The sequence below is a fragment of the Myxocyprinus asiaticus genome, chromosome 6 (assembly GCF_019703515.2).
Source record: "Myxocyprinus asiaticus isolate MX2 ecotype Aquarium Trade chromosome 6, UBuf_Myxa_2, whole genome shotgun sequence".
NCBI lineage: Eukaryota > Metazoa > Chordata > Actinopteri > Cypriniformes > Catostomidae > Myxocyprinus > Myxocyprinus asiaticus.
In genome coordinates, this window is record NC_059349.1 from 15,520,219 (window position 1) to 15,664,397 (window position 144,179).

The window sequence follows — 144,179 nt, forward strand, 5'->3', positions numbered from 1 at the left end:
ACCGGTGGCAGAGGGGATTCTGCCCAAGGAAGACATGAGTTTACCAATGGGGAAACCGTCTCGCAGAAGATACATCACACGGGGTTACATAGAGGCAACCGGTGCATGTGGAGCACCTGGTCCATAAAAGGGGTCGTGGGAACCTTGGGCACATAGCCGTTTGGGGTCTCAAGATCACGTGAGAGTAGCCCGGACAAAACTCTTAGGTCTTCTGCGTCCCATCCAGGGGCCAGACATGGAGATTCCAGAGGTCTGGTTGCAGGTGCCAGATGGTGCCACGTCCCTGAGAAAGAAGGTCCTTCCTCAGGTGAATTCGCCAGGGTGGGCTGTCGCGAGGAGCGTGAGGTCCGAGAACCACGTCTGGGTGACCACGACGCGCCTGGAGACCTGCTCTAGGGGAACGCTTGCCCATAGAAACGTGAGGTCAGTCCAAGGGCTGAAGAAGCGGTGACAGACCGACGTGATGACCACGCGATGTGTCCTGCGGCGCCATGCCCATCTCGGGACTCGAGTCTGAAGCCAGTGCTGAAGTGGTCTCATATGCATCAACCCGAGCGGGGTGGCCACCGCTGAGGATGCCATATGCGCCAGGAGCCTCTGAAAGAGTTTCAGCGGAACCGCTGTTTTCTGTTTGAACAGGCCAGCACCGACTGTGCACGCTCGTTCGTGAGGCACGCTGTCAATGAGACCAACTCCAAACCGAGAAAAGAGATGCTCTGAACTGGGAGGAGCTTGCTCTTTTCCCAGTTGACCCGAAGCCCTAGTCGGCTGAGGTGCGAGAGCACCATGTCCCTGTGTGCACACAACATGTCCCGAGAGTGAGCTAGGTTTAGCCAATCGTTGAGATAGTTGAGAATGCGAATGCCCACCTCCCTTAATGGGGCAAGAGCTGCCTCTGCGACTTTGGTGAAGACGCGAGGGGACAAAGACAGACCGAAAGGACCTTGTACTGATACACCTGACCCTCGAATGCAAACCACAGGAAGGGTCTGTGTAGAGGTAGAATCGAGACGTGAAAGTACGCGTCCTTCAGGTCTACCGCCGCAAACCAATCTTGATGCCGAACGCTCGCCAGAATGCGTTTTTGTGTCAGCATCTTGAACGGGAGTCTGTGTAAAGCCCGGTTCAGTACTCACAGGTCCAAGATTGGCCGCAACCCACCGCCTTTTTTCGGTACGATGAAGTAGGGGCTGTAAAACCCCTTCTTCATCTCGGCCGGAGGGACAGGTTCTATTGCACCCTTCCACGCACAAGGTAGCAGCGTTTTCGTCCTTCACCAAGGTGAAGTGGATACCGCTGAACCTGGGCAGGCGCCTGATGAACTGAATCGCGTAGCAGAGTCGGATGGTCCGGATCAGCCATCGCAACAGATTGGAAAGCGCCAGCCACGCATCCAAGCTCTGTGCGAGGGGGACCGACGGGACAATCTCGGCGGACGTACCGGCAGGTGGGGCCTCGCGGCGCATGTTGTGACCCATGAAGACTGTCACATCGGGGGCGGATTTGTGCCACAGCTGGGCACGCTGGGGCGGGGAGACCACCGCTGGAGCGCCATACCTGACCTGCAAAAATGAACGAGGAAACTGCTCTGTTGCTGAACTGTTGGGTACCACAGCCACTTGGGCATGCGGCGAAATCAAATGAAAAGGCAACAAAAGATTCTCCTCCCGGCCCTCCACCTGGAGATGGAGTGGTCTTCTCACCAGATCCAAGGCAGTGGGTTTCGTCGACCCTGGGCGTGGCCGTTGGCTCGTTGGCCTTGCCAGGCGTGGCCGTTGGCTTGTTGGCCGTGCCAGGCGTGGCCGTTGGCTCTTTGGCCGTGCCAGGTGTGGCCGTTGGCTTGTTGGCCGTCTCCCCTACAGTGAATGGTGAACCACCCATCAGTAGGGCAAGGTCGATATACAGAGCAAGGCCGTCGGCACACCGACCGTCAGGCATCAAAGAGGAGATCGGAAACGGAAACAGTGCTTGAGGGCCACCTCATTAAAATCCACCCTGCAGGCCAGAGTGCAGAATTCCTCCACATACTCCTCCAGGGGACGACTCCCCTGGCGTAGACGAAGGAGCTGAACTACTGGGTTCATTATGGGCGGTCAGGTATTCTGTAACGATGCTGGAAACCGGCAGATGAAGAGACGATGGTGAAGTGACGAACCCAAGTGCAGTTTATATCCAAACGTGAGATCCAAATACCCTGACTACTAACGTGAACAAAACGAAACATAAACATGAACAACTAGACTAGACTTGACATGACTTGACTATAGACTTGACATAAACAAAACATGACTTGACTTGACTTGACTTGACTTCATGATACAACAAAGTTACATACACAATACCTGACACTAGACAATGGCAAACATGAGGACTTAAATACAAGGACATGGGTAACAGGAAAACAAGACAACCAATCACAAGACTAAACTATAAACAAGATAACAAGACTAAATGAACTTAAACCAATGAAAAGACAAGACTAATAACAAAGTAATCAAACAATGAACCAATGAAAACAAGACATATGAACAGGGGAAACACATGACAAGATCACATGAGGGAACAGGAAATCACATGACATGACAGAAACAGGAACTAAACTTGAAAATAAAAGACATGAAAACAAGAACAAAACACATAAATATGACAAAGTCTCTCATCATAAGGATTTGCTGCAGGTGGGAGGAGTTTGTTTTCGAAGGTTGTGTGATTTTGAAAATATATTTCAATGAGTGTATGTAATTTCAAATAGTGCCACCAAATGGAATTGCAAAAATTATGTTTGTTTACATACAGGTTTCCAGAACACTCCCTCCATCTGCCATTGGTGGAACAAACAAATAGTACCACCCCAAACTCACGCCATTGGTTGAGCCAATGTTCTGGGATGGGATGCGTTTTCCAAAATCATCGTTAGACAGATATGGTTGCAAGTTCTATCGTTACCAGAATAGTTCAACGATTTGGTGTTTTCCTAAACGTAGTTCCAACGAACATTTGCAAACAGCATCACACAGTTGCGTGGTTGGAACTACAACTCTCCACCTGTGGTTAGAAGAATAGTTTCCTGTTGGTTTGCTGTGTGGACATCATTTCACTTCGCCGAGGCTTCTATATCTTTTATTCCATATTTATCTTTCATTCTGTCAAGACTTTGACCACGTATACATGCATTTAAGAAAACAATTTATTCCAGGGTTTTATAGAACATGACTTTTATGTGTTTATGTTAACGCATAAGTGGCATTTATATGTTTTTGAAGAGTCTGCATGTGCGTATGTGCTCAAGTCCGTAGGGGGACCCTGAAGTTTGATGTAGAGGGAAACCCCACTTTTGCATTGCATGTATCTGTTGCATTACACAGTGCATGCAGCTTTCCTGTCTTCAGCAGCTTTCCCGCATTAAATGGCTTTCTGGTATATGTGCATATTAGCATTTATAATTTCATATTTTCTGAAGTTATTACTCCACCCCCTGTATAACATCATTAAATGCAGCTCTATGTTGTTGAACCAACATGGTTCGAATGATGGATCTGCAACATACAGTAGATAGTACGATTTCAGGAAACAGTTTGACTAGCTAGTTTATTTCTCCAACAGTGCATAGTACTATTGTGGTTACGTTGTTGTACGGGAAATGCACCCCTGACTGGAACCACCCACACAAACAGAACAATGTTTTGGTAGCGCCATAGAGCTGCAGTGTTCACACTTTTTAGGGAAATCAACCTAGGCTATAAATTGCTTATTGTAGTTATCTCTGTATGTTAAGCTGGGATAAGAGAACGTAACATAAAATATAGAATAAAAAATAAAATAAAATAAAATATGGCACACTATTTATTTTCAATTTATTTTGCTTAAATGTGTTTAGTACGTTCCTAAAATAGATGGTCAGAGTTAGATGTTCAAAACCTAGTCTCACATAGTCAGTCACTTGAGTATCGGCATGAAGTCTGTCCCAGTTTGCAGCTTATCCGGGCTTTGAACAGCACACTTTGACAGGAAAAGACCTTTTGACTGACATATAAAGTAGCCTAAGCAACCACAATTTTTTTTTTTTTTTTTTTCACGTGCCATTTAGGGGCAGGTAAATCTCAAGTCAATGAAACCACACTAGAAAACAATTATGGTGTATTAAATTAATGGTGCAGTCAAATAATGGTGGTCCCATGAATATTATACAAAGAAAAAAAAAACCTGCAAAAAATAGTAGAAAATAAGTGTTGACTCTTTGATCTATTGAATCAAAAGAATTTCATTCCATTCAGTAAATAAGTACGAATCATTTCACAGACATAACTCTAAAGTATCATCTTAAAATGTTTTCCAAATGTTACGTTGTGGTTGTAGGAACATGAAAATGTCCAGTTTTCTTAATGTCAGTAGAATGTAATTGAAAGATTAGCATTAAATTCCTGAAAATGTGAAAAGTTCCTGAACACTTAATTTGACTTTCTAATGATGTAATAAGGATGTTCCTTATTATGCTAATAATGTCATAAGGATGTTCCATTAACTTTATTTTAACAACATTTGCTCCTAATCTTTAAATAATGTTAACGGAAGTTGTTGGAACCAACCTCCCTACCCTAAATCTTAAACCTAAACTGAGATGGAAAACGCAACTGCTGAAGCAACCACGTAATTTTGTGGTTCTTCTCTGACAATTTTGACTCGTATCCCGCTCCTCTATCTTTTGAGCTACCGTGCAATTTGATCACACCCAAACAAGCTTACAAATGTAGTTTGTTATGCAATTATACAAACGTTAAAACGTATCGCCTGAAAAGACATGCACTATAGTAAAATTCTATAGATATCGTAAGATATTATGTGAGGAACAGGGCAAAAAGTAAGTCTTCTGGCCTTTTACATGTGATTTGTGTGAAAGGAAATACAAGTCATTGTTGTTGTTGCGCCTCTAGTGTATATTTCACCAGGAAACCTGCCATGATATATACAACAAGCCAAGTACAAATTGCTTGGCAAAAATGTAGGTATATTAATGTGATTCAATGAGACTATGTTGGATTTATCTGGTGTCCGTACAACAACGTAACTCACTGCTTAAACACACTTAATTAATAAATTAATTAATAAGTCACAACTGTTTCCCCAAACCGTCGTAACTATGTAGCACATCCATCATTTGAACCACGTTGGTTCAACAACATAGAGCTGTCGTTAATGACATTACACAGGGGGTGGAGTAATAACTTCCGTTAATATTAAATTATAAATGCTCATTTACATGCACACCAGAAAGCCGATTAATGCGAGAAAGCTGCTGAAGACAGGAATGCTGCATGCACTGTGGAGATACATATGCTGCAATAGATAGGTTTCCCTCTACATCAAACTTCGGGGTTCCCCCGATGCACTTGAGTACATACGCACATGCACACTTCAAAAACATATAAACGGCACTTTGCGTTAACATAAACAAATAAAAGCTGTGTTCTCCGACAGAAACAGTGTGTGATAAAGAGCTTGAATCCCTTAAACGGCTGCATTTGTGTTTACGTGACATCTCAGAACAGCGCTTTTCTGCAAACCCCCGGAGAAAAAACGTTTTCTTAAATGCATGTAAACATAGGCAAAGTGACAGAATGAAATATATATACAGTTGAAGTCAGAAGTTTACATAACCTTAGGCAAATACATTTAAACTTAGTTTTTCACAAATCCTGACATATAATCGTAGAAAACATTCCCTGTCTTAGGTCAGTTAGGATCACTACTTTATTTTAAGAATGTGAAATTACAGAATAATAGTAGAGAGAATTATTTATTTCAGCTTTTATTTCTTTCATTACATTCCCAGTGGGTCAGAAGTTTACATACACTTTGTTAGTGTTTGGTAGCATTGCCTTTATATTGTTTAACTTGTGTCAAATGTTTTGGGTAGCCTTCCACAAGCTTCTCACAGTAAGTTGCTGGAATTCTGGCCTATTCCTTCAGACAGAACTGGTGCAACTGAGTCAGGTTTGTAGGCCTCCTTGATTGCACATGCTTTTTCAGTTCTGCCCACAAATTTTCTATCAGATTGAGGTCAGGGCTTTGAGATGGCCACTCCAATACCTCGACTTTGTTGTCCTTAAGCCATTTTGCCACAACTTTGAAGGTATGCTTAGGGTCATTGTCCATTTGGAAGACCCAATTGCGACCAAGCTTTAAATTCCTGGCTGAAAAAAAGACCAGAGGACATTTCTCCAAAAAGTAAGATCTTTGTTCTCATGTGCAATTGCAAACTATAGTCTGGCTTTTTTATGGCAGTTTTGGAGCAGTGGCTTCTTCCTTGTTGAGCATGTCAATATAGGACTTGTTTTACTGTGGATATAGATACTTGTCTACCTGTTTCCTCCAGCATCTTTACAAGGTCCTTTGCTGTTGTTCTGGGATTGATTTGCACTTTTCACACCAAATTACGTTCATCTTTGTCTATCTGTCAGTGGATTACCAGCTTTCTGACAGACAGGCAGCAGCTTGTGAGACAGGGGAAACTCACTTCCAGCACCTGTACAATCAGCACTGGTGCCCCCCAGGGATGTGTGTTCTCCCCACTACTCTTCTCCCTCCACACCAATGACTGCTTCGCCAAGGACCCCTCTGTCAAGCTCCTGAAGTTTGCAGACGACACCACTGTCATCTGCCTCATCCGAGATGACGATGAGTCTGCATACAGTATAGTAATGAGCTTGTTTTGCATTTGCTTTTTAATACAGCTTGTATTAATCCATAAAAAAATTAAAGGATAATATATTGTCCTGTTGCCATATAAAGCATTTGTGATGTAATGTTAAATTTTGTGATATTTTTGGGGACTGAAAAATGATTACCAAAAATGTATTGTGACAATCAAGTGTTTCAACATATTTTACACCTCTAGGAAGAGGCTCACAAGCTCAGGAGTCAGTTTACCAGCGAGCAAGAAAGCATCTTAGTGTTGCTGTCCTAGATGACTTTCAGGAGATGCCTGTCCAAGGTGACAGCACAGAGGAGGCATTGCCTCCAGCTGCAGTGGCATAAGTTCATGACTATGCCTGCCATCCTTCTCCTGGTTAGTATTACAAAAAAATAGTAACATGTCCTAAACGACTTGCGAAAACTATAGTTTGCTAATATAAAATCTGTGGAGTGGTTAAAAAATGAGTTTTAATAACTTCTGACTTCAACTATATGGAATAGAAGACACAGAAGCCTCAGCGAGCTAACAAGGAAGTATGCTTCTCATCACAGGTAAAGAGCCGTAGTTCTTACCACACAACTTTGCGATGCTGTTTGCAAATGTTCCTTGGAACTATGGTTTTGGGAAACAACAACTCAGTGAACTATGTTGGTAATGATGGAACTTGCGACCATAGTTGGCTAACAATGCTTTTGGGAAATGCACCCCTGTTTAGGTATTTTAATATACTCAGGAGCACTTGAGAATCAGAATGTCCTTCTAAAGAATGACTATTGAAAACTGTCTTTGTACTCAAAGTGCCTCTAAGCTTCATCTGCAACTCCTTTGACTCATACATTATGTAACAATGTACTCTAAGAGTAAAAACACTTCTCCCCTGACTATTATAACAATACAGTGAGTGTCGTCATAGCCAGATGTTCGTTTAGTCAAGCGCAGGACTCAATTAGCTGGCAGTTCTCTAACGCACTTCAAAAGGGTTTTTAAAAATGTAACATTAGTGTTTTTGGAATTGTCTGTCAATCGTGAGTCGGATGTGGATAATCTATTCATGAAAAGGTCATTAAAGTTTCATGGAATTCCTTGTGATATGCCATAAGTAAAGTGTGACATATCAAAGAAGAATAGCCTGAAAATATCAAAGGAGAGAGGAACCCACTTTTGGTCTGGTTTAATGTTCAAATAAACAGTTGTCAATCCTCTTCTGAGTGCTAAATCCTGTTCAGACACAGAGTTGATTTCAACAAAAGGTGAAACACTGTGGCTCTGTGGCATTATCAAATAATTTCCCTGTTTGTTTGAACAGCCATTCAGCCTGACTCAGCAACACTGGCTTGACCAATGGTTTGAGGTTTGGGGAGGGGGGGATTATCCATTTATACAATCAAGAAAACAGTAAATAATTCAAAATGATCACATGGAAAGTTGACATGTTGCTACCGAATGTTCCAGTACACTGACATTGACCCCATTCTGCTGAGTTACTGACAAGCACCATCTCTCATTAGACATTTTTGGATCAGATCAAATGTGTTTACCTTTTCCTGTGGCGCTACTGCGTTAGCAGCCTCAGAGACACAGGTTCTCATCTCGTGTTGCAACCAGGAAGTTATCTTGTTCACATAATCAGTGACAAGTGCGATTTGGAGGTTGCATTTTCCCTCTAAGATTATATTTGTACTTCACTGATGGTTAGGTTTAAGGTTGGGGTTTGGGTTTGGAGGTTTGAGGTAATAAAATATGCATTCCTGTTGACTGTATTGCATTGTTTACAACTCAAAACTCCTCGATTTACAACTCGCTTCTGGCGCCTCTGTTGACATTTCACTCGGATACTGGAGCACACGTGCCCATATGTTCAGCAACAATTCCCGCTTTGGCTACTGGGGGCAGTCAATTTCAGCTAATGGACTTGCAACCTAATGTTGCCAAATTCACATTGAGATAAATCTGATTATTTTTGCAATTCCGTTTGATGAAGCCAGTAGCGCAGAAATTACACACTTCAGATTTTACTCTCTAAAAGTTCAGGTAGTGACAGCTGTATTTTTATCAAATCCACGTAGTGTGTACAGAACCGAACTGAGCAACTAGTTGCTGCTAATGGAGTGATGCAATTAGAAGAGTGAGACACAGAGTACACTAGATAAAAGCTGCAGCTAAACAAGTATAAACAAAACATGGCGTCTCTGTCATCGTCAGTATATTAACAATTGCTGACCAGTGGGCATTATTCATTAAATAGAGCAGAATGATTTTCTGTGTAAATTATTAAAGCTGCACTATAGAACTTTGGGCTCTCTATCGACATCTATGGTTGTAACCTAAAATTGCAAGTAACTTAAGGAGGAACATTTTATGTCAGTTGTGTTCAGCATGCTCCTCTGCACAGGTTAATCTCATGGTTTGAGGTTACCTGGGTTTATATTCACCTGCACAACCAGAGTCATGACGTGCTACTGTATTTTCACTTTGATAGTATGTTAGCCAATTAAACATGTATAACCTAGATATTTCGTGCTTTTAGGAACATAAACAACACACTCTCTTTTATTCTTTTTTTAATATATATATATATTACATATTTTAATATCATTATTTTTTATAACACTATACTTTATTAAATATGAAAAAATATGCATAAATATGCAATATAACAATAATAAATAGTTTCCTTAATAGTTTCTTTGGCAGTAAGGCATCAATAGAGAGATGATTAAGCCTATACGCTAAACAAATGTAGTACCTTGTATATTTTGGCTTTTAGATGTCATTTTAAATCGTCAGCTTTGTTTAAACAGACTATCTGCTAAAAGGACAATGGAAAGTAAAACAACTTGTGCATGTCTGCGACTGGGGTAACAGAGATGAAAACAGCAGCAAACACAAACTTAGAAAATGTCGAAACTACAGAAAATTGTAAAATAATAATAAAAGTCATAAATATCAATACGCATGTTAAAGTAACCTCACCGGAAAACATAGCCTATTAAACACTTTGTGATCGGTGAAAACAATATCCCCTGACCAATGTTCAATTCATTAAAGCATGACAACCAATATAAGCTTCAACAACCCTACCAGAAAACATTTCCAAGCATTACAGCAAGTAAACAACTTTGCAAAACAGTTAAACATCAACTGTAGACTGCTGTCCTGCCACTGCTGAAACTGCTGTAGCTTCCCTTGTCACCACAAATGTACGGAGCACCTTTGAGGACAGGGCGGGAATTTTTTTCTGAAATAGTTTTGCGTGCCCTCACAATAAGTTTTGCATTCTCTCGCAATAGTTTCTGTGCCCTCGCAAAAAGTTTTGCTTTCTCTCGCAATTGTTTGCGTGCCCTCGCAATAAGTTTTGCATTCCCTTGCAATAGTTTGGTGTTCACTTACAAAAAGTTTTGCGTTCTCTCGCAACAGCTTTTTTCCCTCATAATAAGTTTTGCGTTCCCTCGCAATAGTTTGGCGTTCACTTACAAAAAGTTTTGCGTTCTCTCGCAACAGTTTGTTTGCCCTCATAATAAGTTTTGCGTGCCCTCATAATAAGTTTTGCGTTCCCTTGCAATAGTTTGGCGTTCACTTACAAAAAGTTTTGCGTTCTCTCGCAATAGTTTGTTTGCCCTCGCAAAAAGTTTTGCGTTCTCTCGCAATAGTTTGGCGTTCACTTACAAAAAGTTTTGCGTTCTCTCGCAACAGTTTGTTTGCCCTCATAATAAGTTTTGCGTGCCCTCATAATAAGTTTTGCGTTCCCTCGCAATAGTTTGGCGTTCACTTACAAAAAGTTTTGCGTTCTCTCGCAACAGTTTGTTTGCCCTCATAATAAGTTTTGCGTGCCCTCATAATAAGTTTTGCGTTCCCTCGCAATAGTTTGGCGTTCACTTACAAAAAGTTTTGCGTTCTCTCGCAATAGTTTGTTTGCCCTCATAATAAGTTTTGCGTTCCCTCGCAATAGTTTGGCGTTCACTTACAAAAAGTTTTGCGTTCTCTCGCAACAGCTTGTTTGCCCTCATAATAAGTTTTGCGTTCCCTCGCAATAGTTTGGCGTTCACTTACAAAAAGTTTTGCGTTCTCTCGCAACAGTTTGTTTGCCCTCATAATAAGTTTTGCGTGCCCTCATAATAAGTTTTGCGTTCCCTCGCAATAGTTTGGCGTTCACTTACAAAAAGTTTTGCGTTCTCTCGCAATAGTTTGTTTGCCCTCGCAAAAAGTTTTGCGTTCTCTCGCAATAGTTTGTTTGCCCTCGCAATAAGTTTTGCGTTCTCTTGCAATAAGTTTTGCATTCCCTCGCAATAGCAAACGTTCCCTCACAAAAAGTTTTGCGTTCTCTTGCAATAGTTTGCGTTCACTCACAATACGTTTTGCATCCATTAACTTACAATATTACTATGGTAAAACCAGGGTTTCCGCAAAAAAATAAAAAAATAATATATATATATATATATATATATATATTACTATAGAAAAACCATGATTTCCACCAAAAACTAATGTTAATACAGTCTACAATACTACTATAGTAAAAGCATAGTTCATCTATGGTATTTGTTTAGTAAAACCATAATAATCACAAAATTATCATTTTTATTACCATAGTTTTTTTTTTCCTGTTTTATTACTTTGGTTTCACTACAAATATCAGGGTTAAAATATGGTTACTGTAGCAAAACCATGGTACATTTATTGCGAGGGAATGCAAAACTATTGCGAGGGCGCACAAAACTTATTGTGAGGGATCACAAACTACTGCGAGTGCAGGCACAGATAATGACTTAAAAATGAATAACGGATTCAAGTTTATTATCTGGTTAAGACATTATTCCAGAAAAAAAGTTAAAATGCTCCATAAAGTTTTCATCTATTCTGAATATTCCTCCTTATGTAAAATGGAGGAACTGAAACATGCTTTTCTTCTTCTTCTTCTTCTTCTTCTTCTTCTTCTTCTTCTTCAAACTGTGCTAAATTTGAGAATGTTAAGTGTTCTTGAACTGGAAAGGCGCTATATCAATGTAACATTATTATTATTATCATTATTATTATTATTATTTTTATTTAACTAAATAATGGTGTCCTATCGTAAAAATTCCTGATAGATTTACAGGACTTTCACCTGTTTGTAAGCTAGATTGATTTTATTTTAATTTCTTTAATTGTTTAAATTTGTATTTATTATTCAAGCAAAACATTTTGCTTGACACCTCCTGCCTCCAGAATAATGTTGTTGTACATGCACAGCCAAATAAAAATTCAGGCAGATATTAATATCAGAAATACCAGGAGAAATCACAGTTAACAGCATATTCCACAGTTAATGTAGCCTACAAATTCAGCTTCATCTGGTAAGAAAAAAAAGAATAAAATAATGTGTATGTATATATATATATATATATATATATATATATATATATATATATATATATATATATATATAATTTGGCTATTGGGCCAATAATAATAATAATAATTATTATTATTATTAGTATTAGTATTATCCATCCATCTTCTATAGCCGCTTGTCCTATGCAGGGTCACGGGTAGTGCTGGAGCCTATCCCAGCTGTCTCTGGCCAAAGGCAGGGAAACACCATGGACAGGTGGCCAGTCCATTGCAGGGCATGATTATTATTATTATTAGGCTATTATTATGAAAAGGCATATACAAGGTATATTTTATTCATAGAACTATAAATGTAATAGTAACATTTAAAAATGGGCGTTTCATTTCGTTTTGACGCACTTCCGGTTTAAACACCCGGTTCTATCCGAATACAGAGACAAATACAGACAAAGACAAATACAGATAATTTTGTCATATGAACAGATACAGATACAAATACAGATAATGGCTTCACTGCACACCCCTAGTCACAATCAATCCAGTGGAACCATTTACATATGAATGGTTTTCTGGAATTCTGCTTGTGTTTCATAAACAAGACCTAATGATAATATGTCCGTGGTCACTTATGTTACTTTAGTCAAAAATATCTTTCACCAGAGAAGCTAAACTCTTGGCATGTTTTCTGTTTACATCAGTAAGACGCCAAACGTTGCTATGGTTACCACTATGTCACACATAGTGTGTTTGTGGTAGTGGGATCAACTCCTTTATTCCCAACACACAGGGGGCTTATACATGAAACACGAGTAGAACAAATTTCTGTGTAGATCGCTCGTAAAACCTTTCTCATGTAAATTGTCACGATCAATCCAATGCCACAATTTATATAAGAAGGGATTTATCAGTGATATACACAGTAATTAGCTCTCCTCATGCTTCATGAATAAGGCCCACTGAACAATAACTTGGGAGATTCATTCCTGCAATTAAACGGTTGTCCCACCCAAAATTTTGCAGTGTGTTCTTCGTAACTCCTCATTCATATACCTCATTCATTCTTTAAGACCCCAAATGATATACCAAAACAAAAGCTGTATTGGAAGTGCACTTTTCTGCCTAGTCAAAACAGTATCATATCATTAAAATAAAAATGTTCCTTTTATTTGTGATTCAATGATTAACTAAAAAGGATATTTAAGGGTCAGACATTGCTGATGTAGGCTTTTGCCTCTTGCAGTACATTGTCAATGTAATGGTATAGAGTGACAAAAAATACGTGTCCAGGGGGGATGATAATCAAGAACCGAGGGGTATCATTTTCTGAATGACATGAGGCATATGTGTTGTTTGTGATTACTTTGGCTCTGTGCAGATACAAAATTAAAGACAACAGCAAAAGAACAATAAAGGCCTTGGGCACTGGAAGTAAGTGTGTACTGTGGTAGCTGGTAGGTCTGCGAATATGAACCTTGTTTGTGATTTCTGGCTGGACTTACCATTCTGAGAAAAGAGAACGAGGGAGAGATAGAGACCATTGCATGAGACAAATGAATAGGGACATCTGGACCTCACACAGAGATGGAGATGACAAATATGCGGACTGAGTCTGCATGTCCCTTCACATGAATGATAATTCAGCATCACTGGCATAACTGATTAGAGAGCCTCATGGTTGTTTTGAAAGGAAATGATGGAAGCTCACAAATTACATTGTAACAAAGAGTAATTGGAGAGTGTCTTGTGTTGAGGTGGGAAAGATGACACTTCCTTCTCTTACAACAACACTTTATGATGTTCTCTGTAATCTAATTGTGATGTCATTTCAGAGATCACTTTAAAAAATAACGGTTCCAGTTAGAATCAAAATGGTTTTTCAACCTAATGTCATAGGAGAACCTTTTTAAGTTCCACTAAGAACATTTTAGTCTTTTTATTTGAGAAAATACTGATGCTTAAAATAACTCAGAAACTAATATACTGATCTGAAGAACCTATAATGTCATGCGACCCACTCACACATAAGTGTTCGTTGTATTTTAGTTTCGCTATAAGCAAAGCATCATTTAAATTAATTTAAACCCACTGAAAACTGTTCACAACACTTTAGACTGTCATTTAAGGGTTAAACTTCTGCCGCACTGAGTCACGTGACACAACAGCATGATTTCTGTGAAGCACTTCTAGGGGTGCAGAGCCAACAAAAGTGCCTCTGGTTTCAAGTTTTTTCATTGAAGCTTGCTTAGGTGTAAAGCATCTCTCGTTTAATGTCACTTTAAAAAAAATCATTAATTTTTCATGATTCAGCGCAATAATAAACATGATGTACACATACGTGTATTGTGGGACATTATTTCAACAAAAGTTGGACGCATTTTTTTGTTATTTTGAATAACTTTCCACATGAACAAATCTGTCAGTTATTTCACTTCATTTTAATATACATTTTGTTTTATATTATTTTGCTATCACTGTACAATACGGTTCTATTCATTAACATTAGTTGTACCATGGGTCTGTTAAATGCTTGATTCTGATTGATTCACAGACATTCTAAGGTGTGCAATTATTTTTCAAGGAAACGTATGGCTATAAAGTAGTTCCAGGTCTTGACCGCATAACGGTTCCATATCACTTCGCCAAATTATTTCAGTTACTTCAAAGAGCCCTACAGGCTACCACAACAAAATAACCAATTAAAACAAAGACACTGGTTAAAGTAAATCGGTTAAAAAACGTCAAAAAATATCTCAAATATCCTACATTTATTTAAATTTCGGTTAAAAAGAGCCTTTGCGCTCCCTCGTCTCCCCTGCATTTACACACACTCACACACACACACACACACACACACACACACACACACTCGCACACATTGAGACTCGAGTCACGACCAACAAATAGAACCGCACCCCTGTGACTTGATCAATACAACAATTTCTATTATCTGAAATAACTTTTAATGTTTCAATGTATTTAGCCCTAATCAGCCTCACATTGCTATAGTGGAAAGCACCACACTACAGCAAGCAAGCCTCCATTGCTAGTTCTGACATGACATTTATGAATTAACAATGAAGGCTTGAGCTGTATTAAAGTTTTAGAGACGAAAACCAGAAAATGTCTTGGGATAAAACAATGTCTTAAGATGTGGTAACCGTGGGATAAGCGGAATAATTGACTCCGGTCTGTTGAACTGTTGAAAAATAATGCACACCCGAGGTGAAACGGTCACAGCACGCAACGGAGTGTGCATTATTTTTCAACAATTCAACGATCCGTCGTCAATTATTCCTTACTTCATGCCCTTCTATATATGTATATATATATATATACTGTGCATTTTAACATTAAGAATCAATGGATTCATCCAAAAGTTGAAAAATGTTGCTTTCAGAGGCTTTATGTGGAGTTAGGATGAAAATAAGGTGCATTTAGAACTGTTCTGAGACCAGTGCAGACAGACAAGTCATTAACTAACTAGGGAGTAAATGGACATCCTATAGCTTTCTATGCAACCTTTTTAAGTTTATTAACTCCTAAAATCCGACAATTACTTTTTGCTTGTTTATTTGATGCTACTAGACACAAATCAAAAAGAGAAAAGGAAAATGCTCACAGCATTCATGCTCGGATCTCAGGAGGATAATGTTATATCAAGAACTTTTTAATCTCTAAAGAATGATATAGCAACTCAAGACTTACAAGCAACTTTTTATCTTTTAACCACCAAAAATGGTTATTGATAAGAAGAGGGTTCTTTACTGAACCTAAAGTGCTAAAAATGTGTAATACTTCTTTATTTTGCTCACTATATTCCCATTTAAGACATTAATGAATATGATAATTAATGAATACAGAAAAAATGAGACAGATGCCTTAAAATTTCATTATAGATAGTTACATCTGTAGACATTCTGCATTTGTATTTACAGTGTCTCCAAAAACTATTTGGACACTTTATCCACACTTACTGTAAGTGTCTCCACAACTGCATGAAAGTCACTGCATTCAAAAATCAAAATGTCAAACCAAGAGCTATTTATGTTCATTTTCAAGTGATTACTCTCCTAGGACACTTGAGGGGGAACTGAGAAATTTGTTTAAGAAAGGTTTGTGAGAACCGGTCTAGCGTTATTTGTTTGAAATGCCACTTGATTTGATATTTTTTTTAATCTAATGCAATAGCATTCATACATTTTTAAGTGTGGCTTAAGTGCCCAAATACTTTTTGGAGCCACTGTATGTATTAATGGATGCTCCTTTAGTAACATCAGAGTGTTTTAACAGTTTAAACTAAAACGTTCCAATGGTCTTTTGCTTTCTTTTGTCTCTCCCTTGAAGAAAATATCTGTATACAAGCCTTTACAAAGCATTTATAATTTGTTTTATTGTATTTACAGTTTTTCTGAACAAGAAACCTCAAGAGAGCAAATACACTTTAAGGGAACAAAGAAACAAGAAGAGAAAAGAGATAAAAAAAAGTTTGGTTTGTGCAAATGTCAGAAAGTCAAGATTCAAGGGTCCTCTCTCCTTTCCCTGCATTGCTTTCCTGATTTTTTGACCACTGGCGTCTGAAGAATTCCTGAAAACAGATTTGGTGTACAAATAATGTATTTTTCTCACTCTCTCGATTACATTCCACTCTGCTATAGATTCATCAGTTTTGTGCTCTTTTTCTTATTGAAACTTTTTCTATTGGCTTGGTGCATGAAAAGTTTCATTATTTAAATCCTAGCCTTACAGTAAGTAGTGTAGTAATTATGTAACAAACAGTAAACATAAAGTCGAAGCCAAGGGGAAAAAGCTATTGGAGGTTGATGCACCAGCTACATTGCATGCGAAAACATGTTTCTTTCTATTCATCAACTCAGGTGGGGCAAGTATTTGAGTCATCCTCTACTATTAATACATAGAACAAGTTGGACTCACCTTGAGGTCCTTTGAGATCAAATCAAAAATAAAAAAGCTATAATTATTAAACTTGTGTAACAACAGTATAAGAAAAACAGTCCAGTCTTGGCCTGTGTTTGAATTGGGTTTCTTCTTTTTCCAAATTGATTATCAATATCCAAAATTTCATAAAGGTGAAGTTTGTCATTTCTTCACCAGCTGCATTACCAAATGAAATAAAAAAATAAAATAAAAAAATAATAATAATAATAATAAAATACTTTTCAATCCAGTGTCCTGAAAACTCCCCAGTCTTCCATTGATCATACAAACAGGTTCAATTATTTTCAAGTATCATATAAATTTCAAATATTTCATTATATCATAATAGACATGCCATAGTAAACCAGTATCATTGTAGACCAGTGCCTGATTTTATAAGGTTCTTTTTTTTCTTTTCTTTTTTTTTTTTTTTTTTTTTTTGCTGTCTGCTGCCTTTCCAGACTGATCACACTGTAAATTTGGTGACAGGAGGTCAAAAGTTGCTGAAATCGGTCTGTGCTTACTGAAATTTGAACAAAGTGTTGTTGAGTTAAAAAATGTCCACAGGGTGGCGCCAAAAGCGAGTTGCACTTTTAGTTATAAATAATGTAATATATTTAACAGGAATGCATATTTTATTAGTCATAGCCCTAAAGCATCATATGGTGTGGTTTATACTTCATGGTCCAATATGAAGTCAACCATTAAAATGACTATTTTCTCCATGCATCACAGTACAATAAATTGTGTTCTTAAACATAATTGCACCAACTGGGAGAAATTAGTTTGAAATAAATTAGATAAGGTCCTCATCCAAAGGGAACTCTAAACACAATAATGGTAACTTCAAACAAAACATAATTTTCCCATAATGCAATATGATCTTTTTTTCACAGTAATTTGATGTGTTGTGTCAGAAAATGACCTAGCCTGCATTGATTTTGCAGTAAAGTATTGAAAACAGTATATTATTGTAAAAAAATGACAGTTAAATCTTGGCAATTTTTTACTGTGTACTGTAAAATAAAGTGCTACCAAAATATGTCTTCCAGAACACACACATCAAATACATCTGGGTGATGTACGTGGGTTGGGTTTCTTCTGGAATTTCTAACAGGTTTTTATAGCATTTTTGAGTACAATAAGGTCTGTGGTTAACATTATTTGAAGAGACTTTCATATTTTGTTCTAGAACATAAGATACATTACAGCAAACCTGTAGATTTACAGTACATCCTTGTTATGCTGTAGAACAAGACATGCATATTTCTTGTAATGCTGCTCATAAAATGCATTAGAAATTCCTGTGGCATCCCATGGCATGCTATTCCATTTATAATTTTTACATACTGGTCTATTATTGTGGTATAATCTACATATTTCAGAAAACCCTGACCCTAAATGACACCTAACAACGAAACCAACTTTGACTGGTCGCTTTACATGTTGATCAGATGGTCTCTTCCTGCCTAAATGGACAATTCCTGACCAGAAGAAGCTGCAATGAGGACCAGACTTTATACTGCAAGTCAAAAGTCTGGCTCCGCAAAACTACCCCCAAATTTAAATAATGTCAGAGGAATGGAAAATCTGGTTTTAGATATGCAGCTAGCGGCAAACAAGAGCCGCTCTGCTGTGACCGAACACACGTCAAAGATGCTAGCAACCCTCAGACTCTTCTCAGCTCACTGCTGTTTATCCAGATGCTCCATAATGGACATTATGCACAGTATTGGGTGCAGAGATGATTTATAGCTGCTGCCCCAAGATATGTTACTGGAGTCGAGGAAGGCACCTTAATGCACTTGTAAACCTCCTAAAGCTTCACTTACTGTAGCAAGCAGGCCGACTTGACATTGTTTTCCCTGTTTCCCTAATAGACCATGTTTTCTTCTTTTTATTTATTCCCTCTCTGTGAAAGAAGTAATAAAAATATGAGGGGATATTGTGTTGTGTGTGCTTATTTACACAGAATGCACTTATTAGACTGTAGGTCTTCACATCTCCAAATGCTCTTTAATGAATAATAACAGTGTGCTAAAGCATGCTTTTTACATGAGGGCTTGTGGCTTGAGGTTGATATGCTTTCAGCCTTTAATCATTCATTCAGTTTTCATTACAGTATTGTTTTTAAAGTTTCACTTCTTTGTTTGTGCAGCAGTGACTGCTGTCTTGGGTTAAAAAAAAAAAAAAAAAGTTTGTGGTAAACTTGAAGTGAATTCCCAGAGAAAGAGAGATAGAGAGTGCTAAAGGGATGGAAGATTGGAAGACAATAATTAAAATTCATACTAAAAGTCATACATCTTATTTCCCTACAAATGGAAACTGTAAATGAGAAAATAAGAAATACTGTTTTAATATAATTTTTTTGTCTAGTTAAACGGCATCTTTTTGTGTGTGTTGTTTTTTCATTAAAATAGAAACTGTTCTGCTGGCAATTTTAATAAACAAATGTTAGACATGGTCCAATTTTCACGCTGAAATGCGGGTCTCTTCATCCCTTTAAAAGTCATAACAGAAGGAGGGAATATTTACTCGTCTGCATTATATTTACCAGTCTATATGCTTGCTCATAAAAGATGACTTTTTCTTTGTTATGGAAATGAAGGAACTTTAATAAGGGCTTCTGTGGATATTGCTCTCTTTTATTACTCCCTTCTGATGTTTATTACATTACATTAATAAAGTACACTGAAACAGGGCTGAAATGATGGCAGGAAATGTAAAGGGGGCGCGTAAGGGCCGAGGAATTTCTTTTATTGACTGAATTAGAACAAGGATTGATGAGTCCATGTTCTCTCGGTTTGTGCTCAGCAGAAAACAATCACAATTAAGTCCAGGGCTTTCTGTTTTTCCGCGTGTTTATTATAAGGTTTTATTGCTGACTTCGCTACCCGCCAAGCTGAGTCAATGCGCTTTATTTAATGATTTAAGGTTGTGTAATTGTATCGACCAATCATAATGCAGCTTTGCATCATTATATTGTACTCAGCTTTTTGAAGGTATTTACACTAAGTGGCTGTAATTTTCTGTGTGTGAATTTCTGGTGATAGAAAGAGGACATAACAATGCCAGCTGAGCCTTGATGCCACAAGAAATTACATCAGTTATGTGAGAAGTATGGAAGTATTTGAATAACATGAATACTAAACATGATAAAATATTTTCCTGACAGTAAAAAAAATAAAAAATTATTAGATAATTTTGGAAATAATGTTGCCATCAGTCAAAATAATTTAATTAGTGGTCTTTGTTGAGTCAAACCCCCTAACTGTATGTATTACACTTTGGTGAAACTAAATGAATGATAGGCTACTGTATGGGGCTTGCTGAGGAAAGATGTGCAATTACTTTTCTGTGCGATCAGTTGATTTTCATCTGGCGAACAATAAAGGTGCCAATATACTTCTAGCAAAATTAAAGGACAAATGTGTCACAGATAGCACACATACATCTACGAGATGTCTGTTTTAGATCTTTCCATCTGGAAAGCATCACAATCTAGTTAACATCTGCTAAACATCTTAAAAAGATCAGATTTACAAACATTCTACATCATAAACATCTCAAAGATGTCACTTCGTACAAAATCTGGCCAAAAAGGTGGTGTTTTTGAGTTATTTGCAATGATTCGAAATGGCTTGCCAGCCTGAACTTTCAGAAAACTTTGTGCCGGCTGTTAAACACCTTCTTACTTACATCCTCGAGCCATATCTAGAGACCAGAATATTATAGATACTTGAGAGTGGGCTCATTTGACTCAAGCCAGTAAGTAACCACCTAGCAACCACACAGAACATCCTAGAAACCACATAGCAAAGTTAACAACCACTCAGAACACCTTAACAACGGTAATTCATTGTCATGCCCTATAGCATCATAGACCCTAGATCAATATTTAAGTCCTTTTTTTCTAAAAATCTTCCAAATGTGAAGGAATGTGAACGTGAAAGTGGAGATTTATAGTAAAAGATCTGTTTCACACCCACACTTATCATATCGCTTCTGAAGACATGGATTAAACCACTGGAGTAATGGATTACTTTTATGTTGCCTTTATATGCTTTTTGGAGCTTCAAATGTCTGGTCAATATTCACTTACATTGTATGGACCTACAGAGCTGAGATATTCTTCTAAAAATCTTTGTTTGTGTTCTGTAGAAGAAAGAAAGTCATACACATCTGGGATGGCATTAGGGTCAGTAAATGAAGAAAGAATTGTCATTTTTGAGTGAACTATCCCTTTAAGGCAAGTCAAGTCACTCGGCAGCCATGTTTGTTACGCTTCCAGGTAGCCATTTCCTGTCTCTCTATTGGATACAAACATGATACAAATAGGCTATAACTCCTATGCACTTGAATGGGGAAAGACCAAAATCTCCAAAACGTTTGGTCAAGATTACGATCAGTTAAAATATTTCAGTTTTTGCAATAAATTCTGAACACACTATTGTCATAAACTGTGCTTCCTTAGCTCAGATCACACAAAAAGGGCTACTTTTCAGGCTGCTCTAACTAATGAGCATCCACATTCTTCAGTAAACTGACAGATGATTTAATAATCAAAAAGGTGATTGGCTCTTTTAACTTTAAGGCAGGACTTCCATTCAAATAGCCATCAGATTCAGCATTACGATTTAACCCATTCATTAGTATACCCATCTCTTCCTGTACTGTCTATGTTTAGCATTGTGGTGGTGAGTTTCGCATGGGCAAGCACAATTTTTATTTATTTATTTTTTTTTTTAGAAAATGTAAAAATCTTATTTTAATTCTAGTTTCACTTGTCAAAATTAACTTAAAAAGTTGCAAGGGATGGGAATGGTGTGCTGTGGTGTTATAGACAGCTAACTCGTCTTATTGACTACGTGAAATCAAAGGTGTATTGTAGCAGTCATTATTTTAGATGTCTGTTTTTTGCCTTAAAAATGTGACAATATGTGACAAAAGTGTGCTCTTGTTCTCTCAGTTTTATGTTCTCAACCAGTTGCTTGATAATCTGATGCAATATCTTATTTTAGTTGAGATTTTCCTCTTCTGTACTGAAATCTTAATGATCTGATCGAGCCAATCTCCAGCTGGTATGTCCCAGTCCTGAGAGTCACTATTATCAGCACAACTACCTTCACTTGCTCTAACTTGCCACATTATTCTCATTCCTCCTTCAGCCGCTGGCGTTTCTCCAGGGTCTTCTGCTCCTTCTTCTGGATGTTACCGTTATTTGACACAGACACTATTGCACCACTGCAGTTTCTTGCACCTCATCTATGATCAGTGTTGAGTTGGTTGGGGATGATACTTGCTTGTCTATCTTGCATCCTGCTGTTAGGTGCTGGACTGTCTCATTGCTTATGAATCTAGAGAGCCAGACCTATTTATTATTTTTCTCGGCATTGCCTTATGACACATTCTGACCAGCCTCAATGCAGTGCAGCACTCATTTTCTTTAGGTGCTTGCTCATAATTACCTCTACAGTAAACCTTTTAATGATAGTGTAACAAGGAAGGACAGCAGAAACTTGATTCTTCAAACACAGGTAGGGAACTTTTAATTGACCATTTCTCTGATTTACAGTTTCACAATAACACATCAACTTCACAGTAAGGCTCTGGACCCAGTCTCTCTCTCTCTCAATCTGGCACTGGCATGGTCCTTTTATGCCGCTCTCCCCAATCTCACTACAATTAGAGACAGGTGTTAGTCATAATTTGGCTCAGGTGTATGCACCCTTACCGCTCTCTCTCTCCCGACGGATGCTCGACCACACCCTCACATCCACATATCCCCACCGCCCGACTCAGGCCGGGGAGACATCCGGACACTCCTACCCCCCCCCCCCCCCCAACCCCCCAACACATTTCTGGACAGGAAGTCGGCGACAGCCATCTCCATTCCCAGTCTGTGGACCACCTTGAATTTAAAGGGCTGGAGTTCCAGATACCACTGGGTGATCCATGCTTTGGTATCCTTCATGCGGTGGAGCCATTGGAGTGGGGCGTGATCTGAGCAGAGAGTGAAGGCCCGCCCCAGCAGGTAGTAACAGAGAGTGAGGACCACCTACTTGATGGCCAGACACTTCTTTTCCACGGTGCTGTACTTTGTTTCCCTCAAGGAGAGCTTGCGGCTGATGTACAGCAACGGGCACTCCTCCCCCTCCACCACCTGCGAGAGTATGGCCCCCAGCCCCCTGTCTGAAGCGTTCGTCTGTAATACAAAAGGGAGAGAGAAATTAGGTGCATGTAAAAGTGGCCCCCCGCAAAGTGCGGCTTTAACCTGCGTAAACGCCTGTTGGCACTGCTCTGTCCACTGGACCGGGTCTAGAGCTCCCTTTTTAGTGAGATCAGTCAGCGGGCTGGTGACATCCAAATAGTTAGGCACAAATATCCTGTAATAGCCAGCCAACCCCAGGATCTGTCTCACCCCCATTTTGGTCTTGGGTCTCGGGCAGGTCGCAATCGCCGCCGTCTTGTCAATTTGGGGATGCACCTGCCCGTGGCCCAAGTGGAACCCCAGATACCGTCCCTCCACCCGCCCAATTTCGCACTTCTTAGGGTTTGCTGTGAGCCCCGCCGGGCGCTGCGACTTCAGAACCATCCTCAGATGCTGCATATGCCACTGCCAATCACTGCTATAAATGATGATGTCATCCATATAGGCAGTGGCGTAAGCCAAATGCGGTCTGAGGATTCGGTCCATGAGGCGCTGAAACGTTGCCAGAGCCCTGTACAACTAAACGGGAGTGTCACAAATTGGTGTAATCCGAACGTTGTGGAGAAAGCCGTTTTTTCACAGGAAATTGGTGTCAGGGGGATCTGCCAATAACCCTTTGTCAAATCCAGTGTCGAGTAAAAACGAGCAGTGCCCAACCGATCGAGCAACTCATCAATACAAGGCATTGGGTAGGCATCAAATTTAGACACCACGTTGACTTTTCTATAATCCACGCAGAACCATACAGACCCATTGCTCTTAGGCACCAGAACAACCGGGCTGGACCAGTCACTGTGGGATTTCTCTATTACTCCCATATCGAGCATTGCATCCAATTCTTCACGAACTATTTTTTTATGTTCGGGCAATCGGTAGGGACGGGTACATACCACCACCCCCAGCTCGGTCTAGATGTGGTGTTGGATGAGGTTCGTGCGACCTTGTAGAGGGGAAAACACATCCGCAAATTCTTGTTGTAGTTTGGCAACTTCTGCGAGTTGGCACGGTGAAAGGTGGTCTCCGCAATTTACCGGGGTGATGTGATTGTGTTTTGTGTTTACCTCCGGCCTGAGCTCCACCCTCTCCGGAACTACCATAGCCAGCATCACTGGGGCTGCCTCCCTCCACAATTTCAGGAGGTTAAGGTGATAAATTTGACGTGTGCCCCCTCTATCGGTTCGCTTTACCTCATAATCGAGATCCCCCACTCGTCGTGTGACCTCAAAGGGTCCTTGCCACTTGGCGAGTAATTTGGAGCTCGATGTAGGGAGTAATACGAGTACCTTATCTCCCGGTGAAAAGTCCCTTAGCCAAGTTCCCCTGTTATACAGTTGGTTCTGTCGTTCTTGAGCTTGGAGCAAATTCTCCTGTGTTAGTTGCCCCAAGGTGTGGAGTTTTGCTCTGAGATCAAGAACGTACTGAATTTCATTATTACTGTTCGAAGGTCCCTTCTCCCAAGCTTCACGTATGACATCAAGCACGACGCGCAGGCGCTGCCCATACAGCAGCTCGAATGGGGAAAAACCAGTGGAGGATTGTGGGACCTCTCGTACTGTGAATAACAGGGGATCAAGCCATTTGTCCCAATTTCTAGCATCCTCGTGCACGAACTTACGAATCATGTTTTTAAGGGTTTTATTAAATCGTTCCACCAGGCCATCTGTTTGTGGATGGTAAACGCTTGTGCGGATCGATTTAATGCCCAATAATTTGTAAAGCTTGCGTAATGATCGTGACATGAATGTTGTGCCCTGATCGGTGAGGATTTTTCTCAGAATCCCCACCTAGGAAATTATTTTGAAGAATGCCTCCGCAACACTTCATGCTGAGATGTTGCGCAGAGGCACTGCTTCCGGATATCGCATTGCATAGTCCACTAGGACCAATACAAAGTGATGTCTGCGTGCTGACCACTCTAATGGCCCAATGAGGTCCATGCCAATTCTCTTGAAGGGGACCTCGATCAGCGGAAGAGGGTGCAATGGCACTTTTGGGGTGGCCTGTGGATTCACCAGCTGGCATTCGCAGCATGCCGCACACCACCTGCGGACATCTCCGCCAATGCCTGGCCAATAAAAACGGGCTATTAGGTGGTTCAGTGTTTTTCTTTCCCCTACATGTCCCGCCATGGGATTATAATGAGCCGCCTGGAACACCATTTCCCAACGGCTCCGTGGTATTAAGAGCTGGGTTGTATCTACCTTTGTTTGAGCACCCTGCGTCACCGCTCGTTTATAATTGCAAAATAAGGATATGAAAGTGCGACATTTGGCTGGAGTTGTTGACCATCGATCACTCTCACTTGGCTTGAGGGTCTCGTCTCGTGACTGCTCCAAAGGGAAATCCCCTTCGGGAAATCCCCTGAAGATGGGAGGGGCTGCAGCCTCTCCCCCCCTCATGTCATCCTGATGTGGAGCTGATGCAGACGGCCCCGGCTCCGCCTCCCCTGCCAGAGCATCACACATTTCACATCTCGTCGCTTTTGTGTGGGACCCATCCGCGCATATTCCCTTTAATACATTTCTGAATTCAGGCCAATTAGTCCCCAAAATCAGTGGATGGGTGAGGCGGGAACTAACCGCGGCCTCCACTCTATGCTTTGTTCCCCTAAATTTTATAACAAGGGTCACCACAGGGTAGTTGTGAATATCACCATGTACACATTTCACCCTCACCCTTTTAGTTTTGCCCAAAGCCTTGTGTTGAACCAAGCATTGGTGGATAGTGGTCTGGTTATAACCTGTGTCCACCAAGGCTTGGTGTGTACTCCCCTTGATTCTTACTGGTATCCTGTACCCTCCAGCCCAATCGGGGGCAGCCTGTGGTGCACCGGGGATCCGGACTACAGTTCCCAGCTCCATCACAGGACACTGATCCCGGAAGTGTTCCGGATCCCTGTAACACCAGCAGGCTGGCCCAGGCGCTACACTCTCACTTGTGGGGGCGGGTAAATCCACATGAGGGAGAGAGTGGGTTAGACCCTAAAGTCGCCGGGAAAGGGATAAACCAGTTCAAGCGAGGAGCCAGCTTCGGCGCCGGGTTTCCATGCCTCCGGGGTGCAGGAACAGGGCCTGGAGAGAGGACAGAGTGAGAAGGGAGAGGGGAGTGGAAAGAGATGGGAGAAAACACAGGGGGAGGGGAGAGAGAGAGATTGCTCCTCTGTGCTTGGGCACACCGCCATATGGTCTTCTGCCAGCTGGACCACTTCCTCCAGCGACGCCGGGTGATGGCACTGGACCCACTCCACCATCCCTTCTGGATGCTGGCGGATCAGCTGCTCCAGCCCCACTTGGTCGACCACTCCCTCGACGTCGCGTTCCCCCGCCCGCAGCCATTTCTGGCGGGCATCACAGAGCCGCTGAGAAAAGGCAAACGGGTGACCGGCCCCTTCCATCTCCATCGAGCGGAACAGTTGACAGTATTGCTCTGGGCTTCAGCTGACCCGCTGCAGGATGGTCTTCTTCAGATCACCATAGACCAGGAGATTAGCTGCTGGCAGTTGTTGTGCTGCAAGCTGGGCTTCCCCGGACAGCAGAGGGATGAGCCGCAGCCAGCCCCAGATTTCAGCGTTACACTCAAACATGTTCAGGAAGGCTTCAGAGTCGTCTTCCACCCCCATCTTCAACAGCATGGGCAGGGGCAGGGGGCTGCTGTTGTCCGGGGTCGCTGCTGGGGCTTTCTCCTGGATGAGGAGGCTCCAAATGACCTGCCGGTCCTCTGCCTGAACTCTAAGGACCTCAGGGAAGTGGCTTTCTTGATCCTGGTGGATTTCAAGCAGAGCCTGTTGGTGGGTGTGATGTCGGACAGTGAGAAGGACTCCATGGGGCATGAAGTCTTCAAATCAGATCACGGGTTTCGGCACCAGTGTAACAAGGAAGGACACTGGGAACTGGATTCTTCAAACACAGGTAGGGAACTTTTAATTGACCACTTCGCTGGTTTACAGCTTCACAATAACACATCAGCTTCACACTGACTCATCAGTTTTACACTAACACATCAGTTTCACAATAACACATCAGCTTCACAGTTAGGCTCTCGACGCAGTCTCTCTCTCTCTCGATCTGGCGCTGGCATGGTCCTTTTATGCCGCTCTCCCCAATATCACTACAATTAGAGACAGGTGTTAGTCATAATTTGGCTCAGGTGTATGGACCCTTACCACTCTCTCTCTCCTGACAGACGCTCAACCACGCCCCTGCTGCCACAGATAGATTTTATGATTTAATGATAGATGTTGACCTTTGTTGTTGTTGTTATTGTAACTAATGTGCATATGTCCTTTACTGCCTTAAAGTATATATACAGTACTGTGCAAAAATCTTAGGCACATGTTTCACAAAAGCATTTGTCTTAAGATAGTTAATTATATCTTAAGCTTTAGTGTGTCAATAGGAAATATAAATAGAAGAACAGGGAGCCCTGCAAAAGATGTCATGGCCCCCACAAAGCCCCCCACTGAACATTGTGTCAGTCGAGATTACATAAAGAGACAGAAGCAATTGAGACAGCCTAAATAAATAGAAGAACTGTGGCAAATTCTATCTGCCAACAACCAAGAAAAACTGTGTCCAGGTGTACCTAGGAGAATTGGTGCTGTTTTAAAGGCAAAGGTGGTCACACCGAATATTGATTTAGCTTTTTTATGTTTACTGGACTTTGTATGACATTAAGTGATAAATGAAAACTATTTATGTCATTATTTTTGAAGACATCCTCACTATGCAAAATCTTTCACAAGTGCCTAAAACTTTTGCACAGTACTGCGTATTTTAAGTACTTGTTTAATTTCCTGTTACATACGTGGTAAAATATGCAATAATAAAAAAAAGCATTTGTTGCAACATAAAGTAGAGTGATACACCAAACATAAGCTTATGATAAGAGCTAAAAATGAAAGTGTACAGTGCAACTGAAGCCTGTTATGTGATACATAATGGTGGTGAATGCAGAACAAGACAGAACATTGTGAAAGAGTTTTAAACTGAGGTTCATTTGGAGGAGAGGGGCACTTAGCTATAATTGAAATCTCTTGATAATAGACTCGATCTACAGGCAGCAAAGCAACTACAGCACATTTTATGCACTCATTTAAATGGTGTGCCATTAAGCTGTCGTCAGTGCTCAATCCTTGTGTACGGGGTTGATTTCCAAAACTCTTATCTTCTTTGTGAGCTGTAATGTTTAAACATTGGATGTGGAATGAGCTATATGAATATCTCTACAAAAATGCTGACTGTATATTAAATTTTTTCTACCACTGTGCCTGATTCGTTAAATAGTTAACGAATTCATAACTTTAGTTTTATACAGTTTTCCCTTTCCATCAACTAGCCTGAGAAAAGATACTTCTCAATAAGCAAATGCACTCCTTTTTCTATTGTTTGTCTTTTCTCTAAATGATCGTGTTACAGCCTATTTTGGGTTACATTGAGCATTTGCCTCAAAGATCCTCTAGGTATGAGAAAATCTAAATAAAATTCTCTCAGAGTGCTGTGTGCTGTGGTGGGGTGTCAGCAGTCTCTTTAATATACTCCTCCCAGCAGGGTCATTGAACTCTGGTTGAGTGACTGGGAACTACATGTCCTTAACAGATCTCTGTCAAGTTAGATTTGCTTTTCACTTACTGCTGTGACCTCTGTATATCCATGTGCCTCTAGTGTTCTAGAATGCAACGCAATAGTGGCAAGACCACCGACTTTAATTAACTCACGTGGGAGGTGTTAAAGTATCTTCCTATGGTGATCACTCAAGTTGGGACAGTTTGCCACTTTCAAAAGTCAACGTGATCTCATGAGAACTCGTATGTACTCTTACGTAAAGTTTGGTCCTAGCAAACGTACATTCTCTTACGTTTGCATAGACACTGAAACGTACAATACTGACGTATTGACAGCATGTAAACGTCATCATTTGACGTATTTAAAAATTAAAAAATTGCCGCCACAAGAAGCATTATGACCACCGGTATTACCGCAGTGATGTCGAATGCTCATTGGTTCTCAAGTGTCTCATGACCGTTTGCAACATGCCATATTCTGCGATGTATATGTTTGAGATATGACAGCATTGTTATGGTGTGCATCATGAGAAGATTTACAGCGATTAATAATTTAAATTCTACTCTCTACCTTACACAAAGCTAATTTATGCCATCAGATGCAGCGCATCATCCTTTGGACTACTTTTGTACTAAACTTTGCTATTTTACTGAATAAAATATTGTGATAAAATGTGTCTGCATGTTACGTGTTTTATATGCATAATAAATGGTTATGGTTAGGTTTAGGAGTACGGGTGGGATTAGCAGCTGTAAAATATATATAAATTAATATATCGTAACAAATTATTTCTACTGTACATTAATCTACTTGTTACATGTTTTTATATAGTTGAAAAGAGGTTATTTTTAGAGGTTGTGGTAGGGTTAAGGGATCTAAAATATCTATAAAACAGTAAAAATGTACAAATATATTTATAATCAATTTGCGTATATCGCGTATCAAATATAGTTGTAATGAATGTTTCTAATGCTTTAAATTCATAAAAAAAATTACATTTTAGATGATTTCAAACGTCCATATTGTACGTTTTAGTGTCTATTTAAACTTAAAAACATGTATGTTTAATGTTACAAATATTAACGTACAAATAGCTACGTATATTAATGAGATCAGGCTGCAAAAGCAGTAGGGCAGTGAATAGAGTCAAGCACTTGGGTCTAGTTTTGAGCAAAAGAAAGTAAGCATAGAAACTATTGTGTAAATTCATATAATAATTTTTGTTGTTTTATATTCACTTTGCTTAAATGAGTTCACATATACTATATAGTCTAGTCAAAAAAGAGTTAATAATGTTGACATATTATAAAGATGTATAATTTGTCAACATTATGAACAATTTTGAACAGCACACTATATAGTAACTGTGAACTCATTTAAGCAAAGTAAAGTCAAACCCATGGGTGGGGTCAATGAGCATCAACAGGTTAAGGAATGTTCCCAGTTCAATACAAGTTAAGCTGAATTGAAAGCATTTGTGGCATAATGTTGATTACCACAAACATTTATTTTGGCTTGCCCCTCTTAAAAACGTGGGTTCCAGTGAGGCACTTACAATGGAAGTGAATGGGGGCCAATCCATAAACGTTAAAACACTAACTGTTTCAAGAGTATACCCACAAGACATAAACAATATGTATGTTAATGTGATTTTAGTGTGATAAAATCATTCTCTAACCTTTTCTGTGTAAAGTTATATCCAATTTTACAACTTTGTTCCCATGACAATGTAACAGCCATAAAAGATATATACAACTTTACAGCTCAAATAATACACAAGTTTTAACAGAAGAATTAAAGTGTTTTTATAAAATTATAAGCGTCACATTTCTGCCTTTAACCCTCTAAAAATTGCCCCCATTCATATCCATTGTAAGTACCTCACTGTAACCCAGATTCTTTTGCTTTTTTTAAAGAAAAGGAGAGACGAGTCAAAAATATTTTTTGTAATAATCAACATTATGCCACAAATGCTGTCGATTGACCTTAACTTGTATTGAACCCGGAATATTCCTTTATTTTATTTTTTTTTGTACCTCAACAGATGTTCTCACAAACCGCTATTATATGTCTTTCAAAGTTGACTTGAGGACACATATTTTTGAAAATCATAAATAACTTCAGAAAGATGCAAGCTGATACAAGTCACCATGGCCCAACTTTGGCAATGTAGCGCCATCTAGTGCACATTGTAAGTGCATTTGATTGCATTACATTGACACACGAGGGAGAAAGCAGAAAAACTACGTTGCTGTAGTGCAGTAAATCATGAAAACTCTTTGCCCATCACACAAGACACACAAGAAAAACCCAAATCTTGCAAATAGGCTACTCACGTCCAAATGCCCTGCGCTAGTTGATTTTTAAAGATCAAGTAACCACTACTCTTTTTCTACACAAAACACTTTTTCAATGAATATAAGGAAACATAGAATGGCAGACAGAAAATTGAGCATGCTATCATATTATCTAATGCAAGCAACGCTGTAGTTAGTGGGGTGAAAGTTGCTAATGATTCTAGGGGCCCACAGGTTCATGGGGGCTCCACAACAAATTCTAAACTGAATTTTTTTAACAGGAAAGGGGCCCGGTGCAATATACAGTCAGGGGGCCCAGAATACCTTGCTACGGGCCCTGAAAGTAAGTCATGTTGCAGTGTCAAACCCATATTTGGGGCAAAAACGACATATTTTTAAAAAGTGTTGTTATGCCATTTTTAACTAAACTAATATTAAACTTATTTATGGTAATATGGCATTGATCCAGTCATACAAAACTATTTGCAAATTGGCTTTGGGACCATCTGCAAAACAATACTAATCCAAAAAGCAAAGATCATTTTAGATTTAATAGCCTAAGGTCAACAAATAAAACACAAGGGAGCAGCTTCTGAACAGACAAAGTCATCTGTGTAATAAGGATGAGCTCTGTGCATGTCTGCTTGTTACTTCAAACGTGTGGTTTGTCTCGTCTGTCAACTAATTATCTCTGCACGCGGGCGGTGAATGAAATTTGACTGCAGACGGTGTGGATCTGCACCCTCCTCTGGCTCTCTTAATGGACTTGGTAATGGGATGATATTCTTATCATTCTTTTCTCTGCTCTTTTGGAACATCAGGCTAATGACTTTGATTGGGTCAAGGCTGCACAGATTCACCAAATGGCCTCTCTGCAGTGCTCCATGGTGCTCAGAGGTGTTTTCTTTTTATTTTGTTAAGAAAAGTTTAGCGTAAAGATTTGGTAATAGTACCTACAATATATAGGGGCAGTATATATGAAGTCAGCACCATTGGCTGACTTGATAAATAATCTGTTTTGATCAGTTGACATTCAGGTAAAAAGAAAATCACGTATTTAAAGAAAGAATGAAAAATAAGAAAGAACTTATAGCATTGAAAAACTCATAGCATATGGGGGTCTTATTTGTTGTATTATGGAGAGGATTTAATAAAAATTAATTAGGAATATTAAAATTAGGAATTATCTATCTATACAGCAAATCTATCTATCTGTCTGTCTGACTGTCTGTCTATCTATTAAACAAATAAGAAAATTAGCTTGTCTGTTGATGTCATAGGTAAGTCAAACAAAACAAAACAATTCTGGTAAGTTGTTCCTATTTGTCTTTTTAGATTAAAAGTCATTAAAATCTTAAAGGGGTCATGACATGCCTTTTTTTATTATTTTAATATGTTCCTAGGGGTTCATTTAAAATATTAGTAAAGTTTTTTGCACACAAAACAGTCATATATTTGTAAAACATGATAATTTTCCACCCTCATTCAGAAACACTCGGTTTTAGTGCTGCTTCTTTTTTAAGACTTGACAGTACATGCCCACTGTTCTGATTGGCTCTCAGCTCTTGACTGACATGCTCTTTGTGAAAAGTGATTAAAGGTAAAATAGGAGTTGATGTGTTGTTATAGAGATGGTCGGATGCAAATTTTACCACAGTGTCACATCACAGTGTGAAGGAAGTAGAGAACAAGTCGTTTTGGCAGCTTGGTTTCAACAAATGCTCTTTTTGCACTGAGGAGAAGTTTTGAGTTCTGAAACTTACAGTATGTTTTTATAGTACAATGACCTCTTATATGTCAAAATATCAAGGGAATTTTGATTTATCATGTCTTGGCCCTTTAAAACAACCTCCAAAAAGGTCTAAAAAAAAAAAAAAAAAAAAAAAACAGGGACGAAATTATTTTCTTCCTTTAAAAGTAGACTCCTTGCAAAAGAGTTAAAAAAGACAAATAATTAAAAAGGAAATAGTTCTGAGAAATGGTCGTTTGTTTGCAGATATTTGACAGTTTGATATGTTGTTATCTATGCAATGATCAGTCATCCATTTTAAGTGTGTCCTCCCACGTGATAAGGCCAATGAATAAAATCCATTTAAATTCAAATAAAGTCAACAAATGCCGCTAGAGGTCATCAGAGCACTGAAATCTGCTTCAGAGCTCTGTTTTATGACGAGGAGGATTCGTTGGTTTGTTTGTAGATTGTCACTTCTCATTAGTCTCAAAAACACTTCATCCTAATATGTTTTTACACTATTATTTATTTAAAAGATTCTGGCACATTTGATGCGAGATTAACTGGAGCCAAATGTAACCGAGCTTTATTTGGTACAGACTCCTTAAATAATAATGGGCTTATTGGTGTGATAATAAAATGTGTTTTGATAATGAGACTGACAAATTACAATGACGATTTATGTGGCATAAATAACAAGTGACGCATGCACATTTTCTCACATTAACTCAAAATAACTGTGTGGGCAAACGTGATAGACAGACAGAAGTGGCTTTTTTTTTTTCTTTTTTTTTTTTGCTTCACACTCAACATTTGCATTTTCAAGTGTAGGTGTAACTGCATGTTCCTGATTCTTGTATAAGTTTAATATCGACATTCAACTAAACCGAGAGTCTTTAATTAAGGACATACTCCTAGAATATGACAGAATGGTCAAAAATGCATTCAATTACTTTGCTCTCATTATTGACTGGAAGATGGCCCTAAATTAAATATAATTTTCTCATAAGAGTAGTGCAGCTTTTATACAGGGTCCTGTTGGACAATAGTTTACCTCAGGTTTAGGAGCACAGATGAGCGCTCTAGAGATTTGGGGAGGAGTTAAACCCCGTTACCTAGTAACCAATAACGTAAACCGACCAGTAGGGTCGTAAATGCGAAACCCGATCCGCGAAGTCGGATCTTTTGTGCAGCTCCTCCAATGCTCGCTGACTTGTCTCGAGATCTGAGAAGGAACGGTGTTTCGGCAACCCGGGCGAATTTTAAAGGAATAAAGAAAAAGGAGTAGCAATGTGCACACAACATATGGACTACGTGGGAATGCATCGGTCTGCGAGGCTGATATCAAAGAGTTCATAAATAGACAACGAATGCACCCTCTTCACGCGAGTGGAATAACTCCGTAGTTTTCACTCACTGCTTACTATTGGGTAGGTTTTGGAATTTGCATATCATAATTTCATGAAATCAAGCCTATATTTCCGATGTTTTTCGTTTTGGAAGTATAATTTACACACATAACTTTTGCATCAAGACGGCGAAAGCGTCTTGATTTGATTGCTGTTTTGTGCTAAAGCGAATGAATAGAGAAACTTTTCTATTTGAGTTGTTGATAATGGAGCATTAACAGCCCAACCATATGTTGTCGGGCTGTTCGTTTAGACAGGCAAAGGCACTGATTTTTACCTTTGTTTACCATCTGAGGAGGATTAGAACTAACATTTCGTTTAACTGGTCTCGTGATTGTGTATTTTTACGTGCACCACATTAAAACTCTCAAGTTTGTAATTTATGATAACGACTGCGCTAACGAAACAAGTCAAACAAACTTCCCGACGGCACTGCAGAATCGCCTCGTTGTTTTGAGAAAAAGTGAAGCAGGATTCACTGTGCTGTGATCCTCGCGATCAAAGCGCGCGTGCCTGATTGACGTGGCGGGTTGACCATTGACTGCAACGGTCAGAGGTTGAGCCGTCAGTCAGCTTGTGATATTTTGTTAAAGTTAACATTGTTTATATTTTTGACGGTACCATGAAGGCGTTTTTATGTAAGAAAACTTAAAATATTGTATGTTCAGACGTCTTCAGTAAGTTTCACAATGGTGTTGCCAAGATGAACACTTGTATTGAAAACCCTAATAAGTTGACGTTACTCAATTGATTGAGTAAACTCGTCCCCTCAATTGAATTGAGTAATGGTGTCTCCAAAACTTGCATAATAAAGTTTTTATATAGAATTAACTTAGTTAAGGTAACTGGCTGCAAGTAGACTTAACTCTGATTGGCTATATAAATGTTGTTTCTACTTAATAAATTTAATTGAATGGACTTAAATGTCGGTCATCAGATTGTAACTGATTCTAGGCCAATCATTAAATAAACTTATTTCTCCACAGAAATGCATAGACACCTGTACTTCAGTTGCACATGCACAAGGAGAACTGAGATAGTGTTAACAGGGTCCAACTTGACCGCCTCACCTTAAAAAGCTATATGCAACAAAACAACGTAATACTTGAAAAGAGCTAAAACCTCTAGAAATTCTTAGAAACAAATATTTAAATGCCCCCATATGTTCCCTTTGACTAAGGAAACATAAATTCAGTAGTTCAAGCGCAAGGCATTATGGATAGCATAGCCTCAATTTTGTACTCAATAGTTTGAGTTATTAACATTTAAAGCCTTACGTCTATGGATTTTTTACATAGAACATAAATATTTGAGTTGTAAGCCCAAAACTTGACATTTCAAGTAATGTTTAATTAAGACAACTTGATTTTTCCAATAATGACAACATTAGGGTTTACAGTGTCATGCTATACTCAGCACAAAATAACTCAGGTGGTGAGTAAAGACCTCAGTTATTTCTATTGTTTATTTTAAATGGAGACCTCAAACTTTGAGTTGCTTTAAGCTAGGGATGGGCACGAGTACTCGGGCACTTGGACATGGCAACAATTATCGATCATGAAAACGATGATAGATGGTGATCATGCATGATGTGACTTCTCGCTTAATTCGAAATTCAGTGACAATTACCTGACAACTAAACACAAACGTGTCAAAGAGGGAGCTTATTTTTAATTTTGAGATTGATATATGTTGTGATTTTGATTTACGATGCTGCAATGCTATCGTTACGGCAGTCAAAACAGTGTAAGTAACCGTGTATTGAACACCTGTCTCTGCACAACGTTTGCTAAACACATTTTATTATAATTTATTGTAAGAACATTAACTCGTTAATGGATATTATGTAATAAAAGTGAATGTTTGTCACTGACTGTAAACCTCCCTGCCATGGGCACTGATATGTTTGCGTAACATAAAACACACATGCATCTTGACAAATGGGAGTTGAAGATTTCCGCACGAGTTTCCAAGTTAAAAGTCTGACATAAAATGTCATTCCAATGCGCTTTCCCTAGTTGAAAGTTGGAAATTCCAACTCTGAGTTAAATGGAACGCTTCATGAAGCATCGCGGCTTTCCCCTCATGAGCAAATACTTGGGGAGACACACAAACACCAGGCGTGTGGCAGTGGACTCAACGCACTAACACAGCATGTTACACTTAAACTCATGATGGTGCCGTGGATGGCCGCTTCGGTGTGGAGCGCTCCTATTGTTTTGCTGTTTTTGTTTGTTTGTCCTGTGTTTAGTAATCTTTTTCCAGTCAGTTTTACCAGAGACGAACTGCTGAACATTCGACAGCATATACCAGTCAATCTTTTCCCGTATTTTGAATATTCGGACATTTTGTTGGACATTTTAGTCAGAGGCGCAGCTGTGTTGTTTAAACGCGCTAGGAGAGGCAGGCATGGAAGATGAGCAGGTGCGCTGGTCAGGCTGCATCGGCGTGGATTTCGAACAGCGCTGCCAAGCTTTCATCTTGCGAATCTCCGCTCTCTCCTTAACAAAACGGATGAGCTACATCTCCTCACTCACACAAACAAGGACTTTTCAACCTCTGCTGCCTTGTGCTTCACAGAAACCTGGCTGAGTTAAGCCATTCCGGACAGCGAGTTACATCTGCCGGGCTTCCAGCTGTTCGGAGCGGATCGCATCGCATCGCAGAGTTAACGGGGAAAACGAGAGGCAGTCGAACATGCTTTTACATTAATGAAAGTTGGTGTACAGATGTAACAACGTTAAAGAAGATGTGCTGTCCTAATTTGGAAGCGCTCTTTATTAACTGTAAGCCTTTCTACTCGCCGCGGGAGTTTTCCTCGTTTATTCTGGTGAGTGTGTATATCGCGCCAAACGCGTGTTTGAATGCCGCGCTGCAACAGCTGGCTGATCAAATCACAGACATGAAACAACAATACCCGGACTCAGTTATTATTATTCTTGGGGATTTTAACAAAGCAAACCTCACACGTGAACTGCCCAAATTCAAACAGCACATTACATGCCCAACCAGAGACAGAAATATACTGGATCACTGCTACACTGCTAGGATGCATATTGCTCTGTTCCTAGAGCAGCTTTGGGACTATCTGATCACTGTCTGGTTCATCATCTGCCAACCTACAGACAGAAATTAAAATCTGCTAAGCCTGTATTAAGGACTGTAAAGAGATGGACCAATGAAGCAGAGCTGGAACTACAAGCCTGCTTTGACTGCACTAATTGGAGTGTTTTTGAAGCTGCAGACACCAATCTGGGCGAGCTCACAGATACTGTAACATCATATATCAGTTTCTGTGAGGATATGTGCATTCCTACTAGGACTTATTTAACATTTAACAACGACAAACCATGGTTTACAGCGGAACTCAGGCAACTTCGTCAGGCCAAAGAGGATGCTTACAGAGTTGGGGATAAAGTCTTGTACAATCAGGCCAGGAACACACTGAATAAGGGAATCAGAGTGGCTAAAAGAAGATACTCTGAGAAGCTGAAAAACAAGTTTTGAGCTAACGACTCTGCATCAGTGTGGAGTGGCATGAAACATCTTACGAATTACAGGACTCCTACCCCCAACCCTGTGGTGGACCAACAACTGGTTGATGACCTGAATGTGTTCTACTGCAGATTTGAAAGGCCCAATCTCACACCCCACACCCACTCTGACCTTCACTTCACACAAACACCAACACCTCCTGCAACCCCCCTCCAACCCCCTCCTGCTACTCAACCTGCACTTAAGATCTTTGAAGATGATGTGTGCCGTGTCTTTCGAAAAATAAAGGATAAGGAAAGCACAGGGCCAAGATGGCGTTTCACCTGCATGTCGTAGATCCTGTGCTAACCAGCTGGCCCCCATCTTCACACAGATCTTCAATAGATCACTGGAGCAGTGTGAAGTCCCATGCTGCTTCAAACGTCCCACTATCATCCCCATCCCAAAAAAACCAAAAATCACAGGACTTAATGACTGCAGACCTGTCGCCGTGACATCTGTGGTCAAGAAGTCATTTGAGAGACTGGTGTTGGCCCACCTGAAGGACATCACTGGACCCTTTCTAGATCCCCTTCAATTTGCTTATCGAGCAAACAGGTCTGTGGGTGATGCAGTCAATACGGGATTGCATCATATCCTGCAACATCTGGACAGACCAGGGACATATGCAAGGATCCTTTTTGTGGACTACAGTTTGACTTTCAACATCATCATCCCAGCTATTCTCCGGACTAAATTACACCAACTCTCTGTTCCCACGTCTATCTGTCAGTGGATTACCAGCTTTCTGAAAGACAGGCAGCAGCTTGTTAGACAGGGGGAAATTCACTTCCAGTACCTGTACAAACAGCGCTGGTGCCCCCCAGGGATGTGTGCTCTCCCTACTACTCTTCTCCCTCTACACCAATGACTGCATCGCCAAGGACCCATCTGTCAAGCTCCTGAAGTTTGCAGATGACACCACTGTCATCGGCCTCATCCGAGATGACGATGAGTCTGCATACAGAAGGGAGGTTGAACAGCTGGCTGTCTGATGCAGTCAAAACAACCTTGAGCTGAACATGCTCAAAACGGTGGAGATGATTGTGGACTTTAGGAGGAACCCCCCCAACACTGTCCCCCCTCACCATTCTAAACAGCACTGTGGCAGCAGTGGAGTCATTCAGGTTCCTGGACACTACCATCTCACAGGACCTGAAGTGGGAGACCCACACTGACTCCATTGCGAAAAAGGCCCAGCAGATGTTGTACTTCCTTTGCCAGTTGAGGAAGTTCAACCTGCCACAGGCGCTGCTGATGCAGTTCTACTCAGCAGTCATTGAGTCTGTCCTCTGCACTTCAGTAACTGTCTGGTTTGGTTCAGCTGCGAAATCGAATATCAGAAGACTACAAAGGACAGTTTGGACTGCTGAGAGGATTATTGGTTGCCCCCTGCCCTCCCTTCAAGAACTATACACTTCCAGAGTGAGGAAAAAGGCTGGTAAAATCACTCTGGACCCCACTCACCCTGCCCACTACCTTTTTGAACTGTTGCCTTCTGGCTGACGCTTCAGAGCTCTGAGCACCAGAAATGTCAGGCACAGGAACGTTTTTTTCCCCTCAGGATATCCATCTCATGAACAGTTAAAAACTGCCCCTTTGAGCAATAATTAATGTGCAATACACAGCTTAGTCTTTTTATATTATCCAACACATCCAAACTCTTCTGCCATTACATTCCCTTGCACTGTATATAACCGATTTGTATTTAGATTTGCACTACGTGTGTGTGTGTGTGTGTGTGTATGTATCTATATATATATATATATATATATGTGTGTGTGTGTGTATATGTATATTGTCTATTGTGTATTCTATATATACGTTTTTCTTTTCAATATTTATCTATTTTTTTTATTCAATTTTAATTATTTTTTAAAAGTCTTGTTGCTGTTTTTGTATTGTTGTACACTGGAAGCTCCTGTCACCAAGACAAATTCCTTGTATGTGTAAGCATACTTGGCAATAAAGCTGATTCTGATTCTGATACAGCAGGAAAGTGTTTCAAACAGCTAGACGAAATGCAGAGTCTTCAAAACTGAACTTCACCTTAACACGCATATAAAAAGCGCAATGGTTTTGGCATCTCCTGTTAAGCCTACCGTGATTTGAAAATAGACGGTTCAGACAGTCACAAAAAACAAAACATTTGCGCGATTACTACGGTAACCTGAAGGAAGAACAGACAGACGTGCGTTGTGCACATTCTTTCATTGAGTTGGGCAGAGAATCTTCAACAAAATGAAAAAAATATAATGCGTTATATTTTGATTATGCCCATCCCTACTTTAAGGTATGTGTGGTCGAATATGCTTATGGTCGAAGCCTATAAACTGGGTAAGGAGTGAGTATTTCTTTAAGTATATCACCAAACAGGCTAAAACACTACTTGCGTAGATGACACCTTTTTGCTTCACACCAACTGCTTCTGGTTGTTCAGAGAGTTTAAAGGAATAGTTCACCTAAAAATGAAAATCTGCTGATAATTTACTCACCCTCAGGCCATCCAAGATGTATCGGAGTTTCTTTCTTCATCAAAACAGAATTTAAGACTTTTAGGATTTCATTTCAGGCCTCCTCCTTTAAACAATGCAAGTGAATGTCCTCCATTTTTTGACGGTCCAAAATGCATATTTAAGGTGCATCAAAATAATCCACACAACTCCAGACGACAAATAAAGTCCTTCTGAACCCAAACAATTGGTTATTTTTAGAAACAAAACAATACTTATATACTTTTTAACTACAAATGTTCGCTTCCATACATCTCTGTGACGTGCGCTCATGAGAGGGATGACGTAAGCTCGTTGGTAAGGTCACGTGGAGGAGGAGTCAGGAAGCACGTCATTGTTTATAAGAGAAACTTGCACAGACTACAGACCGAGCGCTGTTCACAAACCAAAACAGTCCAAAACCATTTCAAAACAATATATATATATATATATATATTTCCAAATAATAATTTAAAAAAAACATTACTGCAGTAAATAACCATCCTTTATTTCGGAGCAATGCCATTGCGTTATCTACTTGTGCTTTTTCTTTAGCAGAAATATATAGGCTATATGACAGTCAGGAATTCAAGCCACACAAGTTGTAGTTAGTGAAACCAAGTGCGAGAGCATTTTCTGAAATTCACAGGATTTACAGGGTTTACACAGTGAGATCAATGGTACAGGTGATATCACACAGAAAAGAAGCTTCACAAACTGAAGAAGAGGTAACAGACGAAACAGCAAGGTAAGCATTAAACAGATATCGACAAAGATCAAGAGCAAATACAGACAGGTAAATAAACACTGCATGAGAGTAGCGCGGTCAAACTAGAGTCCTTTGTGTGAGACTTGACGGTGAGTTGTTTATGCAGGAAGTGATGAGCGAGTGAATTGAGTGCAGGTGCGGTGAATTAGAAATCGGGTGATGAGGAGCAGAGCACTGAGGGAGGTGCAGAGCCCAAGGGAGGCGTGACAATGACAAAGTTTTCACACATACGTGAGTTCGCTGGAAAAACAGCACGGGCACAGCCGATGAATTCAGATATCGACCCTTTGTTTCTTTCGACGGTCTGAAATCATCAGGGGTAAAATGTTCACTGCACACCCTCCAATATTTGAGAGAATGTAGGGGAGTACTGATATCCAGGTTCAGCGTGATAAGCCAGAGCTTCAATTGCTCATGATCATGTATAGGCAATCGATGAAAAGTTAATACTTTTCCCGGCGTGCATTTTCTTTGGGGTTTCTGAAGGTTGAAACATCCAGGATACACACGCCAAATGACCATTTTGAACAATACACTTATACAAATCCTCTTGTAAACAATGACGCGCTTCCTGCCTCCTCCTCCACATGACACGTGACCTTACCAACGATCTTATGTCATCCCTCTCTTGAGTGCGTGTCACATAGATGTACGGAAGCGAACATTTGTAGTTACAAATATATAAGTATTGTTTTGTTTCTAAAAATAATCAGTCGTTTGGGTTCAGAAGAACTTTATTTGTCAACTGGAGTCGTGTGGATTATTTTGATGCACCCCAAATATGCATTTTGGACCGTCAAAAGAGTACATTCACTTGCATTGTTTAAAGGAGGAGGCCTGAAATGAAATCCTACAAGTCTTAAATTCTGTTTTGATGAAGAAAGAAACTCAGATACATCTTGGATGGCCTGAGGGTGAGTAAATTATCAGCAGATTTTCATTTTTGGGTGAACTATTCCTTTAATGCTGTTTTTGCATGCTATGTATCTCTGGAACAGAGTAGTGTTACGTGTAGCTCATGTAGGTCACACACTCGCCATCACACAGTACAGACGTCAATCATAAATGTGTAAGTGCAAGCTGACATTTCCCCCTCACACTTGTGGTTGGTTACTGTTCTGCATGGCTTCTGAGATGCCCAGCATAGATCATTTATATCTCTTTAACTGGCTGGGTTGGTGACTGTTTTGTTTGCAGCATAATGGCTCAGCCAAATGCTTGTGTGATCAAGCATTATTGACTTGAGCAGTCAATAACCGTGGCAACTGTGGTTTTTAATTTTCAGTATTACAGAGCAGTACAACTTCAAGCAGCTTGCGACACAATGAATGGCCATTCACTCACCGTTTAAGCATTTATAGAGAAGAATCGCAGACATGACACTGGTATTCATTTCTGTGATTGCTTATTTTTTAAGACATTCTCATCGTTCAGATCAAACCTTTGTTGGGCTTCTTTAAAGGAGTACTCCGGGTTTAATACAAGTTAAACTCAATCGACAGCATTTGTAACATAATTTTGATTACCACAAAAAATAATTTCAACTCGTCTGGACTTTTCTTTTAAAAAGCAAAAATCTGAGTTAAAGTGAGGCACTTACAATGGAAGTGAATGGGGGCAATTTTTGGAGGGTTTATAGACAGAAATGTGAAGCTTATAATTTTATAAAAGCACTTGCATTAATTCTTCTGTTGAAACTCGTGTATTGTTTGAGCGGTAAAGTTGTTTAAATTGTTATTAGGCCTGCCAAGACTTGATAGCAATGTAAGGAACAAATCGAAATTTAAGTCGTAGCCTATATGTTATTGTGTACATAAATATGACAAGTCAAGATGTGTTGCTGCAGGCAACTTCTCACGTGTCTCATAATAACTGAATGCAACTTGACAGGCATGCACAATTCCCAGTACACTCTAAGTCCTCGTGGTGGCGCAGTAACTCGCCTCAATCCAGGTGGCGAGGACGAATCTCAGTTGCCTCCACTTCTGATACAGTCTTATCATGTGGGTTGACCTAACGCATGTGGAGGCTCACACTTTTCACCGTGGCATCCACCAACAACTCTCCATGCACCCCACAGAGAGCCAGAACCGTCATATAGTGACCACGGGGTAGGTAACCCACGTGATTCTACCCTCACTAGGAACTGGGCCAATTGGTTGCTTAGGAAGCCTGGCTAAAGTCATCTTTTATCGTGTTTTTTGAGCTCAACAGCATCCATCCTCTTTCACTGTTGTTGTAAGGAAAAGAGCAGCATCAACGTTCTACTAATGGGCAGTTGCAAATTTATGGATGTGACATTTGCAGTGAAAATATGTAAATTAACTTAACATATAAAGTACTCATTGCAAGTATATCGAACTGGGGTGGGCGATCTACCCAAAAAATCATATCACGATCTTTATAGCACACAATCATGATCCACGATATGAAGTGCAATCATCTTCCCAATTTTTAGATGTACTATTGAGAATATCCAGACCGGAACAAGCCTATGGACATATCTATTTGCACAATTTAAAACACAATATTGTATTAAAGAATCAGTTGTCAAAATGGTAATTAAAACCTGAGTTAAACTTTATTTTAAATATTAAAGTTTTAATCAGCAGTCAATAGATGATAACCATTAAATAACACAAGATTTTCAAGTACTCAGAACTCAACTAGAAAAAATTGCAGTGGTAAAATGTAAACAACACAAAAGTGCACTTTTCAAATTCTGACACTTTCACACTTGAACATTCTAAGAAAAATAAACAATCAGTTTCAACTTCAAGTTGTAATCAGCAGCCAGTAGATAATATAATATAAATTAACAGACTTCTAAGGCTATTGTGTATTACTCACCTATTGGCTAAATGCAGTCTGTGGCCAAAGCGTGGCAGGCGAGTCCAGTTGTTGAACTGCAAGGCCTTCACCATATTTGCACCCCTGTCTGTTGTCATGCAAGCCATTTGTTTTTCACTTGGACTCCAAAATTCTAGTGCTTCCTTCAGGTCGTGGGCAATTAGCTCCCCAGTGTGGTCTTCAGTGCAGTAGTTTGTTTGAAGACATGCATTCTTTAGCTTCCAGTCATCAATAAAATGGATGGTTAGACTCGGGTATGGCTCAGACGTACGACTGGACCATAAGGCCGTGCTTTATTTGTGCAGCAATCCTCTGTCGGCATTCGCTATACATATGGGGAATGGCGGTATTAGAAAAATATTTGCGACATGGCAGATCATACCATGCATCTAAAGTGTGCATCAGTCTCTTAAATCCCACGTTGTCCAAAGCTTTGAACAGCACAATATCCTTGACTAGATGGAATGTGACAGCCTCAGACACCTCTCCATCATTTGCTGCTTTTATCGTATTTTTTTGACTGCTCTAATGTGTCGGTCAGTGGTAACTGTTTATGTTTCGAGATATTGTGAGATACAGTTGAGTGGGGTTGTTGTACCGACCTGAGTGAAACTCTCTCGGCATGCTCCTTCGGATGTTTCCTTTTAATGTGTTTGAAAAGATTTGTTGTATTACCTCTGGAAGTGCCGACCGTTGCGTGACAAAGTTTACAGATAACTTTGCTTTGAGAAATATCTGACTGTGCATAGCCAAACCACTAAAAAACTACTGACGTCGAGTCCTTTTTTGGCACCAGCTCCTCATCCGCCATGTTGCTAGATCATTTTGAATTGTTTTTCAAATACGTCACGCATGAAAGACACACAATAGAGACACGTGATATAATTTGGCCAATCAGCACAGCCATCTAGTAGGCAATCATTCTGTTGTAGTTTTAACATTATTAAGAGGACATAATTGTCATGATCTCTACAATTCTCTTGAAAAGTAGATTGTGGACATCTTCAAGATCCATCATGGTACAAAATCGTCAGATCGCCCACCGCTATATCGAACCATTTCAGAGACCCCTGCAGATAGAGTCCAGACATCAGAACATTTTCAGTCATTTTTTCTTTTCTTTTTTACTAGATTATATTGGGAAATGAACTTGATTTACTGAGATGACAGAAATGGACAGTTGAAGAAATGGAAGTTTTTGGGAGACCGCACACTTTATAAAAACTCTGTGAATTGAAATGCAATCATCATGGTACAAGAACAAACGGTGGATGTTTGATTCTCTCATTGATATCCGTATGATTTGATATGAAGCATCCGTAATGCATTAATATAGGTGTTTAAACTAAAAAAGGGAGACCATTTGTTCATCATACTTGACATCGACATAAGTTAGCTTTGTACAGAAAGTATGAACTTTCAAAAGAATGAATATTGTTTTAGTGATATAAACTTAACCTCTAAATCCTTACAGCCGTGACACATCACTGAAATGTGTCGACCTCATAATTGTGGCTCCTATAATTTCAGAAAGAAGTGCTGTTATGAAAAAGTAATTGTATATATTTCTCAGACAATTCCTTGTCTTTCCGGGGAGTGATAATTAAAATAAAGTGAAAATAAAGAGTTGTTTGATCCCTCTTTTGCAACCATAAAGTATTGCTGTTTGAAAATGTTGTTTTAGAAATGGTGCAACCGTCATAAGAGGTGGATAAACAATTGATAAACCTTAAAAAACAAAACAAATTATAGCACTATAATACTGTAAAATTTAGGCTAAATCTAAATTAACCATTTAAAATGGGATTTGTTCCTTAAAGCGTAAACTTTATTTTTCCACGGTATGGTTTACGTTTTCGTGGAATTTACTTTTGTGTAAGAAAAAAGTCAAATTGGTTTGGAGTAAATGATGTCAGAATGTTCTTTTTTTTTTGGGTGAACTATTCTTTTAACGATGTAGCTTGTGATACTAATGTAATCCTTTTGACATTTTGCTGAGGACATGTTTTATTTCTTGGCTTTTGTTTGAGTTTTTGGAGTCACCTAGAAAAGTTTAAAATAAAGTTTCCATACACTCCTTGGCATTCTTAGGCGTCAATGTTTTAACTCATTCATGATACATTTACAGTAGAAGTTTTGCACTAGAAACTGAATATTTGTTTTTGTTGTCTTGGCACCCAGGTGTGCTGTGGGGTTTTGAAACTGGTTTTGATGAATCATCCTGAAAGCTGTCACTATCTGCCAGTTGTTTTGCAAGTCTGTTTACCCCTAACTAAGGGTGGCTTATCCCTTCAGTGGAAGTTTTGCGCTGTGCTCTCATAGCACATTACACAAAGTCATAAAAGTTGTGAGCAGTGAGAGCTGTGTGCCTATTTCTGTGTGGAAAAGATGTCCAGTGAGAAGGCTGTTGAGTTATCTAAGCTCTCTCTTTCCATGAGAATGGTGATGAGGTGTGGTTTTTATTGGATCCTATCCCCTACTCGTAAAGGGCTAAAGGAGAGGCAGAAAATTATTACAGCATTACTCACATGGGCCTCAAAGGTCCATTTGAAAAACCATAAGCATGAGGGTTCCAGGCTTATTGAACAAAGTTTTAATGTGCTGTTAATTACATAATTGTGACAACTTACTCAAATATACAGATTTCTGCTGTTACACATTTCAGTGTTGCTCATGCAGTTTTCAAAAACAGTCTCAGAAAGCATACTCACGGACCAACCATAGTCCCCTCACTGTCCGTCAAAAACTGCATATTGCACACAAGGTCTGGCTAAAATCAACAGTTGCATTCTAATTCTGAGGCTTGTATGCAACGTTTGGGAGTCGGAGGATGCACCAGTTAGCCTAGAAACATTTTGTGTTTTTAAAGTACCGAGTTGATAAAATTAGCACTTTTAAAGAAGATCTAATCACTGGATTTGCTTAAGTTTTCCAGGTTAATGGCATTGTCATTCGATCACTAGCATGTGTTCACTCTGATGACGAACTTTGCGTTACAAGCACCATGCGTGAGACGTACCGGCATGTGGAAAACCTGAGTATAGTTTGGCCTTAACTGTGCAAAACAGACTTTAACATGTTTAAACATGCAAATAAAAGGCCTTATTTACTGAGAGTATGACCTACTTGTCATAGGAGTTTTTGCCCTGAGTGTTTATCACAAAAGCTGGCTCTTCCCTCCCACATTTAGTCAAATACTTTATTCAAAGTATGTCTGCTGAAGCCTTGTTTGAAACAATCTTGACTTTAAGTTATTGATGTAATCGCTTAGTCATATCTCATTTGACTAGTCCGATCATGCCCTGATCATCTGCTCCACCTGCAAATTCACTTATCCCAGCAGTAAATTGTTGGTACTATTCCTTTTATTTCCCCTTTAGCACATACTAGGCCCTTTCCCACTGGCAGTACTAAAGCCCATTTTAGGTACTTTTCCCTGAGATGAATACTTTTCATCGCTTTCGCACCTAAGGAACTATAGTTCCTCTGAGCCGTTTTTGGGAGATTTTTAGCTCCTACTCTGGAGTAGGTACTTTGGGGGCGTATAAGGACCATGGGAGGTGCTGCAGCCTGTGATAGTTTTTGACCAATGACGCACAAAGCATTGAGAAACAACTGAGTTCACAGCCGCCATTTTAAACAACTAGCTGCTAGCCTGCTACTCAGAGGATTGCACTAATTTTACAATTCCCTCAACAGAAATCAAATAAAACCAACAAAATATACAAAGAGGATCACCCATTACACGTGTGTGTGTGTGTGTGTGTGTGTGTGTGTGTGTGTACATACAATCTCATCGGGAGACACGCATGGAGTTTATCGCATCTGTACTGTGTGACTATATAGAAAATAAAGTGATTTCTGGATTGCTACATTGAATTTTTCCTGAGATGACGGATATAAATAATCAGATGTTTATCGAGAGTGGGTGATTGAACTCTGTTGTACACTAAACCGTCATGAAATCTAATTTACATGAGGGAAGTATTGCGTGCCTGTTAATGTGTGGTAACTTGCATAAGTCAATGAGTGAGTATTTCAGTACAGTAATTTGTGTTGAGTCATAAAAGCTTTTATTGTGTAAGATTGTGTTGACAAATAGGTTTATAGTGCATTTTCAACATGTTGTCCCCTGAGTTCAGCGTGTGCTACGTGGTAGTCTGACCACTCGTCTCTTCTTTCACTCCGGCTGCAGCACACACAGCTCTCGTGTTCAGATTAAACTGTAATTAAAGACAAAGACTGCAGGAAAATGCTGCCTTCGGGAGCTGAGGTAGGATGAAATAAGGTGCTTTTTAAACTGTTCAGAGACCAGTTTTCTTTAGAGTTTCATTCATCCAAAAAACGCTGTTGTTTAAACCATTAAATGATTAAGCAGCTGCCTACATTTTCGGATGCAGCCAAAGCTCATGTAAAACAGCCCTAACAAAAGTGTAACCCTGATCCCGGCATCCTCTGTCGGTGGTGTGTTGTTTACATTGAATCGTGCGTTCCAACCTTGTCAGAAGAAAAATGGTCGATACTAGATTGCTTCTCTACGGTGGTAACTTTTGGCAATGCGAATGCAACAGGGAAAAGTCTCCTCGGGTGTTCCGTTCCTCGTAAGAGTTCTCGTCTAGAAAGTTACTAAAGGAAAAGTACAGGACTGTAGGTGGGAAATGGCCTATAGTGAAGTACCATAGTAGTACCACGTATGTAAAAATGGTGATTTAATCAACTCTACTGCTCAAATAATAATTTTCTCTCATGATCCGATACCAGTGTTATATTTTCCTTAGTTGTTTTAGAATGTCTATACTTCACTGTGTGGAAGTGATTGGGAGTACTCTTTCATGTGTAGAGAAACACAAACCTCTAACTACACTATTTCTTTTAGTGTTGTCATGGTACCAAAATGTCAGTAGTCGGTACTGATACCAGTGAAATGTCACGGATCTAGATACCAATTTCGATATCAGCAAAAATATGCTAATATGATAATGTGCTGTTGAACACACCAGTTTTGTTATTTTTAATTATTTAATAATTATTAGTATTAAACTTTTTTTTTTTTGCCAAACTTTTGTTTGTATTATGTCTTGCTTGTGATACTTTTATTCATTATTATTATTATTATTATAGTGAATATATTACATTATTACTATACAGTTGTAATACATTTTTATTCCATTTCTTCAATTTCAGACATCTAGATTTTATTTTGAATCGTGCTTTTATTATGATTTGTTTTTGCCGGATGCTTCACTTTTCCGGATAAACAGTTCGTGGCCCAGTGTGATCATTGAAGACTTAAGTCGCGTCTGAAATCTCATCTCATTACACTGGCCTTTGAGTCTGACAAATGAAATGTAGGACACAGTTTTGGAGTGTTTGTATTTTAGGTTACTGTTGTTTGTGGTAATTTTTCAATTTTATTACTGTTAAGCACTTTGGTCAACTCTGTTGTTTTAAATGTGATATAAATAAAGCTGAGCTGAGATTAAAGTGCAAATGCTGTGATTTTAATTATATAAATATATATTTTACATGTGTGGTTCACAATGGAAAAGTGCTCTGTTCTGTCATCTCGTACAACGTGAATGATTCTCAATGTCTAGTGGATGAGGGGTCGGATTTATTTAAAGTACGCAGCTCATCCACACTAAGATTGCAGCCTTCAGCGGTTTAATAAATCACACTAGGACGTCACGATTTTAATTTGATTAATTGTCCATTTCAGTGTAAGGACTAACAGAGCACATGCTCAAAATTAACATTTTAAAGCAGTCGTGTGTCAGTCATACTGCGCGCTGGTACCGAATTGAGTCGGTGCTCGTACAGCAGTGCAGAAACACTGGTATCGTTACATCTTTTTTATTTTAGTATCGACTTGTTACCAAAGTACCGGTACTTTTGACAACACTAATTTCTTTATTAAACATAAAAACCAAAAACAAATAACTATTAGATAAAAACGTTTAGCCTAAAAAGAAAAACAGTTGTTGACTAGTCTACTGGAAAATGAAGCAGCGAAATTAACAGTAATTCCAGTGAAAGTCTTCAGTAGAAAAGAAACCAGTTGTATTTGCACTTATTTATTCAGCTTGTATCTGGATTTAAATAGATTCAGATCTCTTTTTTATTCCTTTGAGTTGTAATAGGATTTCAGTCCACTTTTCAATCACAGTTATTTTTTGGAACACAGACACTTGAATATTATTGTAATTTGTAAAATAATAATTACTATTATTTTTTATTATTATTATTATTATTATTATTACTAAATGTAAACATTTTACTATACAAAAATAATATATTTCAGTCTTCACTTAACTTTAAAACCTTCTGGCCTTTATTTTTGCGGAACACTCCTGGAAGACTTTTTAGTGTTTGTTTGTAGGCTGTTTCACTGTAGTTTAATTCACATTTCATTCAAAATCTGGTCAATTGCTCCTCTGTTGCCATTCTCAATAGATATTACAAGCGAACTGAAATATCGAGCAGTAACATCTGAGATGGAGTTCGTGTTTAGCACTCACATATTACGCGCTGCTCTGAAAGCTAAAAATAGCAGCACATCACGAGCCGCGTGCGTGCTATGAATGTGTGTCAAAAAAGTAGCCGTCATTCATTGGAGTGCGCTGCACATGCAAACTGTATATTTATCTAGTTAACACAGTGATTCACAAAACTATCGTACGTCTTCAAGAGACTTTGAATAAAATGCACGAGTCACATGGACTGCTTTAATGATGCTTTTATGGTTCTTTTTATGTAATTGTTTGAGCTGAACTGTAACAACTATTACCAAAACGCGGTATTGGATTTGGATCAGGGTCGTCGGACTAGTACCCGATCTGGTTAAAATGTCAGTATCGGAGCCGATACTGATCCAGATATCAGATCAGTGCATTTCTACATATAATACCAGAGTTATGACAGAAGTAATGTAGGTGCTTTTATAAAATTGTACATCTCTTTCTTGTAAACCCTCCAAAAAAAAAAAAAATCCCATTCACTTCGTTGTAAGTGCCTCACTATAACTTTATAGCCTTTTTTATTTTATATATATATATATATATATATAGAGAGAGAGAGAGAGAGAGAGAGAGAGAGAGAGAGAGAGAGAGAGAGAGAGAGAGAATAACGAGTCAAAATAATTTGTGTTAAACAACATTAGGCCACAAATGCTGTCAATTGATCTCAACTTGTGTTCAACCTGGAATATTCTTTTAGGTAGGATGAATTTGGGTTTATGAGGCTGCCTTTTGACATTGATATCAAAAAGTGGCCCAATTTACCTGAATTTATCCTAAATCAGAATAGAAAGAGTGGCACTTAATATGATTTATGATTCCTAATCATTAAAAGCAATTAGTTCCTTTAAAAAACAGTTTGAGTTACATTTCTTTGGACAAAAAGTGAGATGTGAACTATTGTCTAGTGTTCTTGGTGTTCTCTTGAAAAAAAAAAAAAAGAATCCTACTATTCTCAGAATTTCACATCATCTTGCCAGTTGTTAAAATTGAAAGTATGTTGAAGGATTACAAAAGACTGATTTGCAGGCTCCTTGTATGCATTCATTTAGCTCAATTACTTTTTAATGAATAAAAAAAAAGAGGTTGAGTGGTAAAGTACACGCTCCTATAACTAATCTGTAACTTTATTGGTTTGCACTGTGTCTTTTATGAGTTTAAAGATGATGTTCCAAAACAATTCCTTTTAAAGTTTTATTGGAGACTTTGCCCGCATTCTTCTGGAAAGAGCATTCTTTTAGAGCAACAGCCTCTGTTTGATATCAAATTATCTAGCACCTTTTTTTAATTATGTATTGTGAATGTTTGTTTGAACTATTCTAATGAGCTTAAATTGTAATGAATTTTTTAACATGCTGTTAATTTCAAAACATTTTGTGTGTGTATGTATGTATATGTACATGCGTGCGTGTTCTGCATTTTCTGAAGTTACACATTAAACAGTACTGTAGAGTAAACGTTGACATTCATCACCCTCTTCCTGTTGCCCTCTCCACAAGGCTGATAATGATGGTTTGACTTTTATATGTTAGCACATATAAGCTGACATAAGAAAATGTTAACATCAAGATTGTGCATTTTTTTTTTTTTTAAGCTTGAAACAATCTGTTCTTCAGATAGTTCTGAAATGCCACTTTGTGTAAATGTGTTAAAGAAGCATGTAATGGCTTTGTTGACAGTGTTATCATTAACACTTCTCTACTGCATCTCTTCAAAAGTGCACAATGCTCAGGGGCTTTATTAACTTGATTTAATTTATCTGTTTCAGGTAAATGGGCTTTTCGGTGTGACAACTTAATGCCTGAACTTAATGTAGAATCAGAAAGCCCTCACGAAAACATGGTGAGAGGGGCTCTTGAAGCTGTTGGGGTTAACAAGCAACTCTGCTGCCAGCATGGACCACCCCAGCTTATGTAAACGATGATACCAAAGCAATGATGGAACAGCCACATTGACAAAAGTTTACCACACCCACCCTCCTCGGGCTGCTGACGATCAGCATGCTGCGGATACTGTCACTCAAATTTGGCCGCGTCTACCGATGCGGCAAGTTCCTCTTCATCGTTGCGCTTTTTGTTATCCTGCTGATGAACACTCACAACCTGTTCGCCTCTTTCCAGAGGAACGAGCTCACCGACCGCCGATTCATTGGCCTCAACAAGTGTCCGGCCTGCTTCGGTACTAGCTGGTGCCGCAAGTTTATGAACGGCCAGGTGACCTTTGAGATGTGGGGTCGCTTGCGCTTTCTAGACTTTTTTAATGTAAAGAATGTTTATTTTGCTCAATATGGAGAACCCAGGGAAGGAACCCGCCGGGTGGTGCTCAAACGCTTGGGCTCTAACCAAGAACTGGCAGAGATTGATCAGAAGATATGCAAAAGGGCCACTGGAAGACCTCGCTGCGATCTTATTCAGAGTATGTACAAAACCGAGTTGGCCCGACTTAATGGGGACGTGAGGCTGCTGACACCTGAGGTGGTGGAGGGCTGGTCAGATCTGGTGCACTGTCCTTCTCAGAGGCTTCTAGATCGAGTGGTCAGGAGGTATGCCGAGACCAAGGACTCTGGAAGCTTCCTGTTGAAGAACCTGAAGGACACGGAGCGAATGCAGCTGCTGATGACTTTGGCCTTCAACCCAGAGCCTCTTGTGCTGCAGGTATTCACACACTAGCCAATAAAAACTCTTCTTTAAATGCTTATTCTGGAAGTAATCTTTATAAGTTAATAAATCTTTCGATGCAGAACCCTTGTCTGGTGACTGCTTGAAAATTAAAGGGATCAACGGTGCATCTTTGCATATTTTAAAGTTCTGCGCAAGGCTTTGTAAATAATAGATACTTTGCTTCTGTCAGTGGTCACTAAGAGATTTCTCTGCTTTGAGCAACAGACTACTTGTCCTGAAGAATTTCTTAAGACATAAATCATGAGTATTTTTTCTGAAAGCAAATTCTGCAAATTAAAAGAAAACAAGTTGGATGTATTCTCCCAAAACCTTGTCCAAAACTAGTTGAAGTGTTTTTTTCCTCTGAATATTTTGCCCTGTTTTCATTTACAACAGTGAAAGTCTTTGTCAGCTCTTTTTTTTTTTTTTTTTTTTGTACCTCTCTATCCAGCATTGATTTTTAGACCTGGCCAGTCTATTCCAATTACTTATGCGATTGACCCAGCTTGTTGAAGGGCTTGGCAAACAAAAGGACATCTCTGTGTGAGCAGCCAATATCCGTTCTCACCTCCCATCATTCAGTCCATCTGCCACACCTGAAGCATTCTTGGTGATAAAGGCAATCTGAACTCTCTCTGGAGAACGAGCCACTAAATTTGATTAGCGACATACAGTTTAGCCCCCGTTTGCTCTGCAGCCTCTGCACCAACTCTGTCAACATAATCAAATGTCATTAGTTTGCAGCGGGTGCCACTAATTAATTGTCTCCTAATCCATACATGTGATTACCTGTGATCTTCACAAGTGTTTGCTGTTCCTTCCCCTGTTGAAAACATGATGTTGAAGCTAACAGATGCTTGTCCCTCAGAATGCTTTCAACAATTCATCACAGTTCCTTCGGCTAAGAAAAGCCTAATTTTCTAGTTTTCTATAAGTTGTTGTAACCATTTCCAATATGGTAGGGCAGGATTCAAAAGTCTGATTCTACTTGTGAAAAAGCATCTATTTGGCAATGGTTTAATAAAATATTAGTATGATTGTCAGAATGTCTTCATATTTGGTATGTCACCCTTTTGCTTTAACAGCACGCCTTTGAGCTGGCATGAAGTCCACAAGTATCTACAGGTGCATCTCAATAAATTAGAATGTCGTGGAAAAGTTCATTTATTTCAGTAATTCAACTCAATTTTGAAACTCGTGTATTAAATAAATTCAGTTCACACAGACTGAAGTAGTTTAAGTCTTTGGTTCTTTTAATTGTGATGATTTTGGCTCACATTTAGCAAAAACCCACCAATTCACTATCTCAAAAAATTAGAATATTTTGACATGCCAATCAGCTAATCAACTCAAAACACCTGCAAAGGTTTCCTGAGCCTTCAAAATGGTCTCTCAGTTTGGTTCACTAGGCTACACAATCATGGGGAAGACTGCTGATCTGACAGTTGTCCAGAAGACAATAATTGACACTCTTCACAAGGAGGGTAAGCCACAAACATTCATTGCCAAAGAAGCTGGCTGTTCACAGAGTGCTGTATCCAAGCATGTTAACAGAAAGTTGAGTGGAAGGAAAAAGTGTGGAAGAAAAAGATGCACAACCAACCGAGAGAACCGCAGCCTTATGATTGTCCAGCAAAATTGATTCAAGAATTTGGGTGAACTTCACAAGGAATGGACTGAGGCTGGGGTCAAGGCATCAAGAGCCACCACACACAGACATATCAAGGAATTTGGCTACAGTTGTCGTATTCCTCTTGTTAAGCCACTCCTGAACCACAGACAACGTCAGAGGCGTCTTACCTGGGCTAAGGAGAAGAAGAACTGGACTGTTGCCCAGTGGTCCAAAGTCCTCTTTTCAGATGAGAGCAAGTTTTGAATTTCATTTGGAAACCAAGGTCCTAGAGTCTGGAGGAAGGGTGGAGAAGCTCATAGCCCAAGTTGCTTGAAGTCCAGTGTTAAGTTTCCACAGTCTGTGATGATTTGGGGTGCAATGTCAACTGCTGGTGTTGGTCCATTGTGTTTTTTGAAAAGCAAAGCCACTGCACCCGTTTACCAAGAAATTTTGGAGCACTTCATGCTTCCTTCTGCTGACCAGCTTTTTAAAGATGCTGATTTCATTTTCCAGCAGGATTTGGCACCTGCCCACACTGCCAAAAGCACCAAAAGTTGGTTAAATGATCATGGTGTTGGTGTGCTTGACTGGCCAGCAAACTCACCAGACCTGAACCCCATAGAGAATCTATGGGGTATTGTCAAGAGGAAAATGAGAAACAAGAGACCAAAAAATGCAGATGAGCTGAAGGCCACTGTCAAAGAAACCTGGGCTTCCATACCACCACAGCAGTGCCACAAACTGATCACCTCCATGCCACGCCGAATTGAGGCAGTAATTAAAGCAAAAAGGAGCCCCTACCAAGTATTGAGTACATATACAGTAAATGAACATACTTTCCAGAAGGCCAACAATTCACTAAAAATGTTTTTTTTATTGGTCTTATGATGTATTCTAATTTTTTGAGATAGTGAATTGGTGGGTTTTTGTTAAATGTGAGCCAAAATCATCACAATTAAAAGAACCAAAGACTTAAACTACTTCAGTCTGTGCGCATCGAATTTATTTAATACACGAGTTTCACAATTTGAGTTGAATTACTGAAATAAATGAACTTTTCCACGACATTCTAATTTATTGAGATGCACCTGTACAAAACCTGATGGTCCATGTTATCCCAGTATGATTTAGGGATGGGCATGAGTGCTCGGGTAGTCGGACGTGGCAGCAATGATCGATCATGAAAACGATGATCTATGGTGATCATGCATGATGTGACTTTTCACTTAATTCGAAATTCAGTGACAATTACCTGACAACTAAAAACAAACATGTCAAAGAGGGAGCTTATTTTTAATTTTGAGATTGATTACGTTGTGGATTTGAGGGGTACATTGATTGTCAGAGACGTCTCATAGCAACCAAACTGATACACGATGCTGCAATGCTATCGTTACAATAATCAAAAGAGAGTGTAATTAACTATGTTTTGAACACCTGTCTCTGCACAACGTTTGCTAAACACGTTTTATTATCATTTATTGTAAGAACATTGACTCGTTAATGGATATTATTTAATAAAAGTGAATGTTTGTCACTGACTGTAAACCTCCCTGCCCTGGGTCCTGAAATGTTTGTGTGACATAAAACAAACTTGCATCTCGACTAAATGGGAGTAGAAGATTTCAGCACAAGTTTCCAAGTTATAAGTCTGACATAAAGTGTCATTCCAATGCACTTTCCCTAGTTGAAAAGTGGAAATTCCGACTCTTCGAGTTGAATGGAATGCTCAATGAATCATCTAGGCCTGTCACGATAATTACATTATCGACTTATCGTACGATATATGGACATGTCCTTGATAATTTTTGCTGACCTCGATATTGCCCATTGTGTTTACATGCATGTTTGTTTACATAAAAATGAATGTCACCAACATTTTAGCCAGTCGCACTGCTTCTGTCCTCTCGTCTGCTCTTTGTGTCGGAGGCGGGGCTCAGGCAGCTCCTCCACACACACACAGAGCGGACAGTGACAGATGAAGATTACTTGTTACTTTAGGCTAATATGTGTTTTAATTGCCGTTTTTCCTGACGACTGCATAATTCCAGCCAGAAAGTTTGGAAGAATAAATCCAAATGGACTTGGTTTCAAAGCCGCATTCTACAGCTCCAGTGTGGGAACATTTTGGCTTTAAGCCAAATGAGAGAGGAGAGCCCATTAACGTGAACGAGCCGATATGTCGACTTTGTTTAAAAATAGTTGCAATGAAAAATGGCAATACAAAGGGCTGGGCAATACATCGAATACCCACGATATCATTGCGATGATTTTGCTGAAGATATAAAATTCAACAATATCGTGTATATCGCGATAATTTAATGAGCCTTTTATTTGGCCATTGAGTTTCATAGAGTGCATCAGTAGACTAATTTCATATGATATGATTTACTTAACTGCCAAAGGCTGCAATTAAAGACAGATAAACATGGTCTGTGTGTGCTTCAGAATGAAACGGTGACGCTTGATCTGTGTTCACGTGCGGGGGCTCGTGTTTGTAGCGCAGTTCACCTACATTGGGAAGTACTGCAGGTTCAAGCATTCGCGCAATTCCAAACATAAGTAACCACTATAAAGTTATTGTACAAATCTACAAACACAGAACAGTAAGGAGAGCTTGACAGCGGTTCACAAGATGCTAAACTTAAAAATGTCAAACAAAAACATTGCACTTCCCGTTTCATAATAAATGCTCCGGGTGAAGGTGAAATAAACATGACTGTACTTGCAGTTTCAAAATTAAAACCCCAGTTTAGGGTGAATTAAATGGGACAGAAGTATATGAATTTATTTTTAACAAATCTTACCCTGAATATGATAATGATTCAGTATTATATTGTAGTAATAAACTTGACTGGGTTCCACAGTAATAATTTAGTATGATGCAATGTTCATCTGGTTTCCAAAAAAAAGTAATTTTTGCACACCTTGTTCATTCACAAAGAAAAATGTTTTAGTAAAAATATGTGAAGGTAAATAAGATTTTCATTAAGCTTCCATGTATGATTGTTTGTTAAATATAAGTATAAATGAGCAAATCAGTGAAAATGATTACATTTTACTCTCCCTTGTGTTAATTTAGTGAAAAACTATGGGAAACATGCCTTCATCGTTTTTAAATAGATTTTTATTTAAATACCTTGAATTGTATATGAGTTCTATTTGGCTACAATGGCTGTACAGATGAAATGATGGTTCTTCTGATTGAAAAAAACACTTATGCTATTTCAGAGCAAAAACATAATTACTGATATATATCGAATATCGTCAATTTGCTGAAAAATATCGAGATGTAATTTCTGAAACTATATCGCCCAGCCCTACAACTAACCTAAAAGCTCATCTAAAACATAACCGTCCAATCCAGTTTTCCGAGCTGGGAACAAAAAACGCATTTGGAGATGGAGAGTGGCCTTCCCGACTTAAATTTTTAATTTTTTTTTTTACATTCTGATTCCAATGCCTGAATTTTCTTAAGAATTAAAAGTTAATTGCTCTTTGAAAGGGTGTTATTATATTATCGTTATATCAGTGGCATAAAATGGTCTTAAAATGACAATAATATCATGTATCGTGACATGCGTAGAATCATCACTGCAACAACAATACAGAGCATTGTGGCTTTCCCCACGGGAGCGAACACTTGGGGATACGCTCGCACGCGCGCACACACACACACACACACACACACACACACACACACACACACACACACAAGGCTTGTGACAGTGGCTGAATGTGCTGAAGCAACACATATTCAGCAGGTGAGTGTTTCAGACAGCTTGACAGAGCACAGCTAAATTGAATAGAATGCAGCGACTGAACTTCAACTTAACACACATAAGAATATGTCTGATGTTTGTCAGACATATTATATATACAATTATATACATGTCATTGCCCCCTCGAGTACTCCGAGTAGACAAAATGACCAAAATGCCCATCCCTAGTATGATTTGAGAATGTCCAATCTTGTGTGCTTTAATACAAGCAAAGAAATCTGACCTTTGTTATAAAGGAGTTAAAATGGTCAGTGTCACAGATTTGCTTATTTCATCAGTGAAATAGTGCAGACTCTTAAGTATTTCTTATTTTACATCATAACATTTCTTTTAAATGTTTAACATTTTTCAAAGACCTAAATGTTTCTTGATTTCCAACTTTAAATTAGATACTGAATCCCTGACTCAGACTTTCTATATATGTATGTGTTTGACTCAATGAAGAGCATTTTGGCACATAGTCAAATTTTGTTGCAAGGAAAGTAAATTTTAGCTTGACTTGTTTACCGTTTTCCCTGTAGCATGGATCTGGAGTCACTCAAGTTCAGTTTTTGTGGCCTATGTATTTTTAGGTTTGAGTGAAAAATAATTTGTGTTAGAGTTGATGGGAGCGCGGGGGCAATGATTTGCTAAGGGGGAAATAAGAGGCTCTGGGGGCAAGCAAGAGACAAGCAAGACAGTGAGAGGATTACAAAATCAGCATGTGACAGGAATTTAGATGCCCCTTCTAGTTTTATTTTTTATTTAGCTTTGTCCACTGGCATTTTTACTGCTATTTATACCTCCCCCAAAAAGGTCAGAAACACAGTTTGTTCCCCTTAGCCTGGTATTGTGTCAGATTGTTGTAAAATATGTGTCCTCTGGAAAAAAGCTGCTGTGCTTGACTTTGTGCTTGCATTACTCGTGCCTCCTTCCTCCATGGAGAACATGGCCCATCTGCTCGGCAAGGCTGAGAATAGCACAGGCAGAGCCCTGAGGGTCATGTCCATCAAGGCATTAATCTTGCACACAGCCCAGTGTGCGGTGTGCGCCTCCTTTCCCTTCACCTGACAATGAGGTTATTATGAGGTTGCCATGCCCGGAGCACCTTTCTAAACCGTCCCAGAGCTGACAGGAGTCAACTGCTGTTTATGTGCAGGGCTTTCACAAACAAGACCGAGCACAGCAAGGTTGTTATCAAGGACATACCTATTATTTAGTACTTGTATATTGGTGAACTCTTCTCCCATTGAAGAAATTTTTCCTGGTACTGTTCATACAGACCTTTACAAAGTGTTTTAGAGCAATTCCATGACCATATTCTCAGTCCCCCTCCCTCCCTAAAAAAGTTGTCTGAATGAATGTTCAGCGGTGCATTTTCACTGGAGTGAGAAACATCAGTTTACGTTGAAATTTTTATTTCTTCTTTAAGTTCTTTAATCAGTTTATTTTAATATTAGGCTACTTTAAATTATTTTAAGTCATCTTGTTAGGGCTGGGTATTGATACAGATTTCCCGGTTCAATTCAGATTCACAAGATTTCGATTGGATTTCAATTCTATATTGATACATATGGGTATATTTAGGCTGTAATGTCCTTTCTGCTTGCAAATGTAAGAAATTATCTCTCAGCTAATGCTGTAAATTATAAAGGGAACTTCTAACCTTCTAGATAACCCTTCTAGGTACAATTTGAAAAATATAAATGTTACAAAATTTTGTTTATTAGAATTAAATGTTTCCTTTTTGTTGTTTGTAATCAACAACTGACTGTAAAGAACAGAAAGGGTATTAAAAGAGACATTATTCAATGAAAAATAAATTGTGTGGATCTCATCTTTGGACACTTTGGAAATTTACCAGCCTGTGACTAATCGCAGACATTTTTAATTGCATAGTGCAAACTTTGTTCGTATATGCGAGTGATTAACTTGCATTGTGGAGGGTTGCCGCATAGAGTAAAAGATCGATCTTGAGATTTAAGAATCAATATCGAGATTATTCTTACCAAGTCCTTCATCTTGTTGCCCTCTTAGACGTTTGCTAAGGCCCCCATGTGGGCGCTGGCCCCTGGTTGAGAATGACTGCACTACTAAGCCTGGAACTTCTTAATCATTTAGCCTGGAACAAGTGTCGCTTTTAAATGAAAGGAACGTTCCAGGTTTAAAACATGCTGTCAGTAACCATAGAAATGTTTTTGACTCATCCTTCAGTTTGTAAAAATTAGCAAAAATCACCTTTACAGTAATACTCTTACAATGTAAGTTTATGAGGCAAGGCATTAAAGGGAGTTTAGAAGCAGAAATGTGCAGCTTGAATTATTCTTCCATACAGAACTCTGTTACTTCAGCTGTAAAGTTGTCAATCGTCCTTTAATGGTGGGATTACTGTTCTATATGGATGAAGTTCTAGTTTTACAGATGTAATTTTTCTGGGTGGATTTGTCTTGGAAAAAACTTTGCACACACATGGTTAGTAAGTGATTATATTATTATACTAGTGTATTCTGTATGTATAATGTTTAAATGTTGTTGCTGTACTTTCAAAACTGTGTGCATTTTAACACTTAAGGCCTTTTCAACCCAAATGCGACGTGATTATGAGAGGTGAATTGCCGGCGAATTACCTTTTCCCATAGAAAGCGAAGTGAATGTTCGCCGTTAGTACATTCACGCCTTTACACTAGGTGGCACTAATCGACAAGCAATTTTACCCCGGTATGGTTAATTGTCGAACAAGTAATTGAAATAATTATGATTAATTGTCTGTCTTAGGGCTTTCACGGTTATGACGATTAATTGTCAAACAAATTATCATACTTTTGTCATAGATGTATGTGTGATTCATAAACCTTATTTATTCATACTAAACTTTTACATGTTTCCCTTTAAGGCTTTAAAAACCTATGAATAGCAAAATAAAAATAATATTAAAAAAATCAAAATACTTCAAAATCTCTCTTTTTGGTCAACTTTAGTCTTGGTCTGTTTTGCATGTACACTGTTGTTGTTGGAACCGAGCCAACCTGAATAGATATTATATTACATTAAAGTATGCAATAGTTAAATATTTCTGTCAAAAATGCATCACTTTCATGTTACTTTAAGGCTCTCTGATTAAACCCACATGCCCTTATTTCACATGAAGACCTTTGAGATTCACCTTCGAGATTCTGTTTCTTCATTCTTTTATCTCCTTAGAAATGGAGTAAACGGGCATGACACAGGGCTCCTTTGTGTCACTGCGTGGCATTTACACTGTGTATGAACCAACAACGACAAACCGGAGAACTTTGCGTTCTCTAAAATCCTTATATTTGCTCAAACTCCTGCATGTTACTAATTAAACGTGAGGCTGTTAACTAATATTAAAATTAGCACAGCAATAAATATTTAGTTTTTTGCTATTCAAAGGCACACAGAGTGCACTGCAAGTCACAGCAATAGTATTAATATTATTTATATTTGGCAAAGAATAATGCTTAAGATCCGTAGAGTTGTTTATTTAAAAAGTGATTCAAAGGCAAAGATGCCACAGTGTATATTATATTACAGATATATTAAAGATATAAGAGAACTCACGTAAGATTAAATGCAAAGCCGAACAATGCAGCAATATGGAATAATTTATGAAGAGATATATATGACTGGACTGCTGATGATGTCATAACAGTGAAGCCACTGCGTTGCCATATTGCTCTGCCCAAATATTCCAGTTTGCCAATTGACTTAATAGAAAATCATCTCATCTCAGTGAATAAACATAGGCCATTTAAACACAGATTTTTATTTCTAAAATCTGCCTGTACATCCCTACAATGCAAATGTCTTACACATGGAATTATTTTATTAATAAATAATTGTTTCTTGAAAGCCCGAGCGAGTTATGTATATCAAACGTATACTGTACCTCTAACAAACTTCAGTGGCGAACAAATTAGCTGAATGTAAATAAGTTCAATGAAACTGAGGTAAGATACAAACAGACATTTTCAGAAATATTTATTTACAAAACTGAAGTGTTCGTTCAGAGTTACTTGTTTCACATATGGTAAATGTTTTCAATAAAAAGCGAATTTTTCTCGCGGTCTCCCTCTCTCCCTAACACACATTTGCAGCGGGCACGCAGAGAATGAGAGAGACAAGCAAAGCAAAGATGATTTAAACTGATACGGTAAGTTTAAATGGTAAATGCACACAGAATGTATGATGTATCTATGTATGACTACAGAGAGCACTTCAATAGGAAAACAGGCAAATCCCGGCCATTTTAGGCGACTTAGAAATACCGGTATGACTTTTTAAGAACCCTCCAAGGGAAAGGACGGGTTGTCAGCCTAAAACAAGCAGATATTACAGATTTTTCTACTTGAAATGGCAGCTATATCAGCTGTTAGTTATTGATGATCTATGACTGTTTGGGTACACCAAGATGGCCGCTCGAACACTTCCAGTGGCTTCACCTCCTGCTGGCGAGAAATCACGCCGAATATTTGCGTTTGGTAAAGGCAAAGGCCTTTATCCTGGTGCAATGCCATACCCCATTGATTTCCATTGTAAGTGTGTGACTATAAACATGATTTTTGCCAGATTTTACAAACTGACAGATGACTTGTTTTCTGTAGTAACTGACGGCAGAGATTTTGTCAATGGAACTTAACTTGTATTAACTCAACAAGATTCCTTTTAAATAGAGTGTTCATCTTAACACCCGTTCTACACTGGACTTTTAGATGATGCATAGTGCCACAAAGGCTTGAAGCTGTCTGCAGTGAGTGCGTTGAAGTGAACATTTTAAATGATGGACCAATAAGCTAGACTTGAGTAATGGTTAAGTGGGTGAACGACCTATATCCTACTACATTTTCAAGGAAAATACTAGCGATGCACGATATATTGGCGGTCATATCGTTATCGGCTAATAAATGTGAATTTTTAAGTTAACAGTTATTGGTCTGAAAAGAAAATTAGGCTGATATTAAAACCGATAAATTATGGCTTTTTCAGGCACACACTATTCACCATGAGGGTTTTGATCGGTGTCTTCTGCATGATGTGACACGTCAGCACACAGCAGACTTTGCTTTAGAATATCATACTGGATCTTAGTAAATACCCCATTTTACTGCCACACAAGCATTTTGTTTCGGTAAAACTTTATAATATATCTAATATCTAAATTTAACAAACCGCCCCTTACACAAACTTTGTTACTGTAGCTCAAAGTCCAGTCATAAATGTGCTAAATAATTATTAGTAAACCTTTTATAAACCATAACAATATATAAATAGTTTCAACTTTAGATTGGGTACTGCAAAAATATGAACAAATAATTAATAAATGATTTGTAAAAAGTAAAAGCATGCTTACATCAATAAACAAACAGTAAATGTGTGGCTTTTACAGACATATGTTACTACTTAGCTGGACATTAATTAATAATTTGTAAACTTGAATAGTGTTGGAAGTGGTGAAAAATACTAATAATTTCTGTAATAATTTCTAAATAAATGTATAATTGTATATAAAAAAGTTGAATGACATTTGTTAGCATTCAAATGTACAATAACAAATAATGTGTTAATCATTATGTAACATTTGTTAAAATGTTTATGTATGTATGTGTGTGTGATTACACAACTATACATAAACCATATCAATAAAATATCTTACCTGTTGAGTAAGAAAAAAGCCATCTCTGGGTCGCTTTTAAATCCTTTCAGATCTCGGAGTTGTCACCACCTCTGAAAAGCCAAGCCGATGTTGATACGGGTTTTATTATGGACTTCACTTTTTGCATGTAGACTCTGCTCTGTTAGGGGTTTCTCTGTTTTTACAAAGTGATTTTTCGGAGGTTTGCCGTTTTGAATGATCATGGTAAAATGTTCTCATTCATCCAGGGGTGGTAGTCGGCGTCAGTACTCGCTGAGCTACTCAGGCCCCCAATTTAATAACATTTGTACGAATTTATATTTACATTACATAATGCTTAACAGAGCATTAGTTAATGTTAAATTCATTAGTTAACATGAACAAGCACATTATCTCATATTTCTAACTATCTGAATATACATTAACTATTGATCTGATAATCATTATTTAATGTTTATAAATGGGTTATTAATGAAAGTTATTATAAAGTGTTAGTTTTGTTTCTTTGTTCTTTTCTATTTTCTTGTTCGATAGTGAGTTTGAGACTTGTTTGCATTCCTTATTTTGGTCTTTTGACAAGTTTGAATTAAGTGCAAGGGGCTGTATTTATAAAAGTAGCTCACTCATCAAATTATAAATTGCAGAGTCAAAAGATTTTAAATAATAAAAAAAAAACAGTTGGCCATAGGAATGTAAAATTTCTATATTTAACTAGTTCAAAGTAGGCTACATTTTGGTAAATGTAGAAGAAATTTAAATGTTTTATTGCAGGTTCCTTGTTTTCTGCGTTTGAAGTCGTTTTAAAATAAAAGCAATTATCCACTTCATGTATGATTTCATTTGAAGTGCCCTGGACTTGGCTTTATAAGCTGAGCCTCTTGTTTTTGGAATTTCCATATCGGTGCATCCCTAGAAAATACATTGGTATAAAATATACTTATTAAATAATTATTAATTTAAAGTTATTATTGCAAGAGCTGCATATACATATGACAAAAGATTATTTAAATTAGTAGATCAGAGACCAGAAACTTCACAGATTGGCTTTGATGTAACAGCAGTGTTTCCCACAGGATTATGTGAGACTGTGGTGGGTGGACCTCGGATCCTCTGGGGGGTCCGGGGACATGGTCCCCCGTAAGAAAATTTTGTACATTTTGAATTTAAATGCATCAATCTGGTGCACTTTGAGAGCAAAATTAAGAGGTTAGATCAGTGGTCGGGAACCTTTTTTCACTAAGGAGCCAATTTTTTAATTTATGGTTGATGAATTTTTTCGAAAGAGCCATAGCACAAACGAATAATTTACTATTTTCAAAAACAACGTTTTTCAATAAAATAAAAAGTTTATATTGCCCATAGACTACTCAAATTGCAATTTAAACAAAATGAAAAAAGCAATTAAAATAATGGTGATTAAAAAAATCTAATATATAACCACCTCCCCAAATCTAAACATTTACCGTCTCCAATGGCCCCATTTGCTATCACGCAAGCATCTGTCAATGACAAATTGGAAAATTACTAATAGCCTACAAATTAAGAACTAAAGACAATTATAAATATAAAGATAATTATAATAATCATTATAATAAATAAGCCTAATAAATTCCCTTGTGTTCCCAATAAGTGCTGCTAAATGTGTGTTCTTATAGAATGTGTTTGTATTGTGTTTTGGTAAAACAGTTTATGCTGCCTAAAGAAAAAAAAATAGAACTCAGTTTTAGGTTCAAGGTGAATGTGTCTTTTTTTGATGATTTGATCACTTTCGTCTTTGTTTCTTTAATACAAAGATACCTGTATATATTACTGAACCTGCGGAGTTGCGTTCACAATGCGAAAGTGCGAACTGCTCCGTGGAAATAAAGCAAACTAAACTCACAGCACCTCACTAGATGATCAGAGATAATTTACAGCATTCTCATAGACGACATTATTCTTGCAAACAGTTTTCAGTCGAATGAAACAAAGGAGTGATAACTCTTTACATGCACTTGTTCCATGAGACAGGGTCCTGTTGCATGCCAAACAGCACATCAGACACGAGCATTGACGGCTTTTCTTTTGTCTGTTCTTAAAAATATAATAAAGTATGTTTCTTCAAGCGTGTGTCTTTTTGACTAACAGCATTTCTTGTCATGTGTCACTCCGAGATGTCTTACAGGTCTCCCACCTGTTGCGGGTAGATGAGTAAAATTTCTCGCACATGAAATGCCTGCATTTGAACGAGGAGCTCGTGGCTGGATTGAGCCTCCTCGCATTTAGAGTGTGGCAGGGGCTATATCACACACTGGGCGCACATAAAAAATAAGGAACGTTCATAAAATCGCTCGTAGAAAATGCTCTTTAACAGCCAAGATCAATAGTTATTGGGAAACGAGGCCCAGAACTCTGTGAATGTGCGTGTCTTGGAGAAGCGCTTTCATTGCACTCGTGAACAGCATAGCTCACTGCGCACACAAATCAAATCAGATGCGCATCTGCAGCTTTTCTTTCGTCTGTTCTTCAAAAATAATCACTGCTGCAATAATACAGCAATGCTGTATATTTTGTGACTGTTTGTCACTTAGAGCATAGCCATCTGTGCAGAGTTAATATTCCCTCCTCACACTTCAGCACCAGTTTTACAGGCTCTATAATTGCAGAGAGTGTAAGCAAACTGTAGTCTTGGGAGCTTCGACACCTAAATGGAAGTTGCATTTATATATTGGTTGTCAAGCAGATGCATTCTTATTTAAAGAAGCTTTAGTACATATATTACAGGGGCAGTCTTTCTGAAGTGTCTTGGTGATTGGCAATTCCATTAAAGGCCCCGATATACTTCAGGAGAAGTTTTTCATTCAGGGGTAAAAAGAATTTTGAAACAGCTGAGCAACGGTATACTGTTTGCGAACATTCAGACACCCGCCACACCACTGTGGGAGGAGTTTAGATTACATTTAAATATGAGGACGCTACATGTAAAACCTTAACTAATGTGGCATTAAAACGTTTTATCAATGACTTTATGCCTGAAGTAGAATTCACACTAGATTAGTAAAAGAAGGTTTTTTAACCACTCTATGATTATTTAAAGTAATTTAGGATAGGGTTGCCCCCGACCAAAGATTTTCCTAGTCGACTAGTTGTCGCACGTTTATGATATTAATTTAATTACTTATATATATTGGGGGCATCAGAAAATGGTTTGAGGGCTGAGAAAGAATGTAATAAGTAACATTGCTAACACTGTTCTACATTACAGAGAAATACTAAACCGTAATAATGAGCCTTTAAAATATACATTTTACAAACGCATGCACAAAGCGAGCCGCAGCGACACCGGCAAAAGTGGTAATGATTCTGAATGTGTTGGAAAAACCAGCAAGGAGAATGAACATTTTGTTAATTTATAGAGAGAAATGCACATTAGAGTTGTGCCGACAGATGATGATTTCGGGGATCGACGATGGTCAGAGTTATCCCCAATAGCTGATGCCTTTGACCATGTCAAGATGATATTTGGCTTGTTTTTCCATGAATGTATTAAATTATTATTATTATTAGGCTATTATTATTATCAAATTAATATTACAAATAATTTGCCCGTAGAGACACAGACACACGCTTGAAGAAACACACTTTATTATATTATTAAGAACAGATGACAGAAAAGTTGTCTATGCGCATGTATGACACGCTGTTTGTATGGAGGCGTGCAGTCTCGTGGAACACGCGCATGTAAAAGGTTCTCACGCTTTGTTTCTGTCTTCCGATTTGTATTTTTTATTTTTGCAAGAACAGTATCATCTATGAGTGCTGCAAATGACCTCAGATCTCAGCTCAGGAGGTGCTTTGAGTTCAGTTCGCTTTATTTCCACAGAGCAGTTCATTGTGACCACATCACTGCAGCCTATACATCTGTGATTAAAACACAAAATAATACAAAAACACATTCACCTCAAACTATGATTTATATTTCAGTGATTATTATCATCATAATAATTATTATTTTTACATTTATAATTGTTTTTATGTCTTCATTGTGTAAGTTTCCGCCTGCATGTTTAGACGGATACTTGCCTGACGGTAAATGGAAAGGTGTGTGTGTGTGTGTGTGTGTGTATATAATATAATATAATTCTTTTATCACTTAATTATTTTAATTGCTGCTTCATTTCGTTTGGAGTGCAATTTGAATTTAGAAATGTATTTTGATTTAAGTTTTTTAAATAAATTAATTTAATTTTCAATGCAAAATCACTAAATCAAGAATATTCACCGATCCCTCAGCCCCAGTGTTGCCGATGTAATTGGATATTGTATATATATCATTGAGGGAACAAAACAAATTTTATTCACACACATGATGTATTTTCCCGGACAACGAAATGCCTGACCGGTAGAGAATGCACAGATGAAGTAGGTTCTTTGCCAGAGAGATGTTGCCCTTCACAACTGTTGTAAAGCCATCTTTCAAAAAGTTGAACAACACACATTTTAATTGCACTTAATTTGTTTTTCCAGTTTCATTAGAATTTTTTGTTAAAATAAATAAAATTTGCTTTATTGTGTTTCGTCGGTTTCCTGTGGAGTTTTTTTTTTTTTGCGACCAACACGACCAATCAAAACTTGGTCATCAAAGACTCTTCTCATCGACTAACATTTGTTCGACTATTAGGGGGCAGCCCTAATTTAGGGTGTTTTCACACTTGGTCCATTTCAGGTGTCTGAGTGCAGTCCATGGGATTTTTGGCCCATATGTGAACAATCCAAACAGTACAATACATAAAAAAATTTATAGCACATTTAAAAAAAAAAAAAACTTCCGTAGACCAAAGTGCTTCCCAGAAAAATACAAATTAAAAGAAAGAATATAACATATAAGAATACATAAAAGACATGTAATAACATGAAATCAAAAACATAATACATTCAAAAGACTCATCAACACCAATGCCATTGCTCTACTTTAAATGCCAAATAAATACAAATAAATAAAATGTTTTAAGATGAGATTTAAAAGTCACTGAAGTTGGTGAGGATCTAATAGTTAAAGGAAGACAGTTCCAAAGTTTGGGAGCAACTATAGAGAAGGCACGATCACCTTTAGATTTAAATCATGAATGGGGGACAGACGGAAGCGTTTGACTGGAAGAACTCAGAGGTCTTGAAGTCTGATGGGGACAGATAAGATCCACAATGTATTGTGGAGCTGAACCATGCAAAGCTTTGAAAACAAATAACAACACCTTAAACCCAATTCTGTATTGAACTGGTAACCAGTGAAGAGACGCCAGCACAGGTGTAATATGTTCCCTCTTTTTAGTACCTGTCAGAAGCCTTGCAGCTGCAATCTGTACCAGTTGCAGGCGGGAAAAATGGTACTGTGAAATTACCCTATATAGGGAATTACAGTAGTCAAGGCAAGAGGATATAAACGCATGAATCACTCTTTCCAGTTCTTTAACAGATAAAATAGATTTCAGTTTAGAAATACCTCGTAGTTGAAAGAACCTTTTACAACACTGTTTATTTGTTTATAAAATTTCAAGGCTAGGTCAAAGGTTACACCAAGGCTTTTAACATGGTCAGACACATTCATTTAAATGGAAGTTAATCTGTTCTTGATCTCATTGGTGGAAGTAGGAGAACCAAAACAATACATTCTGTCTTATCATTATTAAGCTGGAGAAAATGTCTCGCTAACCACAACTTAACATCTTCCAGGCACTGAGGGAGGGAGTTGAAAGAGTGAGTGTCTCCTGGTTTAAGAGGAATGTACAACTGTGTCATCTGCATAGAGATGGTATGAAATATTATGCTTGCAGAAAATGGAACCTAATGGATACATTTATTGTGAAAATAAGATAGGCCCAAGGATAGAGCCCTGAGGAACGCCACAACTAAGGGGTGCTGATGAAGAACATAAACTTCCAATATTAATGCAAAAGGTCCTGTCAGTTAAATAAGACCTGAACTAATTTAAGGCATTAACACGGATACCAGCCTCACCCTCCAAACGGCCTAACAAAATGTCATGATTGACTGTGTTGAAAGTGGCACTTAGGTCAAGCAGAATCATAACCACTGCATGACCAGGATCAACAGCCAGCATTATATCATTAGTTACTTTACGTAATTTACTGTGGTATGTTCGAAAGCCTGACTGAAATTTTTCTAAAATATTGTTATCTAATAAAAAAGGACCAAGCTGAGACAAAACAACCTTTTCAAGTACGTTCTATAAAAATGGAAGGGTTGCTATAGGTCAGAAATTATTTAAAACACTGGGATCCAAATTGTATTTTTTAAGAAAAGGCTGAACCACTGCATGTTTGAAGCAAGTAGGAACAATGCCGTTAGTTAAACAGCTATTTATAATAGACTGGATGCTGGGGCCTACTGTGTCTATCAGGCCTATCAACAAACATGAGGGAATGGGATCAAAAACATTAGTTGTAAGTTTCATATGTGTGATTTGTATTTACTAGCTGTGAAAAAGATACAGGTTCAAAATTACTAAAATAGTTAGATCTTGACGTTGATTCTACAGAACTGTGGATATTTTATTTAAGAAAAAAATTAAGTCATCATCACAGGTTTTTATATTTACTTCAGAGATGGGACTACAGGTTTTAGCATGTTGTTTATAGTTTTAAACAAAACATTATGAGAATCATTGTGAATAATATCCGAAAAATAGCTTGCTCTTGCTGCCTTCAGTACACACTGAAAATTCTCCAGTGAATCTCTAAAAATCTCTAAAGAAATTTGGAGCTTTTCTTTTTTCTACTTCCTCTCTGGCTTCCGACACTCTTGACTAAGGACTCAGATTTCACTTTTCAACCAGGGCTGAAGGCGAATATTTTTTTTTTTTTTTTTTTTTGGTTGCCTAAGCTTGGATGGAGCAACCACATCCAAAATGTCTGTGCATGTCAAACTAAACAAAGTGGTAAGTTCTTCTGTATCTAGGCCAAGGGAAAGGGTATTCAATTATAAGGGAGAATGGAGAAGCAAGAAAAGCCTCAGAAAAGCTCACTTCTGTAGACTCATGGCCCATAGATTTAGTTATGGGAATTGACAGAGGAAGTGTAGCATTAAAAAGGATAGGAGTATGATCTGATAAATGGATGTCATCAGTGACAATATTAGTAATAGGAAAACCTAAAGACAGAACAAGATCCAGAGTATGACCGAGCCTATGTGTAGGCCCAGAGATGGACTGGGTGAAGTTAAGAGTCAGTGAGTTCTAAGAATTCTCTAGCCAAAGGCTTGGATGGACAACACACATGAATATTAAAATCTCCAAGAATAAGAAAATTATCAACAGTAGGAACAAAGATAGATGAAAAATCTCTAGAATAAAGACGTTGTTATATGTAGAAGGTCTATAAATAAGTGCACAAAGCACAGGAGATGCAAGCTCCACCTTAAACAGTTGTAACTCAAAGCTGGTATATTTTTCAGTTGAGAGTTGACAAAATTTAAAATGCTTCATAAAAACAGTTGCTATACCCTCGCCATCCAGAGGATCTAGGGGAATTTAAAAACATGCAGTAATTTGGAGAGATTTCTGCAAGAGGGCACAAGTCCACAGCATCCAGCCAAGACTCTGCTCTTCGGCACACCGACGAGTTGCCATCAGCTGATCCGGAACAACAGGGAGGAGCCATGAGCGACTCTTCTCCATGGTAGCAAGGTGTGCGTGTTCCGGAAGAACGCAGAAGTCTGAAAACAATGCGTTTGCATGGTTAAAGGATGCATTTCGGAGGATCGAAACTCTCTTTGCTCTTAGTAATACACCTCCTCGCTTGCCTCATATGTGATGCTTCTTATGTGAAAGCAACAATACAAGCGACAGAGTCCCACTGATATAGACGAAAGGAATCCAGGATGGGCAAAGTTCCAACTACCAGGATCCCGGCGGCATCTGGCGAGCATAGAAGTCTGTATGTTAATGAGAGTTTGGTGATCATAGGACAGTAAATTGCCATATGACGGTGTAACACAAAAGTACGAGAACAATCTCCCTTTAAAAGAACCGAACCGAGACCATCTCGGGAGGTGGTCTGAGTACGGTTCGCTTACAGCCTACGGTTCGGTTCACTAATAACGTGCATTGTGAACACAGCGTTCCGGGCTCACTTGATTTTCTCATTTGCGTAATGCCAAACTTGTTTGACCCTGACATGTTACCGTACACCAGTAATTATGGCGCACAGAAGAGACACGATGAGTCGCTTATTATGTTCTATGGAGATGACAGAGTAAGTTGCTGATGAAAATTATTTAAACTATTCACAAAATAAACTCAAATCTTTCTTCGGTGTTCTGTGCAAATGAAGACTTGAGGGTTGGAATGGTGTGTGGCAGTTAAGAGATTACGATAGGAATATATTGCTATTGTTTTCAATGAATGGATGTTGCCTTAAACTTTCAATAGGCAAAACCATGATCAATCTTATTTTTTGTTGGTAATATGACTAATCTACCATAATACATGATTTTAATGTCTTGAAATTTGTCTTTAAATACAGTATTATTGATATTAAAAATACAATACATTCAGTTAAATGCATTGCTTTTCCCTCTTAATGTATAAGAACAAGGTGTTATATATTTACACTGTGTAATAGTTCTTTTTTGATGCAAAAGATCAATAAAATGTTTTATTGAACAAAGACAGCTGTACTCATGCTTATTTATTTTAAGGGTATTAAACATGTTTAATAATCTCACAAGTTAATATGTAGAGCAAATTGTACTCTTAACATTTAATATTGCCATAATAATAAAAATTATCATAAATTTTGTCTTTTAAAAAGGGTCTGGGTTTCACAAAAACAGCACTGTGTAAATGCAAAATGGACTTAGACCCCGTAACGGGTCATGTGGACCAAAAAGAGATCTGAGCCCACTTTAGAGGTCACAGATAGTGTGAATGCAAAGCAAATGCAACTCACTTCTTGGTCCACTTAAAGCGGTCTGAGTTTGGTTCTTTTAAAGATGACCCAAGTGAGAAAACACCCTGATATGCAATAGGAAATGCACAATTTGTCTTGTTTACATTCTGAATTCATGACGCTAATGCGCTAACACGCTATATGCGGCCATAATATGTGCCGATTCAAAAATATTGCATCACATGTTCTTGGACAATGTCTCTGCACGAACGATAGTACAGATGTTGGTCAGTTTGCACCAGCTTGCTAATAACTGCACACCGGTGTGTTCATGTTGATTGATGTTAACTGAATGAATGGCATGAACGGGAATTAGCTGCCGGCCTCAAGGTAGGTGGAGCTCCAGTTTACACCTACCAATGACGTGGACCAATGGCAGTAAGAAGGTGTTTAGCAGCTGGTAAGAAGTTTTCTGAAGAGTTTTCCAAGGCGAGCTGTTAATTAACCAACAAAACGAACTCAAAAACACCTTCTTTTGGCCAGATTTTGTTCTAAATGAAGTCACATCCTTTTGTTTGCGATTTCGAATGAAGTATATTGAGATCTCCAGGTCTGGAATGGCCCTAGCAAGGTTTGAAACAACCTTCAGGTTACTAGCCCTTTGAGCTACCACCACCCTAACAGCAGGTTAGATTAGAAGGGTGTCTCTTGGATATATACATCCAGCACCTGCCCGCCTGTCATGACATTATGTTAACAGTGCTTTTATTTAAACCACATTTCACCGGCCTTGAACCCACCTACACTGAGTCATGCAGCCATTGTTGGGAGTTTATTTAGGGGTAGAGTGCAAACACATACAAACACGCTCTTCTATTGTTGATGAGGTAGGATTTTCACTGGGTTGGAAAAACAAACAAGTTACATTTCCAACAATTCTCTCTGCACATTCTGTGCGTTGCTTGTGTTTGTTGTGTGTTTGTAGAGCGCTATACTCATCTTACAACAGTCTTTGATTTAATTAGTCTGATTTTATCACTCTGGATAGCACGTATAGCTGTGACCCCCTGAGGCTTGAGGTGACAATATTTGTCATCTAAACAGTCACTTCTACTGTATAATTGGATTTGACCTTGGATGTAGTTGCAGCTTTTCAACATGCCATTAATTTACCTTAAGGAGTTTACGCTTGCGTTTGTTGATTCAAATACTAATAATATATATATATTTTTTTTTATCGAAGATCTTGGATCTCTGACCTATTTTGGTAAAGCGTTGCTCTTCAATGTCTCTTTAGAAATGGTTTGATATGATTTTGAAGGTTATTTATATTGTAAGCTTATTGAGTCCTTGAGCAATGTCGCAGCTTTATGGATAAGGAAACGGTCTTAAGTGTTAGTTGCCAGAGCTTCAATTACAGCAAGAGATGCATTTCAAGTTGGAAAAAGGGAGAGGGTGAAAAAAAGCTTGTTGTTTCTGGACACTTTTTATTTCAAAGAAATTCTACAAGCTGTTTTCAATGTCAAGGCCTGGTTTCAATTAAAGTGAAAAGTATGGAAATGTTGTATTCCTTTACATGTGGTAATGCTTCTTGCGAATATCTTTAATTTGCAAACAGTAAGTGGTAATGTAAAGTATTGGTTTAGAACACAAATTAGTGATTTGTTACATTAGATGCATTATGAGGTTCTCAGGAAATTTGATAGCAGAATGTAACAGAGCAGAACCCACTGTAATGCCATTGTGCTATTTGATAACATCAGTGCATCATGCAAGCAGAAGATATTTAATACAAGTAAAAGGGAGGTGGCATGCAACTTCATGAAGGTGGTTTCCAAGGCATCATCATAGGTCATCTGTACGCTCCTATTACAAAACAAGCTTGGCATGTTTTTTTTTTGTTTTTTTTAAGATTATATTATGAAGTAGCCTGTAAATGTACGTGATTTGTGGTGGTACTATAAGCTGGTAATTTGTTTAAATCCTTAAACCTAAGTATTACATTCGGCATAGCTTGTCCTGCACTGTTTTTCTATGAACATAAATGATACCTAGTTCATGCAGCTTTTTGATGAAAGGCGTGCACTTTTCTAAACATTCTGACTCAGGATTTCCCCCTGCGGACAATAAAACAGGCGAAAAAGGAGAGGCTGAGCCACATCTATGGTCTAGAATGTTCTATATATTTTCCATTTTTAACTTTTTCACATGGTATGTATACTGTATTGGTTAAAATGGCATATCTGCAGTTTACAACATGTTAGGAATTATTCTAGAATTTGATTATAATAATCATATTTTTAAGGCCATATTTCTTTTTTTTTTTTTACACCTACTATTGAACGATGAAGGGAACAATGTTTTACTCATTTTCTATATGCCAGTATCTAACTGAAAATAGGAACAAATTTGGTAAATTAAATTTGCAGACAAGTTCCTCAGTGAGGTGTAGGGGCGTCCAATGAGTTTCTGCAGTACACAGCGAGGGTTGTTTTTTTTTTTTTTCTCTCCAGGAGTTGGAACAATTCAACCTCACTTTAACCCAGGACATGGCCTTTTACAGACATTTGACACTCTCTGAGAAAGAAACCTGATGGCAACGTGTTTCCAAAGGTAGTCTAGTATATCACCCTGTTATGTAGTCTTGAGTTGACTGGTTGTCACAGGCTGGGTGGTATAACAGTCAGGCCTGGAATACAACTTAATTAGCACTTAATATTTCAGAGTACCTAAATTTTAAAACTAAAACATTTAGTAGTCCTAAAACTAAAATGCTAAATTCAGTAACATTATTAATCATTGAAAAGTGCATTGTGATTTAAAAAAAAAAAGTTGTTTATTTATTTATTTATTTTTTATATTGAGACCTAGCACAGCAGAATTGCACATTTGTTTGAAGCAATTAAATTATACCCATTTTTGTTTTAAAAAAATGTTAAAGAAAATAATTTAAAAAATACACCATAGCTGACAGTCTGTACTGTATCACAACAACTGCTTTGGAGGGAGAAAATAATATTGAATGTCACAGCTTGCTAAAATCACAAAATTCACCCTGAAGAAAAGTATGCTTAAAAATCAAGATTTTCTTGTTGACTGCCATTGTTTGCTTCGGTCAGACACGAACGCTCACGCATGACACAGATTTTGTCATCAGCAGAGTGCGCAAGCACTAAATGCACGCAGCCCGATTTTTGCGCATGCAGCTGGTGTTATTTGCACTAATTAGCATGTCCATAATGTGGCAATACTCACATTTGAGCCGTTGCTGTCACAAAGGAGCGTTAAGAAGATTTAATTGCTGCTAAACATCAGGAGATGAAGATAAAAACCACAGCAGTGGATGTGCAAGTCAAGTGCATGTGTGAGGAGGTCTGGACATACCTGCATTTGTATAACTCGAGTCTGAAGGAATATAAAGAGATCTTTATGGGACAGTGCTCGACATTTAAGCATTGTCATGTGCTTGTCCTCCGGACAAGTAAATTGGTCATTCACTTGTCCGAGTAAAAAAGTTACTTGTCCGGTGAGAAAAAAGGACATTTAAGTTACATTCTTAAGTAACGTCAAAGTTTATGTTGAGTATTTTTTCTAAAAAAAGTTTAAAATACTCTATGTATTTATACTTACATGTCAGACAGTTAAATACAAATCTGCTTTTTTTCTCTGCTGTGTATGTTCACTTTAGACATCACTCTCTGTGTTTACATGAATTACCTCACCAATATGGGCATTTTGGCAGAATTTTGAAATGTATTTGACCGTTAAGGTGCGAATTAGCGTGAGCATTTTCAGAACACACGCGTATGTTCAGCGCACACACACATGCCGCCTGTCAATCAAACAGGGCGCAGCTGTTACTAGATCGCTTGCGAATTATAAAATTACATGCTCTTGATTACGTTCAACAGCAGAAGAAGAATGTGAACTTTCTAATAAGTGACACAGGTCTAGGCTATCACAAATATAGCTGGTTATTTTTTTGTTATTGACATTTTAATCAGTCTGTTTGTACGATCGGGCAAGTAAAATTCTCTTTCAATTGCTCCTTCAAAAATCCACTTGTCCTGGACAAGCAGACAAGCATTAATGTCGAGCCCTGTGGGGTCTAAACTCCTGAAGTGAAAGTGCAGTGTCTCAATGAGCACAGTTATGTGGAGTATACTTTGACAGGCTCACGTTTGACTGTATGCTGATGCTGAGCGTTTGCATCAAAATGGAAGTATACCCAGGGCTTTAGTCACACACAATTCACACCAAAACAAAATATGCGTAAAAAATCTAGATTTTTATAATTAATGTATTCCTAAAAACACTTGCAAGGAGTAAAGAAGAAAATACATCAATGTCAGTGCTTGGGTCTCTGAGGGTTAAAACATTTTACAGACATACAAGCATTGAGCACTTTATTAGGAACACTATGGTCCTAATATAGTGCCCGACGTTGTCTTCTGCTGTTGTAGCCCATCCACCAAAAGTTTAACGTGTTGTTCATTCTGAGAGTGGTTATCTGCGTTACCAGAGCCTTTCTGTCTGCTCGAACCAGTTTGGCCATTCTCCGGGGACCTCTCTCATCAACAAGATGTTTCCATTTGCAGAACTTCCACTCACTGGATGTTTTTTTGTTTTGTTTTTGGCAGCAATCTGAGCAAACTGTAGAGACAGTTGTGCGTGAAAATCCCAGGAGATCAGCAGTTACAGAAATACTCAAACTAGCACATCTGGCACCAACAATCATGTCAAGGTCGAAATCACTGAGATCACATTTTTCCCCATTCTGATGGTTGATGTGAACATTAACTGAAGCATCTGACCCGTATCTGCGTGATTTTATGCATTGCACTGCTGCCACACGATTGGCTGATTAGATAATCGCATGAATAAGTAGGTGTACAGGTGTTCCTAGTAAAGTGATCAGTGAGAGAATGTACCTCTTTACAAGCCTAATGGACCTTTTGCTTCATTGTTGCCATTGCTAGATGGAGATGCTACAGGATATGTCTAGCTATTCCCTCTACACCAATGACTGTATCGCCAAAGACCCCTCTGTCAAGCTCCTGAAGTTTGCAGATGACACCACTGTCATCGGCCTCATCCGAGATGATGATGATTCTGCATACAGAAGGGAGGTTGAACAGCTGGCTGTCTGGTGCATTCAAAACAACCTTGAGCTGAACACACTTAAAACGGTGGAGATCATTGTGGACTTTAGGAGAAACACCCCAACACTGACCCCCCTCACCATTCTAAACAGCACTGTGGCAGCAGTGGAGTCATTCAGGTTCCTGGGCACTGGAGACGCACATTGACTCCATTGTGAATAAGGCCCAGCAGAGGTTGTACTTTCTTCGCCAGCTGAGGAAGTTCAACCTACCACAGGCGCTGCTGATACAGTTTTACTCAGCAGTCATTGAGTCTGCCCTCTGCACTTCAATAACTGTCTGGTTTGGTTCAGCAACGAAATCAGACATCAGAAGACTACAAAGTACAGTTCGGACTGCTGAGAGGATTATTGGTTTATAATTTGCACCTTGCACTCTGGATATCGGCATCGGCCATTAAAATACCCATATCGGTCGATCATTAGTTGAGATTGTGTCATCAATGGGTTTGTATGCAACTGCAAACTGTGGAGTCATGGAAGACCCGGATACACTAGAACAGCTATCTTTTCCACATTGCAGTTCAATACTTAATGATATTAAGCCTCATAATGAAGTTAACAGACTTGGAGCCATTATCAGTAATTGACGCTTTGCCAAGCCCTGTCTGAAAAGTGTTTTTGACCAATCCTATCATAACAACTGTTGCCGTGCACCATTTCTCTGACAAGCGCTTGCTTTTTTTCCAACGAGAGTCTACGGGAGTTATGTGTGTTTGAGCAGTTTTAAGCAGAATTTTATAGAAATGATCAAACAAAAACAAAAAATGTGTTGCTGGGCACGAGGTAACTAGAGAGGATACATGCAGTTTTTTTCTTTCTCTTTGTTTAATCTTTAAATAAATCTCGAGAAGAGCATGCTATGAATTAAACTGTGTCAGCCCTCATTCCCAAATGAACATGTATAACACTAGCAAGGACACCTGCATTTGCTCCAAGCTAAATTAAAGGTAATAACTTAACGTTAATTCATTTATGTATTGATTCAGCTCTTACAAAAGGCGATAGTAATTAAGAGTTCACAGCATCATAGTGAGTGTGTTATGAGACGTTATAAGCAGTTCTGTTCACTTAACACTAATGATATCAGTTGTGTTATCACCATCAAATTACACTTTTCTCTTTTCAAGTGACATAATAATTTACCTTGATTCTGATTCAGTCTCCACAGTTTTCAAATGACTGTGTAATTTAACAATTATTTTTACAAAAACTGTCAAATAAATATGCTTTAACATGTCACTCTTCATTCCAGCCCACGTAAAAATACTAGCATTTCCATTTATGAGAATATTTTGCCAAAAACGTGCCGTTCAAGGCAACCTCCCATTCATTCCTATGTTCTGCAAAGCTAGTCAGAGCAAGCAATGTTAACCAGCGGGGGCGGACCTTAGTGAAGGGGCAATTAAGTAAAGGTCAAGGTAAAGTGAAAATATGAAACTTGTTTTTCTGTCTTCATTTAATTGACTTGAGTCAGAAAATTTACCTCAAGGACAGAATGAATGTAATGAATTGGACACATTGCTGAAATGCCTTATGCAGTTATCAGATTTAAGATTTTAACAGTGTGTGAGCTGGTGAAAGGTTATATTTGACAGATTAGCTCTGCCAGAGGTCCATTGCATAGCATATATGCTGTGAACAGCAGTCTCCAGTCAACAGGAAGCTCCCCTCTACAGGATGATTCAGCCTCTCCAGTTTTGACCACAAAGGACAGATGTTGAAATGCTCCTGCTGGTTACCAAAAGCTGTGTTTTGTCCTTTAAATAATTTTATCTTTGGGATTAAAGTTTAATGCCCACTTATCCATTTTTAATGGGGCTATCGAATATCCACAGCACTTAAGAAAAGTTTGTTAGGGCTACTTTGTTTTAAGCAAACAATACGTTGTGATACTGGGCTTACATTGGGAACAAGGTGTTGAAAACATCATTATTTGTTTGCATGTGTAAACTCTCTCACCTTGACTCTCTCTTTTTGTGTGTTATCTCTACAGAGTTTCCCCTCTGATGAGGGATGGCCTTTTGCCAAATACCTGGGCGCCTGTGGCCGGATGGTGGCAGTGAATTACGTGGGCGAGGAGCTCTGGAGCTTCTACAATGCACCCTGGGAGAAGAGAGTTGATCTTGCCAAGCAGCTGATGGACATCGCCGAGCAGCTGACCAACAACGACTTTGACTTTGCCCTTTATCTCCTGGACGTCAGCTTCGACAACTTTGCGGTCGGGCCCCGTGACGGCAAAGTCATCGTAGTTGATGCGGAAAACGTCATAGTGGCGGACAAGAGACTGATAAAACAGAGTGAGTATGACTTCATTCCAGCCTCTTTGTGCTTAGGCTTGCTTTATGGCATTAATAAATTGTGCAGGAAACTGCAATCCAGGTTAGGTGTTTTTTTTTATTTTTTTTTCCTCCCACTTTTTTCTCCCTCCACTTTTATGTGACCCACTTTCAGTTTTTCCTCAGTTGGGCTGTAGCAACTTTAGTCCTGTTTTTCTGGCCTAGTTGGTCCTGTGTTTTGTCTTTCCCATCAACATAAATGTGTCTCAGACCTTTCAGTCAGCATTATCACAGTCCAGGTGGAAATCTGCATGGGCCTCACATGGTCCACAACTTCTAATTAAAGTCTGTTTTCAGTTTCTATTCTGGTACTTTTAAGCTCTTGTAACACTACACATGAATAAAGCATCGACAGCCACCGAAAGCTCTCCTGCAACTCTGTAGAGCCTCTAATTTGATAATGCATGGGATTTAAATTTCTATCTCACATTGAGAAAGTATTGCTGTCATAGCATTTGCATTGCAACATATGAATGTTGCCCAAAGCTGCACTTTCGATTCTGGGTGGCAGCAAGTTGGCAAAGATCGATGCAGTGCTGAACCATTGGTTTATGCCAGAGTATTTGCCAGAGAGGCCAAACTGGGCAGGCAGATGAACTTGGAGCATTTGTTGTATAAAACAATTGTTATTGGCTACTCCCTGCCAGTGTTTATCTGAATCAACCTATTGTATATGTGTGTTTGTTTGCAGATAGATCTTTCTGAAAGGTTAGGTAACACAAGCTTTTTTTATTTTATTTTGTTTCTATTCTGAATTGATGTGCAGTTATGATTTAAAAGCACTTGACTGGACCTGCGTGGGAATCAAGGTTGCAAGTCATTTTGTGGAGGGCAGTGGGTGGATAGACACTCTATTCATCTTTTGAATTTAATGTATTTCGTTTATAATTCCTCAATGCACTAATTAAGCCAAGGATCTTGCCGTTCATGGCTCTTTAAAAGTATTCACGGGAGGTGATTTTCATCTTTGTAAATATTCTCACTGAATTGCTTAAATCTAGAGCAATAAATCTTAAGTCTAGAGGTGCCGTTTTACTGTTACTAAAGTTTTCAATTCTAGTTGGCAGCCCAGTGTGGCATCTGTGCTGAAAACATTACAAAGTTGATCTCCACAGCACAAAATGTTATTAAGAGGCTTCTGCACTAGACTTTAGACTGTTCTGGTTGTTGTTGTTTTTTTTTTTTTTTTTTTTTTTTTTTTTAACCTTCTCCTTAAACTACCATAATGTAGCTGCAGTATAGAGTATGTATACTGTTTGTATTTATAGTATACCCAGATGACGTGCTACTTTTGCCAAAATGTGTAGCGGACAACACTGTAATAAGAATTTTTAGTGTCTCTTTCTTAACTAATTATTTTACTGGCCTGACGGAAGACATTTTACATTGCATTCAATTATAGATGCCAAATAGCTGTATTTCCAAGATGATAAATGGATGTCTCTTTCTAAATAAACACTTCTGTTTTTAAAAAAAAACGTGAGACAAAAAAATTTTCGGGTCAAGAAAGACCCGGTAGAGTACAGATACAGCACCTTCCTTTTGATTCCAAACATGAACATTGACATAGGCTTGGTTTTTACACTATATGAAACAGCATCACCTACACTCACTGAGCACTTTATTAGGAACACCTTTACACCTACTTATTCATGACAGCAGTGCAGTGCATAAAATCATGCAGATACGGGTCTGGAGCTTCAGTTCATGCTCACATCAACCATCAGAATGGGGAAAAAATTTGATCTTAGTGATTTCGACCGTGGCATGATTGTCAGTGCAAGATGGGCTGGTTTGAGTATTTCTGTAACTGCTGATCTCCTGGGATTTTTATGCACAACAGACTCTAGAGTTTTCTCAGAATGGTGGCAAAAACAAAAAACATCCAGTGAGCAGCAGCTCTGCAAACGCCTTTTTGATGAGAGAGATCAACAGAGAATGACCAGTCTGGTTCAAGCTGACAGAAAGGCTACGGTAACTCAGATAACCGCTCTGTACAATTGTAGTGAGCAGAATAGCATCTCAGAATGCACATGTCGAACATTGAAGCGGATGGGCTACAACAGCAGAAGACGATGTCGGGCATTTTATTAGGACCATAGTGCTCCTAATAAAGTGTTCAATGAGTGTATATGTCAGTGGTGGTACTACTCTGAATACAGTAAATGCTTCATTTTAAATAAAAAATTATTATTTTTTGAATACTTACAAATTGTATCCGTTTGAAACAAATACAAAATCATGGTTTTTAGTCAAACACATATTTATTTCAGAATAAAAACATCTGCCTGGCAGACGAAAAATGATTGACAAAATTAAATATACTTTGATTGTAAATGTCCCCACACATATCTAGTGATTAGGATTTGGGATTGGTCTCTTTTGACCTGGGCAAGTAAGCAACCACATGCAACCATTTAGTAATGTTCAAGAAACACCTCAACAATATCTTAGTGACAACCCAAATTACCCTGATATTGCATAAATATAAGAAAGTATCACACAAATTTAAAAAATATATATTATTTTTAATGATTTATTTATTGTTGTGGGGAATCCAAAGGAACTACTGTCAAATGCAAGATTAAGATTAATTTTTTTTTCTTTGCTGCCAGTTTGGCATGCCCAATTCCCAACACTGACCAAGGGTGTCACACTTGCAGACTGTTTTACTGAGATCTTGCTCTCTTCAGTCGGAGATATGACACACTTGCTAATGCAAAATAGTGGAGGGGTGATACATACCTACTCACCACAACACTCTTTCTATTCCGTCACGTGGAGCTTGCTGAAATAACAACAGAAGTATCGTGTGAGCATAAACAGTTGTAAAAGAGTGATTTAGAAAGCGATTCATGGAGAAACCTTACCTTGTGAAAGTGTGATTGTGTATTTATCTCCTCTAAGCTTGCCGTAGAATGCCTATGTCCATATGCAGCTTTCAGTGAGTAAAGAAATTACATTCAATACAAACATACTGTTGTGCATCCGCTTTCTGATTTTATTTTTCTAACATGTTGGATCCTTTTTTCTGTTGCTGGAACCCTCCGCCTGGCCGGTGATTACATAAATGAAGCTAACACCTGAAAACCACTCGAAAAATCAGCTAGTGTGACGTCGGCTTAACTCCCCTCAATCCGGGTGGCAGAGGACAAATCTCATTTGCATCCGCTTCCAAGACTGTCAGTCTGTGCGTCTTATGACGTGGCTTCTTGAGCACGTTACTGCGGAGACTTAGTGTGTGTGGAGGCTCGCGCTATTTACCGTGGCATGCACGCATTACTCCCCACACGCCCCACCGAGAGCTAGAACAGCCACATAGTGAACGCGAGGAAGGTAACCCACGTGACTCCACCCTCCCTAGCAACCAGGCCAATTGGTTTCTTAAGAACCCTGGCTGGAGTCTCTCAACACACTCTCAAAATCAAATCAAATCACTTTATCGTCACACAGCCATATACACAAGTGCAATGGTGTGTGAAATTCTTGGGTGCAGTTCCGATCAACATAGCAGTCGTGACAGTGATGAGACATATACCAATTTACAATAACATCAAATAAACACAACACAAATTAAACATCTGATATACACATAATTACACTCAACAATATACAAATAATAACATACACTGTACAGTATACAATACGCACTATATAGATACACATTATTCAATAAAAATAAAAAATAAAAATATATAAAAAAGTATATATAGTAGTATATATAGAATGTACAGTACTGTACTGTATTGACATTCAGGCTGTCGGTTGATAGTCAGTTGTTAAGAGAGAATATAATATAATAATAATAATATAATTTATGACAGTCCGGTGTGAGATATAAGAGTAAGGGTAATAAAGTGCAGTGCTGATGTATTTTGATCGTGGGAGATCAAGAGTTCAGAAGTCTGATTGCTTGGGGGAAGAAGCTGTCATGGAGTCGGCTGGTGCGGGTCCTGATGCTGCGATACCGCCTGCCTGGTGGTAGCAGTGAGAACAGCCCATGGCTCGGGTGGCTGGAGTCTCTGATGATCCTCCGAGCTTTTTTCACACACCGCCTTGTATATATTTCCTGAAGGGAGTGAAACTCACCTCCGATGATCTGTCTGGCAGTTCGCACCATCCTTTGCAGTGCTTTGCGGTTGTGGGCGGTGCTATTGCCGTACCAGGCGGAGATGCAGCCAGTCAGGATGCTCTCTACAGTGCAGGTGTAGAACCGTGTGAGGATGTGGCGGTTCATTCCAAACTTCCTCAGCCGTCTCAGGAAGAAGAGGCGCTGATGAGCCTTCTTCACAACGACTTCAGTGTGTTTGTGGACCATGTGAGTTCCTCATTGATGTGGACACCCAGGAACTTGAAGCTGCTGACTCTCTCCACTGGTGCTCCATTGATGGTGATGGGACTGTGTTCTCTGTCTTTTCTTCTGAAGTCCACCACAAGCTCCTTTGTCTTACTGACGTTGAGGGAGAGGTTGTGCTCCTGACACCAGTTTGTCAGAATGTGCACCTCCTCTCTGTAGGCTGTTTCATCATTGTCAGTGATCAGACCTACCACCGTCGTGTCATCAGCAAACATAATGATGGCATTGGAGCTATGTGTTGCCACACAGTCATGTGTGTACAAGGAATACAGTAGTGGGCTGAGAACACAGCCCTGTGGGGCTCCAGTGTTGAGGGTTAGTGATGAGGAGATGTTGCTGCCTATTCTAACCACCTGGCGTCTGCTTGACAGGAAGTCCAGGATCCAGCTGCACAGCGAGCTGTTTAAGCCCAGAGCCCTGAGTTTCTCATCTAGCTTGGAGGGCACTATGGTGTTGAATGCTGAGCTGTAGTCTACAAACAGCATTCTCACATAAGTGTTCTTTTTTTCCAGGTGGGAGAGAGCAGTGTGTATTGTAGATGCAATGGCATCATCAGTGGAGCGGTTGTTGCAGTAAGCAAACTGCAATGGGTCAAGAGAGAGAGGCAGCGCAGAGCAGATGTAATCTCTGATTAGTCTCTCAAAGCATTTGCTGATGATGGGGGTCAGAGCAACAGGATGCCAGTCATTTAAGCAAGTTATTTTTGATTGCTTTGGTACAGGCACAATGGTGGATGTTTTAAAGCATGTGGGGACTACAGACAAAGAGAGGGAAAGGTTGAAAATGTCCATAAAAACTCCAGCCAGCTGGTTCGCGCACGCTCTGATGACGCGGCCCGGAATGCCGTCTGGTCCCGCGGCTTTGCGGATATTCACCCGTCAGAAGGATCGGGTTACATCCGCTACAGAGACGGAGAGTGAACTAACCTCTGTAGCTTTGGCCGCGAGAGCTCTCTCCACGAGGGCGGTGTTATTTCCCTCAAAACGAGCATAAAAAGTATTTAGCTCATCCGGGAGAGAGGCAGTGGTGTTCATGGTGGAGTTTTTATTCCTTTTAAAGTCCGTGATGATGTTAATTCCCTGCCACATGCTTCTAGAGTTGGTGGTGTTGAACTGTCCTTCAATCTTGTTCCTGACCTGGCGTTTTGCTGTTCTGATTTTCGGAGGGCATAACTGGCTTGTTTATGCTCCTCCGCATTCCCGGAATTAAAAGCGGAGGTCCGCACATTAAGTGCCGCACGAACATCGTTATTTATCCATGGTTTCTGATTTGGATAGATCCGTATTGTTCTGGTCGGAACCACGTCCTCCACGCACTTTTTGATGAAACACATTAAGCTATCAGCATAAAGCTCGATGTCGTCATCAGAGGCAGACCGGAACATCTCTCAGTCCGTGTGATCAAAACAGTCTTATAGCGTAGAGTCTGATTGGTCTGACCAGCACTGGATCGTTCTGAGGGTGGGTGCTTCCTGTTTCAGTTTCTGCCTGTAAGCGGGCAGAAGCAGAATGGAAGAGTGGTCCGATTTGCCAAATGGTGGGCGGGTGAGGGATTTTATAGCCATCCCGGAAGGGAGAGTAGTAATGGTCCAAAACCCGGTCCCTTCGTGTGTTGAAACTAATGTGCTGGTGGTATTTTGGTGCGACTGATATTAAACTGGCTTTATTAAAGTCCCTGGCCGCAATGAACGCGGCCTCAGGGTGCGCGGTTTCCTGCTCACTTATACTCCCATACAGTTCCTTGAGTGCCCGGTCTGTGGCGGCTTGTGGCGGGATGTACACAGCAGTGATAATGACCGCTGTGAATTCCCTCGGTAGCCAGAATGGTTGACACAGAAGCATGAGAAATTCCAGAGCAGGAGAGCAGAAAGACTTGATAGAATGTATGTTCCTCTGATCACACCAGGATTTGTTGATCATAAAACATACTCCACCACCTCTGCTTTTACCTGAGAGGTCTTTCGCTCTGTCCGCTCGGTGCACGGAGAACCCCACGGGTTCAATGGCTTGAGTCTGGAATCTCCGCAGACATCCAAGTTTCCATAAGGCAGATAATGCAGCAGTCCCTCGTCTCTCGTTGGAAAGAGATCTGCGCTTTCAGCTCGCAGAGCTTGTTATCCAGAGACTGAACATTTGCCAGTAGAATAGTGGGTAGCGGGGGTCGATTTGCGCGGCGTCTTACTTTGATGAGAACGCCGGCTCTGTTTCCCCTTTTCCTTTTGTGTTTCCGCGGCCGGGCAGCCCAGACAAAGGGTTCCGCTTGCGTGTTTGTAAACAGCGGGTCGGCATTGAGGAATTTGAAGTCCGGTTTACGGTGTGAAGTTGCTGAACCAATGTCCAAAAGTGTTTGTCTGTCGTAGACAATAAGGCAGACAACATCCAAGACAAAAAACATAAGAATTGTGAACAAAACAAACAAAACACTACTATGTTGTGTCAGAGCTCGCAATGCAGCATCCATACTCGGCGCCATCTTGAGTCACACCCTGGGTTCGAACTTGCAACTCCAATGTGGTAGTCAGCGCTGAGCTACCCAGGCCTTTTTTATTTTTTATTTTACTGTTTTTAACTCTTAAATCTAAAAAATTAGCCGAACATTTCAGGAGGGTTAAACATATATAGTACTATTTAAAACATTTATTGATGCATAAGGAATAAGTAGTAAGTACTGTGCAGTAAACAGTACTCCAGTATAGCCAGAGAAGCAATTAAGCATGCACTCTGATTGGCTGTGGCACTTTGCCTTCTCAGGATCTCATAACTGGCTCCCCCGATAGTGATTGGCAGCACGGTGACTTCATTTTCTCTAATTAGTTATTGGCAAGATATTGAGCTGTGTCAAATGACCAAGACAGCAGATCTCCCACTCTTTAAGGGGCTTATGACTGTATATAGTTTTGCTGATGAGTAGTTGTCACAGCCCAGTCTATTCGTGCACCCCCACCATGCACCAAGAGCTCCGGAAGGATTCCTCACTGTTATTGATTTGTTCAGTATTAAAATGGGTGGCAAGAGAAGATATGCACCTGCTGTCAGAAGAATTTATTTTTAATCTTATCCTAGTTTGTCTTTATTCTACAGAACGTAATTTCATTTTAATGCATATTGTGCTCTTTGAAGTTACAGATGGATGCTGTTTAAGAAATAAAGCACTATGTAATGATAAAGAGCTTCTTTATGTTGAATGCTATACAGAAAGGGAGAATAGGGAAAATAAGGATAAGGCCGTGCTAAAGAAAAGGCAGCTTTTGCTAGGCATGCTGTGAAATAAAGCGAAACCATTGTTCAATGCTGAAAAGAACTGGGAAAGAAGTTTCAATCATTGCTTTTGCAAAGGATGGGGAACTTATATTTAAAGTCAACATGAACGTGACTATTTGCATTCTTTATACACGTTCCTAGTCATTGTGCACAATTCATCAGTGAATGTTATTCCATACAAAAAAGTCTTCATAATCTTTCATCAGAATATAATAACTGGCTTTGCCTCTGAAACAACGTTCCTTTTGACTGAACTCACAAAGGCTGTGATTCCTAATGATTAATTTTAAAACCAATAAAACAAATAGCCAAGTAGCGATTTTGGCATTGTTTTAGCCTGCTGTTGTAGATGATGTAGCCTTTCCAATAGCTGACACAGATATTTATTGGTGGTCAACGTTAATTTATGGAAATAATGATGGCAAATAATGGTAGATTGAGGGGAAAAAAGCATTACCATTGGGATACGTCAAGACATGTTTAATAGTGGAGTTTCTGGAGAAGAGCTACACTACCCATGATCCTGAAAGGAAACAATCCATAAAGAATTGTGAGAAACAAATCTCACAGTTCAGAGAGATCAGACAACTGTGGCGGACAAAGTGCATCAAAAGAGCTATGCAGCAGCCGCCCACTTCCATGATTCCTTCATCTGATTTTACATTTTATTTTATTTTTTGTTTAAGTTTGCAATGATGCAATTCCCCGTTTCCACCTGGTATTACGATGCGTCTAGGGTTATCCGATCATATGTGGTCAGGTGTGACACACCGCTGTTTACACCTGGTCGCAAAATGCGTCTTCTGTGACAACTTGTGTTCGGATTTGGAGGGTCTCTGTTTCATGATGACATACATAAATCACTATGTCAGTGTGTTACTGCATGATATAAAAGCGCAACAAAATCAGAAAAGAGGAAGGCGTGTGGTATCTCCCAGATGCGGTTGAAATTTAATCCAAGCATAAACGCAACATGTCAAGCAGAATTATCCATTATTTTATTGTATTACCTGTATTAAAGGAGCTCCGGGTGTTTGTGCTTATCATCTGTGTTGATATCAAACACACTAAAGAAGATCCGTGAAGCACTTCTGATTGTGTATGTATCCGCTTTTTCAAATTTTCCGATCGGATGATTATTTCCTTTTAAAGCTTGTAACCAGCAAAGTGTTAACACTTGTTTTAGCGCAGCGGTTTATTGACCGGTGAGGGGTGGCACTTCACTGCTGCCAGGACGCATACAGGATGGATAGCATCCACACCTCAAATGTGATGTGGACACATGCGTTTTTGACCCCATTTAGACCTGTATTTAGGGCTGACCACAATAATCAGATCACCTGAAACGCATCTTAATACCAGGTGGAAACGGGGTCTTTGTCAAATTGCAGAAGTCAAAATTGGTTGCGAATGCAGTTTCATGTTGATTTTCATTCTTATGTATTAATTTAGCATTATATTATACACTTTTTGACTGAAAATCTTCTATTCACTCAGATAAACCAGAGAACTATGATGTCTGGTACGAGAGCCACTATGAGGAATGCGACAAAGAAGCCTGTCTCTCCTTCTCCAAGGACGTCCTCTGCTCACGAGTCACAGTGGACCACAACTACTACGCTATCTGTCAGAACCTGCTCTCTAGATTTGCCACCTGGCGTGGCACCACTGGTGGTCTCCTCCACGACCCCCCGGCTGACATAGTGAAAGACGGGCACCTCACGGCCCTCCTTGATGAGTGCACGAGGCCTCAGAAACGTTACGGTCGCTTTCAGGCAGCTAAAGAACTGCGGGAGTACCTGACACAACTCACACAGCTGAGCAATACAAACAGGTAGTGTCGAGAACAGGGGACAGTGTTACCCCTAAAAAAACATCAGAAGAACTTTAACAATTCAGGAACACAATCATACACCTTAAAGGGAGTCGCTATCAAATGACAGTATCAGTCACGCCAACTTTGGCCCGGGTCCTGTCTGGGGTTAATTAAAAAAGTTTGCACATGAACACGGATAAAAAGATTGTGTGAAAATCAACAGACTAGAGGCTGAGGTTGACTAGTGTGTTGTGTGTGTTTGTATATGCGGATGCTTCAGTAAACCCTCTGCCATTGTGGGTCCTGATCAGGATCCTCTAATGTGGTTTGTGTTTAATTTATAAATTCTGTGCTGTGAGAGCACAGTGTGCAAGGGGGTTATTACCGAACTTACACAGGAAGCTCGGTTTCGGTTTTGTTTTTAAGCTCTATATTCAATTAACCACCTACACTTTGCTACAGGAATCTTAATCAAGTCTTAACTGAATTTGAAAGTGCACTTGATCAAATTTCACTCTGGTAAGAGGCATAATTTGACCATAATCTTTCCTGAACCTTCTTGGTGAGACTTTGATGCTTTATGTGAAAAGTGGCAATGAGTGTCAGTGATGGTAGTTGGACGACATGATAAAAAAAATAAATAAAAAAAACTTATTGAAAATATAGAGGAATACAAATTATTTGAAACACTAAAGTATGCAAGAAAAAAATACCAAAGAATATTGTCATCATTGTTGGGATTATTTTGTTCTTTTAGCAATGCTTTGACCAAGATTATTCAGTAGCACTTTATAAATAGGTTGTATATGTTAACACTAGTTATTGAAATAATTGACAAACTAACAAATAACAATACTTTTACAGCATTTATTAATTGTGGTTAATGTTAATTTTAACATACCATTAAAATGTATACATAATACGAACATTGCTGTGAACTACCAATGATATTAAAAAAATACAATTAAAGGAATATTCTGGGTTCAATACAAGTTAAGCTCAATCAACAGCATTTGTGTCATAATGTTGATTAATTTCCACTTGTCTCTCCTTTTCTTTAAAAAAAACAAAAAAACAGAAATCTGGGTTACAGTGAGGCACTTACAATGGAAGTGAATGGGACCAAAAATTATTATTTAAGCAACTTTACAGCTGAAATAATACACAAGGTTTAATGGAAGAATTAATGTAAGTGCTTTTATAAAATGATAAGCTTCACATTTCTGCCTTTAAACCCTCCAAAAAATTGCCCCATTCACTTCCATTGGAAGTGCGTCACTGTAACTTCCAAGTTTTTTTTTTTTTTTTAAAGAAAAGGAGGGGCAAGTCAAAATAATTTTTTGTGGTAATCAGTTTTATGCCACAAATGCTGTTGATTGAGCTTAACTTGTATTGAACCTGGAATATTGCTGTAAATAATATTGTTCATTAATGATATAGTATACAACCTTTTTGTAAAGTAATACCGAATATTAAGAAAAGAGAAACCACAATCAAGCTCATGTTTCATGTTTCTGTCTTCATAATAAACTTGCGTCTGCGTTGTTATTTTTGCCTTCATCTTTTGGACCAATGCAGTTTAACTCTTCATATGCCGGTAACCATGACATACCATCACTTGCACTGTAATTACTCGTTGAATTTACAGAGACAAGTTGCACTACATTGTCAAAGATCATTTTTACCCATAAACTTTTTCCCTCTTAACAATTATGTGACCTTTAAATATATCTTTGTGTCCATATTTTAATGTCTGTTTGTTTTACCCAACAAACCTGATGTGCAGTTATAATAAGCAATATTGGAGTTGATGGAGCTTATGGAATTATCGCTTTAAAAGTTCTTCTCATTTTATTTTGTATCCTCACATAGTTTGACGATATTCCTATATTTCACCTTCAGTACAACTTTGAAATCTGCAATTTATGTTAAAAGGGTTTATTTGTGCATTTTCTGTAAGAAAAGATAATGTCTGCTTTCTGTATGTGTTTTTGTTTTGAGACTGCAGAAAAGTCTGGTCTTACTGTGCCTTTCATTCAGAAGTTGTATTTTCAACTGGATAAAAGTCTATTAAAATATATGTATACTTAACATGTTCTTATTTATTTGCATTATTGAATCAGCAATATCGAATTCATTAAGATTTGACAAAAGTATATTAAATTTAGGCAATGTCATTTTGGCTCCCAAGGTAATAAATTATGTGTGTGTGTGGGTGTGTACATGTTTATACTACATTGTGGGGACCAAATGTTAAATGGTAAAACCTGAGATCACCTACCTTGTGGGGCCCAGCCAGCGGTCCCCATGAGGGAAATGGCTTTTTAAACATATTTATTTTATTATTATTTTTTTTAATGCAAAAAGGTTTCTGTGAGGGTTAGGGGATAGACATTATCATTAGGTCTGTGTGTGGGGGGCAGGTTTAAGTGGTTTACGAGAACTTTTTTTTTTTTTTTTTTAGGTTACAAACTGGTAATTACAGGGGTGTTATGCTATAAATGTGGTTTATGAGGACATTTCTAGTGTCCCCATAATTCAAATCGCTTAAACATACTAAATGATGTTTTATTGAAAATGTAAAAATGCAGAAAGTTTTTTGTGAGGGTTAGGTTCAGGGGTAGGGTTAGGGTTAGGGGATAGAATCTATAACTTGTACGGTATAAAAATCATTATGTCTATGGAGAATCCTCACAACGTGTGTGTGTGTGTGTGTGTGTGTGTGCGTGTGTGTGTGTGTGAGTGACAACTCCATATGGTTTCAGCTGGAAAGAAGCCAACACATATATTGCAGCAGAAGCCATGAAGAGTGCGAGAAGACGGCTAGACTGAACAGAACATGAACCCTACTGCAATTTATTTCTTTGACTTGTTTTACAGCATTGATAGTACTTGTAATGTTCAACAAAATGTGAATACTAAAAGTTCACTCAAAAATGTAAATTGTCATTATTTACTCACCCTCCTGTTGTTAAAATGACTCTACTGTGGGAATCTAAAAGGTGTTAGGCAGAATGACATCCTCAGTCACCATTCACTTTCATTGAGCACCTTTACATGCACACCAATACGCTGACTACACCCAAAAATCATCTTATTTTTTAAAAAAAATTAGCAAGAAATCCATGTTTACATGAATTTTGAAATAATCGTTTTTATTCTCCACTTTTAATGTCAAACTGTGAACACTTGTGCACATTGGATAAGCCGGTAAGAACACCAAGGTGTTTACATGCAACGTGAAAATGCCATAATGGACAAAAATCTATGCGTGTTGATTGGTTTATTCTTACACCGTTTATTGCCTTACACTGATAAAGGAACACAGTTTAATGCATTTACATGACCACACACGTTGTTGACTTACTAAGCATTATCAGTGAATCTGTGCATGTAAACGTATAAAAAAAAAAAAAAAAAGATGCAGTGAAAGTAACATTTTTTGGGTGAACTATCCCTTTTAGAAGGGTTCAAGAATTAAGACCAGTGACAACATTACTTTTGTTGGCCAATATGTGAACTTAGAAATAAAGTGTTTCCCATTTGGTTGACCACTGAAGTCATTAAACTCAGGGCCTCCAGCAAGATTCAGGTTTTGCTCCTCTTTTGAGAGTGTTCTAGTAATGAATGGAGCGACTCTGGGCTAAAGTTAAACACATTCACCCATGTCACCCATCTAAATATAGATTTCTTCCCCTGGTTGCAAAACCCACAGCAAGGATTAGAGAGCACAGAGTCAGCACTGCTCTTCCACGAAATCTAGTGAAAGGGAAAAACAGAGTAATAAAAGACATCCAATATACCAGACAGTCAAAACAGTTCATATTATTCACTTGTTTCATATACTGCAGATTAAATCAAGCCAAACACCAAACAAGCTAAAAGTTTCAGGGTTTTAAATGACTGCAGAAAGTGAAAATATATATATCAGCACTACAGTATTTAACATATTACCACAACTCTTAAAGTGAGAGTATCTGCTTACCAAGCCTGCGTTTGATCCAGGTCTTTTAAGGACAGTTGAGGTGTTCTGCCATGTCCTTAGTTACAGGAAAAGGACAACTTTTGTTCTGTACACTTCAGTCCTGTTCTGAATGAGACCTAGTTTAGGACAGACAAGCATGGGCATCACACTGCAATGAGTCCCCAGATGTCCCTATTCCATTGCCTGATAGCATGAAGTCAAATAAGGGTCCCTTCATGGGGGCTGCCATGTTATGATCACATGACCAGCTGAATACTACTCGCTTAATTACAGTAACTGCCCTGTTATTGAACACTTTCACTCATGGATTAAATGAATCATGGCAGACTGTAAACAGTGATTTTCTACAATAGCATCAGTAACTAAAAACCCTAGGAGTCAGTGTAAGTCCTAGAAGACATGAACAAAAACAACATTCTTCAGTAGTGTAACAGTAGCTCAGCTTTTTTCATAGTAGTGTAGCATTTTCAGTAATGAGCTAAATTTTCAAACGAGTAAAGTTACAGCATCTTAAAAAGCTGCATTTGTCACAATGTATGAACGCAGCAATACAGCCAAATGAGTAGTCAAACACTAGCACCTTACCATCTACTCTCTCTCTCTCTCTCTCTCTCTCTCTCTTATATGTAGCACTGGGAAAACAAAATAATTTAAGTGAATCGGTTCTTTTGGACAATTCATGTAAATGAACCAGTTAAAATAAACAATTCACTTTTACATAGCTTTGGAAAGTCCAATTAATTTTAGTGAGTTGGTTCATTCGAACGATTCATGTAAATGAACTATGGCCCCAATACCCATACTTGTGGTTTTGGACTTGCCTAATTACCCACTTGTCTTACATATTTCCAGTGTTTGGCACAGTCACAGTATCCAATTAAACGTGAAGACTGCAAGTGTGTGTATGACTTTTGATTGTACGTTGGGACACTCGTAGACTTAACAATGTTGGTCTCGGCCGTTCTGGTGCCTATGTCACACACCCCGCCCATTTCACAAGCAAGAGGGAAGCTCAAGCTGAGGTGTCAGACTCTGGAGACTAGCTAGCCCTCAAAATAAACATGGTGGAGACTGAAACTGCTGTTTGTTTGCTTATTTTGGTCTTTGCTTGGTGGAAAGCAAGACCTGACTTAGCAAAACTTGGAAAAAATCAAAAACTTGGCCTTCTTTGGCCCAAGGATAATCAGTGTTCCAAAGATGCTTGGCCGTTGGCCCTGAGGAAGCCCCAAGGATGCATTGTGAAGCCCCGTAAGTCACACTGGGAATGCAACTGGCCCTGGCACGCAATAGCATGCCCTCATTTGGCATGATACTTTGATTTCTTGATATCATTGATTCCTTGACCTCATCTTGGCAAAAATACATTGATCGCTGGGGTAGGCGGGAGTGGGCTCCTGAACATGATGAACTCTGGGATAAACTTAGCCTGAAAGAATGCTCCAAAGTAGTATTCGGGCTAATGTGTATTTAGTGTGTGTTAACTGCACTGAGCTTTGGCATGTTTCAGACATGGGACAGTCTTAAACACTTACTTGGTGCTGCTAGCACACGCACTTAAGTAGGCAAGACCGCAAGTGTGGGTATTGGGACAGTGCATATTCTTATAAATTATTCACTAATACACATGATCCCCTGCGCAGCCTTGAAGGAACTTTGCCTTGTTTTTTAAAGCAAAATATTTACTGATGTTTATCACTTTATTTCAAGTCAATTATATAGAGAGTGTTTTCTAGTTTTTCTTTTTTGTTTTGTTTTTTGTTTTTTTGTTTGTTTTTGTAATATATATATAGTATAAATTAATATGTTTAATTTAATGTTGTCACCCTAATTGTGTAGTGTCACTAATTAAATATAAAAAAGCACAGAGACTGTTTGCTCTCAAATAGTCTGGTGGATACAAAGAAATTAGGGACAAACTGCACCCCCAAATGTGTCTGCAATGGTTTAGTGTAAAGACGGTGTCCATGTGTCTTTCTTTTTTCCATGCAGACGACCTGGGTTCAATGATTATTCACTGAAGTTTCATATTTAGGCTCGGTGGTTTGTTCAAATCCCCAATGGTGTTCACACTCTTCGGGGAAATCAACATATGCATTGCTTACATGTTTCTGCACAATATACTGTGATAGGAAAAAGTATTTTAAGATGAAAAAAGTACACTCATCAGCTTTAAGTGATGAAAATGCCATTTTTCAGATCCTAATGCTGAACACATGTTTGACATGTGCATCACACACAGTTAAAAGAATGTCAAACTGAGGACCAGGGTTATATCAACTGTTTCATTATCTGCATGTTTAGTCAGCTTCAAAAGTAAACTTCACGACTCATTTCGTTCATGACAACTTTACAGCTAACTTTACTCAGTCTCTGCGGGATACTTTTGCTCATCACGACTACTTTGTTGCTGATTATGCAGACAAAAACTTCTCATCATAGGTGTCATCATGTGCGCAAAGAAATTTTAGCTGTAAGCACAAATGTTACAGCTATATTTCACTGCAAACAGCAGGAAAGATGTTAAAAAGGAACTTCTACAGTGTCGCTGTGCTGATTATTTTTCTCAGTTGCTGGGATTAGGAACAGGTGAAAACCAAGATCTAATAGGAGGCAATATACACAGCCAACAAAGAGAGCACACACACACACACAGAGTCTGTCAGCCTGGTCCAGTGAGATGGCCACAGGCACAGAGGTTAGAGAAACAGAGAGTGCTTGGAAAACCAACAGAGCGGTGTGTCTGAACAGCTGTGCCCCCATTACTCTCTGTGCCCACATGACTGTCCCACAGAATACGCATAGGATGTGATTCAGGGACGTGCCGTCCATATAAGCAAGGTAAGCAGTGCTTATCTAACAGAAGGGTGAAAAGAAAAATGACAGTATGAAATATTTAAATATAATTGTTAATATCAACTACTATTTAAATAAATTCATCATCTTTTCTCTCAAGCAGCACAGACAGTTATTCATTTATTCGCTTTGGTGCCACACTCAGGTATAAGCACTTTATGTTATGCTTTCTCTGATTCCATTGTTAACCACCCTATCATTCAACACTGTACATTCATTCAAATTGAATCACACCCGCTACTACAAATGACCAAGGTAAGCATGCTTACCAAAATTAGTAAGCCAATCAGAAGCTCCTTCCTTCAGTCATGCTATCTGATATGATGATGAAGATGGCGCCGCAGATGGCTGTCTCGGTGTGGAGCTTTTGTTGTTTTTGTTTGTTTGTCCTGTGTTTAGTAATTTTTTTCCAATCAAGTTTACCAGGGACGAACTGCTGAACATTCGGCAGCACATACTAGACAATCTTTTTCTTGGTTTTTGACTACTCTGACATTTTTCTGGACATTTTAGTCAGAGGCGCAACTGTGTTGTTTAAGCGCTCTATGAGACGCAGGCGAGGGAAGTGTGCCAGTACACTGGTCAAGCTCCGACAGCGTGGCTTTCGAACAGCGCTGCCGAATATTCATCTAGCGAATCTCCACTCTTTCCCTAACAAAACGGACAAACTACATCTCACCCGTACAAACAAGGACTTTTCAAACTCTGCTGCCTTGTGCTTTACAGAAACCTGGCTGAGTGAAGCCATTCCGGACAGCGCATTACATCTGACGGGCTTCCAGCTGTTCAGAGTGGATCGCATTACGGTGTTAACGGGGAAAACGAGAGGCAGTGGAACATGCTTTTAAATCAATGAAAGTTAGTGTACAGATGTAACAACATTAAAGAAGATGTGCTGTCCTAATTTGGAAGCACTCTTTATCAAGTGTAAGCCTTTCTATTCGCCATGCCGTTTATTCTGGTGAGTGTTTATATTCCTCCACATGTGCGCGTGAATGCAGTGCTGCAACAGCTGGCTGATCAAATTACAGACACGGAGCAACAACACCCGGACTCACTTATTATTATTCTCTGTGATTTTAACAAAGCCAACCTCACCCGTGAACTGCCAAAATACAGACAGCACATTACATACCCCACCAGGGACAGAAATATATTGGACCACTGCTACACAACATTAAAAGATGCATATCGCTCTGTCCCTAGAGCAGCTTTGGGACTCTCTGATCACTGTCTGGTTCATCTTCTTCCAACCTACAGGCAGAAACTAAAATCAGCTAAACCTGTAAAGAGATGGACCAATGAAGCAGAGCTTGAACTACAAGCCTGCTTTGACTGCACTGATTGGAGTGTTTTTGAAGCTGCAGACACCAATCTGGATGAGGTCACAGATACTGTGATCTGCACTTAAGATCTGTGAAGTGGAGGTGTGCCGGTCTACCGGAAACAAAAGACAAGGAAATCACAGGGCCCAGATGGTGTTTCACCCACTTGTCTAAAATCCTGTGCTGACCAGCTGGCCCCCATCTTCACAAAGATCTTCAACAGATCACTGGAGCAGTGTGAAGTTCCCTGTTCCCTCCGCTATCATCCCTGTTCCAAAGAAACCAAAGATCTAAGGACTTAATGACTACAGACCTGTCACTCTGACATCTGTGGTCATGAAGTAATTTGAGAGACTGTAGTTGGCCCACCTGAAGGACATCACTGGACCCTTTCTAGTTCCCCTTCAAGTTGCTTATAGAGCAAACAGGTTTGTGGATGATGCAGTCAACATGGGATTGCATCATATCCTGCAACATCTGGACAGACCAGGGACATATGCAAGGATCCTTTTTGTGGACATCAGTTCGGCTTTCAACACCATCATCTCAGCTATCCTCTGGACTAAATTACACCAACTCTCTGTTCCCACGTCTGTCTGTCAGTGGATTACCAGCTTTCAGATGGTCAGGCAGCAGCTTGTGAGACTGGGGAAATTCACTTCCAGCACCTGTACAATCAGCACTGGTGCCCCCCAGGGATGTGTGCTCTCCCCACTACTCTTCTCCCTGTACACAAATGACTGCATCACCAAGGACCCCTCTGTCAAGCTCCTGAAGTTTGCAGATGACACCACTGTCATCGGCCTCATCCAAGATGATGATGAGTCTGCATACAGAAGGGAGGTTGAACAGCTGGCTGTCTGGTGCAGTCAAAACAACCTTGAGCTGAACACGCTCAAAACGGTGGAGATGATTGTGGACTTTAGAAGGAACACCCCAACACTGACCCCCCTAACCATTCTAAACAGCACTGTGGCAGCTGTGGAGTCATTCAGGATCCTGGGCACTACCATCTCACAGGACTTGAAGTGGGAGACCCACACTGACTTCATTGTGAAAAAGGCCCAGCAGATGTTATACTTCCTTCGCCAGTTGAGGATGTTCAACCTGCCACAGGAGCTGCCGATACAGTTCTACTCAGCAGTCATTGAGTCTGTCCTCTGCACTTCAATAACTTCCTGGTTTGGTTCAGCTACAAACTCGGAAATCAGAAGACAACAAAGGACATTTCGGACTGCTGAGCGGATTAATAGTTGCCCCTTGCCCTCCCTTCAAGAACTGTACACTTCCAGAGTGAGGAAAAGGGCTGGTAAAATCACTCTGGACCCCACTCACCCTGCCCACTACCTTTTTGAACCGTTGCCTTCTGGCCGACTCTTCAGAGCTCTGAGCACCAGAACCATCAGGCACAGGAACAGATTTTTCCCTCAGGCTATCCATCTCATGAACAGTTAAAAATAATTTTATAATTACATGCAATACATGGCATAGTCAATTATATTATTTAACATATCCTACCTCTTCTGCATTACATTCCCTTGCACTGTATATAACAGATTTGTATTTGTACATACTATATATATTTTTTCGTCTTATTGTGTATTTCTATATATACTTATATTTCTATTCGCTTTTTATTTTTATTCATTTTTTTAAATGGATATCTGCAGTGAAAGCATCGACGGCCTATGCGGATTTGGCAAAGTTAATTTCAATAAAAAAAAATGTTATCGAGAAATAGGGTCTATTAAAACTTCAACAAGCGGAGTGACGGAGATGTTCATTCGCAAGGAGAGACGCATGGATTTTGTGTTCAAGTAAAGGTAAGTTAATGTAGGCTATTTATTAAAAATCTGTGTTATTGATACTAGGTCATAGATACTAGGTCATTGTTTCTGGTTAGTCTGAGGCTATGAAGTGGCGCAGTGTCTGTTTAAAACAAAAAAAAAGCCTTGTGCATTCAGGTTAAGATTGTTGTCTTTTGTGGTCAGATTAGTTAATTGCTGCTGTCCATTCCAGTGGTTCTAAACTGTGGGAAGAGTCACGTGTGAGGCCTGCGATGTTGAAACTACTGTATTAACTGTCAATCTTTCTTTTTCTTTTTGTTGAATGTCAAAACAAGCTCTTCTGACACTATGGTCAGGGTTGGGAAGGTTACTTTTGAAATGTATTCCACTACATATTACGGAATACATGCTGTAAAATGTAATTTGTAATGTATTCCATTAGATTACTCAAGGTCAGTAACGTATTCTAAATACTTTGGATTACTTCTTCAGCAGTGGTAGATTTTTCACTTGTTTTGACTATAAAAACTCTGCCAGTACAGTACGACAAAATACACGTTAAAAATACATTCTCTGAAAAACCTAAATATCCTATGCATTGTTGTTTCTAAAACAAGATCAAACAAATTGTGATCCAACGTGAATCGTGCCTGGTAACGTGCATGTAAAATGACTAGAAATAGCATTTTAGCTTAGCGTAAAGCTGACAATTTACACTAGGTTTATTTCTATTTCTTCTGCTCCAAACTTACTTCAAACTTACTTCTATGTCGGCTCAGTATATGACAATCTATAGTTTGTGTAATATGAACAATATTACTGTCCTGAATTTAAAACAATTAGGTCATGAAGTTCACCACTGTGACAATTGTTTCCAGTGACTGGTGGTTTCTAAGGCAACAGTTTATGTCAATAACATTTCTGCGACATAACACTCACCAGTATAATGTATTTTGGGCACAGCGTTTAATAATGCGTATTAAAAATCTTTTATGCCTGCCCAGTCTCAATGACCATGGTACATGCCTGATGTGATTACTATTGACCTGAGCAGATAAAAAAGAGAGAGTACCATCCATAGCCCCCAGCGGACTTTTAGAGCTGTATTGGCCTCATGATTACATCTCACTCTCTCTCTCTCTCTGCGTATGTGTGTGTAGAGCTACATACTGACCCCTCTACCATCCATCTCTATTACTAGCACAAATAATACAGCACTGCAGGACACAGTGTTGTTCAGTTCTCTCTCATTGCTCTTGTCCTTAACCGGCAACTTCTAGTTTAAGAAAAAACATGCTGCTTGAGGTCTATACATATTTATATCCTTTTTATAAAAACGTATAAAGCTTTAAAAAATAGTTCAACCAAAAATGCAAATTATGTCATCATTTACTCACCCTTCATGTTGTTCCAAACCCATGACTTTCTTTCTTGTGTGGAACACAAAAGGAGATGTAAGGCACAATGTTAGCCTCAGTCACCATTCACTATCATTGCATCTTTTTACCATATAATGAAAGTGAATAGTGACTGAGGCTAACAAAGAAATAAAATAAAACATATAACAATAATGCTTTATTAACATTTTCTAAACATAGCCTTTCACAGTATAAAGATAGAAATGCACTAAATTGCACCAATTCAATTAACATTACACAAGTGGGAGGTTGACTAATTGAAATAACTAGTCCCCATATTTTACGTAATCACTGCAATTTACATTAAATCTCTGAAACTCTCATCCTCCACAGTATTAAATGCTTGGCAGACAGTAGTTGGATTTCAATCCAACTATTTTTATGCATATTTTGAAATTGTGCATTAGAAAGCCTGAACGGAAACGCCTGATATGCGAATAAACAAAAAAAAATAAATAAAAAAAAAAATATTTGCTTAAAAAGTTTATATGCTAGGATGAGGTGGATTTTCTGAAGTTCGCACAATTTAAAATGCGCATTAAGGTGATGGAAACAGTTTGCTCATATAAACGATGATGTCTTATGACCATTTGTAAAGCACAATGGCAGTGCTTGATGTGACTGGCCCAACGAAAGGCCCGACCATGGCACACAATTCTTCAAAGATAACCCTGGTTAGTCAGAAGTGCTTGACCCACAGCTTGTCATTAATGTGGGTCCTCAAAATCCGCCAGAACTTTTAGAGCGTGGGTGCTCCCAGGTACTGTATATGGAGGCTGGCAGCATATGGGAATAGCCATTTGAGCCTTCATTGTATGAGCTACTCTACTGCACTTATTATGCAACGTCTCCTGGCAGCATTTAATAACATAATGTACAATTGCTCTATTACAGCGAATACAACTCTCACCGCAGCAAGGAGGTTGTTCAGCTGTTCCATGACACAAGGCGGGCTTCCTCAAGATAATGCGCCTAACATAGTTGATGGAAACATCTACTGTGTTACCACCCTACTCCAACCAGTGTTCAGAACTCACACGGAGCTGAATAAAATGTTAGAATCTAATGTCAAATTGGTAAATGCGTTAATCGCGTTAAGAAAAATGAATGCGTTAAACATTTTAAAGTAATTGCATGATTTAAAGTGTAATAGAACAAGATTTGAAATCCCAGCCCTACTTAAGACCATTGATTTTGAAAGGATGAAAATGTCAGATGTAGGGCTACACAAACATATACACAAAGTGATAAACAGGCCCTTATTCATAGTCAAAAAATAAGGCACTATTTTGACCGGAACAGTAAATTCTCATGTAAAATTAGTAAAAGCTCAAAGCCGGCTGATCTGACCCAGGTTTTTGTTATGACAGAAGAGCACGGGGGCCTGGGTAGCTCTGCGAGTAAAGACGCTGACTACCACACCCGGAGTTGCGGGTGCGAATCCAGGGTGTGTTGAGTGACTCCAGCCAGGTCTCCTAAGCAACCAAATCAGCCTGGTTGCTAGGGAGGGTAGAGTCGCATGGGGTAACCTCCTTGTGGTCGCTATAATGTGGTTGTCGCTCTTGGTGGGGCGCATGGTGAGTTGTGCGTGGATGCCACGGAGAATAGCGTGAAGCCTCCACATGGAGCCATATCTCCACGGTCATGCGCTCAACAAGCCACATGATAAGATGCGTGGATTGACGGTCTCAGACGTGGAGGCAACTGAGATTCATCCTCCGCCACCCGGATTGAGGTGAGTCACTATGCCACCACGTGGACTTAGAGCACATTGGGAACTGGGCATTCCAAAGTGGGGAGAAAAGGGGAGAAAAATCACAAAAAAATGACAGAAGAGTGCAACAGTCTGGTTCTGGCATTAAAAATACCATTACATTTTTCTATAGGGCAATTTATCTTTAACAATAACTTATAAACCTTTAAAGACAGACATACTGTGAGCTCTGAGGATGTTAATCAATGGTATGCTGCTGTTGAAGCCAGTCCATGTTATATATATTAAAACAAAATCACGTTCAATAGCAGAATTTGTGGTGAAAAACTACATTACCCTTGGTCCTGCAGAGAAATATCCACCAAGCAGAGAATTAACCCTTTTCACATATCTGGGTTTGGAATGCGGAAGTAAACAATAGCAGGGTAAACTTTTATAGCAGTGAGTGGGAGATCACAGAAAACATAATTTTTCTGTCAGTCCCTCAGCTCAGCAGCTGTATTAGAAACCACACTGCAGCTGTGGTAACTCGTTTTTTAAAACTTCTTCTAGGGTAATATGACACAAAGTATAATGTTAAATTTACAGTAAATAAAGTTTGCTAGATTTACACTGGTAAATAAGGTGGGTATCTTTTTTACCCTCCACTTCCTGTGGCTAAAATTGGCATATAAATTAGAGGATATTGTTGCTCTCAAACTCGCATTGTCTCATTTGTATTACTTCAGGTGTGTGGAGCCAAAGAACATGTCAAAAAATACAAAACTGCTGTCCGTGAAATAAGACTAGAAAAAAGGTTTAGCAAAAACACATTTATTAAGTATTCCATTTTCATGGTGAGAAAGTACCTGTATCTTTTTGTGTGATTTTCAAAAACGTTTTTGCTTCAAATCCAAGTTTGTAATATTGTGATTATCCTCAGAGGGGTTTGGTTTGGTTCATGACTTAAAACCCTCTTAGGAAGGATTTTATGAAATCCCTGTAGAAAAAATTATTGAGAAGAATACTTCAAGAACCAAGGCAGCTGAAAAAGTGGACAGACACTGCTGCGCTTTAGTAGAAAGTAAGGGTCCTGCCTCTTGTTACATATTGACCTTCTGGCCAGGGTTTCCTATATGGGTATCCACAGCTCAATTTTTATTCTGCCTAAAAGGAAAAATGTTCACTTATCCTGACAGTTTTTCACTGGCAAACTTGGAAGTTGGAGGGCTGAGGTGCACTAATTTGTAGCTTGCACCAAGGGGCCCAGGTTTTCGACTCATTGTGAATACTGGTGTTTTGTTTCCTTTGGCTTGGCCAACGTAACACAGGCTTTAGGAGTCCCTGGCAGTCTGAGGCACTGTCCTGGTCCATTATCTAGTCCTGATCAGAACCACTAAAATATTTCACTTTTCCCCTTCATCTTTTACTTTTTATTTTCAGTTTTTTAGCAATAAAGCTCCACTAAAGGCTTAGGACTTTAAATAATCCATTGTGCCTTTTTGTGCTGAATCACCATTTCCCACCTTTGAGAGCTGACCAGGTTTTCCATCTCTATTAAATGAGCGGTGAGTAAAAACCTGAGGAGCTTCCACAGATCAAATGCACCAACATGCTGACTCAGGTGCAAGACGTTATAAGACGCGGGCAACTCTTTAGCATTGTAGTGTGGATCAATAGAGCAAAACTTCTGTTCACTGAATGTCTGATGCATAATACACACAAAACAGACAGGAGCTGGCTGAAATAACCTGTTCCATTTATTGGCTTGCTACTATGGAATTTCTGTGAAATCTCCACTTTCACATTCTTCTTCTTTTGTTTTTGGCGATTCACATTCTTTGTGCATAATGCCACCTACTGGGCAGGGAGGAGAATATAAAGTAAAAAGTACTTAAATATTGATCTGTTTCTCACCCACACCTATCATATTGCTTCTGAAGACATGGATTTAACTCTTGAGGTGTGTGGATTACTTTTATGCTGCCTTTATGTGCTTTTTGGACCTTCAAAGTTCTGGCCACCATTCACTTGCATTGTATGGACGTACAGATCTGAGATATTCTTCTAAAAAAATTAGTTTGTGTTCAGCAGAAGAAAGAAAGACATACACATCTGGGATGGCATGAGGGTGAATAAATGATGACAGAATTTTCATTTTTGGGGGAAATATCCTTTTAAATGTCAGTCAGATGGTCTTTTCCTGTCTAAAGCGGGTTGCACAATGGATGAGAAACGTCATGGCATGTCACAGTTAGGACAAAGCACATGTATCACATGGAACACATCGGTACGGTGCATAGAGGTGGCAGTCCAAAGCAGCCAGTCTAATCAGCGCACAGACAAAAGTTACGTATTAAGGTTTTTGCACTTCAAGAATGAACGACCGGAAGTGGCGGTGTGCTAAATTCCTAGAAAATTATGGTTTTGAATTTTAAACTTAAAACTTAAACAAAATGTTAAATCTTGAATGTTGTATCGTCCGCCTGATGCGCCATAGCCCCTTAAACACTATTAGACCTGCCAGCGGGCACTATATTGTGAAAAAAGTTTACGCTTAGAACGTTGAAGTCTCTGTATACATAAGTCAGGCATATATGGTATCATTTGAAAGCTTAGAATCTCAGCATTTCAGGGATGACCATAACCTCTGCATTTATGTTACTTAAAATAACAAAATAAAGCCTAAAAACATTCGCATTAAAATTTAGCACCCCATAGAGGTAATGGGGTATAAATATTTATATGAAAATAAAAGTCTGTATCAAATGAAAGCTCTCATTCTCAGAAATGCAACTGTACAGGTTATTTTGTTGCGCTAATACCACATTTCAAAATATTTTTTTAAAAGAATTACAAAGTGAAATATGATTTAATCAAATACAAACGTCTCTTTTATGTGCCGATCACTGCTGCTGTAAGCCCCAAATAGCAAAATTTTTTATATCTGCTTTTACCGTAGGCAGTGTTCTAAAAAATTAGCCCTTTTTTACTTGTCTGTGAGCTTGCTTGGCTGAATAATCTAATGTTATATCTTAAATGTCTAGAACAAAATATGCCATCCAGCAGGAAAAACATGCTAAACAAATCATCAGAAAAGTATGTTTTCAATTGTTGATGATAAACTGTTATAAATAATCACAAAGGGGAGGATCTCGGCTTAGACTGAACTTCTAGTCCACACGGAGGCCGAGATATTCTATGAAATAAGGAGGGTGGTGCATGAACTGAAAATTAGACTTAATGTGTATGGACGAGCACATCTTTGAGGGCTAAAATGTGTAAAAGCACCACCTACATTTCAGATCTGTATATTGTAATGAATTGTGATAGAGAAAAAATATTTTTTCTAGTGCTTTCTGCCACCTAGTGGAGTAAAATGAGACTTTTCAAAGTGAGGTAGAGTGAACAGAACCAGAATTGCATGTTTACAAATTAAGGAGAAAAAAAAAAAAAAAAGGATTACAAAAAAACTGTTTATCATAAGATTGTAAATATACAATTTTATTTATGAATAATTGGAGTCTTTTTTTATTTGGGGGTATTTTTGAAAAAATGAGACATTTTTGCAGTACATTTTTTTGCAAGTAGTTCACAGTATGTTTGAATGGTGAGCTTTTAAATTTGAGTGTGAAAAAGTTTGTGCGGCAGCCCAAAAATGCACCAGAATTTAAGGGTGGGCAGCTCTTAGCTCTTTAGTAGACCAGACTGAATGCCACTGAGTTTTGGTCAAAAGTCTGGCTCTGCAAGATTAATATAACAGTTAATGTTGATGATAGGCTTTTTGTTACTATAACTATTATAATAGATATTATTTTATAGTATAAATGAAAATCCACTGATAGCTTACTTGATGTAGTACAGCCCAAGGAACCATGCATTTATACTGTGAATTTAGCTTGTCTGAGCAGGGGAAATTGACACAGCTCAGTGGTCTTAGTGTGTCAAGTCTAAGTGGGAATCTCACAAAAGACAAAGCAGTCAGCTGGAGAAACAGCACTGCGTGTAATTTCATGCAGTTTTCCACTGAGTGCCATACTAAATAAACCCAAAGAAGTGGAAAGCCCAGTGCAAAACAAGGCATTAGGCCAACACGATTGCTAGCCCCTCTAGAGCAACTTGATATGGGTGTTAAATCAGCTTTATATCACTGGATAACAGACTCGGTTTAGTTGTGACAGATCGCCCATGGTGGCCATATGTAACATCATATCACAACAGCTTAATTCGATATATTCTTGCGAACAATGTGTGTGTGCTGTAAGTGGATAATGTTGATGCCAATGTGTGCTAATTATAAAACCAGAACCATGCTGAAAAATAGATGAGTGTGGTTTCCTTAAGGGAAGCTTTCTATAAATGTTGAACACTCATTACCAGCATGTAATGGCATTTTAGATAAGGGGAGACAGGAGGCTCTGCTATTTTCGGCCTCATCAAAGTGCCACACCACCATAAATGCCAAGCCAGCCACATCTGAATTTAAGTAAATTCACAAGCACTGTGGTAAAGCAGATGATATATAATGCTTGCCTGCCTTTCCATTACACACACACATACAAAAATCTGAGGTTGTTTGCTGGGAAGGGGATGCTAACTGTGCTAATGTGTTGTGCAAGGCTTCGTTAAATATTTGATAATCACAATATATTTGAGATGATTTTGCTGGCGATACAAAATTAATCAACTTTATTATTGCATTTTTAAAAGAATAAAGGAACTAACTAATTTAGCCATTAGCATCGTATAGAAAACTACAAATAGCCTAATATATTTTCTGCCTCATTCTATAAACAGAATCCAAAATCAATTTAAAAAAAAAATGTTGTGTAATCTCTGTGGGGTTTTGAAGTAAGTTTGGAGCTGCAGAAATTTTACACCTTGTGTAAATTGTCATGTAAACATTTAGCTTTATGCTAAAATGCTATTTCTAGCCATTTTACATGCACCTACCAGGTACAATTATATTTTTCTCTCAAGAAAATCAATCTGATATATAGTTTTTTCTCTAGCCAGACTTTTGATATTAGGATAAAGATGTACTGCAAAAAAATAATTACATTTTTGTATTATTTACATCATTAAAACAAGATACATTTACTTTCGAAGCAACACTGCATAATAAATGTAGGCTTTTTTTAGAGAATGAATTTTTAAAATAAATGTATTCTGTCGTAATGTACTGGCACATAAATAAAAAAAAACAAAAAAAACAAAATACATTTATTCACTTGTTTATAGTGAAAACAAGTTAAACAATCTGCCAGTGCTTCATCCACAGTATTTAGATTACATTACTGACCTTGAGTAATCTAACGGAATACATTACAAATGACATTTTATAGCATGTATTCTGTCATTTGTAGTGGAATACATTTTAAAACTAACCGTCCCAACCCTGTATGTACTGTGGATAATATTGCTGTTGTTCTATGTATTGTTATCTATAGTTATTTTGGTGCATATTAAATATAATTATTTTGTTTTAATTTAAAAACAGTGTAAGAAGCGTACTTGATTATTTTTTTGATGCTTTATGTTCAAAAATTATGTTATCTTTTGCATTTTAATCTACAGTAATTGTTGTTGGTTGAAATGGTGATCACGTTGATAGCACATGTACATCACCCAAATGTCTGTTTGATGTGTGTGTTTACATCTGGAAGACATACTTTTTTACATTGTTTGCTCATCTGCAATACGTTTTTATGAAATATATCAATAAGTATGTCTCGGGTGTCAATAAGGCATTTAACAGATGTCTTTGAGACATTTATGATTTAGAACTTCAAATCTGATCTTTTTAAGATGTTTAGTAAATGGTAATTAGATTGTGATGCTTTCCAGATCAAAAGATTTAAAAAAGACAAATCGGAGATGTACGTGTGCTATCTGGGCTTCTACGCAACTTCGGAGCAAATACGTACACTCACCGAACACTTTATTAGGAACATTATGGTCCTAATAAAGTTCCCGATGTGGTCTTCTGCTGTTGTAGCCCATCCACCTCAAGGTTCGACGTGTTGTGCATTCTGAGATGCTATTCAGCTCACTACAATTGTACAGAGTGGTTATCTGAGTTACCGTAGTCTTTCTGTCAGCTCGAACCAGTCTGGCCATTGTCCGTTGACCTCTTTCATCAACAAAGCATTTCCGTCTGCAGAACTAATGCTCACAGGATGTTTTTTTATTTTTGACACCATTCAGAGCCAATTCTAGAGACTGCTGTGCGTGAAAAACCCAGGAGATCAGCAGTTACAGAAATACTCAAACCAGCCCATCTGGCATCAACAATCAGTAATATATCAAAATATACATTGACTATTGTCAAAAGGCTAAACAATATTAAGATGCATATATATTTTTAGCTGTATTGCCCAGTCTTTGTGTTATGTTTCCCCATTTAAACTGATGATTTAGCAACGGCTACCATCTTGGTCGGAGATTCTAAGAACTCACTTAGAGAATTAGAAAGCTAGCATTAAAACTCATGCGGCACTTTTAAAGTGGTGATGTTTATTTGTTGAATGACCAGTCATCTGGTTGATCGCTCGTCTAGTGAAGTCTTAAATGGTGCACACATTTGAGTCCACAGTGTACAAGTGTAAAAGGCAGCATCTAAAAGCTTCTTTTTTTTAATTTTTAATTTTATTTTTTTTTGTGTGATCATGGTAATAGGGGTACACAGGTGGTGTCTCTGATAAGTAACAAATGGGTGAGTTGTCAAATGGCACTGCTGAAATATTTGACCAATCTCTCATTCTCAGTCATGCAAAAACTCAATGGCAGATTGGACGGCAGATAATCAATAAAACTCCAAAAGCAGCGTTTTCCCCCAGGGTACATGCTGATGTGCCTTCAAAGCTAATATAGCCAGCTGTGTGCTGTTGCAAGGGATGAAATTATCACTGGCAATAATTGGCACAAATCTCAGTGACTTATGGCATACTCACACTAGGCCCGGTTGCCTTGTACCATGCCCAAGCATGATTGTTCCCCCTCCCCATTCCCCCGCTGGTGTGCACTCACATTGCACTTAACGTTCTGGGCCTGAGCATGCTTACGTCATCACGATGCGGCTTTTTGTTTTGAAGAAAACAGGAAGAAAATGGCTCTTTTGAAGAGCACAATGGAGTCCATCATTGTAAAGTTACTTACTTTGTTGCTTATTTTGAGTTGTTTGTGGTGGAGTGACACACGGGCCTCTCACATGATTAATTGTCGACAGCATTGTACCACTGGAATTTATCCTTTTTGTCCGACGAGTTGCCAGATTTAAGGAGTGCATTCCGTACCTTCAGATACTTTACCCACGTTCAAATGATGCCAGGGGGCGCTGAGAGCATATTAGTAGAGAAGGGGCATTAGGTTACAAATGGGTGGCGTTTATCAGTCATAATAATCAAATCTATCATCAAGTTCCTCTTTGCATTAAAACGTTTATCTAGACTTGGAGTATATCAGTTGGTTCTCAATTATACGGGTTGGTATGCATTTGTACCGCGGTTCAACTGATTTTGAAGTCTAGTGACGCATCTGAAGGATCTGATTTAACAGCGTCAAATACACAGGCGGAGGCACAACCTCGGCTAATGCACCTGGGGTAAGGGAATGAAGTAGGGGGGCGTTCATCAAAAAAAAAAAATTGAGATCCACTGACGCAGAAAAAAAAATACACTAGAAATGTGAAGGAAAAAAAACACTTGGTAAAAGAGGTCATTCTATACGCTATCATCCCTTTAACGTGCTCTTACCATGATTTGATCAATACCTATTGCCTTACACAGGCATGTAATTGCTTCAATAAGCAACTAATTTGACTTAATTGACAAGCGGCATCAGACATTTTTGTATCAATTCATCTACGCTACCTTTCCCTCGAGCACTACTGAGAGTCTAAACCTTCTGAGACTCAGGTTCTGGTCCCATGGACACCGGGAATTAATCACATTCACATAAACAATGAGCACAATTCAGATGTTACATTTTCCCTCTAAACTTACATTTTTACCCCACTGACAGTTAGGTTTAGGGTTGAGGTTTGAAATGGGGTGTATAGTTGATAAAATATGCATTCCTGTGAACTGTATCACATAATTTAAAACTAAAAATACAACACACTTTAACCCCACTCTATGGACATTTTATCTGGAAATTCATACGTTCAGCAATTACGTTCAAGACAATTTATTTTTATTTGTGGAGTGCTTTAGAACACACATCATTTCAAAGCAGCTTTACAGGAAATCATGCATTAACAAAAAATGAAACTGTAATGTCTGTAAAGTCTTATTAAATATGATTGTTAATTGTGTATAAAAATTAAATAATTAAATAATAATTGTATTTAGAACCCCTGTGAGCAAGCTGAAGGCAACTGTGGCAAGGAACACAAATCTCCATAAGATGATGGTTAATGGAGAAAAATACCCTTGGGAGAAACCAGGCACAATGTGGGGGCCAGTTCCCCTCTGGCTAAACAACATGAATATAATGCCAATATTAGTTATTTATGTGCAGTGCAAGTCATGGTTTTAAATCTGTAAATGAAGTAAACTTTAAGGTTCATTGTTTTAAAAATAACATTTAAAAAAGTTTTCTTTATTTTTTTAATTTGATTAATGACTAATGTCTTTGAAGTCCATCCTGGATTAACTGCAGAAGTTCATATTGATGCATTGTCCTTTGTTAGTTGGCTGATGAAGGCTTTTGTTGGCAATTAAATGATAGTCTATGTATTCCATTTCAAGAATGTAGTCCATCAATAGACAAAGGTGATGCAGGCAGAGATTAATAAGGTGCATCGCAGTTCAACCTGCAGGTCATTTCGGTGAGGTTCAGAGGGGTCCATCCTAAATTCAAGGTTCAGGCAATGGCATATGAAGTATCCCATGTCTTACAGTTGGAGTTGGCATCAGTTCATCCTCTGAAGTAAAAAAAATTGAAGTGATGTCTGGCTGGCACCGGCTGTAGTTTGTCGTCATCTTTCAGCGACACGTAGCAGTGGAGTCCGACACCAAGCAGGAATGGAGCTAGATCTGGCTGGCTCTGGTAACCTTGGGATTTGAATCCCGGGGTTGAGACATGGAAACAAAAAAATTATATTAGCGTAGATGCTATTAAATTTTATGCAGAGTCATCATGATGGATGTTTCTGGTTCCGACAGACCTAACTAAAACAGCCTAATTGTGAGTTGAAGGATACATTAGGTGTATGCCTGGCTAAATAAATGAATCTTCAGTCTAGATTTAGTACCTCTGTTTTGTCAGAATTTAGTTGAAGGAAATTTCTGGCCATCCAATCTTAGATTTCATTGATACACTCTGCTAATTTGGAGAATTGTGAATTTTCGTTGGGTTTATAAGAAATATAAAGTTGGGTATCGTCAGCATAACAGTGGAAACTTATTCCATGATTCCTGATAATATCTCCCAGGGGAAGCTTGTATAAGGAGAAAAGCTAAAACTGATCCCTGTGGCACTCCATACTTAACTTTTGTTTGATTTGACATTTCCTTGTTTACACATACCAAGTGGTAGCAGTCTGATAAATAGGACCTAAACCATGCTAATTCAAGTCCACTAATGCCAACATAATTCTCCAGCCTATTCAAGAGAATGTCGTGATCTATCATGTCGAAGGCAGCACTAAGATCTAAAAGCACTAGAAGAGAAATGCAGCCACGATCAGTTGATAAGAGCAAGTCATTTGTAACTCTGATAAGTGCGTGTACATCTGTACTGTGATGAGGCCTAAATCCTGACTGAAATTCTTTATATATTCCATTTCTCTGTAGAAATGAACTTAGCTGGGAGGACACTACCTTTTCTAGTATTTTCGACATAAATGGTAGATTTGAAATCAGTCTGTAATTAGCCAGTTCTCTAGGATCAAGCTGTGGCTTCTTAATAAGCGGTATGATAACTGCCATTTTAAAGTTTCTTGGGACATGTCCTAAGGATAGCGAGGAGTTAATAATATTAAGAAGAGGTTCTGGGATTACTGGGAATACCTCTTTTAAGAGATTAGTTGGTATTGGATCTAACATACATGTTGTGGCTTTTGATTTTTTGATAAGTTTGTTAGCTCTTCATGACCTATGACAGCGAAGGATTGAAGTTGCTCGTGAGCAAAATTATGAGACACTGTTTTCTGAGGTTCTGTGACAGGTGGTTGCATAGTTCCAATTTTATTTCTGATTATTTCAATTTTATCAGTAAAAAATTCATGAAGTCATTACTATTGTGCTGCGACGGAATATCTGGTTCAGTCGAGGCTTTATTCTTAAACAATTCAGCCACAGTACTGAATAAACACCTAGGATTATTGTGGATAGTTTCTATGAGTTTGAAAAAAAAAAAATGCTGACTTGGCAGCTTTTAGTGCCTGTCTGTAGCTACAGACACTATCCTTCCATGCACCACGAAATACCTCTAATTTTCTATTCTTCCACTTGCGCTCCATTTTCCGAGCTGCTCTCTTGAGAGCATGAGTGTGATAATTGTACCACGGTGCGAGGCTTTTTTCTTTAATTTTCTTTAATCAAAGGGCTGACACTATCAAGAGTACTAGAGAAGACTGTATTTATACTTTCTGTTATTACATCAAGTTCTTCTAGAATTTTTGGCTTACTGAGTGTGTGAGACAATTCTGGAACATTATTAGTGAAGCCATCTTTAATGATTGAAAGAATAATTCTATCTGAACGATAGCATAGTGTAGAATGAGTGACTTTAGCTGATCACAACAAACAAGAGATAAGGTAATGATCTGAGATTTCATCGCTCTGCGGTAGAATTTCTATAGTATCAACATCAGCTCCATATGACAGAATTAAATCTAGCATATGATTATGGTGATGAGTTGGTCCTGTCACATTTTGTCTGACTCCAAGAGAGTTGAGAATATTGATAAATAATAATTCCAATGTGTCGTTTTCATTATCTATGTGAAAGTTGAAGTCACCAAAAATTAAAGGTCTATCTACATTAACTACTAGATCTGATAGAAAATTTGCAAATTCACCAAGGAATTCAGAAAACGGCCCGGGTGATTTATATACTGTAGCAATGGCAAAAGACGACAGAGATTTTTTATTAATATCTGACGGTGCCATATTAAGTATTATTAGTTCAAAAGACTTAAACTTATATCCTGTCCTCTGAGTAACACCAAAATCTTCACTGTAAATTGTAGCAACACCTCCTCCTCGACCATTCAGATGAGGCTCATTTTTATAATAATAACCTGGGGGAGTAGATTCATTTAAACTAATATATTCATCTGGTTTAAGCCAAGTTTCAGTCAAACAGAGCACATCCAAATTATGATCTGAAATAATTTAATTTATAATTAGTGCTTTGGTTGAAAGAGATCTAATGTTTAGTAGCCCTACATTTATATGATGTTTATCTTCAATGTTTTTTTTTTTTGTTTGTTTGTTTTTTTCAAGTTTGACCTTAATAAAATTTTTTCTAAATTATTTAGTGAGAGTTTTGTGTTTGGTAGTTCGGGGAACAGACACAGTCTCTATGTGTTGTAGTTTATGAGACCTGTGTGACCTCTCAAGGCAGCTAGCAGACGTTCACATTTACCAGTTTGTCTGCTTCCTGAACTGGGCCCTAGTTAGTCAAATACTATCACTATTAAGACTATGAGCCAAATTACTAGAGAGGAGAGCGGCACCTTCCCTGGAGGGATGGAATCCGTCTCTCTTTAGCAGGTCATGTCTACCCCAAAAACTCTTCCAATTGTCTATAAATCCTATGCTAGTGATTTGTAGGTCAGTTATTTAAATTACAATAAGCACAGAGTGATTTCAGCAGAAAAAATTTTGACCCACTCTCACTGAATTCACAGTGTGATCAGTCTGTAATGTAAGGAATAATGTATGATCAGCTGGTCATTATCACAAAATTAATTAATTAATAAGACCGGCCTAGAAAAAAATTACTGTACATTATCACACTAATTACTCTGCTACTTAATATAATTTTGATTTGAGTTAAAAATTATGTTATATTCAAGAAGAAAGAGACCACAGAGTGATACGAGAGACATGGAACTAGCACAGCTACTGTATGTTGTAATTTGGTTGCCTGCAACAACATCAATGATACAGTTTAGCAATCATTATCAAAAAAATCTGACCACAGAATGCAGTGATTGACCAATCAGAATCAAGTGTTCCAGAGAGCTGTGCAATAAACCAACATATATTTTAAGCATATTTACCAACAAAAGAAACACAGTAGTGTCTGGATCAGTAAAGGAATACCTCAGCAACAGCAGACTGGGGGAATGGATGTGGAGAAAGTGGATCGGGAGACACCATTGCACTTAAAGAACCTCCATGGGATACATCACTGCCAGACAGCAGAGGTGGCTGACATGTGGAAATCCTATGAGCAACTGGAAATGGCAGGACTGAAGGGAGTGCTAATCATGGCAACATAAGAACAAGAACTCTGCACCAGATCAATACAGAGAGGTCTACAACACGAAAAACCCAAGATGCACTGCAGACTGTGTGAGGAACCCCATGAGACAATCCAGCTGCAGGATGCAAGAAACAAGCAAGAATAGCAAACAAAGACCAGCACAATGAAATCAGCTGGACTGACTAAAGGAACATCTGGGTACTGTATGTCCAAATGGGAGACTCCACAGAAAGGATCCTATGGGACTTCAACATCCAGACAGACAATTGATTATTGGCCATACAACCAAACACTGGGATCATTGACAAAAAGCAGAACATTGCATTGGTGATCGATGTGGAAGAGACAAGCGAAAGGACATTTCATTGGTTGCTTGGTTTCTATTTCTGTTGTGTCACACTGGGTAACCCAGCTGAATCAACATGATCACACCATAAATCGCCATGTTGCTTCCGAGTGTTTATGTACCCTGAAATCAACCACATTCAACCAAATTACTGATAAGCATCATCCCCATCAGACATTTTTGCATCAAAAGACCTCCTGGGGAGTTGCTGTTGGAAGAGGTATTAGGGAGGCCAGCAGGGGGTGCTCACCCTGCAGTCTGTGTGGGTCCTAATGCTCCAGTATAATGATGGGGACACTATACTGTAAAAAGCACCATCCTTCGGATGAGACGTTAAACCAAAGTCCTGATTCTCTGTAGTCATTAAAAATCCCAGGGCACTTCTCGTAAAGATTAGGGGTGTAACCACGGTGTCCTGGCCAAATTACCCCCATTGGCCCTTATCAGTCATGGCCTACTAATAATCCCCATCTATAAATTGGCTATATCACTCTACTCTCTCCTCTCCAACAATAGCTGGTGTGTTGTGAGTGTACTGGCGCAATATGGCTGCCGTCGCATCATCCAGGTGGATGCTGCACACTGGTGATGGTTGAGGAGAGTTCCCTGTTCATGTAAAGCGCTCTGAGTGTAGTGTCAGAAAAGCACTATATAAATGTTACGTTCATATTCTGTAAGTACAGATTGACTTCATCAGTAGAACTTTCAAGCTACTGTTGCCATATTCACAGTGAGATCAGTCGGGTTGCATCGTGCAATTCTGGTTTCAGGGAGGAGAGACAAATTGTTTGATGCTGGAAATTTCAAATCAATCAAATCAAATCCCTTTATTGTCACTCAACCATATACACAAGTGCAACAGTGGATGAAAGTCTTGGGTGCAGTTCCAAGCAACATAGCAGTATGACAAGTACAATAAACATCTGATTTACACATAACACAGTTTACACATCTGTTACACAACACAATATACACCTAATAATATACAATATACAGTATACACAAAATAAGAAGATGTATACTATAAAAATAGGGTGGTGCTGTTGCCATACCAGGCAGTGATGCAGCCAGTCAGGATGCCCTCTACAGTACTGGTGTAGAACCGTGTGAGAATGTGGTGGTTCATTCCAAACGTACTCAGCCGTCTCAGGAAGAAGAGGCATTGGTGATCCTTCTTCACAATGGCCTCAGTGTGGATGGACCATGTGAGTTCCTCAGTGATGTGGACACCGAGGAACTTGAAGCTGCTGACTCTCTCCACCGGTGCTCCATTGATGGTGATGGGGCTGTGTTCTCTGTCTTTTCTCCTGAAGTCCAGCACAAGTTCCTTGGTCTTGCTGACATTGAGGGAGAGACGTTGTGCTCCTGACACCAGTGTGCACCTCCTCTCTGTAGGCTGTTTCATCATTGTCAGTGATCAGACCTACCACCGTTGTATCATCAGTAAACTTACTCTAGCAAACTTGCTAGAAACACCTGGTTAAGTGTGTAATCTAGCACCTCTAGTGCCACCAAATGGAATTGCAAAAATAGACATTGCTTGAAAGATCTTCCTGAATAAACTCTTTATCTGCCATGCATCAAATTACTAGATAGTCCTGCCCCAAATTCACACCATTGCTTAAGCCAATGTTGTTGTGATGATTTTAGGAACAGCATAAATACTGTGTCAAATACTTAGGATCCAAATACTTCCAGATCTCAAATGGAGAGTACAATACCACCAACAAAAAAAGGTGATTTTGGGGGTTACAATAGTCATTATTTATCAGTAGGCCTATATATAGTGATATATCAATATACATATATTATATACATTCCATTACTTGCATACTTTACAACATGAAAGTCAAGAGGCTGAGGATTTAAGCAGCAGATTGTAGGCTGTAGAATTAACCAGGTCACCGATTAGCTTTCTGACTTGCACATTCAATTCCCCCTTCGGCAAATTTGCTTCTGTGGGAGTGGAGAAATAATAGCTATTAGTGATTTTATTCCACAATACACTGAGTAAGTGTGTGTGTGTGTGTGTGTGTGTGTGTGTGTGTGACCAAGCAATATGTGGGGCATTGGTGCTTAATGCCCTCTGAGTATTTGCGTGTGTGTGGGAGGAGGGCAATTCTCCCACGACAGGGTATCATGTGGTGGCTGCTGTCTCAAGCTCTAACAGATGGAGCTCTCTCCAACAGTTTATAAACTTCCTCTCGCTCTCTTTCACTTCCTCCCTGGCTTTTAATCATGCAAGCTGAGGGGTGAGGCCAGGGCAGTTGGGATAAGAAGCTTAGTGCCAGCACTTTGGCTCACTTATATTGAGGAAATAAGACTACTTTAAGGGCATCCAGTGCCCTAGAAAGAGTAAGCTTAGATACTGGGAATAAGAGAGAGTGTTACTATGTGAACACTAGTAATGGCATTATGACTTTCATTGGCTACAGTACATTAAGCAAATCAGTAGCATTATGGGAGAAGTTTACTGTTACAATAAAAGTAAATTTATTTCAAAATATTACAATATGCAAAATAGTTTGAGAGTATAGAGAAACAGACTTGATTACATAATTCGCAATACTTGCCATGATTTATGTTTCTGTGGTTACAGAGATTTCTCTAAATGGGGGATCACTCTTTGGAATGTGACAACCCTGTATTAATTTGGAGCTGTGTTCTCTGCGCATGCTCCGTCCAAATTGTTTCTCATTGTGTACACCTGTAATGGGAAGTTTTATCTCTTTAAAGAGTCATGGGACTTGTCCAAGGTGGCTGGGTGTTTCTTTGGATTGTTTCTTTTTGTGCACTCAACACAGCCCCTCAGCACATTACACTTTCATCCATGCATTTTGCATTACACTACTGATTGTACAGGCAAATACATAGGACATACTTTTTTTTAACCTCTTTTAAAATCTTTTGTTAATAAATCCTTAAGTTAACTTGCAAAAATCAAGTGTCCCTCTTTTTTGTTGTGGCCCTTAAGCCAGGGGTCATAACAGGTATTATGGGTAGTGTAGTTCTTTACCGGAAATTCAGTAATTAAAAGGGTAAGTTCTCCCAATAATGGAAATTCTGTAATTTACCCTCTTGTTCCCAACGTTCTTTTTTCCATGGAACACAAAAGGAGATGTTAGGCAGATCTCAGAATCTCAGAATGCACCACATGTCAAACCTTGAGGTGGATGGGCTACAACACCAGAAAACTACGTCTGGCTCCACTTCTGTCAGCCAAGAACAGAAAACTGAATCTGCAGTGGGCACAAAAACTGGAAAGATAAAGACTGGAAAAACCTAGCCTGTTCAGATAAATCTAAATTTTTGCTGAGATACACAAATGGTAGGTCCACTGCAGCCTCAGATTTCTGTTCTTGGCTGACAGAAGTGGAACCCGGCATGGTCTTCTGCTGTTGTAGCCCATCCACCTCAAGGTTCGACATGTTGTGCATTCTGAGATGCTATCCTCACTCACTACAATTGTACAGAGTGGTTATCTGAGTTACCGTAGACTTTCTGTCAGCTCGGACCAATCTGGCCATTTTCCGTTGACCTCTCTCATCAACAAGACGTTTCCGTCTGCAGAACTGCCACTCACTGGATGTTTTTACTTTTGGCACGATTCTGAGTAAACTCTAGAGGCTATTGTGTGTGAAAATCCCAGGAGATCAGCAGTTACAGAGATACAGCTGTGCTCAAAAGTTTGCATACCCTGGCAGAAATTGTGAAATTTTGGCATTGATTTTGAAAATATGACTGATCATGCAAAAAAACTGCCTTTTATTTAAGGATAGTGATCATATGAAGCCATTTATTATCACATAGTTGTTTGGCTCCTTTTTAAATCATAATGATAACAGAAATCACCCAAATGGCCCTGATCAAAAGTTTACATACCCTTGCATGTTTGGCCTTGTTACAGACACACAATGTGACACACACAGGTTTAAATGGCAATTAAAGGTTAATTTCCCACACCTTTGGCTTTTTAAATTGCAATTAGTGTCTGTGTATAAATAGTAAATGAGTTTGTTAGCTCTCATGTGGATGCACTGAGCAGGCTAGATACTGAGCCATGGGAGCAGAAAAGAACTGTCAAAAGACCTGCGTAACAAGGTAATGGAACTTTATAAAGATGGAAAAGGATATAAAAAGATATCCAAAGCCTTGAAAATGCCAGTCAGTACTGTTCAATCACTTATTAAGAAGTGGAAAATTTGGGGATCTCTTGATACCAAGCTAAGGTCAGGTAGACCAAGAAAGATTTCAGCCACAACTGCCAGAAGAATTGTTCAGGATACAAAGAAAAACCCACAGGTAACCTCAGGAGAAATACAGGCTGCTCTGGAAAAAGACGGTGTGGTTGTTTCAAGGAGCAAAATACTTGTTGACCCCTTTCCAAACATAGCGCTTATGGTTGTGACCATAAAGCTCTATTTTGGTCTCGTCACTCCAAATTACAGTGTGCCAGAAGCTGTGAGACGTGTCAAGGTGTTGTCGGGCATATTGTAACCAGGCTTTTTTGTGGCATTGGCTTCTTTCTGGCAACTCGACCATGCAGCTCATTTTTGTTCAAGTATCGTCGTATTGTGCTCCTTGAAACAACCAGGCAAATACATAGGACATACTTTTTTTTAACCTCTTTTAAAATCTTTTGACAAAAGTCACTTGTTCTTGAGGTGTTTGTGGAATTATGGAGAGATTAGACCAGTGGCTCAGAGAAAAAGACTGGTAGAGAAGGATGTGTTATATATAGACTGAAGTTTTCTGCTCTGCCAATCTGCCTGTCATAATGAGTGATGCTTCCTGTCAGTGGACAGCAGTTTCATGTCTGTCTATGTTTATTTCTCTGCCAATGCCTGACAGCAGGGGAGCTAGTTGGCATTTGCTAAAATGTTTCAGATAAACCCTTGTTCACTTATTTATGTAGGCTGTTTCTTTGTCTCATGACTTTACTCACAGTCAGAAGTTGATTCTCGCAGTTGATTCTTGTGTTTTTCAGAACCAATTTAAGTATATTTAAAAGTGCAAATGAGATTGAGAGCTATGGTTCAGGGAGATTTTCAGGGAATAACGACTTAAATATCAATCTGTTCCTTAAACAAAGCTACCAAATGTCTTCGGAAGACTTGGAATTTAGCATGAGTTATATGGACTACTTTTATGATTCTTTTTTGTCATTTTTGGAACTCAATCGCCCCATTGTATTGAAAAGAGCTGCATGAACATCCTGCTAAACATCTTGCCCAACAGAAGAAAGTCATAGTGAGTAGATAATGGCACAATTTTAATTTCTGGCTGAAATATTCCTATATACTGTACATTTAATAGTTAAAAATATTTGCCCTTTGATCATTGGTCTGGCCAGTGGGTGTTTTGATTCATCCCTCAGAGAGGTTCTGAAGATGATGAAAAATTAAATCTGATCCTGACACTCCAACCCACTTAATAAGAATCTCCCTTTTCCACACACACGTTTTTAAGTCCTGACAAAGACACATTTACTGCACAATACTCAGAGTGTGATTTACAGCAAAACCCCCCACAGGAAGCACTTTTTCTACCATTGGCAACCTTGTCCTCCATAGAGTATTAAAAAATAAAGAGGCTTTTTATGACTCTTAGCTGATAATTAAAAGTGTGATAAAGTGTAAAATATCTTAATCTGTGGGTGAAAACAATGAGACCCGTGCAGGTGTCCCATTTTTCAAGGTACTCTGATCTGAGAGCAGTCACAGACCTTGACATTGATCTACGCCTCCATCTGTCTGCCATCTGTGGAAGCGCGAAACATTGCAAGTCTTTTAAATTACGCATATGGGTGACATCAGTTATGGCAATGGTATTTTGCAGCTCTAGTCCTGTGAGTGAGGGCTTTGAGAGACAAAACATTGTGGCTTGTAAATGAAAGGCGACACTTTTAATGCCATTGTCTAAAGCAGTGGTTCTCAAATGGTTTTGCTTCAGGACTCAGATTTTACATATGATGACCCAAAGTGGCACTAATTTTTTTTATCATACAAAAGTAACAAAAATGCATTAATACTAGGGCTGTGTCGATACAATCAAATATCGATATATTGTGGTACTTTATCTTAGGATATTGTATTGATACTTAGATCCATGTATCGTGGTATATCGTGATATTTTCAGTGCGGTCAGAGATGCTTCTATGAGGCACAACAGAGACAAACTGATCCTGCTGGATTCACGATTTCTCTCACGGACATGCTGGACCTCTCTCACGTGTTTGGATCTAGGGCTGGACAAAAATATTGATTTTCTACTTAATCTTCATTTGTACAATTCCAATGTCAAATCTTGAAATGCCAAGATCGCTCTTTCTTTCTATCTGCAATCCCCAACAATCAGATGTGTGTAAATACTTCCCATATGCTACAAAAATGTCTGTGATTATCCACTGGCTGGTAAAGTTTTTAGATTTCACTCATCAGTGTTTGAGTGGTGTAGTGGCGAAGAAGTTCAGCTCCCAGATCTTTTCACTGCATGCTGAGAGAAGTTTTGACTCTTTCTGTGTGATGTGAGTCCAAGCAAACCATTTGTTGTTTAATAATGTCTCTTTTAACATCCTTTTTGTTCTCTACAGTCAGTTATTTATCAAAAACAACAAAAGAAACATTTAATTCTAATCACACATAGCATGGATGCTGTAAAGAAGCCATTCGACCAAACAAACACTACTGTCAAAGTCCCTGCCACAGGTCTTAAAGAGACCTGTCCGTGACCATTTTAGCACTTGATCTACATATCTAAGTAAATTCTTGTAAATAGTACAAATAAGGCATATAAACAACAAACATGTAACAATATACTGTAAATATGCAATATAATATATGCAATTTCAGGACTTCATATTTATGGATGTAATACATGGACTATATATTAAAAAAAAAAGCTAAAATGTCACCAAAATAATGAAAAACTTATGATAAAATAAATGTTTTAAAATTGATATGTCCGTAAATATACAAGTTAGAGGGTCCTCTGTATAATGAATAACAACATTAGCTAAAAATGTTTTCCTTTCATGCTGTATGTAAGCAAAATGGACATATAACTGAAATATACCCAAATTAATTGATATTAAAAGCGAAATTGAAATCTAATCATGATATCATGAGGTATTGCGATATATACCGAATCGTAAAATGTGTATTGCAATATGTATCATATTGTGAGGTGGCTGGCGATACCCAGCCCTAATTAATACTACCATGAACTGTATAGGCTCAACACACAAAAAAGTTACCATGACTGACATGTTGTATTATGACATAGGGTGAATGGGAAAATTTAAAATGTTGATTATGCATAAACAACAACAGCAGATTCTCATAGAATCTCCTTACTATACATACAGTAGGGGAGAACGGGGTAAGATGTCACACGGGTAACTTGTCACACTCTTCATTCCTCCACCACAAGAGCTGCTATCTCAAAAATCAAATAGCTACTTAGTGTGACAACATGTTCTATGGTTCTATGGTAACTTCCTGTTCACATGTGGTCAAAGTCACTCTATTCTGAGGTGAGCACAAATTTCTTATTTTTCACCTTCCAAAAAAAAAACAAAAAAACAAAAAAACATTTACACTACATTTTATTTAATAAAACTTAGGTATGAATGTTCAAAATTATATTTTTGTACTGAAAAGAGGAAATATTAAAGTGTATTTTGATACTTTAGCTGCAGTCCTATGTTGAGCTAACTTTGAGATTTAGCTAACATTAGCACACATGTTAGTTTGGAGCAAGTTGTCTCAATGACTTTGGGGCAAGTTATCACACTTACTAGACGTCTCATTCTAGCACTGAATGCTGAGGAGGAGCCTAGATGTTTGGCAGACATGGGACAATGGTAATCAGTACTTAGATTCAGAATTTATAATGTAGAATTTTATTTGAACATAGTTGGCAGTGACTGCCCGTTACTTAGAATCAGAATTAATTATGATAATTTCAGATGTAATGTCTGTAATGTCTCAAAAACATGAAAAGAATAACCAACACTACTGGAAACATAAACAATTTGATTTAAAAAAATCTGACTTTCTATAGCTATTATTTAAAATTGTACAACTTTGTCCTGCTGTCTACATATGTTGCCATCAATTTTTAGGTAATATATATGCTCTAGAAATTATTATTATTATTATTATTTTTAAGTTTTGAAGTGTTGAAACTTAATAAGTAACAAATCAAAAAGGGAAATTGTAAATGCACACAGCAGTCATGCTCGGGTCTTAGGAGGTTAAGGTTTAGGTTAGGGAGGAAGGTTTTTTATATAAACTTGAAAGAACATTAACCTTAAAACCCTCATCTGTTTGTGGTAACATTTAACTCACTTTTAGCACCACACAGTGCACATTTCACCTCGAAAGTGCCGCGATACGTGTCTTGAACATTATAATATAATTTTGCAAAAATCTAGCCACAGTCATGCAATTTTCATGAAATTTTATTATTTGCATGTGGCATTGTTTTTTCCCTGCTGTCTGTGACCCTATCAGAAGACACCTGCGACCCAGCCCAGTTGAGTTGAGGAGCATTGGTCTAAAGGGCATGTGGGTTGGGCTCTCTCTTGATTTGATAGACAGTTTGATGAACCTGTTGACAGTTAAAAAAAAAAAGAAAAAAACATATTTGAACCACAATGGCTTTGAATTGAGATGAGAAATGTGCTTTGGGTCATTCACAGTCAGACGATTCAACCTGTGTCGTGTGACCTGGGTCATTTCAAGTCTGCTGTTTCCAGCACACTTTAGCCCCAAGCGCCACCACCTGCATGCTAACAGCTATCCACAGCTGAAAAGCCCAAAATAGCTGACTGCTTCAATGACAATGCTATCTCCATTCGTAAGACTGACAATTAGCAAAAGGAACCATATCGTCCTTGATAAACACCATCACGCTTTATTGAGAATGACAGAGACTCTACACTGCTTGCTTCTGCCATTCTCTTTGTAGCAACGTGTCTCCATGAACAGAAGATAAAATCCATGTCTGCTCTGTCTGAAATGGTAATGTGGCCTCATTAGAAGCGACATCCATGTGTGGATTTGACTAAATTTATGGTAATATATTCATCAAAGAATGAAAAAAAAAAAAAAAAAAAAAAACAGACCCAAAGAATGGGTTTGAGAGTGATATGGTGAGAAAAAGAAGCAAAACGATCAATTCTAACTCATGTGTTAATAAAACAGAGTGGGGAATCAGCTTTTGTCTGAGGCAGCTTGAAGGAACTTGTCTTTTAAAAGGCTGATAATTGCATCCTACAAACACACTCCTTTTGGGGCTGCGGAACGGTTGGTTTTTCAGTATCTTTAGATGTACCGTATCTGTGTGTTATTTTTAAATAAAACTTAAACGAAAAACTAAATTAAGACATTTTCGTGACCTGCTTTAATTTAAAATAAAAACAATTAAAAATTAAAACATAATTACAGAAACTGAAACAAACCTAAATTACATTTTCACGACTCCAAAAAAGAACTAAAATAAAATAGAAATAACTATGAAATAATTTTAGCTTTAGTTTTTGAAACACAAGTATAATGTCAAATTTGAAACCTTTGCTACCCGTATTCATTAAACATGAAAATGCCACTAGACAGTGATAACACTAGACTAGGAAATTAATGGCATTAATTATATAGAGTAAGCTTTATGTCTCTCAGTTATGACCAAAATCGTGAATATGAATTGTGCGTATGGAATTGTGAGAGGAATGTATTGTTACACCCCTAATAGAGTGAAAACTAACAAAAATGAAACTAAATAAAAAGGACAAATAAATAAAATAAAATATAAATAAAAATAAATAAAAAAATCTAAGTAAAATAACCCTGATCTGTATATCTCAAAATTGCATACCAGTATATAAAGCATCCAGGATATATACAACTTCATCTCATTAGTATTCATAGGTATTTGCAGTGCTGGGTAGTAATGGATTACATGTAATCTGGATTACATACACAGATTACAAAAATCAAGTACTTGTTATTGGATTTAATTCAATTTTAAAATACTTGTAATCGGACTATAGTAACTTTGTTATGGATTACATGTTATTTAGGCAACTGCATTAAATTGTTCATATTTATTATCACCGTAATTTTTCTCTTTATAAATCTTTTATATTTTTCACTTTAAATCAGCCCACCTACGATATACGTTCGGTAACTCTTCGAGTGTTGTCAGAAGAGAGGGAGAGGGGGAGGGAATTGCACACAGACAGAAGGGTATGCCTACTACAAGTTACGCCCCCTTCAAATAAAATGCAAAATGCTTGAGTCTTGTAACAGTTGTATGTCATATCCATGCACTGTGTTTTTTAAGTCCCACAGGAACCCTACACCTACAACGATCCCTACCCCTAAACCTAACCCTAACCACAAACTTTAAAAAAATTAACATTTTGCAAAATATTCAATATACCATAACTTAAAAGTTCTATTGAATACAATCATACCGCCGTATCAGTAGGTGGCGACAGTTAAGAGAAATGTGTTGAAAATGAAGAGAAGTTAGCGGTATGCTAAGCTAATAGGTTAACTGGTTAGCTTGTGTGCGAACTGGAGAAAACAGAAAAGAGAAATGTTTAATGTCACAATTTATATATTTGGATAAAAATTATGATATATGAAATTTTATTTAAAAGTTATTCTTATATATACACAGTTAAGACAACATGAATCATATAGCAATTACATAGGATTTTAATAGTTATTTTATCCAATAGAATTGTAATAGTTCTTTTATCCAATAGAATTGCTTTATGATCCAAGGGGGGCGTTACTTGGAGTGGGTGTGTCTTGTAGTGCGTGTTGCTTGATGACACATGGTTATGTTACACACAGAGTGATAATTCAAATAATAATGAAAATGTGTTCATCAGGAGTTAAGTTAAGAAAACATAAAAAATTTGAAGTTGAATCCTTTGCAGTTGACAGGATATTAACCTTTGGAAGGCAGAGTTTACATTGCACAGTGATGTTTTTGCCCTGTGTCGACTTAAAAGTGAAATTATCTCTGTACATCCAGTGGTCAAATGCTGATTTAGACCGCTCCATCTTCACCTGGCTAACGATGAGTATCAGGTCTGTGTAAGGGTGCTTCTCAAATGGAGGGCTGCAGCCTACTAAGGCTGTGTCCTTCCTAGACCAGTCCTTCGGAGGCTGTAAATTAGGCTCCTCCTCAGCATTCAGTGCTAGAATGAGACATCTAGTAAGTGTGCATGGTGAACCAAAAGCTTAGAAACGTGATATTTTACTTTGTTTAGAAAACCCATATACATCAGAAAACAAGAAATATGTCCTTAATCCCTTTAATGATTTTAGCAAAATATTTTATTCACAAAGCTAGAGTCACTCAAAAAAGCCTTTATATAATACATTTTGTAACACTGATCAAAGAATTTATATATAAACCCTTTCAAATATATATATATAACCCTAGACTTGTAAAATCTATAAAACTTTTAAAGCTTTTCAAATTCATGTAGGCTAATTGCCCTTTTTATAAATTGTATTTCTTTTTTTGTGCTTTGTATCTTCTGTTTTTTGTTGTATTTTTTTTTTTTTTTTTTTTGTATAGTCTAAACTACTTGCATTTTTTATTTTTCTACATGCTGCAAATGCAAATACAAATTTGAAGAGAGAGGAAAAAAGTAAGCTGCGTCATAAAGGTCATGTGACTCATTTTCCTCGCTTTTTTAAAATAATTTGGGACATGTGCAAAGGATTGTGGGTGATTGAAGGCCACGAAGGATACACCCGATGCATCATCCAAAATATGTCAAACAAAGGCTTTGAAATGAGGCTGCCTTCCAAGTGTCCTCACAATTGAGAAGGCCTTCGACGGTGCTTGATGATGTGGCAGCCGAGATATCCAGCATAACGAGGCTGCAGCCTTCTGATTGAGAAGCACCCTAAGTGTATTTGTCTCACAAGATGACAAGGAACACCCAAAACACGACACACCAACTGCAAGAAACACTACCCTTAGATCAAGATGAAAATCACGATGCATTGTAACATTTTTATTTTTACTCAGCCCTACTACTCAAATGTACAAAAATGTGTGTTACGTACAAATATCTACCAATACTAATGAGATCACACTGGCATATCCCAGTATGCTCACTGACATCAAGAGAGCCTGTGAAGCGTGGATGAGTAATTAGTGTGTTCTCTGTATAATTGTGTGGCTGAGTATGCTAGATGAGAACATACAGACCTCCCTACTTATCTAGTGGTGCTAATGCATGATTGCTGCTATGTAATCAAGTCGCACCCACATGGGTATGCAAAATCTAGCCCTTAATCATTGCCCTTAATAAGGGATGGGTATTCAATTAACTACCTCAATGATTGCAATATCATTGAATTACATAAATAATGAAAGATAACTAGCTGCAAAAGTTGACTTAAGATACAAACATCAATGCTGTGCCCATAGGACAGAAAAACCGCAAATGAGACAAATGTCTCAATTGTTTCTCTATGGAAGCAATGAGATTAAGTAGAGAACAAATTTAGACTTTCCATAGGAGAAGTGCTTATTAGATTTTATTTCTCTCATATCCCAGTCTAATATGCAGAGTCATCTATAAGTAAGCTATTTGTAGATTGATTTCACCTAAAAGTGTAACACTGTGTCACTTGTGTCACTATCTACACATTCCTTTGTTTGTTGGAGCGGCCCGTCCAGCCTGACAAAGCAATATTGGCTCAACCAATGGTGTGAGTATGGGGAAAGACTATGTGTTTGTACAACCAATGGAAAATGGGAGAGTTTTCTGGAGTTTGTTTGAAAACAGTGATTATTTTTGTGATTCTAGTGGTGCAGAAATGACAAATTTCAGCTTTAATTATATGGGATTTGAACACTGTCTTTATGCCCACATTGGATTACATGTTTCTCTTAACCACATTTTACATGAACAGAGGTGGTCAGAGCAGTGCCTCTGTAATGTAAAAATGGCTATTTCAGATGTATCAACAATAGGGGTTGTCAATTTGATGCATTGAGTCAGTCTAATTAATTATATAATTAATAAACCATAAAAAAATAATGCCATTAATCATGGTCTAATAAAGAATATTCCTACCATCAGGGCAATTCAAGCTTGATCTACCACCTTCATGTTTTTGCGAGTCACAGTCAGCAGGGGACAGTAAGCACAACTCCACCTGTACACGCAACAAACCTATTTTAGAGTTCAACATACACTTGACAGAAGAAAACACGAGATCAGGAGGACGCATTCTTGCTTTCAAATATGGCTAGACAGAGTAAAAGTTCAAATGCAGGGACCTCGAGACATGTTTTTCTAAGTTTTGAACAATGTTAAACATGACACTGCATCCTAAAAATGCTGTGTTTATGACGTGACACAACCAAAGATGCTCCAAAAGTATACGTCTGAGGCATGTGTACATAGACACGTCCTTAGAAAAGGCCTTATTATAAATCTATCTCGAACAGCTTGATGAATTCAGCTGCAAAATGGATTGCAATGGACTGCAGGCCAGTGATAGGCTTATCACAGATACCACAGTACACCTACACCTATCTGTGCCAGATACCACAGCACAGTGAACAATAACAGAGTAGGCAATACTTTGTTTTAGGCCATCTTTTTTACTCCTAGTCCATCCCAGATGATGATGAAGATGATGGTAATAACCCAAGAGGAAGAGCCACAGAGGACATCTGGCAACAACTCCATATGATTGGGCCTAGCCGGAGATGACCCCCGAGGTGTGACAGTCGTGCAGTGATGAAAGCAGGAAGGCTGGGATTGATAGGAGTTTGCTGAACATAAAAGCCAGGCGTTCTGCCCCAAACCCAACCCATTTCCCCACGCTGAGCTTTCACCACATGTTCTAATGGAGATGAGAAACTGTCTGCTCAGCATGCCAATCTCACAGTGCAACAGCTGGGCCACCGTTCTCAACTGCCTCATACTGAGTTTAATATACTAGTTTACCATGCAGCCAACACCTTTGAATGATGCTACACTGTGCCAAAGTGTTTAGAAATGCAGTAGGATTTTTGAAGTCTTACTAAAACACTCCAGATTTTGTTGGTTGATTTACGGTGGCCCTAAAAGAAATTTAGACACATGAGCTACATTTAAAAAATGTCATGATGTTATTGCATAAGAAACATAAAATCAAATCAAGCAGCATCTGCAAAAAAAAAAAAAAAGGATTCTAGACCTTTTCACGTTTTGACGTCAAAAGCAGGGAATAAAACAAGGTTTTCTTACGTTGTCAGATTTTTGGAATAAACTGATTTTTAAAAGTTATCAGTGTATTAGTGTGCATGTTAACGCACTCAATGATTTGATTCATAGTATGCAAAGATGATTGATTTATGCAGTCTCTAATTACCGTCAAATCCCACTGAAGACCATTAGTGATGCCCAGTATTACAGATTCTGCCACAATTTGGGCAAGTCTGTCAATACAGACAAGAAAAGCACCACTGATTCATAAAATATTCATTGTAAGTGCTCAGTGCAAGTTACATAATGTCATCCATTTGTCTCTTAAAAGAGCAGCTTACACAGAAATATTGCTACATCATCACTGAAAAGCAGACACTAACCTCTTAGACATAAAAATTTCCCATTTTTGTTGCCTGACAACAAATCAGTTTGCAGTACTTTAACCAAACCCTTGGCCTTCAGCTCTTCAACTGCTTATTGCTGGCAGGAACACTGAAGTCATAATGAAGTGTCAGGCAAGACAGGGAGGCAGTTTTGCCTAAGCTACTAAACAAGAGTGCTAATTAAAGTTACTGTCAGTTTTCTGCTAGCCCTTTCTAGTCTGGATCTAGAGAGGTTTCTCAATGAAAACACAGACTAGACTAATTCTTACACATCCTGACAGCTAATTCTAAATAAAATAACATGTTCAAAGAGTACTATAATAAGATTTGAATATCTTCAGATTGAAAGCCAAATTAGTACTGACCAGGGGTGGTTCTAGAACCGCCCCTGGCCTGCCCCCGTCGGACAATATAACACTCACAAAAACCACAACCACAACCACAACCACAACAATGGATGCTATAATTTTAACTCATGATTGTGAAACCCTGGCAACTTTGCACATGTGCTCTACGACTCTGCTCTGGGGAGAGGACAAGAGTGCTGTTTTTAACCTAAAGCTGTCACAAAACTTTGAGTCTGGTTCACAAGTGCTCTTTAGAGCTTGTATAAATCACCATCCACTTTTATATTTTGGAAAATAGATGCTTTTTTTTTAGTGTTTTACACTGAAAAGAAAATATATACAAAAGGGTATACATAATCACACGGGTAATTAAGATTTTGCTTCTGAATGTTTATGTACCCTGAAATCGACCCCTTTGTGGCAATGTTGTGGTTGGGTAAGCAAAAGTGTAATAAATCAACACTGTTTGTACTTTGGGCATTCAGAAATGAAACTGGCATCTTTCCAACTGTAGTCATGCATATATAAGATCATTATATTGACAGTGTACTGAAAGCAATGATAGACAATACACACTCGCTTTTTCTTATTAGAAACACACCCCAAAGCGGCAGCTCTCGAGCGTTGTGAGCGGCTTTGAGATGATTTATTCTGCTTCAGTGGACACGTACGGTTACTGTACGTGTCCACTGGCAAGGAAAAAATCTGCTCAGCGAGCAGTGAGCGCCCAGTGTCTCAGAGAGATGCTACCATGTTACCTATCACTCTCCCTGGCCTGCAGCTCATTAACAAGACTTTGCTGTCATAGAAGTGAGACACAGCACCGACCAAATGTTAACTGTGCGAGAGAATAGGGTATGTGCTACTGACGGAGAAGATTGCATCACGACAAGTTTGACTGCCGTGTGAGTGGACCAGAGCGGGGTGAATCTGTGGGGTCTGATTGCTGGTACAGCAAGTAATCACACTGAAGTGGAACCGCTTGAGTCTCTCGGGCATTTCTGTTCTTCGTTTGATATTTTAATGGTTTGTAAGGCTCATTGCTCATTTGAATGCACCTCAGACATCATGCATTTCCATAATCCTTGCTCGGTTATTTGTTGAGTTACCTGTGGCAAGTGGGGTAAAAGTAATTTAGATGACAACAAAGGCAGCAGATTTAGCTTGTTATGATCAAAGCAATTAGTTTGTTAGTGTTCTTTTTAATATTATTATTAATCTGTATACGTTTCCTATGGCAGCCCATAGAACTGTTCGTGGGAAAGTTAGAGGACACAGTTAGAGGACAGTCTGAAGTGCTACCATAGCAAATTTGGAGTCTTTATCTCAAACCCCCTAGCGCCACCGATAGTTCAAAGTTCACTCATGTTTATGCTAATAACTGTTAAACCTTAAGTCCTAGAGACAAAATTATTTTTTCCCTTGATTCCTGAGCTCATGCCTGACTAGATTTCCGGCATTTTGAATTTTCAGAAAAAAAATACTTTTTCAAACTCGTCCTAGGCCATAAGTCCGATTTGCACGAAAATTGACGTGCTTCATTTGGAGACACTCTGGACAAAAAGTTATTAAAAGAAGTTTGATAGACCAAACCGTTTTTGAATGGTGCTTCAACAAATCCAACGAAGAACATGCAAAATATAATTTGAGGCTGTATCTCCACAACACTTTTTTTTTTCTCCCCTTTTCTCCCCAATTTGGAATGCCCAATTCCCAATGTGATCTAAGTCCTCATGGTGGCGTAGTGATTTGCCTCAATCTGGGTGGTGGAGGATGAATCTCAGTTGCCTCCGCATCTGAGACCGTTAATCCGTGCATCTTATCACAAGGCTTGTTGAGCATGTTACCGTGGAGACGTAGCATATGTGGATGCCCACGCTATTCTCCACGGCATCTACGCACAACTCACCACGCGCCCCACCGAGAGCTAGAACTACACATTATAGTGACCACGAGGAGGTTACCCCATGTGACTCTACCCTCTCTAGCAACCAGGCTAATTTGGTTGCTTAGGAGACCTGGCTAGAGTCACTCCCGCGACTCCAGGGGTGGTAATCAGCGTCAATACTAACTGAGCTACCCAGGCCCCCATCTTCACAACACTTGGATGGATTGTGACAAAACTTGGTATGTGTCATAGCCATCATGCCCTGAGGTGACCTGCAGCGTTTTGGCACAGTGCCCCCTATGGGTCAGGAGATATAAAAAATGGCTATTTTTGCTTATAACTTCTGAACAGTTTTTCTAAAATCACGAAACTGGACTCTTTAGATTCTGTGGGGCATACCGTGTCGAATGATACCAATTTTGCCTATGTCGGCCTTTTTGGGCATTGACCATTTTGAATTTTGTTGTAAAATGCTGTATTTTACAAACATATTGCCATATCATTAGGAATTCTGGTAAGTGTCATCGGAACAATGCCCTGAAGGTGCTCAACAAGTTTCAGGACAGTGCCACCTTGTGATAAAAAAATATAAATAAATATATAGAAATGCTAATAACTTTTGATAATTTTAGCCTTTTGTTATGACTCTGGTCTTGATAGATTCCTTGGATCAAGCCAAGTTTAACAATACCACATTTATCATGGTCGGCCAAACTTCCTGTTGGCCATTATTAATTTAATTGAAAACATACTTTTCAAACTCCTCCTAGACGGTTGGTCTAATTTTTACCACATTTGACTCAGATCATCTTTAGACCATGCTGACAAAAAATTGTTGAAAGATTTTTGAAAGGCCAAACCGTTCTCGAATAACTCGCAAAGAAATTTAACAATTAGCACTCCAAATCAATTGTTAGCCTATATCTCCGCAACACTTTAGCGTATTCAGACCAATCTTGGTGTGTGTTATGACAACCATGACCTGAGGGTATGTGAGCAGTTTTGGCACAGTGCCACCTACTGGTTATGAGATACAAAAAATAAATGTTTTTTTCCCTTATAACTTCTGAACAGTTTGTCCTAAAATCACGAAACTGGACTCTTTAGATTCTGTGGGGCATACCGTGTCGAATGATACCAATTTTGCCTATGTCGGCCATTTTGGGTGTTGGCCATTTTTAATTTTGTTGTAAAATGCTGTATTTTACAAACAGATTGGCGTATCATTAGGAAACTCTGTATGTGTCATCAGCACAATGCCCTGAAGGTGCTCAACAAGTTTCGGGACAGCGCTAGCTTGTGGTAAAAACATATAATGAAATATATAAAAATGCTAATAACTTTTGATAATTTTAGCCTATTGATATTACACTGGTTCAACGATGCCACATTTGTCATGGTCGGCCAAACTTCCTGCCGGCCATTATTAATTTACTTGAAAACCTACTTTTTTTTAACAACTCCCACAGTGGCGGGGCCTGTGTAGCTCAGTCATAAAGATGCTGGCTACCACCCCTGGAGTTCGCTAGTTCAAATCCCAGGGCATGCTGAGTGACTCTAGCCAGGTCTCCTAACAACCAAATTGGCCCGGTTGCTAGGGAGGGTAGAGTCACATGGGGTAACCTCCTCGTGATCGCTATAATGTGGTTTGTTCTCAGTGGGGCGCGTGGTGAGTTGAGCGTGGATGCCGCGGTGGGTGGCGTGAAGCTATGTCTCCGTGGCAACACGCTCAACAAGCCACGTGATAAGATGCGCAGGTTGACGATCTCAGACACGGAGGCAACTGGGATTCGTCCTCCACCACCCAGACTGAGGCGAATCACTATGTGACCACAAGGACTTAAAAGCACATTGGGAACTGGCCATTCCAAATTGGGAGAAAAAAAATAAAATAAAATTTTCTGCAAATTTTGCTCAGATCATCTTCAGACCATGCTAATGAAAAGTTTTTGTGGGCTTGCAGTCTAAACTGAATGTATTAACACCAAAAAAAAAAAAAAAAAAAAAAAAACGTACCACCAAATAATACAAAAAACACTTCTTTCTTGTTGTCATTTTCACTCATTCCACTAAATTTACTCAAATAAAAATAAAAATTACTCTATAGCATTGCCTCTATAGCATCGCCATAATTCACTCTTACAAACTTGCATGTTGATTCACTCTGATAAATCATTCAGCTGAATGAATGGAATCACTCAGGGCTGTGTTAACAAAAAGCATTGTTAGCCCAAGTTGATCTTAAAGACCATTGGTGCCTATGGTACCTACGATCAACTTACACTAACGATGCTTTTGGGAAACACAGCCCAGAACAGTTAATAAATGAACATCTGACTCACTACACTGCATTTCTTTACTCTCAGTCATCTCTGACTTCAAAATAACAAATGTTCGGTATACTATCCCCTTAACTGGCACTCCCTTTTTTTTAGCATTTACCAGAAAATTAAATGTTCAACTTTACTATTGAATGCTTGGGACTAGAGACCTAATTTTGGTAAAGTAAAATAAGTTGTAACATGCCAAATTTCTTAGAATTATTGTAGATGCAGTAGTAATCTTAGTAAGCGTGCACCAACTTTTTCGTGACTGTCTGAACCGTCTATTTTCAAATCGCTTTCAGTTTTGAAGACGCTGCATTCTGTTCCATTTAGCTGTGCTCTGTCTAACTGTTTGAAACACTTGCCTGCTGTATATGGGTTGAGTCCACTGTAACATGCGCCTGGTGTGTGTGTGTGTGTGTCCAAGTGTTTGATCCTGTGGTGAAAGCTGCGATGCTCCGTATTGTTGTTGCGTAATAATTCATGAAGCATTCCATTCAACTCAAGAGAGTCTGAATTTCCAACTGGGGAAAGTGCAACGGAATGACAATTTATGTAGGATTTCTAACATGGAAACTGGTGCGGAAATCTTCAACTCCCATTTCGTCGAGATGCAGGTGTGTGCTATATCACCCAGGGCAGGGAGGTTTAAAGTCAGTGACAAACATTCACTTTTATTAAATATTATCCATTAACGAGTCAAAGTTCTTATATTAAATGATAATAAAACGTGTTTAGCAAACGTTTTGCAGAGACAGGTGTTCAAAACACGGTTAATTACATGGTTTTGATTATCGTAACGATAGCATTATAGCGTCGTATCAGTTTGGTTGCTATGAGATGTCTCTGACAATCAGTATACCCTTCAAAACCACAACGTTATCAATCTCAAAATTAAAAATAAACTCCCTCTTTGACACTTTTGTGTTTAGTTGTCAGGTAATTGTCACTGAATTTCGAATGAAGTGAAAAGTCACATCATGCGTGATCACCATCGATCATCGTTTTCATGATCAATCATTGTTGCCACGTCCAAGTACTCGAGTACTCGTGCCCATCCCTAATAGCTGCTATGAGTCCAAACACAGAATATGCGCTCCTGCAGGTTTGGCGTTTATTACTCCTCAAAACTGCGTGGAACTTATTTCAAAGTACTCAAATCTTGCTAGATTGTACTGATTTTGCATAGATCCATTGAAAGAAGCAGCTAAAATGTTAGATTTCGGCTCCGACTGGTCATCAGAAAAGGAAGAATGCTCAGAGCATAATGGTCAGAAGTGGGTAGTAACGCACTACATTTACTCCATTACATTCACTTGAAAAAATTTACTTTTAGTGTTGGTTTAAAAGTGGGTACTTTTTACTCTCGCTCAAGTCAATTTCTAATGAAATTTTTGTACTTTTACTTTGTTACAATGGGCAGCATTCCTGATGTTACATTACTGGGTTTAATTTTAATTTATGTGTAATTTATTGAGAGATTATTGAATGGGACTTTTACGACAGCAGAAGTTTACACAGCTGCGCATGTTGTCACAGATTGTCACTCAAGCCGAGTCCATCACTGCTGCAGCATCATGCTCTTCTAACTAAGTGAAAAACTTTCTTCACTCTGCACAGTAAAAAAAGACTAGTTTCGTCATGTAATGCCTTCATTTAACACCAAGTTAAGCGGATATTTCAAGATTAAAATTGCAGCTCCAACTTAAGGCAGCACGTTTAGGTAAGTTTTGGCTCTAATGATAACGCTGGATTTTCTGTGACATGGTGATTGTCATTTTCAGGGTGATTCTGTAAATATGAGCTCTTGTGACATCAGTTTTAAAGTGGACATTTTTAAATCTGCAGCAATATATATAAGTTTGCTTTGTCCTGCATCCCGAATGTCATAAACAGTATTTACGCATTTACCCCGCACCCTCGCAGGGATACTGGAAACTATTGCAGCTACTTTGGGCAGATTAACTGTATAAATCCATGTAAAAATCCATGTTAAGTGTAAATGCCTTTTGCTCTGCCAATCGCGTTATTGACAACTGGAGCGCGAACAGACAGCATTTCACAGGCTGCGTACTCTGCGTTTAGGGAGCGGTGGTACTGCTGTACAGAACTAATGATCTAAATTCTTTCGACACTGAAAACTGTAACTACACTGAACTAACAGCTATAAGCTATGAAATAGCGAAAGTAGGCATTAATAAAACATGATCTTGCTTTGGTTTATATTTCCCTGTGGGACATTGTTCACTTTTCACTGTAATAATTACTAGAAAGGTTTCCAAACCTCTGTTCTTATTGACAAATTCATCCAGACCTGACAAGAGCCCTTATCAAATCAAAATCAAATCACTTTTATTGTCACACAACCATATACACAACTGCAATAGTGTGTGAAATTCTTGGGTGCAGTTCCGAGCAACATAGCAGTTGTGACAGTGATGACATTTACCAATCTAAAATAAACATCAAATTTACAAAATCTAATATACACATAATTACACACAACACAATATACAAATAATAACATACAATGTACATTATACAATACACACAATATAGAATACACATTATACAATAATTTTTTTTTGTATATATAGTATATATAAAATGTACAGTAGGTTGTATTGTACTGTATTGACATTCAGGCTGTTGGTTGATGGTCAGCTGCCAGTGTGTTGTTAAGAGAATATAATTTATGACAGTCCAGTGTGAGATAATAAGATTAATAAAGTGCAGTGCTGATGTATATTGATCGTGAGAGATCAAGAGTTCAAAAGTCTGATTGCTTGGGGGAAGAAGCTGTCATGAAGTTGGCTGGTGCGTGTCCTGATGCTGCGATGCCGCCTGCCTGATGATAGCAGTGAGAGCAGCCCATGGCTTGGGTGGCTGGAGTCTCTGATGATCCTCCGAGCTTTTTTCACACACTGCCTGGTATATATGTCCTGGAGGGAGGGAAGCTCACCTCCGATGATGTGTCTGGCAGTTCACACCACCCTTTGCAGTGCTTTGCGGTTGTGAGCAGTGCTATTGCCGTACTAGGCGGAGATGCAGCCAGTCAGGATGCTCTCTACAGTGCTGGTGTAGAACCATGTGAGGATGTGGCGGTTCATTCCAAACTTCCTCAGCCGCCTCAAGAAGAAGAGGCACTGATGAGCCTTCTTCACAACGGCCTCAGTGTGGACGGACCATGTGAGTTCCTCAGTGATGTGGACACCCAGGAACTTGAAGCTGCTGACTCTCTCCACTGGTGCTCCATTGATGGTGATGGGGCTGTGTTTACTTTCTCTTCTCCTGAAGTCCACCACAAGCTCCTTTGTCTTACTGACATTGAGGGAGAGGTTGTGCTCCTGACACCAGCATGTCAGAGTGTCTCTGTAGGCTGTTTCATCATTGTCAGTGATCAGACCTACCACCGTCGTGTCATCAGCAAACTTAATGATGACATTGGAGCTATGTGTTGCCACACAGTCATGTGTATACAGGGAATACAGGAGTGGGCTAAGAACACAGCCCTGCGGGGCTCCAGTGTTGAGGGTCAGTGATGAGGAGATGTTACTGCCCATTCTAACCACCTGCCGTCTGCTTGACAGGAAGTCCAGGATCCAGCTGCACAGCGAGCTGTTTAAGCCCAGAGCCCGGAGTTTCTCATCAAGCTTGGAGGGCACTATGGTGTTGAAAGCTGAGCTGTATTCTACAAATAGCATTCTCACATAAGTGTTCCTTTTTTTCCAGGTGGGAGAGAACACTGTGTATTGTAGATGCAATGGCATCATCAGTGGAGCAGTTGTTGCAGTAAGCAAACTGCAATGGGTCCAGTGATGGAGGCAGCACAGAGCAGATGTAATCTCTGATTAGTCTCTCAAAGCATTTGCTGATGATGGGGGTCAGAGCAAGAGGGCGCCAGTCATTTAAGCAAGTGATTTTGGATTGCTTTGGTACAGGCACAATGGTGGACGTTTTAAAGCATGTGGGGACTACAGACAAAGAGAGGGAAAGGTTGAAAATGTCCGTAAAAATACCAGCCAGTTGGTTCGCGAACGCTCTGATGACGTGGCCTGGAATGCTGTCTGGACCCGCGGCTTTACGGATATTCACCCGTCGGAAGGATCGGGTTACATCCATTACAGAGACGGAGAGTGAACTAACCTCTGTAGGTTCGGCCGCGAGAGCTCTCTCTGTGAGGGCTGTGTTATTTCCCTCGAACCGTGCATAAAAAGTATTTAGCTCATCCGGGAGAGAGGCAGCGGTGTTCATGGTGGAGTTTTTATTCCCTTTAAAGTCCGTGATGATATTAATTCCCTGCCACATGCTTCTAGAGTTGGTGGTGTTAAACTGTCCTTCAATCTTGTTCCTGTACTGGCGTTTTGCTGCTCTGATAGTTTTTCAGAGGGCATAACTGGCTTGTTTATTCTCCGCATTCCCGGAATTAAAAGCGGAGGTCCGTGCATTAAGTGCCGTGTGAACATCGCTATTAATCCAAGGTTTCTGGTTCGGGTAGATCCGTATTGTTTTGGATGGAACAACATCCTCTACGCACTTTCTGATGAAACACGTTACGCTATCAGCCTCGATGTCGTCATCAGAGGCGGACCGGAACATCTCCCAGTCCGCGTGATCAAAACAGTCTTGTAGCATAGAGTCTGATTGGTCCGACCAACACTGGATCATTCTGAGGGTGGGTGCTTCCTGTTTCAGTTTCTGCCTGTAAGTGGAGAGTGGTCCGATTTGCCAAATGGTGGGTGGGGAGGGATTTGTAGCCATCCCGGAAGGGAGAGTAGCAATGGTCCAAAACCCAGTCCCCTTGTGTGTTAAAACTGATGTGTTGGTGGTATTTTGGTGCAATTGATTTAAAATTGGTGTTTGTTAAAGTCCCCGGTCACAATGAACATGGCCTCAGGGTGCGCGGTTTCCTGCTTGCTTATACTCCCATACAGTTCCTTGAGTGCCCGGACTGTGTCGACTTGTGGGGGGATGTACACAGCTGTGATAATGACCGCTGTGAATTCCCTCGGTAGCCAGAATGGTCGACACAGAAGCATGTGAAATTCCAGATCAGGAGAGCAGAAAGACTTGATAGAATGTACGTTCCTCTGATCACACCAGGATTTGTTGATCATAAAACATACACCACCACCTCTGCTTTTACCTGAGAGGTCTTTCGCTCTGTCCGCTCGGTGCACAGAGAACCCCGCAGGTTCGATGGCTGAGTCTGGAATCTCCGCAGACATCCAAGTTTCTGTAAGGCAGATAATGCAGCAGTCCCTCGTCTCTCGTTGAAAAGAGATCCGCGCTTTCATCTCGCAGAGCTTGTTGTCTAGAGACTGAACATTTGCCAGTAGAATACTGGGTAGTGGGGGTCGATTTGCACGATGTCTTACTCTGATGAGAATGCTGTCTCTGTTTCCTCCTTTCCTTCTGCGTTTTCGCAGCCGGGAAGCCCAGACAAAGGGCTCTGCTGATGTGTTTGAAAACAGCGGGTCGGCATTGAGGAATTTGAAGTCCAGTTTACGGTGTGTAATTGCAGAACCAATGTCCAAAAGTGTTTGTCTGTCGTAGACAATAAGGCAGACAACATCCAAGACAAAAAACATAAGAATTGTAAACAAAACAAACAAAAGACTACAATGTTGTTTTGGATCTCGCAACGCAGCAGCCATACTCAGCACCATCTTGAGTCCAAACTATCCCCTTAAAGGGATAGTTCACCCAAAAATGAAAATGTTCTTATCATTTACTCACCCTTATGCCATCCCAGATGTGTATGTCTTCCTTTCTTCTGCAGAACACAAATGAAGATTTTTAGAAGAATTTCTCAGCTCTTTTAGTCCATAAAGTGCAAGTGAATGGGTGCCAACATTTTAAAGCTAAAAAAAAATCAAATAAATCAGCATAAAAGTAATCCATAAAACTCCAGTGGTTAAATCCATATCTTCAGAAGCGATGTGATATGAGAATGTGTGGATAAGAAACAGATCACTTTCATATTATTATTCTTGTGTTTTTGATGATTCACATTCTTCTCTGCATATCGCCCCCTGCTGGGCTGGGAGAAGAACTTCTAGCAAAAAATGACTTAAATATTCATCTGTTTCTCACCCACACCTATCATATCACTTCTGAAAGTACGGATTTAACCACTGGAGTTGTATGGATTACTTTTATGGTGCCTGAATTTGCTTTTGGAGCATAAACATTTTGGCACCCATTTACTTGCACTGAACTGACCTACAGAGCTGATGTAAGTGGCTAGAGTCTTTCCTATATTTTATACTTTTGCTTAATGATATTATGCAATCATACTCATATATCTACAGTACATTGATGTACTCAACTATAATCAGAAGCTATGCAATATATAGATTTACTTTTATGTTCTCAGCTTTGCATTCATATTCTCTCTATACCATTATCACTGTACTAATGCTCCATGTATTCCTTATATGTCCAACCTTGTACTCCTGTGTTTATACATTCATGTTACCAGAAGTAAGCCTTATATGTTCAACATGTGTGTTAGAAGATTGCTTCATTCTCTTTCTCTGCCCTTGTATATGGGTTTGTGCCCTTTTGACCTGATGGGGTTTCAGAGCTGGTTGCAGGGAGAGCTTAGTTTATAGTTGTTATTGTTCCAAGCAATGTACAGACGTGAGTCTGTGAACACAGGATGTCTCTAAGACACCTGTGTTCGTATTTTGCTGAGATCATGAAATGTATGTACACTTAGCAAAGATATATGCATGAGCTATTCTGCAACATATTCCTTCCACTTTACTGCAGTTTTCGTATTTCAATAGGTCATAACAATATGACCTGACACATTGAGTTACAACTTCAACCCGTGCAGAACTCGCTGTACCAAAAAAGGAAGTCTTTTTTGGTACAGTCTCGAGGGTATAAAGACCTTTACTAATCTTTGATTGTCAGACTAACATCTTAACCCTCTAGCTCTTCGCATCTGATCTCCAACTTTGAAGCCTCATCTTGACTCTCTGTACTTTAACTTTTTTCCATTTACTTACTTAGTTCATTAGACAAAGACAAGACTTTGTGTTATTAGGTTTATTCCAGGACTTAGTCTTTGGATATAACCTTAAGATATATCTACTTAACATTTATAATCAAACATTTATATTGCTGTTTTATCACATTTATTTTCATTATTTCATATTTTATTAATTTAACAATTTCTGCTAATTAAAATTGTTATTCCTTCTACAAATCATCTGATTTACTGAAGTCATTTCCATCTGCTGGATCTCACTGCATCAAGAGCTGAAATATTCTTCTAAAAAAACGTAATGTGTGTTCTGCAGAAGAAAGGAAAGTGCGAGCACAAGGCAATCATCTGTGTTTTGCTATTGCTATCGTGTCCTTGAATAACACGTAACGTGTGAGGTAGGGCAGCCGGTGGAGTTTCTGGTGTCCCCCTAGGGAGTTGGTGCTTTACGCAGACTGCGTTAAATGCATGTATGGAGCAGCGGTACTGTTATCAGGTTATTACTGCTCAAGCTAATTACAATGGAATATGTGTATAAATGTAGGTCAGTATGTAATACAACCATTAAAATGTAGCATTTTTCAAGTGATGCGGTAGAATAAAAGCGTTTCGATATCATAGTAGTATGTGAGTAATAGAGCAAAAAATATGTGTTTATAAAGTCATAATCAGGCGTTGTACTCGTGATTTGTGTGAAAGTCAATAAAACGCAGTTGTTGTAGCACCTCTAGTCTTCATTTTACCAGGAAGCTGCGGCAAAATTGTAAAACGTGGCATGTAAAAGTCAGTTTGTAAACAAGTAGCTATAGTAATGTTCATTCTATGAGATTAGGTTGCCAAAATCACACGTGTAAGCACATACCATTTCTATGAACACATGCGCAGACTGACCGCCGCTCTTATGTAACACTTGCCATGCTCAGATATTCTTTGTTGTTTATTTCATTTGTTACTTCCTTTGGTAGTAAATTTCCCTCTTTAACTGTGCTGTGATTCCTTTTGCTTACCAGCCCCAATAATATGAGCCCAAGAGCCTCTATGTCTGTATGATATTTTGGTCGCTGTTTGGTTCGGGTCCCTCCTTCAATGCAAGGCTATGGGATTTTTTTGCTAGTTTAGCCTCTCCTCAACACCGCACATGATTTGATCATTAATATTTGTAGCACAAATGGTGTAGGATGAGTTAGGCACAGAAATGCATTAATTATGGTTTGGGGTTTCTTCAAATCCCTAAACCCAAGTATGAGCAATAGTCATAGTGACAATTGCCTCAGCAAGCACCACTAATTAACAACAAGATTTTGGACAAGCCTGGGATATTTTTCTGACATTGAACAATCTCATACATTTAACATCTCAGGTTGTGTCTAGGGGACAGACACAAGTGCACTTGAATGTGATGAAAGAGGTGTAAAATGAACAATATATAACTATATATTATATAATACTGTATAATTAAATAAATAATATAATATATATAACATAATAACTAAAAGGTTAATAGGATTTGTCTTATTAGCTATAGATGAAGCAAAATAAATAATTAAATAAAAGGCATGCCAGATAAGCTAACCCAATTACTGTTTGTTTCTGTCACTTTGACAAGTTTTGGCATGGATCATGTGTAAGCTAATTAAAAGTTCAGTGGAGGGTGTTGGACTGGACTGCTGCACACATTTAAAACTGTCCCTGTAAAAACAAATAAAAAACAACTTTGCATGCTAATTAGCAAGCGACTTTCTCCAGCGTAATGTATTGTGCTTTTTAAATCTTGTCAAATCTGTTAACAGGAACAAATGGGCAGTGCTAACACTTCTACAGTGTTAGTAACTATCCCTGATAGCACACAAACATCACCCAGACGTCTATTTGATGTGTGTGTTTACATCTGGAAGACATACACTGCAAAAAAAAAAATTGTTTAAAGCAAGTATTTTTGTCTTGTTTTCAAGTAAAAATATCTAAACATTCTTAAAACTAGCATAAGATTTCAAGTTTTGTTTTGAGTGAAACCTAATCAAATTTAGTGAGATTTATGCTTAAAACAAGAAAAAACTGTTTGCCAATAGGGTAGGGATGGGCAGATCGATACTAAAGTATCGATACGTCTGATACTGATTTGGTATCAAGAATATCGATCCTCACATAAAAACATCGATTCTGAAGTTGTTGTTTTTTTAACTAGTGATCTTATTATTTAGATAACATGAATATTAATGCATCTCATAAGCTCTGAAGTGGAAAAGAAATATTATATTAGCGAATTGTTGCATGGCATCGGAATAATTTTTTCTTCCGCTCATCTTGACGCCA

At 38.8% G+C, this 144,179-nt stretch overlaps 1 protein-coding gene across 1 annotated transcript; it reads left to right on the plus strand.

Annotated features, from left to right (window-relative positions):
- Window positions 1–33,926: 33,926 nt before the first annotated feature.
- LOC127441904 (divergent protein kinase domain 2A-like) lies at window positions 33,927–91,925 on the plus strand. The gene is made up of 4 exons (XM_051699466.1): window positions 33,927–34,191; window positions 52,099–52,984; window positions 80,059–80,362; window positions 89,516–91,925. The coding sequence occupies exons 2-4, from the start codon at window positions 52,331–52,333 to the stop codon at window positions 89,854–89,856; spliced, it is 1,299 nt and encodes a 432-aa protein (XP_051555426.1). The 5' UTR covers window positions 33,927–34,191; window positions 52,099–52,330; the 3' UTR covers window positions 89,857–91,925.
- Window positions 91,926–144,179: the final 52,254 nt, after the last annotated feature.

Coding starts and splice junctions, on each gene's coding strand:
- LOC127441904 (XM_051699466.1), top strand. CDS start 52,331: ATGCTGCGGATACTGTCACTCAAATTTGGCCGCGTCTACCGATGCGGC. Junction 52,985..80,058: donor CAGAGCCTCTTGTGCTGCAG/GTATTCACACAC, acceptor TTATCTCTACAG/AGTTTCCCCTCTGATGAGGG. Junction 80,363..89,515: donor CAAGAGACTGATAAAACAGA/GTGAGTATGACT, acceptor CTATTCACTCAG/ATAAACCAGAGAACTATGAT.